The following is a 144,179-nucleotide window of genomic DNA, read 5'->3' on the forward strand; positions in this document are numbered from 1 at the left end:
TATGACACCGTCTTATAGTCTCTACAGGGGCCAGGCACGCAAGCGGGACACACACACACACACACACACACACACACACATACACACACACACACACACACACACACACACACACATACACCACAGGCAAACACAGATAAAATAAAAACAAATCTTTGAAAAAAACCACAATTTTTCTCTCTTTGAATTCTGTTAACCAATTTATTGTTGCTGTTTGAAGGCAGTGTGCATATACATACCTCAGACTGGCTTTACACTCATGATTCTCCTGTCTCAGCCTCTTGAGTGACTGAATTATTAAACACTACCTCCTCATTTAAAAAAAAAATTTTTTTTTTGTATGTTTTGCCTGCATGCAAGCAGTGCCCACAGAAGCCAGAAGAGGGCGTGAGATCCCTGAAACTGGAGTTACAGACAGTTGTAACCTACCCTGTGGTGCTTGGTCCTCTGGGCAAACAGCAAGTGATTCCTCATCAGTGAGCTCTCTCCGGCCCACTATTCCCTTGTTTTAACTTTGCCCCTTTCATTTCTCTTCCTTACTAATCTTTGCCAATTTCTGTTTACTTTGATATTACACTTGGGCCCAGTTCTACAGTGCACACCCTGCCGGGTTCCAAGTTTTGCTCCTCAGAAAGCTCCCTTTAATTACACAGTCCCTTTGCCATTCAAAGCTGGAGACCCAAGGTATGTTAGGGGCTGTTCCTGGTGCTGTGGGTCTGAGCAATGAATGATGTCATGGATGACACAAAGTAGTTGTCACTTTACAAGATAAGTAAATCTCTCATGTTCTGCATATTTATTGGTCTCTGGTATTTTTATTGTCTCTGTAGTTCTGCCTTTCAATTAGACCCAGTGTTACAAACATAGAACCACACAGTATACAATATAGTAGGATTTTTTTCATATTAATATGCACATAAGTCTCCTCCATGTGGTTTCACTTATGTGTGGGGTGTGCGCACGAACACACATTTTCTATACAAGGCTTTATTCATCCTCAGCAAGTGGCCCCTCACTTGAGGATGCTATCTTGAGTTTCTGCCAGTTCTCCCTCAGTCTGTTTCAGTTCATCTTACCCTCCTTTCCACCTCTGCCTGGGGGGAGGGGGTGGGAGTGTATGGGGGAGGGGGGCGGGGGAGGGGATTTAGCTAACTGTAGGCCAAGCCAAAGACCAGAGCAGGGGACTGGCAAGCTTGATGAGGGGAGAGACCTGAGCCGGAGACACCGTCTTTCCCATGACCTTCTCCGCACCTATCTATACACCTTTTAGAAACAGAGTCCCAAGTAGTCCAGCACGGCCTCCCATGTACCGTGTAGCTGGAGGTCGAGTTTGAGCTCCTCCTGACTCAACTTCTCTAATGTTGGGATTACGGGTATGAAACGTCACACCCAGTTTCTGTAGGACTAGAGATTGAACCTATTGCTCCAGGCTTGCTAGGCAAGCTACTGAGCCCTGTGCCTGCCAGCCCCATGGCTTCTTATGGCTCCGTAGCTCAATTCTTTGCTAGCAATGGTATTTAGTTTGTTCACTCATCTACTGAAGGAAGACCTGAGATGTCGCCAAGATTGGGGCAATTAGGAACAAAACGGCTACAAACGTCCTTGTCCAGACATTGTGGAGCACACTGAGTTTTAAACAGTCCTTTGCCTACGCACAGTTGTAGACATATATTTCTGCCTTTGGGAAATGCCTGCATTTCTAAACCAGCGGTGTGGCCTCCACAAAGACCCCGGTTTTGCACTGTATTGTGGGTAAATGAGATCAGCAACCCCTTTGCTGGTATGTTCTCTACAACTTTTAACCCTGAAGGCCCTTGAACTCTTCTGTAGGAATAGCTTCTTGTTCTTGACTGGGCAAAGCTCTCTTGACTATAAACTGTGCATGTATGGGTCACACCACATTTCATCGGCTGGTTCAGAAGAGCTGCTGTTGGCGAACGAAGCGTTCGGTTTCAAAATAATCTATACATCCAGCGTCTACACTAGCATTCAACTCATAGATCTTTCAACACTGTAAGTACTGTAGTTTACATTATAGAAGTGCCTTATTTGAAATGTTCATTTACTTATATGCAAACACACACACACACACCACTTTTTAAAACGATTTATTTATTTATTTTATATATGTGAATACACAGTTGCTCTCTTCAGACACACCAAAAGAGGGCATCAGATCCCATTACTGATGGTTGTGAGCCATCCACGTGGTTGCTGGGAATTCAACTCAGGACCTCTAGGGGAATAGTCAGTGCTCTTAACCGCTGAGCCACCTCTCCAGCCACAAACCCTACTTTAAAATAATACAAATAGCAGGGTGGTGGTGGTGACACGTGCCTTTAATTCCAGGAGGCAAAGGCAGGTGGATCTCTCAGAGTGCAAGGCCAGCCTGGTCTACAGAGTTAGCTCTAAGATAGCCTAGGCTACACAAAGAAACCCTATCTTGAAAAACCAACCAACCAAATAAGTTAAGTAAAAAAAAAAAATTAAAAATAAGAAAAGTGAAAAGTCCCCTTGTAACTGGGAGGACATTGCTAATGCTCACCACTGGCTGTCATAGACTATTTTCAGCCTTATCGAGTGCACTAATAGGGCAAGCGATGCTGTGTGCTGCGGAGGGAAGTGTGAGGAGTCGTGACTGCATATCCACAGACATGACACACGTATGTTGTGTTCACATGCATACACAGTACAACTATCCTCAAAGGGGATCACCTGATCCACCTCAAATGATTAATTTTATACATTGATTCTTAATAAAATTATTTCCAGGCTGCTTACTGGCAAACTTATTGTTTTCTTATAGCCACAAGACCCCTGGAGTTACAGCTGACTGCTCTGTCTGCTCTAACGAGGTGGTGGGAGGAGATTGCCTCTCCAGTTTGCACACTAAGGGAACAGCTTCCTGCATCCACTAGGAAAGCTTTATGAACTCAACTCACACCTATGAAAGACATAGGTAAGGGTGGGAGCCTCTTTAATCTTGTTAGCACAGGCCAGGTCTGCACTCTGGAAACCATTAATCCCTTCTTACGTTTCAGGTGAGATTTGTTCTCAAACCTGAGATCTTTACTCATAGGCTTCTGATACCTGAAGAATGATTCCAAAGAATAGAAAACAAGTTGTGGTAGTATTTATGGCACAGTCAATTTCTTCTTCTTCTTCTTCTTCTTCTTCTTCTTCTTCTTCTTCTTCTTCCTCTTCTCCTTCTCCTTCTCCTTCTCCTTCTCCTTCTCCTTCTCCTTCTTCTTCTTCTTCTTCTTCTTCTTCTTTCTTCTTCTTCTTCTTCTTCTTCTTCTTTCTTCTTCTTCTTCTTCTTCTTCTTCTTCTTCTTCTTCTTCTTCTTCTTCTTCTTCTTCTTCTTCTTCTTCTTCTTCTTCTTCTTCTTTTTCTTCTTCTTTTTAGGTTTATTTATTTAGTAAATATAATTACACTCTAGCTCTTGTCAGACACTCCAGTAGAGGGCATCAGATCTCATTACAGTTTGTTGTGAGCCACCATGTGGCTGCTGGAAATTGAACTCAGTACCTCTGGAAGAGCAGTTAGTGTTCTTAACTGCTGAGCCATCTCTCCAACCCCCACAGTCAATTTCCAACTTTTTTGGGGGGGGCAAGAGTTTGTTATAATAGCTTGATACTGTATTTGATGTTTTAGTTCTTGAATTTAAAGTTTGGTGTTTGGGGCTAAAAAGACAGCTCAGAGAGTAAATTGCTTACCCCACAAGAGTGAGGATCGCAGAACCCCAGGTAAAAGAGCCAGACACCCAAGTTTGACCTCTGACTTCCAACACTCACAAGCAGGTTTAATCCTATGAACATGCACATATATACACACATACACAAGAAAAGAAAGGAAGGAAGAAAAAGAGGAGAGAGGAAGGAAGGAAGAAGTGAGAAAAATAATTTGGTGTTATGAATACTGGATATTCCAAAGATTCTCAATTTAGACATCTTACAAGTTGCTGGAGAGATGGCTCAGCAGTTAACAGCACTGGCTGCTCTTCCTGAAGGCCTGGGTTCAATTCCCAGGACCCACATGGCAGCTCACAACTGTCTGTAACTCCAGTTCCAGGGACCCGTAACTACCACACAGACATACATGCAGGCAAAGCACCAATGAACGTAACATTAAAATAAACAGTTCTAAAAGTAAAGGAGAGATCCTCAGCAGGAGCCTGGAACCGGGTGGCAGGCTCCTTTCTCCTTTCTCCCTCACGCCTGCTCTCAATGGCCCAGGATCGCAGCTCCTCTAGCGCCTGTGTTCAGCCTGTTTCCAGGCCCTTGCAAAAAATTTCTCGAAATGATTACCATGACTTAGCCCCAATTCCCACCCCAAATTTGAATCCCACATTTGAAGCCGTGCACTGGAAACTTCAATTTGGGTATCCGGTTATGAACCGAGTGCAGTCTGTTTAAACCTAAAGGCGGCATGGTACCAGTCAAGGGCTCTCCACTGCAAACAACAGAAACCCACTCTGGCGAACTCAGGCAGAGAACAAACTCACTGAGAGGGTATCAAGTGGCCTGCTCGTTGGCAGGAAAGTTGGAAGAACAGCCACAGGAAGCTGGCAGAAAACCCAGGAAGTCTAGGGCACAGAGATCATGGCCAACTTCACCTACGGGCAGAAGCGGGTGAGGACGCTGCCCTGGTATTTGCTGTCGCCGCCGCCCCCCAACATTATCATGGAGACTCCTCACTTTCTCCGTCCCCTTTAAAGCACCGTGCCGCTCTCTCCAGGTTAAAAGACCTTATCCTATCCAAATGGACGCGCCTGGGCCTCAGCTGCCAAAGACAACCTCTGACTCCCCTCTGCTTCCCACAGAAGGAAATTTATCACTGTTTATTGTCGTCTCCATTTTTCTCATAGCTCTAACTTCCCATTTTCAGTCAATGTTGCCACCATTCTTTCCATGGCCAGGAACCTGGGGACCCTCCTTCACTCTTCCTCCTCGTCCTCAGTTCCGGAGGCCACCAGCCATGCGGGCCAGCAAGGGTTTTGTGGGTTATTTTCCTTCACCCTATTTTCTTCTGGATGTCTCTGCAACTGCCCTACCTCCTGCAGCATCTCGGCAAGCTCTTCTGGATCCTGATTGGATGCCACACTTACACCTCCTCCTCCCGTTTATCCGCCCACAGGTTAATCTCCACAAAGCCTTTCTTTGATCACACCACAATTTCTCAAACTGTATTGCCGAGAAATGCCTCACCCGGGCCGTCCACAGGTTTTCAGAAAACCCCAAAGACTCAAAAAGGCAAACAGGCGGTCCCTTGAGAGGAACTTGGCTTTCAGAAGCAAACTGATGTGGGGTCAAATCTTGACCCCTCCACACCTCCCCCTGACTAGTTCAAACACTCTCAGATTCCTTTTCTGGGTCTGAGGAGTCGGGATAATAAGACCTCGTAGGGCATCTGTAAGACATCACTTTGAAAGTTTAAATGATGTTACACGTTGTGTTTAGGTTGCAACATCACCACCTAGATGCTTACAATGGACAGTTTTCAGCTTCAGACCTGCCTGGTTTGAGACGGCTAAGTAAGGTTGTCATCACTGAGTTTCAGCACAGGCAGGTTAGGATCGGCACGCTACATGTCTTGGGGGACAAAGTAGCAACCTAACCATCATTTATAGCAGGGTTCCTAATTTCAAACAACTGACTTACAAATGACCTTTTGAAAATCTTTTATTTGTCAGTAGCGAGCTTCCTGTGCTATTATCTTTGAGAATTAAATCCCCCCCCCCAATTGGCTGCTTTCCATCGTAACATTGCTGTTTCAAAGTATTTCCTTGTAGGATTTTAATTTTGTAAAAGGCTGCTTGTGAATTCCCTACGGGGCAGAGCGTCGGTGTGCCTGATGGATACCTGAAAATTATTAGTTACCATCTCCAAGGCCTGCCCAACACCTATTAAAAAGGTGAAGCTCGGGCACATACAAAGAAGCTTTAAAGTGGATTCTCTAACGGACAAGTTTGGTTATTGGTAGCTCCATATAGCCCCAGGAGATTCTCTTCCCTGAACTAGTCAGAGATGGCACCACTGGGACTACCAAGATTAGGTTCATTTGGTGTCCATTCAGGTACTCATGAATCCCTGAGACAACTCCACCCCTCCCCCTACCCTCAGCCCCCCAGCCCCCCCTCCCCTCACCCCCACCCCCAACCCCCACTCCCCTTCGAGGCATGGCTGGCAAGCCACTGGATAGATTTCAGAGCTCACCAAGACCTTACAACACTGCTAATCTCTTCCTTTGGAAAGCAGGTAAGACTTGAAAGGTCTTAGGTGAAAGAAAACAATTCAACACTGGTGCTAATCATTGAGTAAGTATATTTTATTGTTTGTTTATCTACCCATTTATTTAAGTTTCTCTGTGTAGCCCTAGCTGTCCTGGAACTCACTCTGTAGACCAGGCTGGCCTCGAACTAACAGAGATCTGCCTGCCCCCAGCCTCCGGAATGCAGGGATAAAGGTGTGTGCCAATATCACTTGGCTAGTTTCTTTTTTCAAAAAGCATTCAAACAATAAAATTCAAGGGGCTGAAAAGACAACATTCTTTTACAAAATTTAATTTCTCCTGACACTAAAAAGAAAATCTGAGAGAAAAGCAAGCAGACAAAACATTTATAATTACTTTCGAAGGCCATCTGTGAGAGAGAGAGAGAGAGAGAGACAGAGAGAGAGAGAGAGAGAGAGAGAGAGAGAGAGAGAGAGCACAAAGCAACAAGATCAGCAAAGTTGGGTTTTTATGAGGTCAAGGCTTTGACACCAGGTCTTATGTGTCCTCACAAGTGTTCAAGTGTCCTGAAGCTCTTCCCACAGCGTTCTACTCATTTGGACTCGGAGGAAGGGAACTAGGAATAGACTTAAGCTTCTGATGTCAGCCAGCCATGGTGACACAGGCTTTCAACCACAGTATTTGGGAGATGGGAGCAGAAGCAGCAGAAATTGGCCGTTAAGAGCACTGACTGCTCTTCCAGAGGTCCTGAGTTCAAATTCCAGCAACCACATGGTGGTTTACAACCATCTGTAATGGGATCTGATGCCCTCTTCTGGAGTGTCTGAAGACAGCTACAGTGTACTCACATACATGAAATAAATCTTTAAAAAAAATAAAGGACCAAGTTTTAAGTCTTTGTACTTGACATAGCTAAATATAACAAATGTAATACTTGAGCTCATGAAAATGGTACATATTTTATTTTGCTGAATTAAATTGTTAATTTGAGCAAGATACTTCAGCTGGTAAAGGCACCTGCAGCCAAACCCAGTGACCTGAGTTAATCCTCAACATGGTGGAAGGAAAGAACCAACCTGTAACTTGTCCTCTGTTATAACGTGTGTGTATGAGAGAGCGTGCACACACCCCCAGGAGTACACGATAAATACAGAATAACAAAAAAATAATTGTACTTCAAGGTCTCTAAGTGACAATAATTTAAGAATAAATTGTTTTAATGTGACCAACCTATGTGATTCTATTGAGAAGCCAGAATGTATACTGTCCCCTTCCTGAGCATTTTGCTTTCTCACTTGTCACCAATGCTTAAAACTGAACTAAAACTTTTTAATAAACAGAACTTGTAAAAAAACAAAACAAAACAAACAAACAAACAAACAAAACCCAAAGAAGCAAAAGCTTTTGTTCAGCTGCTGGTGGTGGCATACATGTTTATACTTAGCACTTTGGAGGCAGAGGCAGGTAGATCTCTGTAAGTTTGAGAGCAGCCTGGTCTACAAAGTAAGTTCCAGTTCAGCCAGGGCTACACAGAGAAACCGTCTTGAAAATCAAAAAGAAAACAAACTTCCCTCTGCCCAAAAACAACAACAAAAAAATCCCTAACAACTTTGCATTTGGTCATTAGCAGCTGCCTCATTCATTTGGAGCTCTAAGTGTGTTTCACCTTTGATGATAATACCTTGTTGCATGCTCAATTTTGAAAGATTGATACCAAATGTTTTGCTTCCCTACGGCTGCTGGGAGGTTTGCAACATCTCATTGGAGAAATACAGAACCGGCAAACTTGTACTGGTCGCTTGAAAACAGCTGGGGATTGGATGTTGGAATAATGAGTTCAGATTGACTAGTTTCCATGTGAATCATGACTTAGTAAATATTTACTACTGGATATACGAGAGTATGTGCCGGCGAGCAGAAGAGACGTGTGACTGCTTATGAAACTGTAGCAGCAATGGTGCTTCCTGGGACCTGTTCTGGGGGCTTTACCAGGATTATCACACTCTATCTTCTCAGCAGCTCTAGAACACAGAAATGTGGCCATCGCGTGCTTCAGATGGGATCCTGAAGTCCAGGGATCAGATACCTTGTCTAGTCTTCCTTACCTAGTGACCGATGGAACTAGGATTAGAAGCTGGACAGTCCAGAGTCTGGACGCATTTGTGGTAGTTTGGTTTGTTGGTTTGTCTTTAGAACCATTTATCATATTGCTTAGCATGGCCTCTGGTTTACTTCACAGCCAATGGTGACGCTGAATCCTTGATACTTCTATCTCTACCTACCAAGTACTGGGATCATAGTCTTGCATTACCACGATCTGTTTATGTGGTTCTGTAGATAGGTTCTTGTGATTGTACAATAGCTGAACCACATTCCCAGTCTAATCCAAATCTGCACGTTTACCTGTCTATTTACCATCTCCTTTTTTGAGAAAGGATCTTACTGTGTCACCCTGGCTGGCCTTGATGAACTCCTAGTATAGACCAGGCTGGCCTCCAACTCACAGAGATTTGCCTGGCTCTGCCTCCCAAGTGCTGGGATCAAAGGTATGTGTACAGGGCCTGGCAGAGTTTGCTTTCTCAAGCTTCTTACTCTTTTACTCAGAGATCCACATGGGTTCTGAGACTTGAACTCAAGCCCCCAGACTCACACAGCAAATATTGTACCCTACCCATTGAGACTATGATTCCACATTTACTCTATCCATACTGTAGGGTAATGAGTTTTTAAAAAGTGGTTATACACTGCACAGAGGGTGGAAAAATGCAGCCTAAGTTGTGGGGGAACAGAGTTGAGGTTCCCTAATTCCTGGGCATCCAGTTGCCACTGGAAACCTCACAGAGGAGTCAGGAATGGAGGGCCAGGGATCCATAGGCCTGCAATGAGGAGCCTGGGGCAAGGGCTGGGGGTAGCTTAACAGCAATTGTCTGGGAATGTGAAGGGGCCTTCTGCAGAGACCTAGATGGCGGGGCTATGTAGACAAAGGCTTTCTCCATGCCTCCCATGGTGGTTCTTGATGAAAGAGACAGTCCTTGGTTCCAAACTGTTTATTGATTATTTATCTTGGAAAATGGATACTTATCACCACCTCAGGGTAGACCAGAGATTAAATACCTTTTGCAGGAAGTAATGCCTGTTTTCAATGGTTAAAATAAATCTGGATTACTTAGATAAAAATAACCAACACAGGTAGATTTATCATGAAATTCACAATGCTTGAACTTCAGACTTCTTCACCCCTGGCCTCCAATTTTCCTGTTTGTTTGTCTTGGTTTGGGGATAGGATTGATTACAGGGTTTCCTTTTGCCCAGGCTAGCATTAGACTTGCTATGTATGTGAAAATGGCCTTCTGATTTTCCTGACTCAGCCTCCAGGGTGCTGAGCGTACAGGTCAGCAGAGCATGCCCTGCAGTGAGTCTGTACTGAGTGTGTAGGAAGGTGTATCTATCCATTGCAGGTTTCCCTTAGTCATGTACTCCACTCCGCGGGAACTATTGGAGTAACTAGATATCTGGGGCAACTAGCTTTGAAAGGAGTCGGGGATACATTTAATGCTAGGCTTAGTGGTCTAGTCCATATAGACCATGGTCATTTGCATTGAATCACTGCCGGCTAGGCTCTGGGAGTGCTCCTGTGGCCCACTGCTCTGACTCACCTGGCATCCTGGCAGAGTTTTAGGCTAGAGGTTAGCATACCATATGGACATAGGGCTGGCCCTGGCAGTATGTGAGGGGCGTAGGAGGAGCGAGGATTGCGACACACAAAGCCAGAAGGGAAGGTCCTTACAGTCATCAGATACGTACATTGTAAGTGGAGAATTTGGCTTTCATTGATGTCAAGCCAAAAGAGACAATTGTCTCCTGTCAGGAACACATTCAGTAATGCAGCACTGTAGAATTTGATATTATATATATATATATATATATATATATATATATATATATATATATATAGTAATATATGTATATTATATAAGTATACATCATATATTATAATGTATAATGTGTGTATATATATGGCTTTACTCTAAGTGTGAAATAAAATTCTACTTCAACTATCAAAAACTTAAAAATTGGTTCACCATGCTAGAAAAAAAACAATCTGACTTTTTATTAACATTTTTAAAAAGACAACGTCAGGTGTTTGTTCGTTGTGCTTGTGCATGTGTGTACCAGAGGTCAGCCTCATGAGCTTTGTTATGAGATAGGACCTCTCTGTGGAGCTCTCTGTGGCTGGCTGGTCAGGAAGCCCTGGTCCAGTTTGTCCCTGCCTTTCCAGTGTACACTGGTCCACTTTCCATACTGGAAGACACTTTTTAAGACACTTTCTTTTTTTTAAGATTTATTTTATTTATATAAGTACACTGCAGCTGTCTTCAGACACACCAGAAGAGGTCATCAGATCCCATTACAGATGGTTGTGAGCCACTATGTAGTTGCTGGGATTTGAACTCAGGAGAGTAGTCAGTGCCCTTTGTTTTTTTTGGGGGGGGGAGGTTAATGGTTTATTGATCGATTATATATAAGTACACTGTAGCTGTCTCCAGACACACCAGAAGAGGGCATCAGATCTCATCACAGGTTGTGAGCCACCATGTGGTTGCTGGGAATTGAACTCAGGACCTCTGGAAGAGCAGTCAGTGCTCTTAACCGCTGAGCCACTTCTCGGCCTTGCTGTGTCCCATTTACAACACTGACCTCCTAGGTTTGCCGTGATGTTTACTTAAGTTTTTAAGTTAGCTTTTGTTTGTTTGCTGTTTCCAGAGCTGGGGACCAAACCCAGTGCCTCCTATTTACTAAGCACAATCTGACACAGGGGCACCCCACCCCCACGCCCTTAGGGAAGATGTTTACAGAGGCATCAAAGGGGAGATGTGCACTTCAAGGATGTTCAACAATCACTCCAACCATTTAACCCTGTAAATTCTTTTTATCACGACAGATGCTGTCCCCCATTTCTTTTCTCTTTACTTCAGTCTGTGCCTTGTAACCTACAACTCTATCAACAGACGGTCTTATTTTTTCCATAACCCAGCTGTTTTAAAAAGTATATTTAATTTAGTCTCTGAGACACCTTATAGTTTTTTTGTTACTCTAATCTGCACAACCTTCAACTTAAAGAGGACCTAAACTATTCCAATGTCTTTGTAAGGAAAGGATAGGGTAAGAGGGTTGAAGAAGAAGATGGGATGCTTTCTGGTCACAAGTCTAGCCCTTGAATTTGCAAATGAATTAAAGCCAGGTCTAAATTAGGTGACTTCATTAGAACCTAGAACTCAGGTTTATTTAAAAACTAGTAGTCTGTGCTCTAGTTTCCGGATAGGCGACCCGGTGGCTTCGCACTCTGATGCGAAGAACAAAAGGAGAGTAAGACAAGCCAGCCTTTTAGGTGCACTTCCACCAGGTTCTATGGTCTTGGGCAACTAGGTACTCAAGACTCAGCGTCTTTCTTCCGAAGAATTGGGTAAATGACCTCTTTTCATCCGGCAATAACATTGCTTGCTTGTGCTCCGTCCTAGAACCGGCGGCGGACCCGGCCTCAAGCTGGTCAAAAAGTCTCTACTTACAGTTCCTCACCGGACTAGAGGGGAGGGGAACCCCAGGAAGGGGAATCCCTTCTCTCACTTGTTAGCCTCCTTACCGTCCTTGTCGGATTATCAGCACCCTTCAAACGAACTCTAGAACTGTACTCCGCGGGGTTCCCAGAGGGAGAGAATCCCACCATGCACGTCAGCTTCCTAGCAGCAGGATACCCACGAGCCCCATCCACTCAGACTCAGATTCGGGCTGGGGAACACTGGCCGCGAACCTGGCCAGGAACAGAAGTGTATGTAGCCAGTACTCTCGTAGTATTCTCTGCGGCAGCGGAGGCCGGGCAGAGGGAGGGGCGTGTCTCGAGAAGCCCCGCCCTGTTCCATCACGTGGGGGGCGGGATCGGAAGCGTGACGGCGTGCGCGGGGGCGGAGCCGTGGCTGCGCGCGGGCGCGGGGGGCGGGGCGCGGCGCTCACTGTTGCGGCTTGGGAGAGAGAGGCCGGGCAGGCGGCGGGCGGCGCGTCTCTCAACCTGAGTGACCGACTGACCCTCGGGCTGACCGGCGGGCGGCGGAGGCGGGAGTCAGAAGCCGCGCCGGGAGACGCTGAGAACGAGCGGGTCAGGTTCCGCGGCCGCCGTTCGGTCGCTGTGCTGAATGAAGCGCCCGCCCCGCTGAGCCCCGAGCCCGGCGCGTTCTCCGCAAGATGGACGGTTTCGCCGGCAGCCTCGGTGAGTCCGGCGGCGGGCTCGCGCCCCCCGAGCGTAACCCGGGACCCCGGCTTCCTGCGCGCGCGCCGCGGGCCCTGCTCCGCGGCTGCCCCTGCGGGTGGCCGCCGCTCCCGGCACATGGTCCCCGCGAGGCTGCAACCCCGCCGCCGCCTCCGGGACGGGCGGCCCCTCCCCCATGCAGCTCTCGCCTCTGGACCCTCCTTTCTTCCCAGAGCCCCCTTCAGTGCGAGGGCCCTCCTTCCCCTCAACGACCCTCTAGCCACTGCTACGTCCCTCCCGGTACACTTAGCACCTTCCTCCGACCCCCGTTAAAATCGGGGCACCCCTTCATCAAATACAGACTCTCGACGGAATTGTAGGCAAATTGTAGCCTTTCCGCAGAGAATAGGAATCTCCAGTTCCATTTCTGGATTGGAGTCACCTCTTTTAGTCTTTCTTTTTGGAAATTTATTAAGTAGCCCTCAGTAACTGACAACTTCACTTCTCTGCACGTTTCGCAGTGGTGGCGAGCATACCATTTGCTCAATACAGGAAAGGAAGAGGTGCATCTGTGTTGGGGGACCCTCTTTAAGAGTGAAAGCAGAAGTATGTTCTCCATGCCTGCTGGAGAGAAGTAATCCTGCCCAATGAACCCATAAGAGGGGGCCTCAATCGGGAAAGAAAGGATTCTCCATTTTTGGAATACGCTGTCTTTGTGGACCGGAGAGAAAGGGATAGGTTATTCGGTTGGCTGAGGTGTCTTCTCAGTGTTTTTAACTAGAGTACAGGTGGTGAATTTCGTGACTGGCCTGAGGAACGGGAGAACTCCAGGGTACCTGTGTCTGGAATTACTATTCTTTGAGGCCACTGGAATCCAGTTACTGTAGAGATTTCAGTGGTATGGCGAGAGAAACGATTCTGCTTTGGCTGATACTGTGGTTATGTGATACCTGCGGCTGGGTTTGATTTGTATATTTGACTATTTTATGTGGCAGTAGCCTGTAGTCAGATGCTTTTCTTTTCCATTTTCTGATAATAAATCTCTAGTTAGTTAATGTTCACTGATCAGCAAACCATCTGGCACCAAGCCAGATTTTAATCTGCTCATACACGGTTGGGATTAAATGGATTTTTTTTTTTTTTTAAGTAAAGTTAAAAAGTAAATAGAAGAGCATTAGGGTCTTGAGTTGTTAAATAGTGAAGGCACAGTTTTGGTCTTGACTTTCTTGAGGAGAGGAAAATCATTGTTATACAGCTTTGACAATGGAAATCCTAAAATAGGAGCAATGCATTGTGGCTCTTTTCTCTTTAAAGACACCTGTTGTCCATTATCTAACCTTTGATGTCTTGTAATTCCTTACATAGTGAAGTTACTTCCTTCTTGGGCTCCGTTTAGCCAGGCATTAACTCTTCATTTACTTTTAGTTGTGTGACTGGTTCATTCCCCAGTTCATATGGGCTGGAAGACGGGAGATCTGCTAACATGCAGATTGGGTATCTTGGGGGAGACTGATAATCCCTGTGTGTAATGAGGTCTTTACTCTTGTGCTTGTTAGTTCTGAGGAATTTTGGAGGGCTTGCAGAAGCCCCTGAGTTTTGAAAGTGCCTTTTTCACCAATTGAAGCACTTAAGTTAATTTTGAAAGTGTATATGCCTCATTAACTAATCCAGTAGAGACAACAGAAAGAGTTGCAATCAGAAAAACAAATCTCATTTCTGTGTTGTATTAAAGATCCGTAATGTTGGACTTTAAACATTCATTTCACACCATCTGTTGTGATCCTAACATTGAATTGCCATCTTTTTGGTGTGTGATGAAAGTTTGCCCTTAAGATTTGTCGATGAGCAGGGCACAGAGATATGCGTATGTCAGCTGCAGGACAGGGGTGGCTTTTGTCTCCATTCTAGAGTTGCCTTCTATGAAGAGAGTTTGTAGCAGTTGTGCCTTTTCTTTTTGTTGCTTTCTATGAGTAAAACTAGGCCCCATCTTAATTGAAACCTTAAAGGATTGGGAGTGGGGGAGGGGAGCTGGTATATTTTACTAGTAGCCTTTAAGCAGAGCTCTCTGCTCAGTTCTTGCCAAATAGCTTGTTTCTGTTCCCTGCAGTTCATTAGCCTGGAGCTTAGAGTTACATTGATCTTTATTTTATCATCAAGAGAGCCATTAGTGTAAAAGAAAGCACTTATGTGTAAAGACTTCTTTTTTCAACTAAAGAATTCAAACCATGTGAAATTCTTCTGGGGTAACATATTGAAAGTGTTTTTCTCAAGGAAGCGGATGCTTATATCTCCTTTCGAATACTAGAGAAGTTCTTGGAAAATTGTGAGAGACTACATTTTTATGAGCAAAAAAAAAAATCCAGTATTTTTATCAGCGGAGTGATTCTGTAAAAGCTGATTATTTAAGGGAATCCAAACCCAAACCATGCCCACTCTGTAGTCAGTGATTAGATAAGAAAAACATGTGTATTATATAGGGGTTTTAGGAAACAGAGATAGGAATGTTAGATGATGAAGTTACACATTCCTTGTATTACCCTTGTTTTACAAGCAACTAAAAGATCCTTTTACTCTCTACAGCTGATGAATTCCAGGTAGTGTGGCTGGCAGGTACTTGTACTATGAAGTTTCTCCGAGTTGCACAGTATCTTCTTAGTATCTTTCAGCACCTACATTAGGGTCATTTGAAAGGCAGCACCTAAGTTCAATTCCCAGCAACATCATGGTAGCTCACAACCATCAGTAATGGGATTTGATGCCCTCTTCTGGAGTGTCTGAAGACAGCTGCAGTGTACTTACATACATGAAATAAATAAACCTGCACTTGGGAACTGGGTATTTAAAGTTACCCCATGGTGCTTTGGTGTGTTGTCACCACATCTCAGTATGGGTATACACACATGTCTCACAATAAAGCCTCTCTTCACTGTTCTTACTCACTTTCAAGGCAGAGGCTAGATACATTCTATGCTTAGTCTTCTTTTAGCATCTTTTTCAGGTCTTAAGTCAGTTTTTGTTGTTGTTCTGTGTTGTGTTGTTTGGTGGTAGTGGTTGTTGGTTTTAAAACCCCACCCTTGAGACAGGGTCTTAACTATGTAGTCCAGGCTGCCTTGAACTTGTGACTGTTCCATTATCAGCATTCTAAGTGTTAGATTACATACCCTGGGATAAAATCTTTTTGTGTAATAAGAGTTTTAATTTTAATATATTTATCTTGGAATTAGCCTAAATGTGAGTATTTGCATTTTAAAGAAAGTACAAACTTAACCATGCCAGTTTACAATATAAAATTTAGATTATAATAATGAAGGTTATTATGTGTAAGAAATAACATTTTTTCATGATTCCTGGGCTGGCTGGTCTGTGTCTGCCTACTGAGCATGTGTCACTATAGTGTTTATAGGTTCTTGGTTTATGGAGTTCTGAGGGCTGAACCATGGCTTTGTAAATGGTAGGCAAGCTCTCTACCAACTGAACTACATACTCAGCTTAAATCTTGCTTTCTTTAAATGAAAAATGTAGGACTTCATTTTTAGATTTCTGAACAGGTTCTAACAAAGCCCACGCTGGGCTTGAACTCACTTCATTGCTGAGGTTGGCCTTGAACTATTGATCCCTGTCTTTACCTCCAGAGTTAAGAATTACGGGAGTATTCCACTACACCAAGCCCTTTAAAATTTTTTAAAATATGTTTGTAAGACAAACTCATGCTGTGTTGTCTTGGCTGGTCTTGAACTCTTGGGCTTCTACCTCCCTTCTGCCTGAGCTGCTTCAGTAACCGGGACTACTGGCACACGCCACCATGCCTGTCTGATTTTCAATACTAATCTAGCTTCAAACACCCTTTAAATATTCAATAAGCCCCACCATTTTTTTCTTTCATGTAATCATTTGGGTTTTTTTTCTAAACAATTTAATTTCTTATTGGTTGTCTTGAAGGGCTCAAGATAGCTTTAAGTGGGCCTGGGCTGATGGTCCAGTAGATTTGCTTGCTGGATAGGAGTTGAGCTCTCTAGCCCCCGTCTAAATGTGTGGGTGTGGGTGAGCCTGTAATTCTACCATCCATACTATCGAGTTCTTAGTTCAGTGGCAAGTGATGGAGAAAGACACCTGATGTCAGCATCAGGCCTCCATATACACCTGCGCACACACTTGCACCCATGTATACTAGAGCATGCAAACACGCCACACACAGTAACACGTGCAAGAAGATAATTATCTGTCCATGATGTGATAAGTGACTCAAATGTAGGTACAATATCTACAGCATGAGTGTGCTAGAATATTACTATGTGTTCCGGTACTGCCATAGGGGGACCACCAGCTCTGTGCTTTTTACTCTTAAAGAAAGGACAAGAAAAACACATGCTTTTGTCCTTTGGGAGCTAACTGCTGGCTTTAAATAGGCATCTAGAAATGTTTATTAAGTGTAGGAAAACAGCAGGAACAGAGGCAAAGGAGGGCAGCACCACTTAGAATGCTGTGCTGTGTATCAAAGCAAGTGATTGCAGAGACCAAACATCTGGAGATTGCTAGATATCTCTCTATAAAGCCTGGCCTTTTGAAATTATGAAAGAATTTATTTGGCAGTCCGAATTCCAGGGATTATACGACTAGGTCTTTATCTGTCTTACTTTTTATTTTCTATATTTGAATTAGATATAGAAAAACTGTGTTAATGAAAGCTCATATCTATATTATGGAAAACGTCACCATTTGTTCATAGGAAGTCTGAAACATTTTGATATTTAAATAGACGAGTCAAAGACCTTGTAACAGTTGGAGGAAGTAGCTCACAGCTACTGTCTCCATGTGGCAGTTTCCCGGGATGTTGTGGGTCTTTGTGCCTGTATGTTATGTTACCTCTCATTCTATAGTTCCCGGGGCCTTAGGTTAGGATAACACCTTAACTTAGCATGTTGCTTTGTAGTTTACAAAGAACCTTTATTCTTTAACATATGTATGGCGGGTTTTAAGGTCTAAATTGTTGGCCCTTTGTAGATGGAATGGAGGTTCAGAGAGTCTGAGGTTATTTCTAAAGCTATATGAATAAGGCGGGCTCATTTGAGAAAGGGTTAACTCAGAATTTGTGTTCATGTTAAACAATAAAACAATAGCAGAGAAGAAAGATAAGCTATAATTATATGTCTGGCATGTGTGCAGTTAAAAGGTTAGTGGATTTGTAAGCCTTTTCCTATACCTGGAATTTCAATATTGAAAATTATGCCATTTCATCCTCATTTTCCTCACTGGCACACAACCTTTTAAAAAACTAAGGCAAAAGAAAACAACAAAGCAAACCAAGCAAACCTAAGAGAACCCTGAGCTTACTTCATCTGATGGAGTTCAGGGTTCTTTCCCTCTCCGCTGGTGGCTGCTTTCTGAGAGAGGGTCTTGCTGTGTAGCCCACACTGTCCATGAACTGGCTCTCTCCTTAGCTTTTCTAGTGTGGGCACTATGGGCCTGTGCCTTGCCATTCATTCCTGCCCCAATAGTGACTCCTCAGACCTCATGGACATCAAATACAAAACAACCAAATCTGGAATCTTTTTCTTCAAAATCAGTTTTTGTAGACTCACTGTTGAAGCACTCTACTTTGTTTCTTATAAAATGGCAGTTTTGTAAAGTTAAACACTTGAAGTACAGACTTTGCTCTTGGTTGGTAAGTGTTTAGATAAGGAAAAAAACTAGTTGCCTTTTACATTGAATAGCAATTAAGGTTCTACAGTGGTTTTTGAAATCATAGACAAGGATGCTAAGTCACTGGCCATTTTATACATGCTACAGTGAAGTTATGCATTATATTAATGTGTGTGTTTTTACATGAAGTATTTTATCACCTAGACTTGCAGTCACAGGATGTTTGATTTCTTGCCACCCCCCACCAAATTAAAAGTGTCTTTGAAGAAATACAATTTGTATCATTACTTCTTATCTCACCCCCTTACCATCCCTCTCTCCTAGAAGAGTTTCATGGGTTTCAAGTAGCCCAAGCTGGCCTCAGACTTGCTCTATAACTGAGACTGGCCTTGAACTCCCAGTGTACCCGCTTCTACCTCCTAGATGCCGGGATTATAGGCCTGTGCCACTATATCCAGCTTCTTTGTTTTTGTCAATTATTTTTCTTCTTAGTACTGGGGGATTGAATTTAGGGTTGCATCAATAGTAGCAGATGACCTACCACTGAGCTACATCCTCAACCATCTCTGTAGCTGTCTCTTCCTCCTCTTCCTCTTTTGGTGGGCTTGTTTTTTCAAGACAGGGTTTCTCTGTGTATTTCTGAAACTCACATTGTAGAACAAATGGGCCTCAAATCCAGCAATCCCTCTGCCTTTTGAGTGCTCAGATTAAAAGTGGCCACCACAATGTTCAGTGTTTGTTACCTTTTCTTATTCCTTGGTTTCTTTTCTATCACCATAATTCACACATTTGTTATTCTATACATATATTGTATTAGGTTTGATTATGTTTGATAAAGTATTCTGGCCCAGGTTCGTGGTGATGCTTTGAAGTGCTGGTCATGTGTATGACCTATTAATGGGTTCTGAAATCAATTTATTAATGGTCAAGACCAACATTTAAAAAGACTAAGGCAGGAGGAAACATTATAAAATGGTAGTGCTCCACATGATAATGCACAGAACTTTAAATTCCAGTTGTATATGTTTGACTTAGATTGTAGTATAAACCTCTGTGGGCAAAACATTTTGTGAGGTAAACACTTTTGGTGGTTAAGCTCTATCTGTGAGAGAATAGGAATACTGAAATGAAGACGAGTGAGCATTAGAAGTTACAATGAGTAGTGTGCTATCACTTTAAAACATCTGGATGAGTGAAGGGCGTTTGGTGCGTTATGATACGATTTTATAAAGTTGGTAGATAGGATATGATAATTTGCTTTGTCTAATGATTCTTTGACTTCTAAGAGGATTTAGATTTACCATCTATTAGCTTTAAAAATATTTTAATTTTTTAGTTATATGTATGGGGGATTTGGGGAGAGAAGGTATGTGCATGCAAGTGTAGGTGCCTGAGAGGCCAGAAGACAGTCCCAGGTCACCTGGAGCTGGAGATACAGGCAGTTGTGAGCCTGTTTATATGGCTGCTGGGAACTAAACTGGGGTCCCCTGCAAGAATAGTTCTCAACCCTTGAGCCATTTCTTCAGCTCCTATTTTAGCTTTTCAAATGGAATTGTCTGCCTTGATTTACTGATTAAATAGTTCTAAATAGAATTTATCACTTTTCAGTGTCCAACTCAGGTTTATTTGTCTTTATCCTGAGTCTACTCCTGGTTCTCTAGGAAGTCTTCCTAAAGTGAATTTGTACTTAATACCTAAAGCATATGAGCCTGTACTTAAAAGTTGAAGCTTGTTTAATTTAAAATTTTATGTTTATCCCCATGAATAATTCATGTGATTATTTTGAGACCATAATAAGAGTCAGTGAGACCAAATAAGACAGGAACCCAATAGCTCACAAACCAGGAGGGAATGTGGTGAAAATCAGGATGTCTGTATGGCCTTACATTTGTCCCTATTGTGTGCTTATTAGTTGCAAGGGGGGAAAATAGTAACTGCACAAAGTCAGATGGCACCGTGAATGCACAGTCAAAACAAATGCTGCCAGCAGTCATTATGTGCCTTAGCTTTTTATCCTCCATGAATGGTCTGAATCTAATTAGAAAAACTTTGAAAGTGTATGCACGTGCATGCGGATGCACACACACAGATACACACACACACACTTTATAGAGTTTTTGGTAATGGTCTGTATTAAAGGAGACTAAAGAAACATTGGACTATGTTTTCAAGAGAAAACTACAATAAAGAATATTATTGACTCAACACTGAAGTTTACGTTGTAGGAGAGATTAAAGTATTATTATATCAGTGCTTAACTTACTAACTAATATTGATAAATATCCTAACATAGTGCATGGAGATATTTTTATTCTTAGGAAATAGACACTCGTTGGTAGGGAGAAAGGACCATGATGTCTGTAACTTGCTCTTGTTTGTGGCAGGGCTTATTGTAGGGCTGAGCTGAGACTCACCGTGGAACCCACACTGCCATAGTCCTGTCTCAGCCTCAGTGCTGGGAACAGGTATGCACTGCCACATCTACTGTGTCTAACTTTCAAATGATTCATTTCAAAGTTTACACGTTTAATAGGTGAGTATATATACTTATGTACATATGTAAAAAACAAACGTATACAGACAGTGTTATCTGTGAGTGAATTTGGTAATAGCCATTTGGGTGGTATTTTGTTTTGTTTTGTTTTGTTTTTATTACTATTGTTCTTGCAGCTTTTCTGTGACCCTGGCATTTTCCAATATAGAGTTTTAAAAATTGTATAAACTTTGCTCTATAGTCCACAATGTGTAGCGTTCAAAAAATACAGAACTAGCTGTCTCTCAGAAAATTCCAGGGCAAACCTTTGATATAAAACTGTGCCTGTGAGATGTGGTCTGTGTGTATATCATGTGGCATCTTTGTATCCCTAGACCTCGATTTGAGAAATATGACATTGCTGTGGTTCAGACTTAGCAGACAGACATTTTATGTTTTGTTCAGCCCTTTGGGTGTTCTAAAATTTGAGAAATTGGTACTGGAGAGGCTGCTTAGCCATTAAGAACACTGTTACCTCTTGCAGAGGACCTGGATTTGCTTCCCAGCACCCATGTGGCAGCTTACAATTGTCTGTAACTCCAGTTCCAGGGAACCTGACAATCTCTTCTGACCACTGCAGGCACCATGCAAGTTTCTAAATGGATGCCCATCACATTTTTTATTTTCTGTGAGCCAAGGACATTGCTCTTTAGCCACAGTCACCCAACAGTATTGGAGCTCAGTCTTAGTGGTGACTTAGAAACTAAGGCCACAGTTTCCTGCTCCAGTCCTGGAGTGGCCGTCATTTCAAGATGACTTAGTTTTTGTGGAGAATGGTGTTTAAAGGCCAGTTCTTTGTTCTGGCTGTAGGAATAACTCATTATCACGGAGTAGTCAGATTAAGAGTGTGCTTGTGCAGTAAAAATGAGTTTACACCTGTGAATTTTTTTTTTAAATAATCGGATAGGGCTCATTTTAGTTTTCTCAACATATTTGTAACTTATTTTTCAAATTGTGAGGAATCTGGTCTTCAGTTTGCTTAAGCAATCTTCTATCTTATTTTCTCACCAGCTCCCAGTTTAACTCCTTTGTGTAGACATCTTCATCTCCTTTGGGCTCCAGCATGAGAGGCAGGGTCCTTTTCCTTCATCTGGATGTTGACACCTGCATTGTCCTTTGACACCCTCCGCTGGGCTACTCTTGAATGTCTTCTTTCCACGCCTCTTTTGCTATTTCTTGGTGACTTTAGGACTGGCACGGTTTGTCTTAAGACAGGGAATCATGTACTCAGGTTGATCTTGGATTCATGATCCTCCCAAGTACTGGGATTACAGGCGTGCGTCACCATTCTTGGGCATTTCAAATGTTTTTTACTAACCCGTGTTAAATAGCACATAATAATGGGTTTCATTGTGACATTTCCATACATTGTACATTGTTATCACATTCACAGACCTCCCCATTCTTTCCACTTCCTCTTCCCAAGTAGTCTCCCTTCTATTTTTATCTCTCTCTCTCTCTCTCTCTCTCTCTCTCTCTCTCTCTGTGTGTGTGTGTGTGTGTGTGTGTGTGTGTGTGGTGTACCTAATGAATTTCAGTATAATTTATAGGAGCATAGACACTTTACTGGTGACTACTCAACCAAAGAAAATGTCTCTTCCTCATCAACCATGAGCTGCATATAAACCCTCAGGGAGGGTTTTGGTGTGTCCAAGCTTGTACGGGAAACCACAGCTCCTGTGAGTTCCAGAGTTAGATAGCCACGTCATGCCTGGCAGTCAGCATTCCATGTCACTCCCCTGCCTCTTCTATCTCTTCCATTCTTTCTGCCCCATGTGCAGTGTTCTTGTGCCTTGGAGAAGTTAGATGTCTTGATATTCAGCAGTCATCTAGTCTCAGTTTGATGGCTGCGAACAGCTGTTGTGACTGGAGCGAACAGTAGCACTGGTCTGTGGGCATAGACATCGTTATTTAGAGGGTATCAGTAGCTTCTCCTAGGGCCTCTGACCTTCCCAGCCATGACTACTATACATGAATTCCCTCCTGTGGGGCAGTGTCAAGCCCAGTAAGAAAACACTTAGTTGTCCCCGTAGACTTGACACTGTTGCCCCGGTGGGCCATTCTGCTTGGCATTGGTACTGAGGCACAGAAGGCCCACAGGTAAGTTCTCCCCCAGTGTTTGTGTTACAGGTCTAGCATGGTAAAGACGAGCAGGCACTGACAGGCATCCAGCCCAGCAGCTAAGATGTGTGGGGTGGGTCTTCAGCAATAGGGGGTTATCTAGTTCAAGGGAGGACCAACAGGTGGCAGTTGATAGTGTTTTAGGATATCTCAGGGACACCCCCTATCAACAACTTGTGTGTGTCACTGTGTGTATATACACACACATTTCTGTATTACATGCAAGTGGCAGCTAGAGGTCAACATTGGGTGTGTTCTGTATTCTCCATCTTGCTTTTACCTTGTCACATTTACCTATACACCTACATACACGTCTTTGTGCACATGTGAAGGTCAGAGCACATCTTATGGAAGCTCATTCTCTCCTTTCGCTATATAAGTTTCAGGAATCAAACTCAGGTTTTCAGGCTTAGTGGCAGGCATTTTATTTGCCAAGCCAACTTCCTTGCATCTTTTTTTGAGATAGGGTCTCTCACTGAACCCAGGACTTTGTGGTTTAGTAGCTCTTTGATGCAGTGAGTCTGGCCAGCGAGCTCTAGGGATCTTTGTCGTCTTTCCCCCACCTCTGACCAGTGTTAGGTTTTCACATTTGTACACCATGTCTAACTTTTACATGAGCGCTAGGGATCTGAACTCAGATCCTCCGTCATGTGTGTGTGGCAAGCACTTCACTGACTAATACCTCTCCTCTAGCTGCTGGCTATGCCTGCCTTCAATTAAAAAAAAAAAAAAAGTAAACCAGCACTCTTACCATGAAAACCAGCACTTTTACTGAATCCATTTCATTTTCTGCCATCCCAGTCCTGTGTACATGCATATCAATCTGTTTGAGCCACCATAATAAACTTTTACACAATGTGTCGCTTAACAGAAATTATTTTTTTTTAGTATTCTGGAAATTTGAGGTCCAGCCAAGATCAAAGCGTTAGTATTTTTGCTTTTTGTTCGCAGCCTCCCTCTTTAGTAGCAGCTATTCACCATGCCTGCACATTCCAGGTATCCAAAGATTTATTTATTCTATATGAGTACTCTGTAGCTGTCCTCAGACGCACCAGAAGAGGGCATCAGATCCCATTACAGATGGTTGGGAGCCACCATGTGGTTGCTGGGAATTGAACTCAGGACCTCTGGAAGAGCAGTCAGTGAGTACTCTTAACCACTGAGCCATCTCTCCAGCCCTACATGCATCTTTAAATTAGTTTTTAAAAAGGATATTCAGTATGCTGGATAGGGTTTCATTATTATAGACTTAATTATATCTGTAAGAATCTTAGTCTTCAAATACTATCACACTTTAAACTTCTGTGGAGTAGGACTTAGTTGAGGACATAATTCAGTCAACAAGAACATGCATAAAAATGTGTATAGTGCAGATAAATAAGGTTAGGTGAAACTTTAAATCATACCATTGCAAGTAGTCACTTTTGATGTATATTTTAATACCCTCGTGATACTTTAGATCATGAATATAAATTAGCTTGAAAGTATTTGCTGTCAGTGGGAAGGCATTCCGGATGTCTAGTTCTTACTGTCTCATTTCTATATTTAAATAGTGAACAAACACATATCTTTGAGCTAGCTGTGGTTAGCTAATATGTGAGGGAGATTGGGTAAAGAAAATACACGTAAGCAGAAAAGTCAGTTTTCCTCCCTAAAGTACTGTGGCTGTCTTTCCTTAGCAAGTATAAATAGACTCTTCAATGTACTATATTCCACTGTTTGGACATATGTCATCTTCAGTTGTATGTATCAAACATAACTTACTTTTGATGATTGAGGTGGCTTTTATCAGTGCTAGGCATAGTTCTTGTGGTAATACAGTGGTTCCTTCTGGAGCTGTTTGTGGGGTTTGTGTCCTTCATACAGTAAATGAATTAAGAGGGTTAAATTATTACTCATGGTCTTAATTCTTATCATTTAAGGCTAGTGTTGTCTGCTCTTTTTATTTGAAAATCGTATTTGAATTTACATGTCTTAAAAAAATACTCTGGGCTGGAGAGATGGCTCAGTGGTTAAGAGTACTAACTGACTGCTCTTCCAGAGGTCCTGAGTTCAATTCCCAGCAACCACAAGGTGGCTCCCAACCATCTGTGATGGGATCTGATGCCCTCTTCTGGTGCGTCTGAAGACAGCTACTGTGTGTGTGTGTGTGTGTGTGTGTGTGTGTGTGTGTGTGTGTGTGTGTGTATTAAATCTTAAAAATATATATACCATTATCAGACCTAAAATTTAGTGGTAATTTCTTTAGATATATACAGGTCTGTGATTGCCTGTCTGTCGGTATTTTGAGTTTGTTTTGTTTTGTTGAGACAGGTTCCTTTCCTGGCTGGTCTGGGACAGCTGTGTATTCCAGGTTTGACCCAAATTCAAGGGCTTCCTCAAATGCTTGGATTATAAACCTGCTCCACCACTTCTGGCTGCGATTCCCTTGAATACAGTTTTACAGTGGTTTATATTTAAGATCCACATATTACATTACATTGCTAGCTCTCTTTATTGTATATATGTTTTCCTCCATAGTTTGTTAAAGAAGTTGTCTTTTCTTTTATAGAATTTAACACACAAGTGTTGATCTTGGTGGTTTGTAATATATTTATTTTCTATATATCTTTTCAAATAAAACCCACAGATATTTATGTATTTGTTGTATTTTAATCTACTACATACATTTTTTTTCTTTCAAAACAAACAAACAAACAAACAACCCCAACAAATTGTGGGAACATCCTCAAACTGCCTCCTGAATTTTGACCATAATGGTTTCCCTTGCTTTCGGATGTGACAGATGTTCCTGCAATGGTTTGAATGTAAATGTTCCGGAAGGGTCAAATACTTGAACTTTTGGTCCCCAGTTGGTAGCACTGTTTGGGAAGATTTAGGAGGTACGTATGGCCTTGTTGGAGAAGGTATCCCCCTGGAGTTGGACTTGGACATTTTCAGCTTTCTGCTTCTCGGCTTCGTGCTTGTATTTAAGGATGTGAGCGCTCAGCTTCCTGCTTCCTTCCGCCTTGCTTCCTCAGCTTGCTGCATCCCTCACATTCCCTCTGGAGTCGCACCCTTTCTTCTGTAAGGCTCTTTGATTTATCACAGTAACAGAAAACCACTTAATACAGTTCCCAGCATCTCTTATATGTCCCAGTCTACTTGAGAAATCAGCAATTTCTCTAGTAAGTTGGGTGTTATTTTTTTTAAATACAGACATGGTATGCTTGACTCTAGAGGTTTGTATTGCTGTTGGGTCAGTGTTTCTGATTTTTCCCTTTTTATTTAGACTTGAAGTTTTTAAAAATAAATTTATTCTGTCTGTCTGTCTCTACGTACATATGTACACTTTGCAGAACTCTTCTACCCAGAATGGAACCTGGTTGGTCAGCTTTACCCAGTGAACCATTTCACCAGCTCCTTTTTTCCTTTTTCCAATTTTAAACCTGTTGTAGACTGGGAAACAGGTAGCACAGCCTGTCTGCATATAAGGATTGTTTTGAACTGCAAAGTTGATGGTGTATGACTTTAAACTGTATGTCCAACAAAATAATCACAACTTTATATTGGTAATAATATCAATAACAGGATATCAGATGCTGTTAAGAATATTCTGAGTGAGGTCTTTAGTAAAATGTGTGATCTTTTAAATTCATAAATTTGTTAATATGTATATTTATATGCACACAGTGAAAATTTACAGACCATATACACTGTTCTTTTTCTTTAAGTTTATTTTTGTGTATGTTACAATTTTGAGTGTATGGGAGAGTGTGAATACACACATGCCATGTTGTATATGTGGATCAAATTGGAGGTTAGAAGAGTGCTTCCAGGAGTTTCTTGTTTCACTGTGGGATCTAGGGATTGAACTCAGGTTGGCAGTCTTGCAACGCAAGCATTTTACCTGCTGAGCTGCCACACTGGCTCTGTATTTTATTTGAAGATTATCAGTTGAATTTTTATGAGTGAGCTGTTGGTGTATCAAAGGTCAGTTTATTCTGTTATATACTCTGTAAGAGTACATTTCTTTTCTGCAGAACAGTGGTTCTCAACCTGTGATTTGCTTTCTCAGGGATCACATATCTGATATCCTGCATATTAAGATTCAGTTATGAAGTAGCAATTAAATAATTTTATGGTTGGGGTTACCACAACATGAAGGACTGTATTAAAGGGTTGCAGCATGAGGAAGTTTCATTGCTACGTAATAACTGCAATTTTGCTACAGTTATGAATTATAATGTAAATATGTAGGATATTGAGGTTGCAATTCACAGTTGAGAAACAGCTGGGAGAATGTGCTTTTCTGACTTCCTAAAGTTAAGATGACTGTTTTAAAAGACAGACACATTCAATACTACTTTCAAGTATTGTTGTCTCTAATATTTATTTTTTGCATGTCAATTTTGAAGTGGTTATTCTGTACTGGTCTTCTGAGAGATACTTGAGAGCAAATGACACAATTTGTCTGTTTTTCATTGAGTCATTTGTTCCAGAAAAGTATCACAACTGACTTGTATTGATGAGTGAGTAGGAGGTCTGGTTGAAAACAATCTCGTTGAAGGACATCCTGTTTGCAGTTTGGGTGGGGCATAGCTGTGAGTGCTGTTCATACTCCTTGGCGTCCATTGGCAGCTTAAATTTTCAGTCTTCAGTTATGGTTGGTATCTGTGTGCAGACAGTGAGTGACTTCCCACTTCAGAATCTAATAATGTGGATTGAGATCAGATACTAGGGAGCAACATTTAGAACAGATTATTACTTTAAAATATTAATCATGACCGTGAATGGGATTTAATGATTATACTGAAACTTGTTTTCATTGAAATGCCTTTCCTTGGCTCATTACTGCAGTAGGGGTAAGATTATGGAGTTTGAGTCTTATGCAAGCTGCATAATGCTGTGATTCCAAATTCTACATACGCTCTGTAGTAAGGAGGGTTTTCTGAGTGTAGCTCACAGCCTTACTGAATGTAGTGGGAACCAGTGAGTGAGCTGCTGGAAATCCCTGCTCTCATAAGGGTGTAATTCTGTGGAGGATTCAGGCAATATTTAGTCAGGAAATATTTATTGAATGCTTGGTATGTGCTCAGCACTCTTCCAGCTATAAACAAAGTCCTTATGGGTTTATAATGTAGGCTTTTAAACAGAATGGTAGGAGTCATTTTGGTGAAGTATAGAAAGCTTTGGGAACCTGAAGGTTTACCTTAGGCCTCTGATGTCAGTCATTATCCTCAGTTTCAGATCTTTGTTTTAGCAGAAAAACAGGTCAGGGCATACTGTCTTCCCAAGAGAGTGTGCAGAGGAATGTTTACTTGCCACGTCTGCTCCCACTCTGAAACAAACACCCAAGAAAAGGACAGAGCAGCTCACGTTTAGTAGCAGTTTTCAGTGTAGTGTGGCTGTTGTTGGCTTTGTCTGTCTGCTGGCATTCTCAGTTGTTAATGAGTTCTGGGGTTCTGTCGTCTGTGTTACCTATTTTAGTGATAACTGTCTCAGATACTTGCTGCTTCTTTGGTTTTGATTATGAGTCTTATGATTTGTGTGGTATATTTGCTTTGAGCAATTATCATTGCAAGATATGGTGTTTAAGTGTCTTTCATCTCAACACTGAGGAGGTTAAAGTAGGAGCTCAGACCAGGGGCTTATAGGAAGTCCAGGGAGTTCAGGAACTTTATAGATAGCTGTAATAACTTTCTAAAGGGCCCCAAGCACCTTAGTTTCAGCCTAAAACTTACATCAAAACTTAAAACCTTATTAACAGTTAAATAGCTTGCATAAAACTGTACCTACATTAACACCTTCATTTGTGGATGATGATTATTGTAGAGATGAAACATCTGCAGTACAGAAGTCTTAAATGCTCCAAAGCCAGAACTTTGAACACTATACAAATTTTGTAGATGTAGGAACACTGGGTTTTTAGATTATGGGTGCAGTCTAGCCTGTGAAACACTCCAAAGTCTGAAACAAAACAAAATCTAATCCCTCAAAGCTACTACATCAATCAGAAACCCTTCCAGTACCAAGCATTTTGGGTAAGAAATTCTCAACATGTATGTTAGCTTTTTGGTAATTAATATTAACTATAGCCCTAACATGAAAAATCTTAAGTTTAACAGTTACCTTGTTTTCAGGTGGATTATTGTAGATTGTTGATCAATCTGAATTCAAGACCCCTATCCAATTACTCAGAATTTCTACAATGCTGCCCAGATCTTGAAACAGCTGTTTGTGGGTGGTGGTGATAGAGGCAAACAGTGGGTTGTGTGACCAGGATGAGGTCACCATTTCCACCTTCTGGTTCTTTCCGGATTTTAACACCTACTTTGGTACTGAAAGTGGTTTTGACTGTCAACTATGCCAATGAGAGTTGTTTAATAGTTCATCCATACAGTGATGTTATTTGTGTTTTGGATGAGACTTTCAGGGGTGTAATTTTTGTTTTAGCAACTGAAAGGAGTTGTTTCAGTAGATTGAAAATTGTCTGTACATATGGCAGTGTTGTAATGTCTGCTATGAATGTTACATTTCCACTAAGCCCACATTGGGCCATTAGCGTTTTCTTTCATACCGTATCATGAGTATTGTTGCTCCCGGTTTAAGAGCTTGCTTGCTACAGTGTTGTTAGGACTTGAACTCTTAGCTAGGTCTTCAGGCTGGCCTGTGCTCTGGCAAGCTTGTCCTTTAGCCTCCCTGACAGCTGCTCTTTTTCTTGTCTCCTCATTCCTTCTTACACCGTGCTCAGAGGGTGCTCTCTTTTCTCTCGCTAATGCAGTGTCCTCTCTCACTGCCTCTTTACCCCTCTCCTTGCCATCGTGTTTCTGATCCATCAGTCATCTATAGTTTGCGTTTGTCTTTCAAACCCCTGTTCATCAAGAACTAGTGTTAAGTACCACCCCTTCCTTTGACTACTTCACATTTTAGGGTTTTCATCTCTGCTGGGTCTGTATACATTTGGTGCTACAGAGATCAATCTGCACCTTAGATTGTTCAGCATGTGTCATCTGACTCTCATTTAGTTGCTTGGCTTTACATAGTTTGAGCTTCGCTAGGTAGTGCGTTCCGTAAGGATGGAAATGTATCTTGTGTGTAGTAGAATTATTTATTTTAATTCCAATTATTTATTTATTTATTTATGAAAGATATGTTTGTTTTTATTTATTTGTATGTATGTGTGTCCGTATGGAAGTATGCATAAGTGCATTCAGGCACTTGAGGAGGCCAGAAGGAGGGGATCTGATCGATCCCTGGAGCTAGAGTTACAGGTGGCTATGAACTGCCTAACATGAGTACTAGAAAATGAATTAAAGTCCACTACAAAAACACTCTTAATCACCAAGCTGAATCATAGACCCCATTTATTTTCATTACTTTGTGTGTGTGTGTGTGTGTGTGTGTCTGTCTGTCTGTTGATGACCATGCGACTGCCTTGGCATATATGTGGACGTTTGAGGACAACTTGTATGAGTTGGTTCTCTTTCCATTTTGTTGGGTCTGGAATTGAACTCAGGTCATTAGGCTTGGCAGCAAGCACCTTTACTTTTATCCACGGACCCTTCTCACTGATACATAGCCTATGCTGGCCTCCTGGTAAATCCTTCTGCTTTATCCTGCAAGTGCTGGGATCAGGCCTGGGCCACTATGCTTTGGTTAAATGAGTTTTTATTGCACCCAACATTCTGCACCTTGAATAGTAACTGCTCACATTCAGGGCCTGCTTCCACCAATGGGGAAAACTATGGAATGAGTGAGTCAATAGAATTGTCTTAAACTTTTCATTTTTATCAGATCTTGTTTTCTTCTTTGTGTGAAATGATAAACCTGTGATGTAGTGGGAATCAGCAAACTGCTACTTGGTGCAAGTCATACCTGCACCAAGGTGTATGTGTGTGCGCATGTATGTTGTAGTGCTAGATGGAACCCAAGACTTGGTGTTTGCTAGACAAGTACCCTACCAGTGAGCTACATCCCCTGCCCTTTTGTTCAGTGTCAGGAATGGTGTCTACATTTTTAAGTGGCTGAAAGTAGAAATCAAAAAAGTAATATTTTTAATGACATAAAAATATGTGAAATTCAGACTTAACATAGACATGTAACATTTTCTTATTGGAACACAGGCATACTCACCTATTTAGGGGTTGTTTATAGTTGCTTTCATGTAACATTTGTAAAGTGAAATAAGACAGAAATGGAATGGCTTGAAATCTTTATTCTTCATCGGTTTCTAACCCACTTCTTTAAAATAAATTTAAGCTGGGCATGATGGTACACACCTTTAATCCCAACAGTTAGGTAGATCTCCATGAGTTCAAGGCTAGTCTGGTCTCCATGGCAAATTTGAGGCCAGCCAGGGCTACATAGAGAAGATGTCTCAAGTAACTAGAAAAAGATAAAGTGGGTCTATTATTGTACTGAACTGGCATAGCGTCCTGAGAACTGCTAAGGAAGCACTAATAACTTGGTGCTGATAGATGGAAGCTAGAGAGGGATTAGTGAGGCCCACTCCTGAGGTTTGTCTTTATTTTGGGCAGTTGTTTATTAGCTCATGAATTTTACAAAATAATGATTTTTTTCTGTAGTGTGTGTGTGTGTGTGTGTATGTGTTGTGTGTTGTGTGTGTGTGTTCAGATCTAGTAAATGTAGTTTCTGGCTTCTCCCTTTCTGTAGCTCCTTTCCTTTCTTCATTTGTTCCTTTTCTACTTTCAGAGTAGTTCATTTTGCTTTTGAGATGCCACATGTGAGAGCAAACCAACAATGTTCTGCATGACTGAGTGGGTGCTCTGCATGAGTGGGAACTCTGTATGACTGAGTGGGTGCTCTGCATGAGTGGGTACTCTGTATAACTGTACTCTGACTGACTGAGTGCATACTCTTGTTGCCTGTTTGGGTCTGTTGTGTTTCCAAATAAAATCTTTCTTGTTCTCTCTCTCTCTCTCTCTCTCTCTCTCTCTCTCTCTCTCTCTCTCTCTCTCTCTCTGTGTGTGTGTGTGTGTGTGTGTGTGTGTGTGTGTGTGTGTGTGAGGAAGGTCATTGACATTTTGATGGTATTGCATAGAATTCATGCCCATTTTGGTGATAGTGGTCATTTTCCGTGTTTTTACGGGATGTCCTTCTATCTTCTAGAGTTATCTTCACTTTCTTTCCTGGCACTTAGTTTTTATTTTAGTGGTCTTCCACCTTGGTTAGGTGATTGCTTGGAATGAATATATATATTTTAAGTTACCGTGAATGGGATTTTTATGACTTTTTTCTTGATGAGCTCCTGGTTAGTATAAAGACAAGGTACTAGGTTTTGTGTGTTCTTTGTCTTGTTACATTGCTGAATTTGTTCAATTCAGAGACTTTGTTTCTCTTAGGAATGTGGTCTGCCAGCAGGGTTCAGTCCCTTCTGCTTCTCTCTTGGTTCTCTTGCCTTAACAGTTGAGAAGAGTTCAGCAGCTCTGCTATCAAGCCTTAGCTTTTCTTTGTTGGGAAACTTTTAATCACTGCTTCAGTCTTACTGGTGGCTACTGGTCTGTTTTGTATTTAGGTAAATTTTGGTAGGTCATATGTATCTGGAAATTTTCCTGTTTCTTCTAAAATTTTCTGTTCACTGTAATATAATTTAAAAGATGCTCTCTGATATTTGGATTTCAATTATACCTGTTGTAATAACCTTGTCCTCTTCCAGTTGTGTGTCTTCCCTCTTCCTTTACTTTGGCTAAGGGTTTGCAGCTTATATTCTTAAAGACCCAACTGTTTCTTTGTTATTTTTTAATTTTTTTATTTTTTTGGACTCTGACTCATTACTGCTTTGATCTAAATTTATTTTCTTCTGCTGATTTGGAACTTAGTTTTGTTCTTGCTGCTTAAGACCTGGAGATGCATTGTTAGATATCTAATCTTTCATCCCTCTTGGGTACTCAGAACCACAGAGCTCCATTTCAGATTGCAGTTTTGGTATCCCACAGATTCATATGTATTGTTTCTACAGTTTAAATCCATAATTAAAAAATTTCCCCCATTTTTCTTCAGTGACTCACTGCTCATTTAAAAGTACTCTGTTCAGTCTCCCATCTTCATAGTTATTTCTGCTATTGGTTTCTAGTTTTCTATTACCGTGTGGTATGGTAGAATAGCTTCCCCCAACTCAACTTGTTTCATGCCATAAGACATCTGTGACTTGTGCATTTGTTTCTTTTTATTTCTGTGACCAAGGCCACTTATAGAAGGGTTTATTTGGGCTAATGGTTCTGGAGAGATAAGAAACCATCAATGTTACAAGGAAGGGTGGCAACAGGCAGACAAGTGGCTGGCACACTTGAGAGTCCCACATCTTCAAACTCAAGCAGAAAGCAGAGAGTGAACTGGTACTGGTGTGTGGCTTATAAATCTCCAAAGCCTGCTTCCAGTGACACACTTCCTCTAGGAAGACCACACCTCCTAAACCTACCTAAACATTGTCATCAGCTGTGGACCAAGTATTCAAATAACTGAGCCTAAAGGGACAGTCTCAAACACCACAATTTGATAAAGAGAGTGTATATTCTGTAGCTGTTTGATGGAATGCTCTGTAGATGTATATTGAATTCATGTAATCTATAGAGCAGTTTAATGCTTCTCAATTGATCTTCCTTTTCACCCAACAGCATCTTCAGGTAAAATAACATTTTGTTAAAATCACTGTTAATGTATTATACTTTATGCCCAGTAGTGTTTGAGTTATAAAGTGAATGAGTGTCTATGCGTGCACATGCAAGCACCCCCCCACACCCACACCCACACTACAATGTTACATCTTCCTCTTCCTGTCCTGGGGATTTAACAAACCAGGGCTTCATGGATGCCATTTAAGCACTATTGAGCTGTATCTCGGTCTTTTTAAAAAAAACCTTTACTTTTTTTTTTTTTTTTTTTTAACTGGAGTGATGGCTCATTGTATAAGAGCACTGCCTTTGCAGAATTGTATTCCCAACATCCAAAGCTCACCCATCTGTGAGCTCGGCATTTTGGCATCTTTATCACTAAGACATAGCCCTATGGCCTTGTTTCTTTTTCTTTATTACTGCAGGAATGTGCTGATTCATCAATGTTGTCTTCACATCTTGAGCCTCTCCTTTTTGTGACTATATCGGTGGTCTTTGTAAAGTAGTTTTAAAAATGGTTTTATTTTTATGTGCTCTGGTGTTTTGCCTGCATGTGTGTCTGTGTGAGGGTATCTGATTCCCTAGAACTGGGGTAGCAGACAGTTATGTGCTGCTTTGTGGGTGTAGGAATTAAATCCAGGTCCTCTGAAAGAGCAGACAGTATTCTTAACTGCACAGCCACCGCCAGCCCTGAGAAGAGGCATTCTTAAGTTTTATTTGAGACTTCTTTTTGGCTCAGGTTACTCCTGTATTCTGCTTCTCGAAGGTTTGGGGTAAGACCATCAGGCCCAGCGCTTGTGACAGTTGTCTTTAAGGCTTTTTTCTTTGTCTGTATTTTAAACTGTTCTCCCTCTCATGTCATTTTGTGTAAACCTGCAAAAAAGGCAATAGCATATTTCTGTCAGGTTTTACTTGATTTACATAAAATAGGATATATTCTGCTCCTTTGAGAAGTTGGTGTTTTGTTTATGATAAGGTGCTTTCTTCACAGCGAGTCCTTATAGTCTTTGTGTCGGAGCACCTTGGGCATTGCTTTCTCACATTTGGTTTTAGTAAGAACTGCAGCACTGCAGAGTACTCTGACTCTCAGACATTTAAGCTGGTGACATGGTATAGCAGGTAAAAGCATGCAAGCCTGGAGCCTATGTAAAGACTATGAATGCACTCAATAATAATGATAATGTTATTTCCCCACTTACTTTGTGTATGCTTGCTCACATGTCTGTTACCAGTTGGGACTATTATGAATAAAGCTCTAACCGCTTCAGCAGCTGTCTCTGTTTTGTTCCTGTGAGTTTTACTATCTGTTCTTGTATGTTTGTTTATAGTTGTATGTATTGTGTCTGTACATGAACACTTGAGTGTAGTTACCCTAGGAGGCCAGAAGCATTTGATTCCCTTGTGCTGGGAACTGAACACAGGTCCTCTGCAAAGAAAATCACCAGCTCCTTCCTTCCCCACTAGAAAGGATAAAGTTTCAGGTCTTTTAAGCTGCAATTTCTTTGTAGTAAATTTTTATATGTATGTGAACTAAGAGTCAAGGTTCATTTATTTGCCAACAAATATACCTTTGATCTAGCACCACTTGTTGAAAAGATTAAGTACCCCCCACCCCATTTGAGGTGTCCTGGCACTTTTGTTTTGCCAATAGGCCACATACATGTGTAGCTAGTTTTGGATTTGTATTCTAGTCCCTTGACCTCTGTGTTTATCTTTAAGCAAATGCCAGTTCTGTAGGTTTAGTTATGTGGGTGGTTTTGGTTTTTGGTTTTGTTTGGTTTGGTAGTCTGTCTGTTTGTCTTTTTTCAAGACAGGGTTTCTTTGTGTAGTCCTGGCTGTCCTCATACTCTTGAGATCTGCCTGCCTCCGCCTCCTGAGCGCTGGGATTAAAGATGTACACCACAAACATTCATCTCAGTTGTGTTTTTGAAACCTTACAAATCTGAAGAATAATTTGGAATAAAATGTAAATTTTAGACCAAGAGAAAATACTACTTTAATGATTTTTACATGAACCTATTCTGTACATTGATTTTAAAATCACTTTCAAGAACATCTCTTTAATTCAGTAACATTTTAATAGTTAGACCAAGCATGATTAATATAAATAGGAAACCTTACAATATATTAGGTTTAAGATGCTGGTTTGACTCAGTGTAATGAAGCCTATAAAACCTAGTAGTATCTGCTATGCTCCATTTACTTAATGCTTTTAAAAAGTTAAATTTTGGAGAATGAGTGTTTTGTTGATATTTCAAACACTAAATTTTATATAGTTAAAGTACAGATGGTCTGGGAATGTAGTTTAGTCATAGTTTTTGCCTGACATGAATGAGCCCTGGACTTTATTCCTTGCACTACCAAACAATTCAGAGCTGCAGGAGAAGTTAGTTCATTTTTCTTGAGTATGACCATCACATGATACATTAAGGGTGATTAAAATTGAGCTAGTTTGGAGACTATTCATGTTTGCAACCATTTATTAGTTAGCTTTTCGTTGTCATCACTAAAATACTTGACAGAAGCAGCTAAAGAAGGAAAGGGTTTGTTTGGGCTCACAGTTGTAGAGTTCATTCTGTGTGACCCTGTATGCTAGGATAGAATAGAGCATCATGGCAGCAGACTAGACTGAAGCTGTTTGCTTTGTGCTGTGGGGGGACAGAGGGCATGAGAGGAAGGAGTAGTTAATTGTATACCCCAGACCTGTGACCATTCATTTACTTCCTTCCTGCCAGGTCCCACTGAACCTTTTCATAGCCTCCCCAAATAGCTCAGACCAACCGTTAAAATACATGAGCATGTGGGGAGCATTTCAGTGTCAAATTATTGTAATAAGCCAAAATAATTGTTTGTAGTTTCATTTTATATTTTGAATTTCAAGAAAGATGATCAAGAATTGTGAACAAAAGCCAAAATCCATCAGTCAGTCAATCAGTCAAATAAAACCCACCTAAAATATTTTAAGTATTGAAGACAGAGGCTGGGGAGATGGGTATTGGGTGACAACCACACACATGAGGATCTGAGTTTGGATCCCAGGTATCCAGGCAAGAAAGCCAGGCCTGGTAGTAGTGTCTGTTACTCCAGCTATGGTGGTCTGGAAACAGGCAGACTCTTAGAGACATGGAGATCAATAGAAGATGATGCCTGAGTCAGCCTCTGGCCTCTGCAAACACATACACCACACACACACACACACACACACACACACACACACACACACACCCCACACACACCCCATACACACACCCCACACACACACACACCCCACACACACCCCATACACACACCACACACACACCACACACAAGGTTTAAAAAGAGAATTGTAAGACATTGGGCACAGTATTGCACATGTGTTATCTCAGACTTGAGTGATGGAAACAAGATAATAATGAGTTCAGGGTTATTTTTGGCTGTATGCAAGTTCAAGACCAATCTGGGTTTCAGGAGACTTTGTCTCAAAAATATAAAACAAACAAAATTGAAGGCTTTTTTTTTTTTTAAACCGAAATAAAAATAACTGGCTTCTTCTAGAACCAAGAAACCCAGGACTGCCAGAAATGAAAAGAATTGACTCTACTGTTATTTTCAGCTTTTCCCCAGCCCATATCTAGAAACTCTGATATTCTTGGTGCATCATGGTCTTTGCTAAACCTGGAGGAGAGATGCTGATGCAGAGCAGCTGTGGAGAGTCTGAGGCACTCTGTGGTGACTTAGTTGGTGGCCGTGTTAGGTGGGCTGACTGCATTTAGTCAAACAGTTACTTGTGTACAACACATCCTTTATAATAAATATTATATAACATGTACAGTTAATTCTACTCAAATAGAAGGTGGAGACTATTGGTGATACCAAGAAGGTGTAGGAGAGGCAGGGGAGGATATTTTGGGAGGGAGATAAATCAGAAACAAAATATGTTGGTATATATATGAAATGTCATAATGAAACCTATTGCCCTATATCCTAATTTATACATTATATAAAATAAAGATAAATGTGTTCTACTGAAGGAAAGTTAGTAATAGGTTTTGGAGAAGAGTGAAAAGAGAAATTATAATTTTATCTGCTGTGTAATTGTTTAAACTGACAGGAAATTTTTCTTAGGAAAGAAACTAATGTACTTTTATTTCTTAGGACCTATGTAATACTATAATTATAACTAAAATTATTTAAATTACTTTAAATTATCACCTTTTTAGGTTTTTGACTTAAAAAGACATTGTGCATATTTTCTTTTAAGTAATGTTTTTACTTTGGTTATTTGTCAAATCATTACATGCTTTCTTATTTATTATATTGGTATTTATTGTCAGATGTAGAATTTGTCTTAACATTTTAATGTGATGTTTTGTTTATTTCAAATTATATTTATAATTATTTTTACACACATATAAATATATACAAAATGGTAATTGTTAAACTTTTCATTTATGATGCTATTGATTTGCTTAAAACTGGAATTTATGTTGTAATATTTGTTAAAGTAAATCAAATCCCTTTAAATTAGATAAATGACATTTGTAGTTTTAGTACAAGTTGGGTGAGGTGGTACACGCACCTTTAATCCCAGCACTTAGTAGGCAGAGGTAAGCAGGTCTCTTTGAGCCTAGGAAAGAAAGAAGTTGCTCTCTTGGACTAGTGAGATGGCTCAGTGGGTAAAGACACCTTGCTACCAAGACTGATCACCTGAGTTTGATCTTAAGATACTACATGGGGGGGGGGGGGACTTATCCTACCAGGTGTCCTCTGGTCTCCACCTGTGTGTGTGAGAGTGTGTGAGTGAGTGTGTGATGGGGTTGGAATGACATATTGAGGCACACAATCCAAATAGCTAAGTAATAAGAAATTTAAAAGTAATTTCTCATCTTCTACATCAGGTTTCTTTCCACTGGACTGATATTATTGACTTACTGAACATGAGTAAGTGCTTGAGGGTACATACACATCCTTTGGTGTGCTGTGTGCAGCGGTGGCTTTCCTGTTATTGGGACTTTCCTGATTTCTCACTGATGACTTTTGATTGAGTGGGGACTTTTAATTTTGATGAAATCTAATTAAAAATTTTTTTTTATTCTTTTGAGATACAATCTTAATGTGGAACCCAGGTTGTTCTGAAACACGTAATCCTCCTGCCTCAGTCCCTGTAGGGCTAGGATTACAGATGTGCATCAGCATGTCTTATTGATGAAGTAAAAGTTATTATTTATTCATTAGGGTCAGTAGTATTTGTTCATTGGACCTATGATTTTTTATTTGGGGCATGATAAGAGCTAAAGTTTTTTTCCTTACAAACATCCTTGGTTAAACTTATTAAAGATTGCTTTATTTCCTGTTAAAATTTAGTCTTATAAAATCCTCCTCCTTTTCTCCCTTTTTCTCCCTCCGTCTATCCCTCTGAATTTGCACATGCTAGACAAGCACTCTACCTCTAAGCTAAATCTTCAACCCTAGTCTTTCCCAGGTAATTACCCGATTAGTTATATCGCTGGTTTCGGTGAATGTGCTTTTGATGTTAGATTTATAGACCTGGTTTTGTGGCCTTGGAATAATGTGTGTGTTTCTGCTCTGAAGAGGGTTTGTTATCACTCTACTGTGCTGTTAGACAAGACATTAGCACATACACTTTACATAGTAATCACTCATGTATTGTGTGAAAGATGATGTGTTCTATTTTAAAGGATATAGTATTCCTTTATATATTTAAAGGATATAGAATTCTCATGGTGCTTAAGGTGGAATTCGAGTTATTTATTATACTAAAATTACATAAATGTGTTAATTTTAGTAAACTTAAGATTTGTTTATTTTATTTGTATGAGTGTTTTGTGTTGCATACATGGAAGTGTACCGTGTGTATGCCTGTTGCCTGAGAAGGCCAGAAGAAGGAACTAGATGCCTTGGGACTGGATTATGGATGATTGCACTCCACCACATGGTGCTAGGAACTGAATCTAATCCTTAGACAAAAGCAGTAAGTGCTCTTAACCTGAGCCATCTCTCTATCCTCTCTAGAACCAGAACTATAGAGCTGAAAACAAAATCCTTTCATTGTTAAATTTTGTGGTGACATATTAAATATAAAATTTAAGACAAGATTTTCAAACATAGCTCTTAGGTTTAAAATACTAATGCCAGAACCATTATATAAACATGTAAACATATTACATAAACCCAGTTGTCTTGCATTTTTGAGATAGCAGCATTTGAACATGAGCAGTCTCTCAAAGGGCTGAATTTTAATCTTATTACTCTCTTAGGATTTGTGCCAGTTTTTGGTTAATCATTATCTTGTTGATTATGTTTGGTTCCAGATGACTCATTTTTCAAGGAGCTTTATTGCAACATAACATATTTACTACAGGAAGCCTGGACGGAAAGGGAGCATCAGGTTATTGGAGATTGTATTTCTCGAGTCTTTATTGTACCAGGTGTTATTAAAGTTAATCATTTTTCAATAACCGTTTTCCCTGTAAAACCCAGTACTTCATTAACCAAATGTTACATCATTTATTTCTTGGCAGATGAAAGTTTATTTTTGATAGCTGTTTAAATTTGGTTATGCTACCACAGCATGCCTAAAACTTAATTATTTTATTTTCTTGGAGTTGAGCGAATGTAACAGTTAGCTAACAATTTTGGACTCAGAGATCTGAGATCTGTTCCTTGTTTCTAGAATTTATTACTTTAGATGATTGGACAAATATGTCTCTGAGCTGTAGTATTCGTTTAACTGAATGCCTGAATTCTAATGAATCTACATAGAAAACATTTACCTTGGGACTGGGAATATAGCTTAGTCAGTAGAATGCTTGCCTAGTAGCATTGTGAGGCCCTGGGTTAGATTCTCCAGCACCACATTAACTGAACAGGGCATTGCACAACTGTATTCCCCAAGCTCAGAAGGTGGAGGCAAGAAGATCAGAAGTTTCAAGGTCATTTTCTATTATATAGTGAGTTCAAGACTAGCCTAGACTACGAGACCTAGTCTCAGAACCTATGTTTCTAAAAGACATAAAAAGAGTGTCTAATACTTAATGTGTAGTTAATTTACTGTAATTTTGTATTGATGATCATTACCTGCTGACATTCCTAATGAATATTTAAGTGTGGAGTGTCAGCCATTTTAGCATCCTTTAACTAGGCTCTAACAAGCAATGGGCTTGGCATGAAGTAGCTGCCTCCTTCTCTTTCTATAGTTCAGACTTTGATACTAGAATTGGTGAATCCAAAGGACAGGTGGAGAGTCCTCTGCAGTCACAAACAAGTTTTGACCACGACGATTTCCTATGAGGAAGTTTAATTAGCCACGCCCACTCTGCATTCCACTTAGTCTGGCAGGCAGTGGCAAGAGAATTCAGACTTGTCTTCTGCAATGTAACAGAGACCCTGGGGCAAAAGTAGAGCTAGAAAGGGAAAGAAGCTTGTCTTTTATGGGGTGTGGGTGGGTTGAAGGTTTCTGAAGCAAACAGAAAAAGAAAAGTGTGATGATGGTGGGGGGGGGGAATTAAAAACATGACAATAATATGTTTTCCAAGACTATGGCTGTAAAAACCTCAGATGAGAAGCTGGTGTGTGTGTGTGTGTGTGTGGTAAGTGGTCAGAGAGTCGAATTATTCAGGAGAATAGTGAACTGAATGAATTGTAGCCAGGTATCTGTCTGTCCCTTAAATAGAAGAGCAGTTAGATGAAGTTGTTTAGACTGGTGGTGTTAGAAAGCTAGTTAGGTAGTCAGTCTAGCATTAAATCTTGTCTGTAATTTGGACAATGGAAATGGGTTTGTAGATCTCGATGAATGATTACGTCAGATAGGATGTAATTACAGGAGGACAGATGTAACAGGCCACTGGAGTGACCACATGTGTACTGTGTGAAAGGTAGCCAGTGAGCAGCTGCCATTTTTTACTCAGCAAGAGTGGAAATGTCTCCCAGAACATCCTCTTTGCTCTGTTATGTGGTTCTGTCAAGAAGTTACTTATAAAAGGACATCCATAGTGAAGGTTTGAAGTAGCCATCCTACTGGGGAGAGGACATGCAGGAACTGTGTTCTACAGAAATCCTTGTTTTCTCACTTACCAGCCAGACGGTGGGTATGTGACGGAGTATCAAAGGGATGCAGTTAGTTTTCTGATGGTCTCATGTGAATTCATTTGTGCACGCCTCAAAAGACTCATTGAGACAGGCTATTAGACTCTAATGAACAACCTCTAAGTAAATTAGTTTGCTGAAATTTAGAGCTTTCTAATGTGTAGACTCGGGAAAGGCTCAAAGATTACTATATCTGACCTTTGTATAAGCTATAGATAGTGCATGTCTGTCTGTAATTTGGGAAATGTTTAATTTATTCAACAAATACAACATTCTTATTCATTGGTGATTGTGACCAAAAGTAATCTCCCTCCCCACTCTCATTCCCTCCTGATGTGGTTGGAGAGAGTTTCAGAGCGTTTGTACTATTGCAGACTCATAAACTTCCTTTGTAGAGACAGTAATCTTCAAGTTTAGCTGTTTGGCTCTAAATCTCATAACAATTCTGAGTTCAGATTTGAAGGAGTGTTTTAAATTTTTCTTTTTGGCTTGTTTTACAGACACTCATGATAACATTGGCATGTCTTTCATTGAATCTTTGGTGGGAAAAAATAGTACATAAAAGAACTAAAATTTCCAAGAGGGAAGACAGGAAAATGACAGCATAATTTATTCAGGATTTCTGCTGTGGTCCTCTGCTCTCCTGGGATGATCTTGGGAAATGCAACAAGTCTCAGCCTCTGGCGTTGCCTAGAGCAGCAGCATGGCAGTGCGGCACACTTCCTATATTTACTAAGTCTGTGTATTTGCAAGTGTGCACATGTGTGAGGCAGATGTGTGGAGATCTGAGGCCACGTTTCTGGAGCTGGTTCTCCTTCCACCTGTAGCTCTGAGGATTGAACTCAGCTTGTCTGGCTTGGTGGTGAGCACCTTCACCTTCCACTATCTCACCAGCATTCGGTCTATGAAGTTGAACTTAAGACTGAAACCTTTAGAAAAAATTGAGATTCAGTTGTATGTGTGATACCACACTCTTGTGATATATATGTTCAAAAGAATTGAAATCGCTAAAGCATTATTTACAGTAGTTGAAGGATAGAAATAAGTGAGGTGCCTATTAAAGGATTTTAAAATATGGCACGTGTATATATAATAAAGTACCGTTTGACTTTAAAGGGGGTTGTGGTCTGGGAAAAAATGACTAGCCCTAGAGGCTGTTAGACTAAGTGGACTAAGCCAGGCTCAGAGAAGGACTGGGTGACCTTACATGTGGAATCGCAGTCACGGCTGTAGTGAGGATGAGAATGGACAGATGCTGTCAAAGGAGAGATGGGATTGGGCTGTGCTGACTGCACAGTGCCAACAGTGTGCCCGTCTAAGCATCTAAAGAAAAGCTCTTAAGTGATAGTACAGAGAGAGGAGTAGGTGAGGTGACAGAAGTGTTGCTGGTTTGATTGATTAGTGCTTGTAGTGAGTGTCAGACCACCTAACATTAGGACTATGTACAGATAGAGTGCTAAGCACTTTGCATATGTTTATCTCTTTATAAACATAATTTTTATAACTACTTGATGACTTAGATAGCTGTATAACCAAACACATTATATCACAGACAATTTTGAAACTGGGTTGTTTTGATATTACTGCCATTGACTTAATTTCATCTATACATCATGAGTGGGCCAACTTTTTGGGTAAAGGACCAACTAGAGCATATTTTTGTTATTTTTGTAAGACATCTAAACAAAATATCTAAATGGGCTAGAGAGATAGCTCAGAGCACCATCTGCTCTTCCAGAGGACCTGGGTTCAATTCCCAGCATCCATATGGAGACTCAAGACCATCTGTAACTCCAGTTCTAGGACCCAGTGCCCTCTTCTGGTCGCTGTAGGCACATTGTACACACATGTACATTCAGGCAAAATGGCTGCACCTGAAACGAAGTAAAAAATTATAAAAGAAAATATTAAAAACTATGAATATATGTTCTTACAAAACAACGTAGAAATATTCTTTGTTCATGTAAACAAATGGTATGATTAGAACTGACCTGTGGGCAGTAATGTACAGCCGAAGTGCTGGCTGTAATTGTCCTCTGCTGGGAATAAATGCGGAGAACTCTTGTAATAGTTGTAAAGAATAAAACCAGTTTTATTTGTTGTACTTACAAATAAGAAACTAATGTAGGTAAAAGTTATTTTCACCAGAAATGTATAGAATCCTAAGATTATAGGACTTTGATTTTATACCTCTTGCATGTTTTGGGTTGTGTGTGTGTATTCACTCACACACACACACACACACACACACACACACACACACACGAAGAGACATGTATTGTGAGATTATCTCACTGTGGAGTTTAGGCTGGTCTTTAACTCAGTTCTTGCCATAGAGTGCTGGGATTGCAGGTGTGTACTAACAGACCCAGCATGTTTTTAGAAACCATAAATATTTATCTCCTTATTTGCAAGAAGTTGTCAGTTTGTTCTATATTTTATTTTTGATTATATATCTGTACTAGGTACCCATGGGGACTAGAGGAGTGTCAGCTTCATGGAGCTGAAGTTGCAAGTAGTTATGAGCCACCCTCAGTGAGTGTCATAACCCAACACTGAGCACTAAGAGCAGGGAGACAGGCTCTCACTGTGTAGCTCCTGCTGGCCTCAAAGTTAGGCTCCACTTGTCAGCCCCTGGTTACTGTAGGACTGCAGGTATCCCACCACGCCTGGTGGGCAGATGGATTTGGAATTGTCAGTTTTCTTTTTGTTTATTGGGTGCTGAGGTAATCTGATTCTTCAGCTATGTGAAAGCGTTGAAAATTAAATGAAGAGCTTTCAGAAGATGATCCATCCTAAATTTACAAAATTGGCTTCTTAGGCTACGTCTTGACATTCATAAATTTGACCTTGTAGAATGCATTTAGTTAAAATTTGGCTTCTAAGCAAGGAGAAACCACTTCCAGATGTGGTCACTGATATATGACTGTGAATTAAAATGTTTAATGAAAATGTTAGTGTTGACAAGTCAACAGTAATAAAATCAGTCTGTCCTTATGTACTTGGAGTTCATCAGTGATAGTTTACACTTTTGTATTTGATATGGAAAAGATAGAACTAAAAGCAAACCAGTTTTAGTTTGTTAATAATAATTATAAGTATAGAGTGATCCTTTGTAGGGACTATGTGCACAGTTGGTGCTACCCAGCTTCCTGCTTGCCTAACCTAGCATTGATTTTCAGTGATGCACAGGGTGGGCTGAATCAGGGCAGCTCAAATGGAGCAGCCAGTAGATCTCTCTGTAAGTGTGATAGGAAGGTTTTCTATGGATGTCAGAATAATTGAGTTAATCAGATTGTAAATAGAGAGCTGATTTGTATAATACTCTTTCTGAATCATTTATCAGTTGGCTAATTACTATAGTATGAAGTTGGTCTGTTTCCAGGGTCTGGGCAGGTAGTAGTAATTAGGCAGAGCTCTGAAATTTAGCCCCTGCCCTCTTTTCCAGCCAAGTGTTAGCAAATTGTGTATTTAGTCTTCATTGATTTAGTTATTCTACCACTTTGGAATTTCCTTATCCTTTTTGACCAGCCAGTTTCTAGGCTTCAAGACTGAGGTCAGTTCTTTTAGGGAAGGAAAGAAGGAAAGGAAGAAAGGAAAGAAAGGAAGGAAGGATGGAACAGAAATACACAAACTGCCTGGCTAGGGCACTGAATAAAATATACTATTAATTGTTTTTTTAAACCTCATTTATGTGAAAATCAATCATATGTAATATTACATTATTTTAAAGGGTGCATATATACAGAGAAATTTCATTGTGTAGATTTTTTTTTTAATTGGTCGTGTCTAAAATTTCTACATAATTTAACACCAGAGAGAAGGTATTATACATTCAATTAAAAATGATTTTATTGCCAGGGAGTGGCAACACATACCTTTAATCCCAGCACTTGGGAAGGACTGGCAGGGGGGAATCTCTGAGTATAAGGACAGCCTGGTCTATAGAGCGAGTTTTAGAGCAGCCAAAGCTACAGAGAAAACCAGTCTCAAAAAACAAAAGGATCTTATTATAAAATTCAACCAAAAATCACACTGTTGCATGTTTCTACTATTCTTAAACAAGTATATTGAAAACAAAAAATTATGTAGTAAACAAGTATTTAGTGTATATGCATGATCCTATTTCACATCACAAATGTATAAATATTAAACAGAATCACATGAGAGTGCCAGCATGGAACTGGTTTCAGTCTTGGAAAAAAGGATATTTAACTGCAGATGTGAACACTTTTTTGGTTAGGTGGTACACATCTATAATACTAGTTACTCTTGAGGCTAAAATGGGGTATGGCAAAGGAAGAAGGAAGGGCAGGGCAGAACTTCCAGAGGGTTGAACCCAAGAGGACTTAGTTATGTGGTAGAGTAAGAAACTGATCACAGGTCTGTTTTGATCACAGTACTATCTATCCAAATTCATAAGTAGCCATTATAATTTGCTTTAAATTTTTAAATATTACTATTTACCAAATCAATATTTATTATAAACTAAGGACACATCACTTATTTAGTATTCTTGCTAAAAACTGCACATCCTAAATCTAGCTGTGATAAAATACCAAGCAATCTCAAATTTGTCCTGCAAAATAAATGGCTGGTAACTTTCAAGTGATGGTCTCCTGGGGCTGGGGAATACTCTAAGGAGCAATCTTGTTTCAGATTAAGTAAGAGTAAGTACAATGTTTAATCTTAGACTGGGCAAGAAAAAAGTATTACTGTATGAAGTATGTATATACATGTACAAGTATATAAAGTACAACTAGCTGTGACCATTTTTGTTATTTGTATATATAGTTTCAGGGTTGACCACTTTGTATTGTATTATATTGTATGTAACAACAATAATAGAGAGATGATTGATTTGCGAGTTAGGGGTAGGAAGAGTTGAAGGGTCCACTGAGGGGATGGAGGGAGGGAAGTGGTGTTTCCCAGCTGCCACAGTACCAGTAAAATGGAGACATTCACAACTTTCATCAGGTGAGAATCGGATGCATTGGCCAGAATGCCTGGCCGTCTATTTATTGGAACTGCCGTGCCAGCGGACACATACACACTGTATGCTTCAAGGTGGCTCAAGGGCTTCTTCAGTGAAAATTTACTACTCCTGGAGAAAATATTTCAGGAAACCAGAGTTGAAGTTTGAAAACAAACTTGGTTTTAAGGTATTCAGGATACTGTAATATAACTGGTTTCCAAAGGTGACCATACGAAACAACACCCCAAAATAATCTCAACAGACCAACAGTAATTGTCCTCTAGGACTATGAGTAAGTTTGCAGATTTTAAGATTGTTGAAGTGGCAGAGAAACAGTCTTGACAGGAATGAAGACCAGCTTTGTTCCTCACTGAATCTGAAACGCTGTCATAGCAAATAAGAGTAGAAAAAGTTTGATTCTCAGCTGATGAAAGTTGTTAATGTTTTCATTTTACTGGTATTGTGGCAGTTGGGATACCCCAAAGAGTACTGGGGAGAGGGTCAGCATTTAACCATAAACTCTTGTTTTAGTGAGTTGTCAAAGATGTTGGTAGGGGGACTGATTTGTAAAATGGGACTTTTACCTCACCTCTGCTATTTTTTCCTTCAAAGAGGAGGAGGTAAGGACACATTCTAAGTATGAGTTGAAGTAATGAAGTTGAGAAGTATTGTAAAGATTTGAGACTGGGTATAGAGAGACACCCCTGTAATTGCAGCCTTTGGGAGGCTGGAGCAGGAGGATCACCATGAGTTTCGGCTTACTTGAGACTTTGGAAACCTTTGGTGTCTATGTAGGTCTGTTTCTTCCCTGTGGCACTCACTCCTTGTTGAGTAGAAGAACGCCACCACTCACTACTGCTAGTGCTCACTTCCTGTGCCGCACAGTATGTTGTCAGCTCCACACAAGCTAAAGTCTTCTTGGAAGAAGGAACCTCAGTTAAGATTGACCTCTAGTTAAGTGTGGGGGGGGCGTGCATTTCTTACTGATTGATGTGAGAAGGCCCAGCCCACTGTGAGCAGTGCCACTCCTAGACTGGTGGTCCTCCTGGGGTGTATGAAAAGGTAGCTGAGCAAGCAATAAAATGCAAGCCAGTACACAGAGTTTCTCCATGTCCCCTGCCAGGAGATTTCTGCTCTGACTCCATTCAAAACTATACAATGGAACAATCTCCTTCTTCCTCGTGTTGGTTTTGAATGTGATGTTTGTCACAGCATTAGAAAGCAAACCACTTGAATAAGTGGTAGTTTCTAATTTTTCCTCTGGCCCAAACATAATACCTAGTTAGACAGGGTTATTCGGGGATGGCAAGATGGTTCAGTAGGTAAAGGCTCTTGCTGCCAAGCCTGATGACTGAGTTTGATCCTGGAACCCACTTTGTGGAAGGAGAGAACAAAGGTCTTCAGCTTGTCCTCTGACCTCTGTCTTCATGTATGTGCTATGGTGCAAATGTGTGCCTGCAAACACACAGAACACATGCTAAGTACATGTAAAAACTTAAGGATTACTCACACCGAATTTAATAATTTTAGGAATATAGTCTTATAAGCATCATTTCCTAATTTGAGACAGAACTATATTAGACTTGTTAGGGTAGAGGTGTGTGTGTCTGTGTGTGTGTCTGTGTGTGTTGGGTAGTGGTCCCTGTGAGTATGTTGTGTCTTTGTAAATATATGTTCTGGTTTTAGTGGAAGCCAGGAAAGAGAAGGAGTGAGGGAGGGAGAGAGAGAGGCATGAACGAGCGAGCACAAGAGAGCACAGCTCTCCTTTATCAGGCTTTATGCTTTCTTCAGTTGCCCTTTAGTTTAAGAGATTTTTTTAAACCTCTGTTCTTCACTTTATAAACTGAGCACATTTCTTACTGTCTAGCGCTGATAGAAGCAGATAGTGACTGTGTTTCATTTAGTAACTAGATGCTTGACCCTATCAGCATCTGTCCTGAGGCTTTGCTGTTCTTGAATGAAGGAAGCTATTGACAGGGTACATACCCAAACAGGGTTTTCCACCATGAAAAAGATGCTCCCTAGGAATTCTTAAAACATGTTCTAGCTTATGTTTGGCCATGTTGTGTGTGTGCTTGTATGTCCTGATGCATGTGTCCTGCATACACATGCAGTGGTTCATGGAGGCCAGAAGAGGGCATTGTACTCCCTGAAACTTAGGTTGCAAGTGGTCATGATTCACCTTGCGGGTTTTGGGAATTGAACCTGAGTCCTACACAAAAAAGCAGCATGTACTTTTAACTGCTGATCTCTCTCTGTGGCCTGAATGAGCAGCTAATTGGAACTATATTGCTTTGGTTGCTGGGGATATATTTAGAATAACCAAGATCTATTATCACATATTATAACCAACCTCCTCACTGGAGAACATGGTCAGGATTTACTATGACTGTAGAATATGTCTGTTACTGAGGAACTGCCCGCCAGCTTCTACAGTTGTTATATCCAGTCCATATGGGCTATATCTCCTATTTATTACCTGATGTAGAAAGTGCATGTTAAAATCCCTTGTCCCTTCCTATGAGTAGGATTGCTGGATTATAGAATAAACATAACTTGAAAATGAGTAAATCTTGCTGGATTCTTCTCTGCAGTGGTTTTTAAATATGCATTTCCCCTCAGGAGATACAGCAGTGCAGGTGCAGTGAGGATGAGCAGTGTTGGGTGTTGGTGGCTTTTATGTGTTTCATTATAATCTTGTTTTAATTTATGTGCCTAGTTGACAGTGATCTGTTCCCCTCCTGTAAACAAAAGTTGGCCAGCTTATGTCTTTTCCTTGTTTTTTTATTGGGCCAATACCTTTTTGTAGGTCTATAGGCAACATTTACGTATTTCCTGTATGGGTGATATTTTGTAGCCTAAGGCTTAACATGGTGATAGGCAAATTAGCCACCTAATATAAATTATAAATAGTATGCAGAAGTCTAACATTTTGTTTTGTTTTTAAAGAATAATGCTTCAATTAACAAATGAACTATAATTGTATAGCTATGTGTTAATTATATGTTTGTGGTGTGGCAGTGCATTGCATCTCCTGTGGCAGTATACTGCCATTTTGAGACATATTTGTGGGTGGATTGGAAACAGCTTGCCAATTTTGTTCATTTTGTCTGATAGTTGTACCAAAATTAAAGTGAAATTTATCTACCAAATCTTCTATATATTTGTAAGTTCTGCATCTTTATTATATGTGTATATGTATGTATATAATTCTTTACTTGTGACCATTGTATATTTAAAGCATACATATTAAAAACAAAAACAAAAGTCATTATGGACAAAACTATGGACGTTCCTTAAAAGGTTTAAAATAATATTACCATGTAGTCTTAACAGTCCCCCTAGGTTATATTTAAAGGATATGAAATTCAGTATGTCAGATTGCTACACTTACATGTTTGTTTTAGCACCATCCACAGCAGACGAGCTAGAGGATGAGCTTAAGTGTATTCCAGCAGACGACTGGAGTTTGAAAAGAGCTGTAATACTTTACTCTGTTTTAGAAAAGAAAGCATTGCCATTTTCTGCAACAGATAGATGAGCAGAGAGAGGGCATTTTGTTAAGTGAAAGAAGCCAGACACATTAAAGTGTTTTATATGATCCTGTTCCATACAGAACCTAAAAATCATTGAGCGTATACAAGAGGAATGGCTTGGAAATAGGGCTGTGGTGGTAGAGACTGAGGGGATAGAGGTTAAAGGTCACAATTTCAATTAAAAAGAAATAATTCCAAGGAAGACTTACTGTACTTATATCATGGTCTGTACAGTTAGTGATAGAGTTGTACATTTGCAAAATTACTGAGAACAGTTCTGATTATGTTTTCTCCCCCAAATTTGTGTGTGTGCAACTGAAGTTGATTTTCTACTTTCATCCTTAATGTGCATTCTGGGGATTGAAATCAAGTTGCCCGGTTTGTTTGACAAACACCCTTATCTCCTGAGCCACTTCACTAGTCCTGAGAATATAGGAGCGTGTTTTTCAGAGATGTTTGTGAAGTGATGCACAGACGTTGATTCAGTCTTTAATTAATGTATGTGCATATCAGAATGTCATGTCATACAGTATATATACAAACTTGGCAGTAAATTTGAAATGACATTTAAATGAGTGAGTGAGGAAGTATATGACCATTAATATTTAGTTTCTTAAAAAGAAAAATTTTTGATTCTTTTAGGAGATTACCAAAAATTTTCCATGGAATTCAAGTAAAGGAATCTAATTAAATGAAAGCAAGGCTTCTTGTCTTGTACTAAGGTGATAAACAGTCTAATCCTTTCCTGTCGGTTTCATGTTATATAAGTATTGCTACAAACATGGTATATGATCTTGTGTAAGGCAGGGGTTGATTTTAGGGGTGTCTGTCACTCACCACCTTCTTAAATCATTTTATTTTTTTAACCTTTACTTTTGTTTGATGTGTATGGGTTTTGCCTTCATGTGTGTCTATGTACCACTTGTGTACTTTGCCCATGGAGGCCAGAAAAGGGGGTCATATCCTCTGAGACTGAAGTTAAAAGGACATATGCTGCCACATGGATGCCAGGAATTGACCCTTGGTCCTCTGCAAGAGCAGCCAGCGCTGTTGACCACTGAGCCATCTCTCACCACCTCTACTTGCTTTAAGTTTAGATAGTGTATCTCATTGAACCTGGAGCTTGCTCATTTAGCTGTGTTGACTGCCCCAGAGAGCCTCCTGCCTCTACCGTCCCAGCACTAGTGTTGTCCGTGTTAGCATTGCCGTGCCCAGCTCTTTAACAGGGTGTAGGGATCCAAAATAAGGCCTTCACTCTCGCACAGCAAGCACCCTGCCAACCGAGCTGTCTCCCCAGTCTGTGTGTGTTTGATGGTTGTTGAAAGAGCTAGAGTTTCTTACCTGTTTTGAGAAGTGCAATGTGTGAGCCTCTCTAGGCTGTTCTACTGTTCTACCCATTGTGAGAGGCTGTTCTGTGATGATTTTATCTTTCACATACAGGGTACCCGTTTTTGGGATAAAATTGGTGTTTTATTGACACAGCTTGTGGTGGTTGACAAATTTCTCAGGGTCATATTCATTCTGCACATCTAAACCCTAACAGTGCCTAGTGTATGATTAGCTCATTGTTAAAAATGATGATCATATAAATAACATGTAGCCATGTGTTGTTTTGTCTTTTCTATAAACTCCAATTTAATTCATTGTTAGAATTTCTGATTATGAAGTGGAATATAGATAACAATTAGTAAAATAAGCAGTGTTTCTTTCGTGATGCTTCTAAAACCAAGTTTTAATAAATCTTTTAAAACTATCACATTATTTAAGACAAGTCTAAATATAGGTTTAGCAGGCTTTTACTATGGAATGGTTTGTATTTATGTACTATTGGTCAGTTTTTACATGCTTCTTTATTAGTCTTGATTTGCTTTTTGTGAAACACCTCAGACTGACCTTAATCGTAATTCTCCTGCCTGCCAATGGAATGCCGAGAGTATTGGTGTGTTTTAACTGCTTGTCCATCACTTACCTCACATGGTTTTCCACAATTTTGTGTGTTAGAAGCGCTTAGCCTCATTTTAAAGATGGACCACCCAGGCCTGGGAAAATGGCTCAGCAGTTAAACATGCAAGTTGCTCTTCCAGAGGACCCAGGTTCAATTCCCAGCACCTACATGATAGCTCATAACTATCTAGAACTTCAGTTCCAGAAGATCTCACACCCTCTTCTGGCTTGTGCAGGGACTGTAGGTACACGATACACACATAGATGCAGGCAAAACACCATACACATACAGTAAAAAATAAATCTTTCATTTAAAAAATATGAAGGTGGACAGCCTAGGTAGGGAAATCGTAAATACCTGCCCATGTTTTTGTAGCAGTGATAGTATTTAGTTTACCCCTCAAGCGGGTGAGCTCCTCAACTACGTGGTTCTCAACTAGACTTACTCCTCCTATAGAGCTGTCCTTAAATCCAGACAGAAAATAGTTGGTTATCTGCCCCCAGCAGAACCCCCACCCCAGAACATTTGAACTGATATTGTACACTGTGGTCTTTGATGCTGGGTGAGACTTGACTTCTACAACTAGCAGCCTGCACAGCACTGAGCACGACTGAAAAGCTGTTCAGTCGCATACTTCCTAATCAGTACCAGTTTGGGTTTTCTGTGTCCTGTGACCAGAGCATGCGGAGTTTTCAGCAGTAAGTTCTTACTGTCAACTTTTGATGGCAACCAAGAACAGTGATGATAGCTTGTATTTTGTGGGTGTCCAGGATATACTTTATCAGTAATTCAAAGAGAAGTACCTCACACCTGCACTAGAAATTTCATTCGGCAACCTGCAGCTGAGAGGAGCTCTCTAACCCCTGAGTAGAGTAACTCCATTCAAGCAAGTAAACAAGTGTGTAATGGGTGTCTTTGCTTGCTCTTTCTTCTCTCTCTCTCTCTCTCTCTCTCTCTCTCTCTCTCTCTCTCTCTCTCTCTCTCTCTCCATAGTTTTGTTTTCTGTTGTTTTTGGGACAGGGTTTTTCTTTGTAGTCCTGGCTGTCCTGGAACCTAGCTGTGTAAACCAGGCTAGCCTCGCACCATGCCAATCCACCTGACCCTGCCTCCTGAGTGCAGGAACTAAAGGTATGAACCAGCATGCCTGGCAAGGACTAGTTTCTATATGTCCTTTTTAAATGTCTTTAAGTGCTAATTATTCTTCCCTTACTCTTCCCCTTGGCCCCACCCCTCACATACCCCTGTCCTCGTTATATCACCGAACAATTTTTAAAGCTGAGAAATAAAGCACTTCAACTTCCATAAAAATATATAAAATTAAACAGCTGGGTGTAGTAGTATACTCATAATCTCAACTTTGGGAGGCAGAAGCAGGTGGATCTCTTGAGTTTGAGGCCAGCTTGGTCTTCATTTTGTATAACAGATCACCTAGGGCTAAACAGTGAGATCCTGTCACTAAAAAAGGAAAGAAAAAGGGCGGGAGAGTAAAATAAGTCTAGAGTTCTGTGTTGTTTGTTTGGCCTCTTGGCTAAATCCCTAATGCTAATAGCAGTGAAAATTCTTACTTTGTTTTTAGCATCTAGGCAGAGATGGGAGGGTGCTGAGAAACGCTGGTGATAGGTTAGTTTAGGTGGAGAAAAGCCTTTTTTACAGGCTTAGAGAAGGAAACAATGAGTTTTGCTTAAAGGAAAGGGCATGCAAATGCAGCAAAGGCCCGTATAGACTTTATCTAAGGATGCAGGAAAGATAATGGAAGCACAGGTAAAGGTGGGTGGGTTCCATATCTGTAGATGCTGTGTTTGCACAAATCTGTAACCCCAGTACTCTGGAGACAGGAGCACATGGATCTCTGTGAGTTCCAGGCCAGCAAGTTTCTGGACAGCCAGAGCTACACAGAGAAACCCTGCCTCGAAAAACAAAAGAAACAACTGCAAACTGAAGATGTACATGTGTACATGTGAAGATGGGTAGAGTTGAGGCTCAGTAAAATAATACCCTCAAGTATTTTGTCATGTTAAGAATACTGAACTAAATGACATTCAAAGGGCCCCACAACCAACATCTCTCTAACTTCCCCTGTCACCTTTTCTTGTCCCTCATATAAGAATATGAGTCCAAGAAATAAGATTTTTCTCTTCTTCAAGGTGGGTCATGGAAATCTAACCCTTGTCATAGTTAAGCTTCAGTTGTCAACTTGAAAGACTTGAGGAGAGGGAATTGCCTGTCAGATTGCCTTGTGTATCTGTCACTTCTTAATTGCTAAGAAAGGATGGAGGGTCCAGCCTACTGTGGGTAGTGCCATCCCTAGGGCAGATGGGTGTGGGCTATATAAGAAAGTTAGCCGAGCAGGCCAGGGAAAGTGTAAGCAGGGCTCCTCCATGTTCTCTGCATGAGTTCTTGCCTTGGTTTCCCTTAATAATGGACCATAACTTATGAGCTGAGGGGGAAAATCCCCCCGCAAAGGGAAACTGGACTAACCACCTTTCTCCAAAGCAGCCCATCATGTGTATAAATTACCTGTAACTTTCTCCCCACCTTTTCTGTATAAGATCTGGCCATTGAGAAATTCCCACCAATCTTACTTCATAGTAAGTAGATAATAAGATTCTTATTTCAGAAGGGATCCTGTTGTACACCTGGAAGGAAGGAGTGCCAAGGACCAAGAAGGATCTGAGGATGGGCTTTGCTGCATTCAGCTCATACCCTTTTTATCCAGTAGCACAGTGACGTGGTATATTCTTTATTAAAAAAATAACTTTCCTTGGGCCTTTGGGTCTTCAGTATGAAGGTCCTCTTTCACATTAAATTGATTAAGTAAGTGTGTTATTCTTTCCTTGGCTGAGATAGAGTCAGCCATTGCTGTTGTGACAGGGAGAGGTGGCTCCATCCTATCACTTCACAGCAGTGGATTAGCACTACACTTTGATTTCTAATTTCTAGTGAATAGATTGCTGGGGATTAAAATGTTTTAGGTTCTTGGACAAAAGGAGCTTGTGAACATAAGGGTTTGTCTAGGTTCCTGATGTGAAGTTATAGTCCATCGTGGTGGGAAAGGCATGATGACAGTATCTTGAAGTAGCTGGTCACATTGTATCTACAGTCAGGAAGCAGAGGGAAATGTTAATACCCAAGTTCACTTTCTCCATTTTATTTAGTCCTGGACCCCAGCTCATGAAATGTAGCACCGCCTCCACTCAGGGAGGTCTTCCTGTGTCAACCCAGTTGAGAGATGCCTTCACCCAGAGGTTTTTTGTCTCCAGTGATGATGGCCATGAAATTAACTGTCACAGTTCCTTTCAGCACCTCCTCCCCTTCCTCTTCCTTCTCTTTCCTTCCCTCTCTTTCTCCCTCTCCTCTGTTTTCCCCCTCTTCCTCTTCTGTTCTTTGTTTCCACTGTTTTTAGGTCTCCTAGCACCCCTTTCTTTCCTTTTCCCCTTTCCTATCCCTCTCTCTTTTCTTTTTGATCCATGGTCAGTCTAAAGCTAATGCTAGCTAAATACTCTGTCACTAGACCATATCTCCAGCCCTTTTCTTTGGCATCTTGGACAGGTTTTAGATACAGCTTTCAGATGCTTGGAAGAGTCTGAATCAGTCTTTTAGCAGGAATGTCCAACTATAATAACAGGATATATAGTTCCTGAACATAGAAGCTAAGCTAAGAGCAGGAGCCATAGCTTTCTGGCCCAAATGCAGATTTATTTGAGAAGAATTACCTATCTAATATAGTCTGTAAGTAAATTATTAGTACTCTTGTCTACTCAAACTGATGTGTGTGCTGTACTGCAGAAGAGAAAGAAGTGCTTTTGCTAGTCCTAGGTAGAAAGCACTTAACAAAATGTGGCCGCCCTGACCTCACAAGGCTGTCGTGTAGTATAAAGAACTATAGAACCAGGCTGAAATTAGGAGATTGTAGCTAACATACAACTGCTTCCGGCTCCTCCTGAATCATTATCAGGAATTTGAATGCTTCCTAGTCTGATGATTCAAACACATTCCGCAGCTCACTTAAATCCTGTTTGTCTCTCACTTGCTTATCCTGTTGTTTGATCTGTACCAGTTGTTAATCAGAACAATTGCTTTCTAAAATCTTATTGTAGAACACTATAAATGCTCTCACTTTCCTACAAAGGTTGTTGGGAATAAGTGTGGGTGGTTTTCCGCATTCCACTTCCCTCAGCTTACCGACCCCATTGCCTGTGTTCACAGCACTGAATGTTCAGCTTGAGTTACAGCTCATCTACTAACTATTTTCTTAGTGTATGAATGTGTTTACAGCAGTCGTATTGCTTGTATTTATTTTGGGTTGATATAGATTTTTCATAAATACAAAGTTTTAAAGTAACAAATTGAAGAAAATCCTCTGGCACCTTTAACACTTCTTTGTGAATTTGTTCTTGAGTTGACTTTAGAAATGTTCGTGCAAAAAAAAATAACGTTATATTCATTGTCACCTGGCTTTATATGGTGTGTAACAGACTGAAAATACTTATGATTTTACATTACTTGTAAGCATCAGTGGTTTAAAATGATAGTATATAAAATAATAGGCACGAATTGTTTTATAGGTTAATTGATGCTACTTTGGCTTTAACATTTTAAAATAATTTTGAAAATGGCTTGTTAATTATGTTAATTAGTGAAGCAATTATAATATGTATAGCTTAAATATTTAGGTTTTAACATTAATGAAAAGTGATCATTCTTTATGCTTTAAATGGGTTTAATTTTAAACAAAAGCAAAAGGAAACAGGAAGTAAGACTTGCCATTCTGTACAGTGTTTATTTTTATTTCCTAAAAGGAAAACTCACTTTCATGCCTCTAAAGTGGCATTTATAGAAATGGTGTTGTGCTGCAGTTTCAGAAGGAGAAAAGCTAGGGTTTGGATCTGAAGCAGTAGTTGAAGAGCAGCTGAAGTACAAACGCCTCAGGACAGCCACAGCACTGTGGTGAATGCTGGTGTACGTCAGCTCCCCCAGGGTTTGTCTGTTTCCTGTTCGCTTGTTCTCCTTCAGCTTCTTTTGTCATTTTATAAATGAGCAGAAAACTTTTAGGTCAGAGCAAAGGGACAGGCGGGGGCTGTCTCAAACAAGTTTTATTTGTGTCAACATAGATGTCCTTTGTGGTAGGCCATCTGGATGGAGAGGATTTCCTCAGAATGTCAAGTATGTTGTGAGATTTTGAGTTGGGGTTTGCTTAGAGTGTCCATAAGGGCATCAGGAAGCAAGCAGAAGTGCAAGAGCGGAAGACAGCTTGCCTGTGGCTTCAGAGTGTGCTTCCTGTATGTAGATGAGACCTATCAGTGAGACTTACCGAGTTTCAACAAAAGAGGCTGGAGATGGGGAACTAATCAAGATCTTGTTCTCTGCATGCTCTCAAGTATACCCGAAAATAAAGGCACAAGTATTGGCCTAAGTACTGTGGGTACTTAAACCTGCTCACCTTATAACAAATGTGTGGAAAGCTCAGAGTGGGGTTTGTGCCACACGATTTCCTTCTCCTAAGAAACATGGTTAGGTATGTATGTAATACATTATCCTTGAGAAAAGATTAAAGCAGTGGACAGTAACTTAAAATAGTGCCTCCTAAGTAATCAGATTGTAGACTTTATCCTTCAGCCAAGTCCAACCAAAACCCCTCATAGAGACAGGGTTATCTGCACATTTTAAATTTTGTTTTGGATTAACATTACATTTTTCTAAAAACTGGGCATTATCCTTGAATTACAGGAGTAAAATGACTTTTTTCATTTTCTTTTTTCTTTTAAGATTATTTGTTTTAGGTATGTATGCAAGTATATCTATATGCCCGAAGAGGACACCAGATTCCATCATAGATGGTTGTGAGCCACCAAGTGGTTGCTGGGAATTGAACTCAGGACCTCTGGAAGAGCAGTCAGTGCTTCACATATACTTTTCATACAGTTATTTCCTAGAATTAATCTTAACTATTACAGAATACAAAGAGGCATTGGCGTTTAGATGAACTTACATCATTTCTCACTTTATGTAGCTATATTTAATGACAACCAACCAATTCCAGTTAATAGTCAAACAATAAAGGTAAGTTGCTGAGGGCTGACTGTGGCTCAGCAAGTAGGAAAAATAAAAGCAAATTTCTGCATATCTTTTTTTTTTTCTGTGATTCCACTAAGTGGCCAATCAGTTGTGGATTTTATTGTGTCTTTAAGAGGTAGTATTTGAAGGCCTTTGTAATGATTCTGTGCCTCTCATTGGTGGTAATATCCTTTTTAAAAGTTGGATATATTTTATTTACATTTCAAATGTTATCCGCTTTCCTGGTTTACCCTCCATAAACCCCCCACTGGTCCCCCCTCCCCCTGCTTCTATGAGGGTACTCACCCACCCACCCCCTCCCACATCCCCACCCTGACATTCCCCTACACTGGAGCATCGAGCCTTGGCAGGACCAAGGGTTTCTCTTCCCATTGATGCCCAACAAGACCATCCTCTGCTACATGTGCAGCTGGAGCCATGGGTCTGTCCATGTGTACTCTTTGGATAGTGGTTTAGTCCCTGGGAACTCTTGTTGGTTGGTATTGTGGGGTTGCAAACCCCTTCAGCTCCTTCAATCCTTTCTCTAACTCCTCCATTGGGAATTCCATTCTCAGTTCAATGACTGGCTAAGAGCATCTGTCTCTGTATCTGTCATGATCTGGCAGACCCTCTCAAGAGACAGCTATATCAGGCTCCTGTCAGCGTGTACTTCTTGGCATCAGCAATATTATCTGGGTTTGGTGGCTGTATATGGGATGGATCTCCAGGTGGGACAGTCTCTGGGTGGCCTTTGCTTCAGTCTCTGCTTCAAACTGTCTCCGTATTTCTTCCTGTGGATATATTTGTTATTTCCCCCCACCCCTGTCTAAGAAGAACTGAACCATCTGCACTTTGGTCTTCCTTCTTCTTGAGCTTCATGTGGTCTGTGAATTGTGTCTTGGGTAATCCAGACTTTTGGCCTAACTAATATCCACTTACCAGTGAGTGCATACCATGTGTGTGGTTTTTTGGGTTTTTTGTTTTTGTTTTTGGTTGTGTGTGTGTGTGTGTGTGTGTGTGTGTGAGAGAGAGAGAGAGAGAGAGAGAGAGAGAGAGAGAGAGAGAGAGAGAGAGAGAGAGAGAGAGAAAGATTGGCTTACCTTACTCAGGATGATAGCTTCTAGTTCCATCCATTTGCCTAAGAATTTCATGAAATCATTGTTTTTAATAGCTGAGTAGTACTCCACTGTGTAAATGCACCACAGTTTCTCTATTCATTCCTCTGTTGAAAGACATCTGGGATCTTTCCCACTTCTGGATATTATAAATAAGGCTGCTTTGAACATAGTGGAACATGTGTCTTTATATGTTGGAGCATCTTGTGGGTATATTCCCAGGAATGGTATAGCTGGGTCCTCAGGTAACACTCTGTCCAGTTTTCTGAGGAACCGCCAGACTGATTTCCAGAGTGGTTGCACCAGCTTGCAGTCCCACCAACAGTGGAGAAGTGTTTCTCATTCTCTACGTCTTCGCCAGTATCTGCTGTTACCTAGGTTTTTGATCTTAGCCATTCTGACTGGTATGAGGTGGAATCTCAGGGTTGTTTTGATTTGCATTTCCCTGATGACTAAGGATGTTGAACATTTCTTTAGTTGCTTCTCATCTATTCCTTAGCTATTCCTCAGCTGAGAATTCTTTGTTTAGCTCTGCCCTATGTTTTTCAATAGGGTCATTTGATTCTCTAGAGTTTAATTAACTTCTTGAGTTCTTTGTATATATTGGAATTTAGCTCTCTATCAAATATGGGATTGGCAAGGATCTTTTCCCCATCTTTTGGATGCTATTTTTTCCTAATGACAGTGTCCTTTGCCTTACAGAAACTTTGCAATTTTATGAGGTCCCATTTGTCAATTCTTGATCTTAGAGCATAAGCCATTGGTGTTTTCTTCAGGAAAATTTCCCAGAGACTTGTTCCAGCATTTCTGTGTTTACCATTGAAACAGCTCTGCACAGACACTATAGCATTGATGCTGAGCTGCAGGCTTTCCTCCACAGTATGTTCATTCTATGTTTAACATGTTTGCAATGATGAATGTGCACTGTCCTTCTTATGATCTGTGTGACATACCAGAGTATAGTGACTTATTAGCTCCTGCTGACTGTCATTTGGGCTAGTGCAGTTATTAAACAATATGTGCTGTTGAAATGGTTTCTCTGAGTTCTTACTCTGGACATTTCTAGTGTTCCTGTGTAACCTGTCAATACTGTTCTGTTTGGTGACTGCCTAGCATTTCATCAGGAAGTGATGACACACCTTTAATCTCAGCTCTAAGGAGGTAGATAAAGACCGGTAGGTCTCTGAATTTGAAGTCCGCCTGGCATTTTATATTGTATATCTATTTTATACATGGGCTTTTAAAAATACACTGACATGTGATAGATCTTAGGATCATATTATTAATAACTATATTTTTTTAAAAAAATCCTTCTAATGTTCTTGTTTGTACGCTATAAAACCTCAGGGCTCTTTGGGAATCCAACTTCGTTTCTGTCTTTTTGGAAATTAATTTGCAAAAGTAATTGCATTGTAGCCCACATAAAAAGTGAATGTAATCTGTTCATCTCGCCTTATCTTCTGCAGAAGAGAACTCCCCCAATCTGCACAGATATGCATAAATAGTGTTTTGTATTGTTGTAGTTTCCCTTGCCAAGATTTTTTTCCATTGGTCATTTGTAATTTCCTTTTCTTAGTTCAGGCTTTTGTCAGTTTTTCTGTGGGGGTCTTTAAAAACTGATTGATAGGGCTTGTTTATCTGGGATGCTGTTCCTTTAGTAGTGTTGTTGCTACACCTGCCTGTTTTCCATTTATCGATATTGCTGTCTGTTGTGTGTGTGCATTCTGAATTCTAGTGCAGTTAAGTGCCAGGCTTTACTGGTGTAAGTAGTGCTCTTTTCTGTATCTCGTTTGTGCGCATCTTCTTACTAGAGTATATGAACATATTTTATGTAACATTTTATAATTTTTCCTTTGTATTTTAGTCTCTATATATTTTTGCATATGATTGCATGGTTTCAGTAGACCCAATTTAAAGGAATTGTAAATTTTAACGTATCAGTTTGTGAAGCCTGGGTACTATTTAGACCCACCTGCCCCCTAGACTCTTTGTATCTTCATCAACTGAGACACTAGGACACAGATATTAGGCCTGGTGTTGTGTTTACTCTTTCCCTTTGTGTTGATGCTTATTGATAAGTTTACTCTCTTTTCTTTATAGTCATCATTCTCTTTTTTGAACTCCTGTAACACTAAAGAACTACTTTTTCTAAAATTTTCTGCTTTTTGCTGAGACTCCCATTGTTCACTTATTTAAAAATCATTTTCCCTTTGTGGAACAGAGCAATTTCCTAGTTTCTGCTCTGGAGACACTTAGACATTCCCAAAAAGATGGTTTCAAATGGCCAAGGCAAGAAAAGAAGAGAAGGACGTTTCAGCAGCGTAGTTTTTTTACTCACATGCCTGGACGTTGATCTGTGTCCTTTCACTTTGGAAGCCTTTGCCTTGTTTAATGCAGTTGATTTACACTTATGCAGCTGGGAGGATTTTGTGTGCAGACTTATACCTTCTGCTGTCATGGTGCTCTTGGCCTCTGAGGAAGCTGAGTCCTTACTTTTGCTGCCTCCCACACCCAGGTGAAGAAGCACTGGTGGAGGTTAAGAGCTTGAAGGCAAGCCCTTCCTTCCTGCCTGCACTGCTGCCTGCCGCTCTGCGCTGTGCGCCACAGCTCCAGCACTCCTGGTGGACTAGCTCCATCTGCAGCATCCTGTTCTCAGGCTTTGGCCAGAGGAAGGAAGAATGAGAGGGAGGGAGAGAGAGAGAGAGAGCAAGCACTTCACCTACTCTTGAGACATTTCAAGTAATTGTTTCATCATTAAAAATAAAGATGCAGAGCTGAACAAACAAACGGCTTAGTTGTTAAGAGCACTTCATGCTCTTCCAAAGGTCCTGAGTTCAATTCCTAGCACCTACATGGCAGCTCACAACTGTCCGATGCCGCTTTTTAGTTTGCAGATCTACATGCAGACAAAATACCCATGTACATAAACTGCATAAATATTTAGCCAGGCAGTAGTGGTTTGTGCCTTTAGTACCAGCACTCAGGAGCCAGAAGAAGGGGGATCTCTGTGAGTTCAAGGCTACAGAGTTAGTTCCAGATCAGCCAGAACTACACAGAGAAACCCTGTCTTTAAAAAATAAAAACATAAAAATTAAATAAAAATAAACAAAGAGAGCTGGAGAGATGCCTCAGTGGTTAAGAGCACTGGCTGCTTTTCTGGATGGAGGACATGGTAGACATGGTCGCTCACAGCATCTGTATGTCCTCTTCTGGCCTTAAAGAGCACCAGGCACACATGTGATAGGTACACAGACATTCGTGCACACAAGACACCCGCACATATAAAGTAAAGTGTAAAACTTTAAACGGAGATAAGACAGCCTCATTTGGTCAGGATAGCTGACTCTCGTCGTTACACAGTGGCAGTGACATGGGAAGTGTGGTCACAGCTCTGTGTCCCGCCCTCCCCCAGTGCTGCAGCCTGTTCTGTTGGGTTCTGAGTGACCTAAGTCTCAATGCCTAGAACTGAGCAGACTCTAGCAAACGCTGCTTCCTCCTTTTTCCTTTCCTAGTTCTAAAAGTCTGTCCTTTACATTGTATGTGTGTGCATGTGCACTTTACATATACACATCAGTGAATCTGTAAGCATGTTCACACAGGTTTTAAAAGAGGTTCTCATTCCCAAGACTATTTTCCTTTTATTTAAACAATACAAAGACGTGTTTATCTAATATCACATAATATATATATATATATATATATATATATATATATATTATTAAATTGGGAGTTATTGTTACAGGTAATCATAGTTAGTTCTAGCTGTAAAATGGTATACACAAAAAAAATTCATGCTAGGTGTGGTGGTCCACGCCTTCAATCCCAAGGGCTTGGAAGGCAGAGGTTAGTCTGTTGTACAAGATGGAATTTTGCACTGTCTCCAAAGGAAATATTAGAATGAATTAGATAGGGGTATGCATCATGTACACATATTTATGTATATGCATCTTCTGAGGCACCTTTTTATTACAGCTTTCAACTTAGTTAACTTTTTAAATTAGTAAACTTAGTTCTTAATATGTATACTATATAGTCTGGTCACATTTCCTTTCAGTTATTATTTTAAATGGAGGTTCTCAACATAGATTACAGTTGTAACCCACCAATAGGCAAACAAGAAATTACAGTGTTCCGTTTTCAAAAGATTTGTATAAAGAATTAAAATTTTGAAGGTGCTAAACATTATAGCCATGTCTCATTTTATTATAGTTCTGAGTTGCTAGCTTGGGGATATTTAGAACACAGTGTATTTATTTCTGCAAAGATAACGTTTCTTCAAGTTCAGGAAGCAAGCCCGTGATTGATTGTAATAGAAGCAGAATGAACAGAGCTAGATCAGTATCCACTGATTATGTGGACTGGTCACACATCCTAACTGAAGATGCACCAGGAAGCAGGCTGCTTACAGGACAGCAGATCTCCCTGTCTACTTTTCTTTTTCCACTTGTTTAAGAATTCCTGAGAATTTAATTTTCATTCTACTTTATAATCCTCAAGCCTAGAAACTATTTTGAAAGAAGAAAACATAAAACAAAGGACTACCATGGCATAAAGAAAAGAAACTTAAGAAAAGGGAATATAAAAGAATTCAAAAATACATTTGTCAAACAGATGTATCCCTACAAAGGTTATTGTGAATGAGATTGGGTTATATTGGGAAAAGGAAGTTTTCAAACTGGAGAGAGTGAGCGCTGAACATGAAGTCAGCCGTTAGAGGAAGGGGCTGGTTGTATTTCTGCATAACCACAAACACCAACTTCTCAGTCTCGGTACAAAGTGCTTGGGATTGCTGGCTTTAAGATAGTCTCTTTTCCAACATTACTAGCAGTCTGTGATTACAAGTTTAGCATTATTGTGTTTTAATGTATATGTCTCTATAATTTTGGGTCACTGTGCTTAAGGGGAGCTTATCTTAAGTTGGACATCAGGTATTACTTAAAGTCGTAATGAAAAGCAAAATGTTTCTATCTCTGCTTTTTCTAATTTTGTGTGTGTGTGTGTGTGTGTGTGTGTGCATGCATGCGCATGTGTGTCAGTGCACATGTGCACAAGCTGGGAATGGGGAATGTACTTCTGCGTTCTTTTGGAGGTCAAAGGACAACTTGTAGGAGTCAGTTCCCTCCTTTGACCCCCAGAGGAAAAAATTGTGCAGCTTCCTGTTAGTCCTCATTTGTGTCTGATAGCCTTGGTGGCCCTTTCATTGTTCATCCGGAATAGACTGGAAGGAGACAGGTTCGTTAGCAACTAGCCTGATAAAGACCAACGGCTTCCTAAACGCTCTTGTGTGATTATTATTAGAATGCCATGTGAAATAAAATAAAGGGCATTTAATTTGGGAGTCGGGTTTATGTTTTTAAGTCTCAGATGTCAGAGTAGCTCGGTGACTTTGGACAAGCTATTTAATATCTTGACGTTTTCCCTCCAGTATAAAATGTAGACAGCACGGGAAAGCAATGAAGTAGTTAATATGAAAAATACAATATCAGAGGATATTGTTAATTGCTAACTTTGGTTATTGTGCCTTTGAAAAACTGTCCTTATGCTTGTTGTAAGACTTATCTGGTTTGGTAAGATCTTGACAGGCAGAATTACATTTCATTTGACTGTCAATATTCACAAAGTAAAAATCTTAGCCATTAAAAAGAGGGTGGGGAACGGATAGACGAAGCCACTTCTAATAAAAAGGTACCAATACCAACTTGGCCTGGAGCCTCAGGCAGTGTTGCTGTGTTAGCATGACAGTCTGAGAAACTTGTCAATGGGCTCCACTGCCTTCCCAGAGACATCAGACAGTGTGTGGATGACTTAAAATTACAGTTTATCTCTCATAATTTGAGAACAGTTTAGAAGGTGATAGTTTACTGGCTTAATTGGAATGTTTGATTTATAAGCAGTGGCTTGCAAAAACTAGATTTATTAGGTCATGTAATTAATTTGCAGAAATGTAAGACTTGTCCCTAGTATTGGTGGTCTAAGCCTTGAGATTCAAACTGGGACTCAGAATAATCAGGAGGTGCTTTATTATTGACAGTCCTAAGAAAATCCTTAGTGTTGATGAACCAAGAGAGAAAGCATGCTGCATACCTCCGTCTCTAGAGAATCTGGAAGGTGTCTAACTGGTCTGGTATCTAATGACCATTTCTATAGTGTTTAGTTTAAGTTGAACCACATAAAAATGCCATTAATTGTTTTTGTTGATTTTAAGATTTATTTATAATATATATAAGTACACTAAAGACACCAAAAGAGCATCAGATCCTGTTACAGATGGCTGTGAGCCACCATGTAGTTGCTAGGAATTGAACTCAGGACCTCTGGAAGAGCAGTCAGTGCTCTAACCACTGAGCCATTACTCTAGCCCAGCTGTTTTTATACAGACCAAAAAAGCCATCTCCTATGGTTCAACCTGTTTATGTAAGAGTGAGGCGCCAGAACTAACAGGACCTCCAGTCAGAGTCCCAGGAAAGAAGTATCTCTGCTGCCACCGCCACTGCTGCCGCCGCTACCTTCCCTTTAAGGAGGAAAACAGGGACTGGACTCGCACAGTTGCAGATAGCACAGGCAGGCCAGAATTAGCTAGGTGACAAAGAAAATGGCAGTATAAAGATGCATGGGGCTGCAGAGATGGCTCTGTAGTGTAAGGATGAGGACCTGAGTGTGGATCCCAAGCATGCACATGTAAGCCCAGTGCTGGAGGCGAAAGCTGAGGAATGCCAAGGCAGCTGAGCTCTGGTTTCATTTGAGAAACAAAACATGCAATTAAGAGGGGTAGAGGAAAATACTTGCTGTCAGACTTTATATATATGCACACATAAATGAGTCTACCTGAACCCACACAGATGTTTACACCACATACAAAGAAAAAAACATGCATGTCTTTGTTCATACATGCATGTGTGTGTGTAAATTACACACATACATATATAGATAAAATTTTATGGTGCCGATAGTCCTGTAAAAACACTTCTGTGACTCATACCCTAATAAAACTCAGGTGGTTTTACACACACACACACACACACACACACACACACACACACACAACACAAGAGAATCAGTATACAGTAGCGTCTGGAGGGGGGTAAGAGGATAATGAGGGTATAGATGTGGTCAAAATACACTCAGTACCTGTATGAAAAGGTCATTATGTATAATTAATGTTAGTAAAAATGTTTGAAATCACATAAAAATTATAAGAGAGAATGATTATTCTCACCAGTTCTTTGTTAAACCATCTCAGATTTTGATATACCTGCTTTTTCATGTAACAGATGTACCAAGGCCCTCAGGTTTCATTGTTTATGTACTTCCTCTTTTAAAGATAAGGAATTAAGGTTCAAAGATCTACAATAACTTGTCTAAGATAATGTAGTTAATTAATGTAGAACAAGAACTTGATCTCCCAGTTAAAGACAGAAACAGCTTTTTTCAATACTGTTGCTTCTCCAAGATTGTCACTGAAATCCCACTAAAGGCAGGGTAGAGCATCTGCCCCTTGAGGTCAGTTGGTACATACGATCTCAGTGTGAATATTGCCTGCTCTAGAGGTTCAGCTTGAAAATGCCGAGGGGGTTGTGTCAGTGTGGTAATTCAGACTTGGAATTAGCTGTTTAAGGAAATGCATTCGTATTGTTTCAGCTTGAGGAAAGTGGTGTGCTTACATAGTTTAAATTGTACTTTTGAACCAAATAGTAGGCCAGATGTGTCTTTGAAGTCAGTGTTTCTCTTCACCATTTTTCTAAAATGAATTAACCAATAGCATTTGACCTTTGTATATAGCTGTACATTTTTATTCTAATTGACTCAGCAAATAATGCACTCTAAACTAAAGTAGCTTTGAAAGCATTTAATAATCTTATTATCATTAAAACTTACTTAAAATAGTTTTTGTTGCTATATATTCAGTGTGTTAGATAAGCGCTTTATAGAAATGCCATCTTTAGTTTTTCTTTATTGGTTTTGATTTTTTTATTACTATTGTTAGTAGTGCTTTGTTTATTTTTATTTTTATTTGTGGCAAAAGTGTATGTGAGGAGGTCAGAGGAAATTTGTGGAAGTTGGTTTTCCCTCCTGCTGTGTGGGTTCTGGTGATAGGTCTCAGGTCAGCAGCATCTTTACCTGATTCGTCATCCTGTTGGCCCACCACTTCTGTTTGATCGTCGTTTACAGTACAGCCCAGACTTGCTTGGACCTCGAGCTAGTCCTACTGCCTCTAGAGTGCAAAAATGGCAGGCATGTGCCACCGCGCCCAGCCATGACTCTTTTAAAAAGAGACTAGACTGCTGGGAAAAAGGAAGAACAGCAAAGGTCCTTTTCCCAGTTATGACAGTGCTGTCTATCTCTACAAAGTGATGTGCGTAGGGAACACTGAAGTAGTATCACCATACAGGGAATCAATCATGGGAAACATTTCTCCAAGTTGCTCTTATAAACAAGGCACAATTTTTGTTTGTTTTATAAAAATGATTTGGTGTAGTTTTCTCATCATAAGGAAATTATTTTTTGAGCAATCTGGTTTTAAAATAGTCAATACTTTCTTTTTTTTAGATGATAGTATTTCTGCTGCAAGTACCTCAGATGTTCAAGATCGCCTCTCAGCTCTTGAGTCACGAGTTCAACAGCAAGAAGATGAAATCACTGTGCTAAAGGCAGCATTGGCTAATGTTTTGAGGCGTCTTGCAATCTCTGAAGATCATGTAGCTTCTGTGAAAAAGTCTGCGCCAAGTAAAGGTAATTAGTACGTTGTAAAGAAGACTATGTTTTGGAAAGTTGTGAATACAAACGTATTTGCTAGTTTGAGCTTCTTGTGACTGTAGTCGGCTCCTTACCCTCTGTGTAACAGCGCTGACCTCACCTACAGGCTTCGGCTTTGCCCCATAACACCACCATAACATTTCTAACTGCATAATAAATTTCTTTTTTCAAGATTGGTTTTCTGTCTGTAACAGTTTTGACTGTCCTGGAATTCTCTATACCAGGCTGGCCTTGAACACACAGAGACCCCCCTCCCTTCCCCATAGTGTTTTTAAGGAGGTCAGTCATTTACGTTTCTTATATCAGAAAATTCTTTCCTTTTGACAGCATATGTTGATAACATATGCACCAGTTACAACTGAATCCTTGCCAAAAGAAAATTACCTACCTGTGCTTGAGAGCATAGAGGAAAGTCTAGAGAACACTTGAGCAGCTTTAACTTCTAGGAAGACAAAGTATGCCATAGCTCTTGGGGGGGGGGGGGGGTTGAGTAAGTGAATATAATTTGAGAGTACACCTCAGTGGCATCTATACAAAGACAAGCAATTAAGAGTCAGTTTTTCTTTAAAAAAAATGTATTCGTATACTTTTATGCAAAAATGCTGAAAATTTGTACATTTATCTTTGTTTTTTAAAATTAAAAAAAAAGAGATAAAAATCATTTTTTTTAAACCAAGGAAATTTAATAGATCAAAGATATAAAGTGTCACATTGTAAAGGCACAGGCATGTCATTTGGTTTGTGTTTCATATAACGTAGGAAATAGCAAGGGTAGCCATAGGCTGATTATAGGTAAATGTTCCTCAGGTTGTAAGGTGTGAATTTCTTTAATGGAAGCACTAAACCAAACTAGTGATAATTGTTTCAGAACATGAAGGAATTCCGCCTCATCCACATAGGAGTGTGTTGGTAACTGTTGGAAAGATAATGGGTAGAAATTAAAGAGACTGATGGGGGCTGAAGAGGTGGCTCAGATCCCGAGTTCAAATCCCAGCAACCACATGGTGGCTCACAGCCATCTGTAATGAGATCTGATGCCCTCTTCTAGTGTGTCTGAAGACAGCTACAGTGTGCTTATACATTACATATAAATAAATCTTTAAAGGTGGAGGAACTGTGGTATATCTTGCTTTGAGACGAGAGGAATGGGACAAGAGAATCTGGTGGGAAGGGGTATTGTTGCCCTTGTAAAGAATGAAGTCATTAGACAGAGAGAAAGCTTGTCAGCATCAGAGTTCTTCCTTCTTCCTTAGACCGTTTTGACCTTTGCATTGTTTAGAATTTCACCCATCACAACATTGCAAATGTGGTAAATGCTACTGACTTGAACATTCTTAAGTTGCTAGTATTAAGTATTTCACCATGATAATTTAAAACGTTATCAATATAAGAAGTCACCTGTGTGGCATACTAGTGCTAGATTTTATAGCAAAAGCTGCTGTAATTTGAGGGGGGAGTGCTTTTATGTAAGCACCTTCCCAAGAAGCTGCTCTTCTCCCTTTCCTCTTGTCTGCCTTTCCATCTCTGGTAGGATCCAGGGCATTGGACTAAGGATGCTCCTTAGGTAGTTATGGTACTAGTTAATCCTAAGACCTGTCCAAAAATGCAGTTAAACCACCAGGTTTGAAACACTCTGGAATGCTACGTAATTGAGTCCACACACGGACAGCTTTAATTATATATTATTTGTAAAGAAAAACCAATGAATTTTTCTTAGTTGAACAATTCAGTTTTACTTGAGTTTATAACTGTACTCTATTCCAAATCTTTAAATAAGCCTGACTCTTAGTAAATAGGCCTATTTAATCTGTAGCCTTGACTCTTCCTGACCACAATTGCCTACCTGCCTATCCACCAGACATTTATTCCAAGCCTTTTACTGCAAAAGTTATTTTACGTAAACTTCATTTATATAGAATAGCACACTAAAGTTCCACATGTAAAATATTAGGAATTTAAAGTATGGCTGAGTCATAAGCTTCAGAGCTGCCATATTAAAACACCTGTTTAGCTGAGTGAGTGGGCCTAGCATCCCAGCAGCTCAGTTGGTCTGTGTGGTTGGTATCAGATCTCAAGACAGTAGTGATGTTTGAATGCTGTAGGTGAGGCATCTACTCATTATTTCTAAACACTACAAATTTAATTTTTAAAACTCTGCTCCTTAAGGAATATTTTGAAACTTGTTACAATTTCTTTTTTAACTATTTAGGCCAACCAAGCCTTCGAGAAGCTATTTCTATGTCTTGTATAACCAATGGAAGTGGTGTAAACAGAAAACAGAATCATACCAGCTCTATGTCAATAGCAAGAAAAGAAACTCTTTCTTCGGCTGCTAAAAGGTACCTGATTGTCATGGGGTGGGGGACTGACGTGCATAACTGCACACAGTAAACTAGGTCTTCATGAAAAGAATTTCGAGTAGAGCTCTGTGGGAGTCAGGTTTGCATGTCCTGAGTTCTTCAGTTGTGAATGAGACACCTCACCTGAGGATACTGTGCTTACTTATATTAGTTTTAAAAAATCAGTTTTTATTCCAGAAGCTTTTGCTTCTAACTGAAGAGATAGAGAAAGCCATTTCATTTCTTGAAATTTTGTTGTTAATGTTTGCTTTTGTTTTTCAGCAAGAATTTATTGATACAGTTAATGAAATGTATTGATATATATTTTTCTTAGCAATTGACATATTGAGATATAACATTTAAAAGCAAAATAGACTCTTTGATGATATTTATCTACCTTAGATGTTAAAGGCTATTATAACTGAGGCTTACGTCAAAGTATTCTATAGTGTTGTGCGTTTGTGTGCATGTTTGGGACATCAGGGGCAGGAAGATGCTATATTACAAATGTTCCAGTGTATTACAGACTTGAATTCCATGTGCTCATCAATTAATCCAATATAATTTACTGTTCTGATGATAATGCTTAAATGACATTTGCCCACCTTTTGTTTTGTTTTGTTTTTAGTTGTTGGTGCATGGTGTTTGGAAGGGTTATAGGCAATCAGCTGTACAGAATAGGGTGTTTACTGCTGTTTGCTAATGCAAAAGGAGACAGCAGTTAAAAAAGTAGATGGTGTGTGGGATGGAAAGCTTACTCCAGTGAATCGATGCCAGAGACCGAGTGGTCCATGCTGTGGGATTGCTCAAGTGTAACCTAGCAGGTGGCTACATGGATGGATGGTGAGGAGACACAAGATCTTCGGGGCTTTGTAAATTCTCTCTCCAGAACCTCATGCCATTACAGAAGCCACATTGTTCTTTCCTTTCAAAGAATGCTAAACTGTCTCTGGTTTGTTTTTCAGGAAAAAACATTGTAATAAAACATAGTAGAGATTTATAATACTGTTTTTTCTTCAAGGTTGTTTAATTTTTATTTCATTGTTACGTTTGCCTTTGGGTGAGCACATTATGCAGTACCCACTAGAAAAGGATTTTGAAAGCCCCTGTAACTGGCGTTACTGGTGATTGTGAGATGAGATGAGATGTTGGTGCTGGAAACCAAACCTAAGTCAGGTGTAAGAGCAGCAGGGGCTCTAATTACTGAGCCATCTCTTTAGCCCTGAGTATGTTATTGTAATAAATATGCATTTTTTTAAATTCAGTAAGTCTTAACTTTAGCTGGTTTTCTTAAATAACTGCTGTGCATTTTGTTATAGTGATCAGCACAGTAGTAAAGAATGATTTGAAACTACCGGGTTTTGTTCTTCATTGTGCAGGGCCCCTAGATTTTGCTTTAAGAAGCCAAAGTACAAAATCTCTTTTAAGCATAAAGGATAGTTTGAAGACTGATGTCACAAAAGAACATCTAGTTCAGACCTTCCTTACTCTCACCTTTTGTTTGGTGTGTAAATCCGTATGTACACAGGCTGTCCGCATGTGTGGAGATCATAGGTTGATTGATGTTGGATGTTTATCATGCCTTACCTTAGTTTTCAAGTCAGGCTTCTTACTGAACTTGTGGTTTGCAAGCTTGCCTACGTTGGATGGCCACCAACCTCTTAGGATCCACCTCTAGGGCTGGTTCCAATGAACACTAGCGTGCTCGGCCTTTACATGGGAGCTGGAAACCCACACTCATGTCTCCACACTTCCCACAGCACTTACTGTCTCCAGACCCAGTTCTTTAATTTTAAAGTTTAATCTGATATTTTGCTGGGTGAGAATGTGTTTCTTAGCACACACTTCTTTAAATTTAAAAACTAAACATAAGAATTAGTAGTCAGTGGCCAGTGCAAAGATATCAGAAATGAATCAGATTAAAAATGTCAAAGTCAAAAGGATTACTACATTTTTACTTTTTACAGCATGATAGACTTTTGCTTTACATAGACTGTATTCACACATGTATTCACACATGTATTCACACATGTATTCACATGTTTATTTTATGAATATATTTGTGACATATTCTTGAACATACCTTCTTACAAAATTTAAATGCCCTTTGCATAAGAACTATAGAGTAGTTGCAGTTTTCTGCCCTTTTAATATTGGAACACAAGTCTTGCGTTCATCCTCTGCGTCACTGCTAGGGCTATGATGCAGCTGAGACTGTGGCGTGCGTGTTTTGTTTTGCTTTTTCAAGGCAGAGTTTTGTTTTGTTTTGTATAACAGCCTTGGCTGTCCTGGAACTTGCTTTGTAGACCAGGCTGGACTCGAACTAACAGAGATCTGCCTACCTATGTTCTTCAGTGCTAGGATTAAAAGCATGTGCCACCACCCTTGGCAACTCTACAGTTGAATTCAATTAAATGTCCAAGTGCAAGGTAATAAAAATTGCACATAGGTACATTTGGCATTTTAGCTTGAAATGTATTAGCATTTAGTCATTTGTCAGGACAAGCCTTCTCCTTTTTGAAGGATGCATCTCCAGTCAAATTTGTTGACTCACAGAAAATACTCATAATTCTTATTTTAAAGGCAGAGTAAGAAATATAAAACTCTGGCAAAACAATATGTTAAAATGACTTTAAAACTTGTTCCACCTTCATTTAATAACCATTTTTTATTTAGTTTTAAAATTTTTTCATTTATGTGTATATGTTGTTAGTATGTCTGTGTTGAGAGTCACTGAATTACGCAGAGCTGGAGTGATGGTTTGGACTACCCGATGTGGATGCTCAGAACTGAACTCTAGTTCTGTGGAACAGGAGCCACTCTTGACAGCTGAGCCATCTCTCCAGCCCCTCACAGCCTTTTTAGTAACTTTTTTTCCCCTAGAAATACAGTTTTCTTTTTTATGTATGTACAATATTTTATAGTTATAATTAAAATAACATAGCATTTAACAGATTTGAAGTAAAACATGCATTTTTATTAAGAGTAAAGCTTGGACTCAGGGATTAGCTCAGAGAGAGTGCTTAGCTAACACATGTGAGACCTGAAATGATGCTCAGTACCACAGCCCATCCTCCCCTTGTCTCCACAGAGACAACCCTCAAGAGACAGAGGCAGAGAGACCCGGGACCAATCCGGGTTAAATACGAGCACTTAGTGTGTCACAGGCCAGTTTGTTTCTACAAGTAATGTAAAGTTCTACTAATGCTCTGATTCAGACATGTTGAAGTCAGTTAGATAGAGCTTCTAAGTCCCCTGCCAAAATTACAGAATTCATTAGAGGTTGTTTCTGTCCAAAAGGGCAGTCTTTATAGGTTGTATTATTTCCTTAGGTTTTTAAATATCCTTTATTCAAGATTTTTCTTATTAAATAAAATATTAGTTACATGACTTAGGGTCTTGAACTATACTCACTTTATTATTCTGATTTCAAGTTTGTTTAAATATGTGTTGTTCCATGTTATACTTTATTTTACAGTGGTACAGAAAAAAAGAAAGAAAAGCCACAAGGACAGAGAGAAAAAAAAGAGGAATCTCATTCTAATGATCAGAGCCCACAAATCCGAGCATCACCTTCTCCCCAGCCCTCTTCACAGCCTCTCCAAATAAACAGACAAACTCCAGAGAGCAAGAGTTCTGCTCCCACCAAAAGGTTCTAACCGTCCCCGAGTACAGAGCCAGGGAATGGTTGTAAAGATACCTAGATTCTGTGATTTGGGAAGAGTTGGCTATCCATGGATTCCAAGAGAAAACTTCTTCATTGCTATATAATCTGTGTTTTAGAACGCTGGGGAATAAAGGTTAAAACTATACCTTCTCCCCCCCTTTTTTTTCAGTTATAATTGGCAAAGAAACTAAGTTAAAAACAATTTGGTAAAAGGAAAATAAGTAAAAAAAATCCTGAACAGTATTTTTATAATAAAATTATAGAATATTTTAAAGTTTTTATATTGTATATAAATTTAGAGCCATGGATAGAAATTGCCATATTAATTATCCTCACCACATTTTGGCATCATTACAACCTCAACGTGCAAGGTCTCTTAAAACATACGGCTGTGTTTGGGGAGGATACGTTCTCGCTTGAGTGTGGAGATGAATTCATCTCGCCTGCTCTTTTCTATGCTACAGGCTTGGGAGCTTTTATCTGTTTCCACGATAATCAGTGTTTGAAAATTGGAGAGGGAGAGAAGGGAAGAGCATTGTAACAAATGTGTAGGAACCTAAATTGGGGTATAGGCATGCATGCTGGGGCGCACTGCTGCAACCTCCTTGTATCAATACTGACACCAGTTTAATTAAATTGTCCTATTTAGAAGCATGGACTCAAGCTTTAGCATTCCTTGGGTATTTTATTATCATAGTTCTGCTGAGGAATTTGGAGAAACTATTAAAACATCTCCAGAACTGATTCAGTAAAGTAAATGACAGTCACTTCTAAAAGACTTGCAATATATTTCTCTTTTGCTATTTTAATGTTTTGGTTCGAGTCTATGATAGGGTTTGAAAAACCAAAGTGTCCTTCACTTAACTAATGCATGTTTACTATTTACAGAACGCTTTGCCTCTGCGCCTCATGCAAATTCTTGTTCTATCTAAGGGATTGTGGCTCTTCTGCCTGGTCTCCTGTGGAGTTTCTTGAATGTAGCTTATTAATGTTATTCACCTTTTATTGTGTGCGGGGAAAGTTCATGATCTCTTTAAGATTCTGATTGACTTGGTGTCTTCTTTGTCCCAGAGTCTCCTTTTCAGCTTAAGGTCTCCCGGAAATGTGCTCGCCCTTCTAAATTGCTCTTTTGATGCACTGTTGCAGGAGTATCAAAGACTGGATGAGTTTCATGGTGGTTAGCAAATGCAGCCAGAAAGTCATTTATAAATTTCAGTTATAAATCCAGGGATTTCTCATTGATAATGTCAGTAACTTTATTGTATCACATACTATTTATTTCTGACCCTGGATAAAAGTCTTTACTACTGTAAGCAAGAGTTTAGTGTTAGCATCACAATATTTAGAAATTTGTGCCATGTGTAAATTAACTACATGAACGTAATTACAGATAGAATGAAATGTGCAGTCTCATATTTCAGTGGTTTATAATTCATATTTTTATAGCTACAAACTGAGACCTATTACATACAGATTGAAGCATTTTTCTCTATTAACAGCAGATTGTAGAGACTTTTTTCAGATACTGTTTTTTTCTAGTGGTTCTCTTGAGTGACAGCATGACGCAGACTTCCTGGCTGCCTTGCTGTCCTCCACTCACCCAGCCGGGTCCTCTCCACTAACCCTGCTCACCCTGCACTCACTTGAGTGTTAACCACTGCCATCGTCTTCTGTTGAAACTGCCAGTTACATGTCACTGCTTCTCAGAATGTTTCTCTAAGAGATTAATGTGTTTTTTCTAGCATAAAACGTCTACCAACAGCTGAAAAGTCACATAACTCATGGGAAAATTCAGATGATAGTCGTAATAAATTATTGAAAACGGTTTCAACATCAAAACTAATATCAAAGGTTATTAAAAATACAGACAAGTAAGTTAAGTTATACTTTATCATGTATGAAAATCTATAGTTGTGTTTCTACACTGTTCTGTGTAACAACATGCCTGTTGTGAGTAATGACATACCTGATTTGATTTTTTTTTTATTGTATTTATATTACTTTTTATTTATATGAGTAGCTGTCTTCAGACACACCACAAGAGGGCACTGGATCCCATTACAGATGGTTGTGAGTCACCATGTGGGTGCTGGGAATTCTTAAAGAACTCAAGACCTCTTAAAGAACAGTGAGTCCTTTTAACTGCTGAGCTGTCTCTCCAGCCCCCTGATTGAATTTTTAATCTAGTTCAGTTGATTTATTTTTTCTTGTCAATATATTTTTTAAGTCTTAATAGAAAAGCTTTGTGTTTTATTAATTTTTTTTCATTATCTCAATTTGTAAAATTTAAGCATTATACTCGTGTGTGTGTGTGAGTGTATGTGTGCGTGTGTGCTTTCAGTGTTTTGATGATCTTGTGTGATATTTACAGTATATATTAGTAGGTGAGACTACAGAGAAACTGAAAAATACTATTTCCTGAGTTACTTGTTAACATTTATCTAAGTTATGGGTTAGACATCAAAAATTTCAAATTCTTTCAGGTGATTCTAGTGATGAGACATATAAAATAAATATGTTCTTTGTGTTCCTTTTTAGACATAAAGATGTCATCATCAATCAAGGTAAGTTAAGATTTCTTTTTAAAAAACATCAATTTGGCTATTGTTGATTCATAAGAATATAACTTAATTTTATTCAGTACAATTTATTAAGTTATAATCGAAGAGATGTATTATTATAGTCATTTAAGAAAATGCTTGGTTTTTATTGTAAGATATGTCATTTTTGTCTCAACCAGCAAAAATGTCAACTCGGGAAAAAAACAGCCAAGGTAAGGATAAAACTCTGCAGGGCTGCCCTGAGCCAGCCTTGTCTCTGTCTCTTATTTGGCTTTTCGGCATTTCTACTCTGACTTTCCTCTTAACAAAGGAAACACTGTGGTAATTTGAACTAGTGAGTGGACTGGTTTAAAAAAAGATAACCTATTATCTGTGAGATCTAATAGTAAAAATAAATATAACAACATAAGAAATAAAATATATGTCCTCAAAACTATACTTAGAAAAGCCATTTAAAAGATTGATAAATTTTAACTTCGTTTTCTGTCTTGCCAACTTGGTTGTAAATAATCACTTATTTCTTGCTGAGAAGAGCTCTATAATGTGTCTAGCAAAGCCTTTCCTTTTAATGTTTCCCTTTTATTAATTGTTATTTCTGGCTGCTTACTGTTGCCTTGTTCTGACCAAAATAGAATAACTCTGTATATGTGTATTTAATTGCAAAGAAAGTAAGTTTTATATATCCAGTTTTACATTCTCCTCAGATTGCTTGCAAATTTAATTGAAGCATGCTGTTTTAAACAAAACCTTGCTTTTTCTGTGCATGTTTTTTACAGCTCATCTCTTGTGTCATAACTCTCTTTGTTATCTGGACTATTAATTGGCAAAAATGTGCTTAAATTTTTTGTTAACGATTTAACTTAATTTCTGTGGATTTTTACTTCCATTCTAGTAAGAAAAAATACACTGGTTGGCTGTACTTTTTAGGTCATAAGTTTTTATACCAAAAATACATTGAAATGTGATGATCTTTAGTTAGAGCTGAACCTTTTGTAGTACAGTAGTGTAGATGACATAATGCTGACATACTCAAGGAAAATGCTGTTTATTTACAAACACTCCAGCTGAACATTGTTAAATCAAGGCACTGATATATAGAAAGAGCAGTGAGTGTGAACAGTCGGTTGTCCAAACTCTTCTGCTCGGTAGCCTCATGGCCTGGACCTAATGACATTGTCCTTGAGTAGTGTTCTGGACTGAGAGTAGTATCACAGCAAAGCTTCCTTCACATAACACTACATACAAATGTCCTTTAAAACTAAAAAGCCCTGTGCCAGAGATGTGTGCTATTAGTAAGTGTATTCAAGAAGCGTGCCAATCTAAGAGTTCTCATGGGGTAATTGAGAAGGGGCTGTCTGTCTACAGTGTGTCAGCAAGAGGGACTTACCATCAGTCTGTAAGAGTGGTTTGTGTTGGCACAGCCTTACGTCATTCAGGCACACCAGTGAGATAATGCCCATGTGTGCATAGGAGCTGCACAGAGGACCGGTGATGGCAGGTGCAGGTGCTTGGGAGGAGGCAGAGAAAGGTGTAGAAAAAAGACATAGAGTTTTGTTATGAGGATTTTAAGACGGGTGTGGTGGCACACACCTTTAATCTCTTCATTTGAGATTTAAGAGGCAGGGGCAAGTAGATCTCTGAGTTCAAGGCCAGCCTGGTCTATAAGACACGTACATAGAGAAATCCTGTCTCATTTACTTTAAAAACAATTACCTCATGGATGGCAACTGGTGTCATCAAATGTTGGCTGCACTGAGCACTAATTATACAATTTGAGTAAATTTCTTTGCTCTTCCACTTATTCTTTCTGGAGAATAATCACTAGAGTGGATCTGTCAAGACTTTTTAATTTAAAGATTTATTTGTGTATGTATTTTATGTCTATGGGTGCTTTGTCTACATGTATGTGTACACACCAGAAGATGACATTAGACAGTCGTGAGTTGCCATGTAGATGTTAGGAATTGAACTCAGGATCTTTGGACGGGCGAGTGTCCTTAGTCATTGAGCCATCTCTTCCCACCCCTCACCCCCGTCAACACCCTTGTTCCGTCATAGTTCCATCCCACTGAATTTGAGAAAAGAAGCTGATAGATTCTAAGTTGTTGAGCAGTAGGAAGTGAGCATTGTGGAGACTAGCTCTGGCTGGAGAGGCACACATTACACTTGGATTGTCTTTAAAACTTAGAAAACAAAGCTCCCTTAGCCCACATACAGATATGTACACTAGATACTTAAACTCATGGTTTCTGGTGTCTAGAAACTGATGTTGAGATTATTTTACTGTCTCAAGTCTTTGTTTTTGTGTTATAATTGGAGTTGTGTGTGTGTGTGTGTGTGTATTTAAAAGCCCTGCACTCAAATGAAATCATAGTTTTTCTTTCATGGCATATTACAACATATTTTCTAATATTTTATTTATTAATACTTAAAGTTATTTTTGGACACTTTTTTTTAATATTTATTTTATTTTGGCCAATGACAACCATTACTGGTTCTAACCCATCTACTTTGACATGGGAAGAAGTCTAAGTTGACATTTGATACTTGTAGGTGAGCGAAAGCAGAAAACACTACCTAAAAAGTCTTCTGTCTTCAGGCAGAGCAAAGTAAGAGAAAAGCTTGGAAAGGCTGAGTGTTCTGAACAACTGCAGTGGGAAATGGTGTGCACAGGCAGCTTGGGGGTCAGGCATGAGAGGCAAGGCAAGAAGCTCCACTGGCTTGGATGTTCGCCAGATACAAAACCCACTCTTTGCTTTCTTCCTAGTTCTGGATTTGTTATAGTCCTAGCAGAGGGCAAAGTACTAAAGTTTTCCTATAGGGATGCTTATTATTAGATGCAGCAGCTAGGTTTTGGTACAATGCTTACAGTTGTAACGTACTGACTAAAAACCAGTTGTGGTTGTGTTTGATGTGTGATGCTGAGAATTAAACCTGAGACCTCTTATGCTAGGCCAACACTGTACTTTCTCTAATGCAGACTATAGCTCTGCATGCACCAAGCTGCATTTCCAGCCCTGAAGAATGTTTTAAGCTCATTGGGAGATTGTGTTAAGTCCAAAGGAAACTCCCACTTCCTCAAACTCCAAAAGGCAGTCCAGTGAGCTCAACCTGGACCACAGGAGGATGTTTGGTTAGAGGAAAGCCAGCATGCTTCAGGAACTTGTGAAGCTAGTTTCCATCTACCAACAAGGGTCATTTTCCTTAGCTCTGGCAGAAGGGACATCTAGCTGGCTGTGGCACCTATCTACATATCAGAATAGGCATTGGTAACAGTGTCATGCTAGCATCCAGGACCTCCCCACAGTTACCATCCTCCTCATAACCCTAACATTCTCACTGTGTTCTCTACCTACCCTTTACCCCCAGTCTCCCCTCTTTCATAAACAGCCCCAGCCATGTACAGCCTGCTGGCCGTGTCCAGTCTCTCTCTCTCTCCCTCCCTCCCTCCCTCCATCCATCCATCCATCCATCCATCCATCCATTTCTCCCTGCTGCAGTGCCTCTGGCTGTTCTTTCTCACAAATGCACAGTAAAAACCTTTCCCTTAGGCATACCATGGGACAGTCCATGTTGTCAGTTTACACAATAAGTTTATACAGTTTTCATAAAATTACCTGCTGGAAAAAATAGATGTTTGACAAAGAGATGAGTGTATCTGATAGGTAAGCCTATCCTTACAGTAATTACCAAATAGATCTGTTTTTGAGCCAATGTCTCACCATGTCATCCTAGCTGGACTGGGACTTGCTTATATAGACCAGGCTGGTCCCAACTTCGTAGATCTATCTTGCTGCCTCTGTCCCCTAAGTGCTGAGCTTGAAGGTGTGTGCCATGCCTAGCTTTTGTGTTATGAGATACTGTGGTCCAAACCTAGGGCTTTGCACATGCCAGTCAGCCTGAACTATGATTTATATGTATTAATATCAAAAAAATAAGTGGAGCAGCAACTGAATGTCTCACGTTGTTAGCTGTTTTTTTAAAACTGAATAACTACCATTTTCTGACTCAGTGCTTCAAATGGTGTGTTTATGTATAGTGCAGATCATTTGCAGTGTGTGCACATTGTGGAATAAATGCATCACTGCAGTTGCATTCATACTGAGAACATTCATACATCTACTCTCCTGATCTACCTGAGAGTCAGTGCCAGCTCTCCTTGAAATTAGTGTACACTTGCTAATTGTCTGATCATACTGAGAACTTTGGTGAAGCCCTGAGTGGAGAGAAATCTGTGCAGTTAAAGGATCGATTGAGAAGCATATGTCACTGAAAGCCTACAGCAATTGGATTTAGCTCAGTGGTTGCTCTCAGACATTTCTTTCTTCACGTGTTTGTTCACACGTGTGTGGGCACACTTGTATGTTTCGTGTGCCGTATGGAGACCAGAAGTTTGATATCTGGGCTCTTCCTCCATTGCACGGACTGTCATTAGACCCAAAGCTGGCCAGTGAAGGTGCTCCAGGAATCACCTGTCTGCCATCTGAGCTGAGGGATTACAGGCAGGTACCATGCTTGCCCAGACTTACATGGGTGCTTACACCCAGGACTTAATACTTGTACAACTCTTTTACCTGCTAAGCCTTCTCTTTACCTCCTCAAATCAACTTTAATAACCAATTAAATAATTTAAATAACCAATATAAGCATTGATTGAATTGGGAAAAGAAAAATTAAGCCATAAATAATCTTGAGATTCTAACAGCTCTAAATGCTTATGAATTGCTCTTTTATCAGATATCCATTTAATACACATAATTGTTTAACAAAAATTTGAGTATTTACATGGCCAGGCCCTGAATTCACAGTTACTATGTCTGAACCATGTGGAATTTGGTAACAAGCAGTATGCTACACATATATGATATAGACAGAATATAACAGATTCCTCATGTTATGAGATGATACATGTTTGGGAAGAATAAGGACAGGTTGCTATTATGTAGAGTGATAGGGAAGGCATTTCTGATACAGTAATATTTAAGTTGTCCAAAGAAAATGAATGAAATAGGTGACTTTTATCGTGCTAAGACATTTTTAACATGCGTATTTATTCTTCAGCAGACGCCTCATTCATATCAAGGGCAAGTGAATAATGCAAGTGAGACAAACATGAGCTATAGGAGCAAAGCTTCCTGTCTCACAGAAGATTTAAAACGCTGCAGTTCTGAAGTCACTGGTGGACTTAGCTGCTGTTTCCCCAAGCTATTCACCAAGGGATAGCTTCACCAAAAATACTGATTCTCCCTTTAGTAACACTTACATGTTTAAAGATTGTGAAGTATTTTTTTTTTCTAAAAATGTATGTAAATTATAAGAAGCACTATAATATGACCCAAATTTATCACATCTTCACATTTTGTTTGATTTTATCCAAATGTTTTAAAAAGAAATTAGGCATGAGAGCCAAGTGTAGTGGCTCACACCCGTCATCCCAGCAGTTAAGAGGCTGAGGCAGGATAAGGCAGGAGTTCGAGCACAGCCTTGCTTAAAAATGAAACCCAGTCTCGAAAAACACAGACCATGAAAGTTAAAGCATGTTGGATAGTCCTTCTGAATCAGAGTTTCGTGTCACCTGGGTTTCTGTAGTCCCCCTGAACCTTGGGTCTCTTTTCCTGCCCTAGTTAATGAGGAAAGCAGAGCTGGAGAGATGCAGGCATTACAGCTGCACTCCCTCCTTTTGTGCAGCAGAGGCTCGCTGGGTAGCTATTACTCTAAGCATTTTTTTCAGTTCCTAGTCTGTGTAAGAGTCAAAAAATGAATAATCTTAATCAACAGTATCCCACAGAACTGTCTTTGTAGTTAAATGGCTTTGTCACTGATCAGATTGAATTACCAGTATATATATATTTTTAGTGTGGACACTAGGGAGAGCTAAAGGTCCACATGGAAGTTGGAATTCTGTCCACTCCGGGTCCCAGGCCAGTAGCTGGGCAGCATAGTAGATGTGCACTGCATTCAGTGAACATGGTCTGCTTACCAGCACGAGGCTAAGCGTTCAGTCCTTTTCCAGACCAGAACACCTTTGTTGTTGTCGCTGTTCCCAAACCTTACTTAGACAGGTCTCTTGACTCACACTTTTCAGCTGGTCCTCCCTGTGAGTTCAGTGATGACAACAGAAGCTTCTCAAGTAAAGCAAGCAGTGATTAGAAAACCCTAGACCAGGAAGCCAGAGAGTTGGTTATGGTGGTACACACCTTTAATCCCAGCATGTGGAGGGCAGAGCCTGGTAGATCTGTGAATTGAAAGCCAGTCTGGTCTACGTAGTGAGTTCTGGGATAACCCAAGCTATACAGTGAGACCCTGTCTTAAAAGAAAAGAAGAAAGGAGAATACAAACCTGAAAGTCTCAAGAAAACATTAGTATCAAGAATGCCAGTTGCTAGGCAAAAAAGAGCTCCATCTTCATACTGTGTTTAATTCCCACGGACAGGACTGTTGGCTAAGGTTGTATGCTGGCCAGGCAGGTGTTCCTCATTTTCATTCATACATTCAATCAGTATCTCTCATTCTCTCTCACACACACACTTTTTACAGTTGGGAGATTTCACAGTAAATTATTGGTTTGCTATTTCTCTGGCAAAATGAAACCAGAATTGTACTGTTCCCTGAACTGGTACTAGGACTGTGCCCGCACCCGTTAGCCCGTCACTCGACTTCTCTCTCTCTCATGTTCGTTTGCTGACCACACAGATGCTGGAGTCCATGGCTCTTGCATTTAAAGTATATGTGGTAGAATTGTCAGAATGGTGACATTTATCCTTCCTATCCTATGGATGGCCACTTTAAAGTTTATACAGAGATTAAATGGAATAGTAAACTACTTAAGCAAATTGCTAAACTGTGTTTTAAATGGTCATTGCTTTCCACACACAGTGGCACATACATGTAGCTGGAGCACTCAGATTTGATACTATCCTCGATTACATAGTTATTATAAAAGAATAATATTGTAAATTTATTGCTTTCTTAGAGGAAGAAAAATAAATATTCTCAAGGGCCTCATTATGTTCCACATTATATTAATTTATTTAATTGTAATTCCAAGTAGTAGTATGTCTTAGGGTTTTTGTTTGTTTGTTTTTTGTTTTTGCTGAGAACAGACACCATGACCAAGGCAACTCTTATAAGGACATTTTATTGGGGCTGGCTTACAGGTTCAGAGGTTCAGTTTATTGTCATCAAGGCGGGGAACATGGCAGCGTCCAGGCAGGCATGGTGCAGGAGGAGCTGAGAGTTCTACATCATCATCCAAAGGAAGCCAGGAACGGACTGGGCATCCCCAGGCAGCTGGGAGGAGGGTCTCCAAGCCCACCCCCACAGTGACACACTTTCTCCAACAAGGCCACACCTTCTAATAGTGCCACTCCCTGGGCTAAGCATATGCAAACCATCACATAGTATTACCATTTTATATGCTAGGAAAGTGAACCCAGGTCTCACAGCTAATAGAAAATAAACTGGGACTCAGATCCCATCCAGTCTTTCTTTCCTCATGTATTGTATTTTTCTTCTCAGAGCCAGAAAGTGTTCATGTTCCTACATTATTTATGGTCTCTGGTGTGTTTAGTCCCAGCTGAGATGGCAGAGCTTTCCGTACGCTGCCAGTTTTATTTTATAGCAGAAAAACAGTGAGCATGATAGTCCTTTGCTGCTTAACAGTTCATGACAAGAATGACTTTCTGAGCTCTTTGTTATGCTTCCCTTCTGGAGCAGTGGAGGAAAAAATAAATCTGTTATTTATTATTCAAAATGCATTGATCATGGACACCTTTGATCAGATCACACATTCTAAGAGAAGTTTAAAAACAGATTCAACAACTTGATGTTCTTTAGAAAAAAAAAAGGAAGCTATATCACTGATCAGTAGCTGTAAGAGTAGATTTACCACTCTCCCAAGGTTAAAGCTGATTCTAAAAGGGATATTTACAGCTGGTAAATGATATTTCATATCATCAGAGTAGAGCTGTGCTGAAAACCATCAGGAAATTAAGGCCCACTCAGAAGTAATAATGACATGCGTCAGGTGTTGTTAAAACCGTAGTGTAGGAGGTCTTACCCTGTTCTTAGATCAACCCCTAAGGCTGAGCACACTGAGTGATAGTCATAAAAATAACTTGAACTTGTCACATTAAGTGCAGCTTTTTAATCTAAAGTAATGGCTGCAAGTGGACACCCCATAAGAAATGTATCACCACACTGTCTCTTCGGTAACTTGAGTCATTAATAGAGATATTAAGATCACGTCAACCTCTGGCTGATGATGACCACACTTCCATTTTTGTGTCACACACGTTGATAAGTGCTAGACATTCCTGTCTCGCTGTGCCCAGCCTCTTTCTCTTTCCCTTTTAGCTTTGTCATCCATTTCTTGTGGTGACTTATCTGTGTGTGGGTCATCAGGATGCTAGAGGCACACAGGTAGGGTTGGTGTTGGTTTTAGTTTTCTCTGGGAATGAACACTCCGTCTGTGGGTCTTCCCCACTGTTGTTGTTTGGGTCTTGACACAAGGTCTCAGTATATAAGTGTGAAACTGGGTTATAGAGACCAAGTTGCCCTTGGATTTGTGGGTGACCCTCTTGCTTCTACCCTGAGTGCTAGGATTGCAGACATACCCCCCATGCCCAGATCCCATGGTACGAGATGCATAATCAGTGTTGATTTGATTCTAACTCATCTTATAAAAATACCTTAGTGTGAGACTATTGAAGATCGTAATAAAAAAACTATTGATTAAACAAAAGCTGTTTCAGAACCTATAGTGCTAATAACAAGAGAAAGACTGTTTTCTCATGGGCTTGAAAATGTTGGTTATGGTTGTATTTGCTTGTTGATACAGGCTGACTGAATGCACAGTTGTAAGGTGAGAAGTGTTCCCACTTACTAGCTACGTGGCATAGCTCTAGCTCCCTCTCATTTTAACTTGAGGAAATGTGAGACCTTGTAGTCCCAAGATTTTGGGTTTTGGTATAAATGCCCGACATGAGCTCTGCTGTCTTAAATCATACAACTTAGTCAATACTGACTAGTGTGATGTTGTGGAGCAGACTTAAGCTTTTATTCCACTTACCTGGCTGAAGTTCTGTCACTCATTTCCTGCTTCTTGAAACTCCTAATTAACTGTCACTCCTCCCATTCATGAGTGTGACTGTGTCATATGAATCAAGCAGCAGCTGTTCTTCTATGACTGGCCTACTTACATGTGCATACCACCTCTCTTTACATTGTTTTCAGACCTTGGCTCTTAGGAACAGTGCTGTGTGAGCTCAAGATTAGTGTTAATATCTATCCGTGGTCTTGACTTATGTTCCTGTGGAAAATATCCAGTAGTAGGATTGCAGATGACATGGTCACTGTATGTGACTGCCTCTGAAGAGCCTCCTTCTTGCTGGGCAGCACACACCACCTCTTCCAGACCCGTGTCTGTTTGTTGTTAGCTAATCTTTTACCACAGGTCTGGAATGACATGCAGTGCGGGTTTCAGTCATATTTCCTTGAGTAACTATTAATGTTGCATGTTTTTCCAAAGTGCTTGTTGGCTATTTTTATGTCTTTTATTTTTTCAAGAAATATTTTCAAATACTTGCCCATTTTTAAATGCATTTGAAGAGGGGGTTACCTTGATTTGATTTTTTACTATTGAGCTGGTATCCATTATATGTTTAGAGATTAACCACCTGATTATATACATGATTTGCAGATGTCTCCTGTTCCATAATTTGTTTTTACTTGGTTAATTTTGTCCTTATGCAGAAGTTCTTTAGTTTGCAAGGTATTGTTGTTAGGTTGATTAAATAGTACCCTAGAAATTATTGTTGTCTAAGTTTTCTCTCCCTTACAAGTTAAGAATCCTCAATCATGAAGGTTTTCATTTTTTACTGAGTTTTTTTTTTTTTTTTTTTTTAGCTTCTTGTAGAAATATGTAGACAGGTAAATTAAATTTGGATGAACACAGTTAATCCAAACTAAAACAGACACAAATGTGTTGTTTTTGATTTTTGCTTTCACTCTTTTGGACTAGATATTAGAAGAGTCACATTGTCTCCTACATATGCAATGGAAAATTAACAGCTATTCTTGTCATGTTTTTATTGTATCAGTAATCTACTTTCCTACAATTATATGGGAAATACATGTAGTTTAATCTTTGTCTTATGTTTCAACAGAAGGAGAATATATTAAAATGTTTATGCGAGGTCGGCCAATTACAATGTTCATTCCTTCGAATGTTGACAACTATGATGACATCAGAACAGAACTGCCTCCTGAAAAGCTCAAACTGGAGTGGGCGTATCCTTTACAGACATGAAACAAATCTATTTTGTTTGTCCGAGTTTAATAAAAATTGCTTTTCTGATGAATCAAAATTTCCTTAAACCAGGAATAAAACAACAAACTTAAGAGCACTTGAGAAATTAAAAGGGAGACAGGACCTCTAAAGTGTGTTGGATATATTTTGCTAATAGCAGTTTAAAATCATGAGACTTAGTACAGACAGGACAGCAGCATCCAGGGGCTGTGCAGCAAGCGGTAGCAGTGCGGCAGGGGTGGCTCTGTTAGGATGGGCTAGCACCTGCCTCAGAGCACGGGCTTGACAGTTAGAATGTGTGAGATGACATATAATAAATGATGGAGTCTTTTTTTTTTTTCTTTCCCTTTGTTGGTTGGTTGGTTAGTTGTTTTGACAGACGGGCTCTTGCCATATCTCCCTATGCAACCTTGTACTCACTAAGTAGCCTAGGGTGGCCTTACATCACAAGAGTCTTCCTGCCTTAGCTTCCCAAGCAGACCACCACTTAACTATTAGGAATCATCTTAAGATCTCAAATTGGCAAGGATAATTGTAATTCTGAAACTGACTACTTCTCTGCCAGGCTCAGATACACATAATAGTTTAATACTGAGCTTTCCTGACTCCACATGGAAAGTCTCATGTGGGATGCTAAAAACTCAGTGAAAAGAAAGACTAGCTGTGTGACCTCAGTCCTGTGTTCTGTGCTTTCTCTCCACACTCTTTAAATCCCTTACATTCAACAAAGTTAAATTAGTTTGGAGCAACTCACCAGTCCTGGAGTCTGGCACAGGTTTTTCTTGCCATTCTCTAGAGCAAACAGAGAGTAACTAGCCCTTATTTATCATTTTAGGTCTAGCATACTTGTTACTTTCCTGGATGAGCCTTCATAGGTCCCACTTCCTGCTTTGTAAGTTGGGTCTCCTTGTATACTTCTCTGAGCATACTGCCACACAGGCCTCACTTCTGATTTGTGTGTGTACTTAGCACTGTGCTTGGTGCATACTAGGAACTCCGAGTATATTTTTCCAAGGAATATGGATATTAAGACAAATACAGTATAAGACTTAGGGCAGGAGAGGGAAATGTGAGTCCTGGCTCTAGTCCAGTTTTCTCTCTGTTGTGCCTCAAAGGCTTCTTAAATCCCTGAGTATACACTTTAAAACCTTGACTTTTCTTCAAGATACGGCTACCGCGGAAAGGACTGTCGAGCAAATGTTTACCTGCTTCCCACAGGGGAGATGGTTTATTTCATCGCCTCAGTAGTGGTCCTGTTTAATTATGAGGAGAGGACTCAACGACACTACCTGGGCCATACAGACTGTGTGAAATGGTTAGTACAACACCATTGTTAGCATTGTGCTTGCCTAGCTTCCCCACGTTCGTCTTCCTCATTGGAGCCGCACTGACAGTACCATTGGAGGCTTCGACTATAAGTAAGAGTGTTACGGGTATTCTGTGCACTATAGTTTTTAAAGTAAAAGAGTGATTAACGTTCTTAAACACAGTGGTGTCAATAGCATAGAATACATGCTCTAAATCTCAGTTAATCCACCCTGCTGCCTCCATCTTTCTCTTCCCATCTACTCTGTCATATGCATCCATGTAGAACAGACTGGATGCTGTGAATTTCTCCAAGTAGGTTTCTTTTGTTTTGTTTTGTTTTTTTGTACATTTACTTAGTATTTATTAAGGGTTTATTCCGTGTGATAAGTTCCGGTTTTAGATTTTCCTTTTAGAGGGAGAGAAACTAAAACCTGAATGGGATTCTAAGTATCCAGTGTGATGTCAGATTGTAAGAGCAGAGCTCTTTTGGGTGTTAGTCAGTGAATGTTGCTACTCTAAATTTAGATAGTGTTTCAATCAAATATTACTAGAATCCATTGTTTTCTTGCATTTAAAAGCTTAGCTTTTTTATATTGTTCTGGCAGATAAGAATTTCTCTTATGAATGCTAGGATAGTTCACAGGTGACAGCCTTCAGAAAAGGCAAAAATACATTTATATTTGCAATATTATATATGCAGATTCATACAATGTTACAAGAGTAAGAGAAGCTTCTAATGTCTGCCTCAGCTGGGTGCTAGTAATAGTATGTGTGGAGGTCAGACTGTGGAAGTGAGCCTGGTGGTGAGCCCTGTCTTAGAAACCAGAAGGAAACAGCAGTAACAGGAAGGAGGAAGGCCCACACCCTGCACATGGTAAAGAGTAGGCAGGCAAGTGTGTTCTCACTCCTGTGGGCAAAGAAAACCGTGCAAAATATTATTTTGGCTCCCACATGTGTGAAGTATTTCTTACAGTTTCCTATGAGAAAAGCTATCACAGTTACCTTTAAAACAGTGTCAGGAGTCTAAGGCTAAGGGAAAGGTAGAGACATTCTTCCAATTGGTGCAGGTAGGAAAAAGATTTTCTCAATTGTGTTTAAGTAGTTTTTGGTATTGGAGCCATGCATTACCTAGTACAGAAATTATAATTAAAATTTTTTTGTTTAAAAAGAAAGAGTAGAGTTAAATACAGCAAAAATGTAAGTGTGCTAGAGGTTTTCTTAATCATTTTATGTGCACTGGTGTTTTGACTGTATGGTGCATGCGTGAGAGTGTTAAATCCCCCAGAACTGGAGAAACTTGTAAGCTGCCTTAGTACTCTTAACTACTGAGCCATCTCTCTAGCCCCTACAGGTTTTGGGTTTTGTTTTGTTTTAATCTCAATTTAGGATATAAATTGCTTAAGAAGAAATAAAAGAAGTATTGGTAAACACTAGCCTCTTTAGAAATGAAAACCTGATATTATTTACGCCAGATTGTTGAAATATTTCAGAAGATACAATTCTTATCATGGAGAAATTGTAGAAATTTGGTACGTTTTTATCTCATGTGACAAATTAATACTGTTCTTCTGGAAAATGATTAGCAATATAAAGCAGGAACAAAAATCTTTCCAGTTGAGCTGACTCCTTGATTGTATAATGGCTCAGCAAGGGAGCCAAACTGACAGGTTGTCACCTGAACCTAGGGAGATGGTTCAGTGTTAAAGTTTGTGGCACAAATACTGTACGTGAGCTGTAATCCCTAGTAGCACCCATGTGAAAGCTGGGCACAGTCATGTCTGTTACTGTGATGGAGACAGGTAGGAAGGACTAAGGCTGGACCGCCAGATACTAGAGCTGAAACAGCATGCTCTAGGGTCAATGACAGATGACACTGTCCCAGAAAATAAGGTTGCTTAGGCAGTGAGTTAGTTCAGTGAGTAAAGGTGAGTGTGGCAAACTCTATGGAGGATACACACACATACACACACTCGCATAAAATAACTAGTGTATATATATATATATATATATATATATTAATAAATAGGTATCAGGCTATTGAGATAGCTCAGAAAGCACTTGCCAAGGAACCTGACCGTGTGATCCACAAGTTGTTCTCTGATCTCCACAGGCTGGCATGCACTCACACACGTATTCATGGGCTTGCACACAAATAAGTAAGTGTAATAAAATGTTTAATTGCACATATTAAGTGAGGTGGAGTGAGATAGAGGAAGACACGCAGCATTGTCTTCTAGCTTTCACAGGCAGGCTTGCACACCTACATAGGAACGCACACACATCGATTTTGTAATTGGGTATGTGTGCACAATGGTAAGAGTGCAGTCACTACAGTATTTTCCATTTCATTTAGAATTTGTTGCCCTGGGTTAGATTTACAAAAGCTTAACATGAAGAAATAGTTACAGGTCAGTAAAATTATATCAGATGATTACTGCTGCGTTTTGTTTGTAGAAAAGTAGAAATGCCTGAAACACTAAAGAACTGTTAAGTTAGTAGATGTATAAGATCGTGTAAGATGAAGCTATACTTACATTTTAATAGATGAAAATTACACTGGGCCATGCTGAACTTCATAATATCATGTAAAGATGTTCGCCTAAGTATAGGGACCGGAAAGATAATTTGAACAGATAAAAATGGTTTCCATTCTTACCCTTCCAAATTATGAATAAATATTTTTTATGAATTCAGTGTTCCATTAATTTATTAAGATTAATAAGAACAGAAATTAGAAGCTTGCCTAATTTACTAATAAAAATAAATAGGTCAGGTGTGGTTTTAAGACTGAAAATTATTTACTTAAAAAATGTTGATACAAAGGTGCCTTTATGCTGTTTCACATGTTTCTGTGTTTAAAGTTATGATAAATACTGCTTTTTAGCCTTGCTATACATCCTGACAAGATTAGGATCGCAACTGGACAGATAGCCGGAGTGGACAAGGATGGAAGGGTAAGCAGCCAGTTCATGTATCTGCCCTGCTGTCAGAAGGACCGACTGCCTTTCTAGCCAGCTCCTGTCTCACTCCTGGAGAGTAAGAGGAGACAATCTCTAGAATTTGCAGGGGAAATACATTAGAATGTAAGGTCATAAAATACAGCATTCAAACTACAGTGTCATCTCAATAATAAATATTCTCTAGGGAAACTATCTACATGTGCAAATGGAAGGACTCATACTTGTTAAAGGTTAAACTTGTTAAACCAAGTTCTTCTTAGCTGATGGGACTTCTTGATTTTATGATAGAATACCACTTAGAAACAATAGAGTTTCAGCCACTGTTGGGTTTCACTAAGTTGTTTGACATAGCATCTCATTTCTGAGATCAGCAGTGAGTAGGGATGATGACTAGCACATGGACATCATAAAGCTCCAAGTGTGCTTCCTAGTAGAAGGCTTTGAAGATCCCTCCCTTCACTTTCATAATCCCTTAAGGATTGTTTCCATACAACTTAGGAAATAATTATTTTTTTTCTTAAGTACATTATGTTAAGAATAAAGACAATACACTAGAAATAAAGGATTGGAGATGGATGGTCACCCAGACATGCAGGACTTGTTTCCGGGTGGCCTCAAGCAGGAGGACTATTTGAATCACATCAGCCTGGATAAAATCTTATGATCCTGTCTCAAAAATAGCAAATCATTAGCTATTATACTAGCTAGTTAATAAGCTGGCTAATAGAGGACATTACAATTAGAGTCTAAACCCACCTTTTAGTGGCTGTAAAAGCTGATTGCAGTCTCTTTATCTTGGTCTCCTTAGCTCCAAAGATCACAGATAATGAGGATTAAATGGTTTTGTATATGGCATACATTTGACTGTGTGTGAAACATTAAATATACAAATTATTTGTTGCTATGATCACATCTTCTTATTTTCATAATATGAGGAGGAAACATCTATTCAGTTGACTGCTCTTCTGGAGATCGTCCTGAGTTCCAGCACCCACATGTCACAACCATCTGTAATGGGATCTAGTTCCCTCTTCTGGTGTGTGTGAAGGCAGAGCATTCATATAAAATAATAAGTAAATATTTAGAAAATATATATATTCTTTGGAGGCATATTTAGTAGTTTTTGTCTTACTAAAGTGGGAAATTGGGTTGGATGTGGAGGTCCTGGCACTCAGTAGACAGAAGCAAATGGGTATTTGAATTTGAGGCCAGCCTGGTCTACACAGTGAGTTTTAGGGCAGCTAGAGCTGCATAATAGTGAGGCCCTGTCTCAAGAAAAAAAAAAAGCAAACAAAAATGTGGCAAGTGTCTGTTGGTAGCTGTGTACACACCTGCTGTGAGGTGTTTTTGTGCGTATCTGTGCCCACCTGCACATGCCTGACCTGTCTTATGTTTTGCAGCCTCTGCAGCCCCATGTCAGGGTGTGGGATTCAGTAAGTCTTTCCACGCTGCATGTTATTGGACTTGGAACTTTTGAGCGTGGAGTAGGATGCCTGGATTTTTCAAAAGCCGTAAGTCACAGTTTTTTAAAGTAAGCAATCGAAATCTAAGCCTGAGTTTGTTTTGTGAATGTGTAGGATCGTGTATCCATCCAAAAATGAGATGCAAGTTATTTTCAACATAGCTGTTGTTAAATAACTAGTATTGTAATCTAAGTATTAAATTTGATTTAGGATATGATTTTGGATCAAGATATTACATTTATTTATAATTCATTTGTCTCTCTTAGTCAGTGTTCTATCGCTGTCGTGGGGTTGTTGTAGAGATACCATGACAACAACTTAAAAAAGAAGACATGTAATTAGGGCTTCAGTTTCAGAGGTTTAATCCATTGTCTCGTGGCGTGGAATATGGTGGCATGCAGACAGACATGGTAGCTGAGAGTTTCTACCTCTGGTTCCACAGGCAGCTGAAAGGTTAGCATGGGCTTCTAAAACCTCAAAGCCAACCCCCAGTGAAACACTCCCTCCAATATGTCCACACCTCAGCTCCCCTCCCTCATGACCAAGCTTAATTCAATCTATGGGAGGCATACTCAGTTTGTCTTTGTCCTGAGAAAGAGTACCAGTGTAGTGGAAGGAAATTGAAATAAGCAATAAGATAGGACTTCATTTCAATTTGTATCATAGGAGATAGCTGTCTAATTAGGTAATTCAGACATGACATTTTATTTCTATAAATCTTTTCTTGATATCACATGAGAGAAAGAAACCAATCAGATATTTGTATTCCCTAAAGATTATGAATTATTTTAGTTTTGAACTGATGATAGTGTATAGTGATCTGGAGAAATGGCTTCATGGTTAAGGTCACTTGCTGCTCTTGCAGAGGATCTGGGTTCAGTTCCCAGGATCCACATGATGGCTCACAACCAGTTCCAACAGATCTGACACCCCCTTCTGGTCTTAGCAGGTACCAGACATTCATGTGGTGCACACACATATGTGCAGGGGGAAAAAAAAACTTTAAAAATGTCATTTTAGCTTTGAGGGTTTATTATGAAAGGAAAGTAAGATGTTGCTCATCTGAACGCTTTACTTTTCCTTGAATTCATGATTATGTGTAAGAATCATGTATTTTCACATTCATTTTAAATTTTCAAGTGGATGTCATTTTACACTTGGGAATATGTTTGGCTGTTCATATTATCTCCTCAGTTCTTACCTGTCAGCAGCTATAGTCTTACTTACAGGACTTTTGTGGATCATGAAAAAGAGAGAGATTTTTAAAGCAGAAAATGTAGTTGAATTTAGCAGCTTTGCCAGTTTGCAGGCTCCAAATGACAGGAGTCTGATGGGCCAAGAGAAGGGGAGGGGCCACTGCAGAGCGTCGGAGGCAGGGGCTAGTGGCCTGGCTCTGTCCCACGCAGTCCAGACTGTGACTTTTCTTAATTCAGCTGCTCATTTCAATAGCAGAAGGCAAAGAGAAGCAAGTGCTGTCCTCCAGCTTCACTGAGGCCACTAGAAATAAATTGACATCATCTGTAGTTCTCTCAGGGGATCTGTAGGAATGAAGGTGGGTTCAGAAAAATAGGATAGTAAAATACTTGTTTTCAACTATCTCACTTATTCATGTTGTTGTAAACCAAGTATGTTAACAGAGGTTGAATTTAGTGAACTTTAAAGTATCATCTAATTTTAGCATATGTCTGTGCACCTCCTGCATGGAGAAATGCCTTAAGTAATTTCTAACAGCAAGAAGGGAGCAAGTGTAAGACAGCGAAGGGACTAGGAGAGACCCAGAGGTGGGCTTGCTGCTGCAGCATGACAGCCAGGGACTCACAGCTGCTCAGCACAGCTGGACACAGGAAGAAAGTTAGCGAGCTTCTATATTTCTAAAACAGCAGTTTTAATAAATGGTGCATTTAATTGTATCTCAAAGAAGGAGTTTAACAAATTTCTCATTATCTCGCTAGCAGTTTAATAATGGTATTGTTTTCTTTAAATTTACTTATTTAGGACTCAGGTATTCATTTATGCGTTATTGATGACTCCAATGAACACATGCTTACTGTATGGGACTGGCAGAAAAAATCAAAAGTAGCAGAAATAAAGGTAAATAAAAATAAGCTTTGGATATTGTATTTTAAAGTTTATTATTTGACAGGTATTTGGATTTATAATATATGCCTATCCAGGTTATAAGAGTAAATGCACAGTTCATATTTATCAGATTTTTCCAATTTATTGGATTCTAACAGTACAGGTAGATAAACCCTAAGAGCCGGCGAGGAACAGTTACATATTTCAGAACACTCTGGGCACTCTGCTCAGCTGCTGCTGTTTCATGAATTGGGCTTTTCAGTAAGTCCTAAAAGTTTTATAAGGCTAAAGGAAGTTTCACCCTTAATATGCTTGATCTAACTGAAGGTCATATATAATATAATAAGGTTTTTGTATAGTGTTTCTAGACAGTGCCGTAACATTTAGAGGGGTGTGGGATTGATGAGTGCTGTAGAATATTGCAGTGCCATAGTGTGGCTCAGCCTGGCTTGTAGGAAGACTGTCATCATACCTGCATTTACGTGGAATAGAAATGTTAAAACTACAGAAGGACTTTGATAAGTCCTTAAAGAAGAATATGTTTCCAAGGCTGGAGAGATTGCTCAGCAGGTAGAACTGGCCCTGCTCTTACAGAGGACCAGCTCCCAGCACCACACACCATGTACAACCTGTGACTCCAGCTCCCTGGAAAGCAGGCCTCCATGGGCACCTGCACTTAGTGCAAGCATCCACACAGAGACACATGCATAAACATGATCTAAAAGTAAAGAGAGGAAGAATAGATTTTGCCTCAGCTCTATGTCTCTTTTGTCAGGGTTATTTTTGATAAATTTCAAGTTTTTGACCTTTTGGTTTAAAAATGGGTACATCTGATTGTACTTGAAATTTGATGTCAGGAAATCTCACTCCTTAGAAGCATAAGTGAAGACAGGTGAGCCTTTGGCTACTACGATTCTGTCTAGTTTATACCACTGATGAGTAGAGAAGCTGCAGCAAAATGAAATACGTACGTGTTTCTCTTGTAGTAGGTACCAGGGAGTGAAGTCTTGGTTTCTCTGCTGGCCATTCTTCACCGCCTTGCCAGGACATGTTGCTAGTACAGAGGGCCTTCCTGTCTGACTAAAGATACCATATTACACATGTCTGGCTCAGATTTCCCAGGCATTGTATATAAATGTCCTCAACCACAAAGTAATAATAACATGTCACAGTCTCCAGTCCCACTGGTGTTGCCTCCCAGTGTGGATGCTGTAGTCATCCAAGACCAAGGTCTCATGCTTGTCTCTTCCCCTATTCTTTTAGCACAGATTCCCCAAACTCTCCTCCATGTCCATTGCCAGAATAGGTGATTATAAATCAACTAAAGCTTAACCTCACAGTGTTTATTTGTTCCTATTCAGGGTAGAAAGGAAGGGCTTTTGTAGGGGACAAAAAGTATTTTGCTAAGAATGACTGGGTTCTGGGATTGGCACTTGGGCCTCCTCTCCCTCATCTTCCTCCTGTGTGTTGTTGAAAACTATCATTCAAACTGTGGGCTCTCGTTGCTTATATCATAAAGATTTGAGTGCCTGATAAATAACTTTGTGTAAGTTTAAAGGTCAGTATGAAAGTGCTGCAGTGTGGGTAAGTTGGTATAGCCATTTTGGAAAACTATTGGCGTTACTTGCCAAGGTTGAACATATACCTAGTTGCTCTCCAGAGTATATAAACCCAACAGAAATCAATTGATGTGATGTGTTCACTAGAATGCAGATTACAATGCTGTTTAAAATAGCTAAAAAAAAAAAAAAAAAAAGTAAAAAACTACCCTAATTCCAGTCAGCAGGAAATACATTTTCTCCCTCCCTCTCCCCTCCCTCCCCGCTCCTTTTCCAAGGAATATTTTACAGCATTTAGCATGAACATGAGTGTATCTCACAAATATAGTGTTGGGAAAAAAAACCCACTATAAACGTTAAAGGAGTATACTGCTTACAATTCCATTTAAGTCACTGCTCTGACTTCCTAAGCATAAGCACAAGATAGGTGACTAGAAAGGGAGGTGGTCTGTTTCCAGCTCTGGTGGTCTGAGCTTTAAGACGACACATTGCTCTTGCATCTTCCATAGTGTGCTTTTCTGAATACGGAACACATAACCTACAATTCTTAACAATGTCATATGAATAAATAGCAAAAGAATTGATATAATAGCATAAGGATATCAAATTTAAATCTTTATCCTAAAATTCTGGTTATTTGTTTATTTGTTTGTTTGTTTGTTTGTTTAGGAAAATTAGGCTTAGAAGAAAAGGCAAATTTCCTAAAGCATTTTCCCTGACTTTATAAGAACCTCTAATTGGATTTTGGTAATAGTAAGAATATACATTCTTCTAAAACTCACTTTTTTTCACAGACAACAAATGAAGTTGTTTTGGCTGTAGAATTCCACCCAACAGATGCAAATACAATAATAACATGTGGTAAATCTCATATATTTTTCTGGACCTGGAGTGGCAATTCACTAACAAGAAAACAGGGAATTTTTGGGGTAAGGATCAGAATGTTGTAACATCATTGGATGTGTGGGGTGTGTGTATGTCTGTGTCTGTCTGTCTGTCTGCCTGTCTGCCTGCCTGCCTGCCTACCTAATCTTTTATTGTTGGGTAAGCATAAAATCACCATACCAAATAAAATTCTCATTTTATTTCAGAAATATGAAAAACCAAAATTTGTTCAGTGTTTGGCGTTCTTGGGGAATGGAGATGTTCTCACTGGAGACTCAGGTGGAGTCATGCTTATCTGGAGCAAAACTACCGTTGAGCCCCCACCCGGGAAAGGACCTAAAGGTATCTTCTCTTCTGTCAGCACTGCATGGTTCTCACATGGTGCTGGTGCCTTCCCACCCACACAGACCAGGAGAGACCGTTCGGAATAACGTGAGCGCTCCAGAAAGAGCCTTTCTAAGGAAATTATTCATTATGCATATATAATTTACATGTGATCATACAGAACTTTTCCCTCCAGAAGTTTAATATAAGAGGGAGAGCACACTTAGAGATACATTCTAATTTAAGATATATGAAGCTTCACTCTCCTGGGCTGGGACTCAAGTACCTGAGCAGAACTTGTGGTCATGCTTTTAGGAAGGACAGATGGCATAAATGAGTGAGCCACTGTCCTGTCCCCTCCTTTCCTTTTCTACCTGCAGCCCTCTTCCCAGCCCTACTGCTAGGACTTGGCATCCTCTCCACACATTGGCAAGGCATAAAACCAGGCACACATGAAGAAGACATTTTAAAGGTGTTTATTACTCCTACATCTTTGTGAGGCTCCTTTCTAGAACTAAGAAGTTCAGCCATTTGGCCTGCTCACCAAGTCACCAGCATGGGCCCTTTACCTAGGTGATAAGACCATGACCTAATGTTAGCATCTCCTAATACTCGAGTCTGCATTTGAGTAGACAGAAATGTCTTCATTTGGCAGGCAAGGTAAACCTGCTTTTCATGAAGATTTTCTCTTAGTGAGGAGACAAATGGAAGAACTTGCTATTAAACTTGGTAGACTTGGCCATATAATTAAACTTAGATATAAAGTTTTTAAAGTCTGTAAAAGAAACTTGGGATACATGTTTAAATATGAAAAACAGAATTTTTTTAAACGTAGTTAGTATTTGGACTTTGTAACAACCCTACAGCTTGGTAGGAAGTGAGTGGAACGGAGTCAGTCACATTATGGAGGTTTTTATTCTGATGAAACAGTTCTTTAATTTTGCTTTCTGTTTTCTCATCACTCTGGGAAGGTCATACACGCTTGACAAGGCTTTTTGGAGTGTTTAGAACTAGGGAGACTGAATTAAGAACAGAAAACTTTGATTTTTATTTTGTTCATTCTAATGGTGAACCATAAAACTCCACACCTGATTTTTAATGGGTGTTTTTGTTAGAGTCTGGCTGACCTTAATTGACTGACCTGGAACTCGGAGATTCACAGTCTGTGCCTCCCAAGTGCAGGGAGTGAAAGTATGTGCCACCATACCTAGCTATTTTTGTAATTTCTTTCCTTTGGGGGGTGGGGGGTGGTAGAGGTTCAAGACAAGATTTCTCTGTGTAGCCCTGGCTGTCCTGAAACTAGCTTTGTAGACCAGGCTGGTCTTGAACTCAGAGATCTGCCTGCTTCTGCGTCCCCAGTGCTGAGACTGAAAAGGCACACACCACCACATCTGGCTAGCTTTGTAATTTCAAATACTTGCTTATTACTTTAACCACATACAAGAATGGAGACCTAAGACACTCAGATGCTCAGGGTTCACTCTTCCTTCCTCTGTCCCTGACCTAAAGGGGCTCAGCAGTGCTCAGAAAAATTCCCATTTTTCAGATGTTCTTTCTCTCCTGGGCACCTAGGTGCAATCAGAGCAAAGATAAATCAGTTGTGTAGACAGACATCCCCTGAGCATTTTGTGTTTCCTCAAAAGTTAAGTTGTGTTTAGTGGGGACCCTGGATCTGAGCAGGATGTGTCCCCCATCGAACCGTTGTACCCAGAGTGCACCCACACTGCTTGAGAGCCGCTCTCGGCGTGAAGTGTGCTCCTTTAAGAGTGCAGTCAGCACTGTATCCATATGTGCACTTTGTCAGCACCTCCTAGAAAGGACCAGTGAGCTTCCCCATCTCTCTTGGTCTCTTTATTCTAGATAATCTATCAAAATAGAGTAAAATGTGTGACTATAGATAACTAGTTCATTGGTGAGTTGGGTTTTTGTTTTCTAACTTTTCACTACATAGCCCAGGCTGATCTAGAACTCACTGTGTAGCCCAAACTGGCCTCCGGGTTGGCACTTGCCTGACTACAACTGGCTTGTTTAACTTGGCATGTGCAATTATCTAGGCACAGCCGTGTTCTGCTTACGCATTCAGCATTTGGTATACAGTTTAGAAGATGAATGGTTTTAATCTGTTTTCCCACAAGAGCTAAGGCTATTTTGTTGACTGTAGCCATGTTTAACAGGCTCTAGCTCCCGTTGTGAGCCTAGTAACTGATTCTGTGAGGCTGTCTCCCAAGGGCTGCCTGCCCTTTCACCTCACTAGCCTCCCTGGACTGCTAGAGCCCAGTCAGCATTGTGGACTCAGTTTGGAAGATGTCATTTCTTTTGTTTCTCAGTGGACTAAAAAGAATAAGCCAGTGTTTATTAGTGAATGTCATGCCCTGAGCTAACAAAGGTTTCTGCAAAGCTCCAGGGACACTGAAGGGGGGGAGACTTGGCTACAGCTTTACCAACAACTGGTATTGTGGATATGACCCTCATAATTCTGTTCTTGCTGTGCATCAAACTAGTGACACCACTCTAATACTATCCAAAACTCCTAAGAGATGGCAGTGAAGTTGATGCTGAGACACACTTTATATCCCCTGCTGTCTGCACAGTGATCACTGTTTTAGGAAAGTATTTTTTGAAGTACATAAATAGTGATAGAAATGTGAAGGGTTATGTTCAGTCTTAGTCTCTGTGCCTGCCGTGTTTGTGTAACCTGCTGAGACTAGGTTTTGATTAGGGAAATGTGAACTTTCTGAGTATTCGCCCTGTAGTTCTGCTAGAGCTGTTATCCAGAAGGACACTAAAGTCCAATGAAACATGTCATTACTAGTGTTTTTTTTCTTTTTCTCTTACCATATTAGGTGTATATCAGATCAGCAGACAAATCAAAGCTCACGAAGGCAGTGTGTTTACGCTTTGTCAGATGAGAAATGGGATGCTATTAACTGGAGGAGGGAAAGACAGAAAAATAATTTTGTGGGATCATGATCTGAACCTTGAAAGAGAAATTGAGGTAAGGCTGGAAATGGGACCTTAAAACTCTTGAAATAGTAGAAGTCTACCCATGATTTGTCCCGTTTTGAGATAGCTTTTCTGGGAAACTGACCACGTTCATTTCCTCCCCATAGGAAAGCCATAGAGGACTCTGCTCTGAACAGAAAAACGTGGAGTTTGAGGGCTTTATTGCTTACTGTGTAGTGTAAGAAGTTGAGTTCAGGGTCTGACTCAGGCAGACACAGATCAGCAGAGGCATTTTAGAACCAACCCATCATGAAGAAGAAATGTACCATTTCAGAGTCATTCTGTGGGATCACTTGTCGTTGGTTTAAAGGACACTGGGCATATATCACATACTGTGTGAATGAAATGGGTCTCACGAGGGGACCTATGAATGGCCTTTATAATACTTTACAATTCAGTCTCCCCACAGATGCCAGAATCTGTAGGTTCTGAAGTCCCTTACCCAACGTAGTGTTTCTGTGGACTTAGACTATAAATTATCTTTGTATTGCTTACCATACCTGATACAGTGTGACTGATAAGGAAATGGTTTACTGAATTATATAGGAACTAATTAATGATGGGTAGAGGGGTCTGTACATACTCAGTACAAAGGGATTTTTTACCCCAGTGTTTTCAGTCCATGGATGATTTAGTACTTGGATGCAGAGTCTGTAGATTAAAAGGTCATCTGTTTTTTGATTTGCTGGAATTTTTATCTTTTGGTCCCTGTAACAATCAAGAATGAATAGGGAATGAATGCACTATCCCTATTCACAGATAAATGAATTGTCTTAAGCTAAGTAACTTGCCCAGAAGAACATGAAAGAAGACCCAGACCATACTCTTTATGAGCTCGAATAGAACTTCCCTCCTCCCCCACACCTATATAACTCTCAGAATCATACAGAATATAAATTTAAATTTTGCTGAAGTGGGCTGCAAGTTAGATCACTGACAAGCTTGAATAGCATGTGGGAGACCCTGCTCTACAAAGATAATTATGATTAATGTGGCAAAGGATGTTGATAACATATTATACCTTCTGTGTAATAAAATGTAATTGAACATTAAATTACAGTCTGATAAGACCACCACATTGTTTCAGGTTTAGAGTCTGTCTTTATTTCCCTCTAACTGCAGACAGCTGTGAGCATAGCACTGTTCAGGTACTAACTATTGCAAGTCACTGTTTATGGTAACTCCACACTCATGTGTTCTAGGTTCCTGATCAGTACGGCACAATTCGAGCAGTTGCAGAGGGAAAGGCAGACCAGTTTTTAGTGGGCACATCACGCAACTTTATTTTACGGGGAACATTTAATGATGGCTTCCAAATAGAAGTACAGGTAAGCCGTGGGATGACAATGATCTCTACATTTTCTTCTTGACGATATGCTTTGGATTTTACAAGAAGGTTTATCATTTCCAGGGTCATACAGATGAACTCTGGGGCCTCGCAACACATCCCTTCAAAGATTTGCTCTTGACGTGTGCTCAGGACAGGCAGGTGTGCATGTGGGACTCAGTGGAGCACAGGCTGGAGTGGACCAGGCTTGTGGATGTGAGTGCAGAGCTTCCCCATGCAGACTTCCGATGGCACTTAATGAAGCATTGATCTGAACGTGTGCTTGTGGTTTGGAGAAAGGGCTGAGAGTAAGAGGGAAATGTCTGGTCTCTGTTCCAATGTGAATCCACATTAAGAAAAGGTTGTCGGATACTTTCAGTTTTGGTGGTAAACAAAAAGATTTTATAAAGTTGTAGAACATTAATTATGAACTATTTGGGACTCTGTGGTGTCACAGTTGGATTCAGTAAATGCTATAACAGTCTATACTGTCTTCTTTGTGGGTAACCTTGTATTTTCCCACTACTGTATACAGATACTACCTTTTCTACCCCGAAAGAAATGTACAAGTTTTCTGTGAACTTCATCCTATATTTGGTGTTACCTGTATTGTTCCTCTCCTGGCCACAGGCCGGATTGCTTGTTTCCCCGCCAGTCAGCTCCTTTGCCCATGTAGCATTTCTTAGTGGTTGACAGTACACGTTATTCTGAAAGATTTTTCTTTTAACAATTTTTCAAACCTAGAACCTTTATCGTATGCTCCAATGGCCGTCCTTTTCTCTTCTAGGAACCAGGACACTGTGCAGACTTCCATCCAAGCGGTACAGTGGTGGCCATCGGAACTCACTCAGGCAGGTAGGGTCTGTACATGAGCCCAGTGATCTGAAATGGTGAACGTTTGCATCGTTGGGAAAATCATGTCATATGTAGCACACTTATCTACTCTAGTGTGTACTTGGTCAGTCAGCCTTTCCTGAGCTCTAAATGAAGTGTAAGGCTAGAGAGGTTTGGAAATCATGAAGACATACTGTTTGAATAAACATCTGTAAACTGTGAGATCCTCAGTCTTAGTGATGTAATAAAGGTAAGGCAGTTACTACCTCTTGAATAGAAACAGCCTAAGTAAGAGAAAGACAGTAATCACCATAGCAGTGCTGGTGGGCAGGCCGTGCTCACTGGTGTGAACTTAGTCTCCTGTTGGCAGATACAGCTGTCATGGCTGGGTTAGATAGAACTCTGCTGGGCTCCACACCTGCATGCCTTGGATTCATATTCATATTCTATTTGTTCTTATTTTCCTTTGGTCTATAAATACCTAGCTCTATTTTATGAAGTTGAAAAGCTACTACTTTTTAGCCATTCAGATTACTCACTTCACTTCTGAGTCACATTTGGGGATGGGAAATAGTTTGCTGTAAAACATGCCCAAATGGTGCTTGACAAGGAAAATGACTGGTAAAATGTTGAGCGATGTGTGTGTGTCCATGTATAGATTCAGCATCATGTCACCGAGTAGTGAGTGCATTGATGATTACCAGAGTCCAGTGTGCATTGGTGTGGCACTAAGGGAACATACTAGAGCACTTCTCTTAGAGGACTTAACCGACGGAAGCTGAGGTGGAGTCCTGCTTCTCACCCTCATGCCTTCCTTCTCTGTAGCTTTTGGGTGGGCCTAACCACCCTTAATTGGCACTAGGAACCAAACTTGGGTTTTCTAGAAAAGTAACATACTCTTCACTGGGTAACTGTCTTTCTAGCCCCAACATTCCTGGTTTTGTATCCAGAGGCTCATTTTAAAAAAGCAAGACCCATAAACAGTTTATCCAAAGATACTATCATGGATATTTTTTTTTCTAAAGGAAAAAGAGATGCATCTATCTAGGGACTTCAGGTTAATTCTAGCTCCAGTATGTGTGTGTGTAGTCACTAAAGAAACTAAACATCTACCAGGCACAATGGCACATGTCTGGTCCTAGCATTTGGGGGGTGGGGGTCAGGACTTTGTTCCTGTAGACATCTGAGCCATTTCCTTCTCTAGTAATGCCCTCAATCCCTTTCCCAGATATTTTTATACTTGAGGACAAGTATGGTGGAGACAAAGGCAAAGCAGACAAGCACACAGGACAGCAATGCCATCTGTAGACTAGAGAACCAGACACGCATCACCCACGGCCACAACTGTCACGCAGTTGCATTCACAACCACGTCACACCTGACAAATTCCATTCCAAAAATAGAATTAATCTGTTATGCATTTAAAGAAACAGAAAAACACAAGAGTTTATCTTTCATTCTTAAGGAGCTGCTATCTATAACTAGTGTGCCAGTGTAGATCTCCACACATGAGAACGTGATCTGGGCATTGCTGCTTGCTAAGGTTGCTTTCAAAGAGATAAATGTTGTATGTAGCAAAAATAAAAGTTGCATGTAGCTTTTGTAGGAAATTAAAGTGGCTTGAAAGCAGTCTTAATACTACATTTTGAAATTAATAATTTGAATTATATAAGAACATAATAAAGTTTTGATAATCATATTGAAAATTTGAACCTTTGGAGCTAGATAGATGGCTCAGAAGTTAACACTGCTTGCTCTTCCAAAAGTCCTTAATTTAATTTCCAACAATCACATGGTGGTTCACAGCTATCTGTAATGTGATCTGATGTCCTCTTCTTGTTACATGCAGATAGAGCACTCATACATTTAAAGTAAATAAATCTTTTTTTAAAAAAGTCCTTGAAGCCTGATATTCTCTGTATGTAGCTCTATGGTCTTGGTTGGGTACCATCTTGTTCCCTCTTTAGAAAAGGGGTTCTCGGTGCTTTAGTGGTAGCTGAGGGTTGGTGAGTAACAGACCTAAGCAATTCTGTAGTCTGTGGCACTGTCAGTTTGCACCAACGTGTGTTTAGTGAGTGTGGACCATATAACATCAGTGTGACAGCCTCTCACAGAATTACCAACATTGATTCATGAATATGTGTCTGTCCCCATCCATGCCCTCCTCCCGCTCTGCAGCTGTCATTCCTCTTATTCCCCGTGAGCGGTGCTGAGAACACCCTGACCATCCTTTCGGTTCCTGGTTCGTTGTTCTTCTCCATTGCTGTATGTGCTGGGTCAGCTCTAGTGCCATCTTACCTTTCTGTCTATAGAGAGTGCCTAGAGGTTGGAGTCCTAAGTAGAAATGAAAACAACTAGGCCCATGTCTGTCTGGCAGCATTTTTTTTTATAAATAGCATTAATTAGAAGAATTATTATTATCATAGAATAATTATTATCAAGTATAATTATAATCATAGTTGTGAGGTTAATATTGATATTTTTAAATTTAAAATGTAGGAAAAGTCACCTACTGTTTTCTGTAAATGTAAATACCTGAAGGCGGTTTGTTTTTTCTTTTCTTTCCTAAACAGGTGGTTTGTTCTGGATGCAGAAACAAGAGATCTGGTGTCAATCCACACGGACGGGAATGAACAGCTCTCAGTGATGCGTTACTCAGTAGGTGAGCAGACTTCCCCGTTTCGTATGCACTGCACCCACAGAAGTCAGGTGTGTGTGCTTGTTGAACTCCTCTGTGTTGTCAAGTGTGATATCACCTGAATGAGTGTCAGGTTAAACCCTACTGCTGGAACTACGAGCTCTGCAGAAATGAAGCTATGTTAGAGAGTGTACATTTAGAGTTAGGTGTGACAGCTGCAGTTGCAGTTAAAAACAGTGAAGAACAACCAAATCACACTACATACAGGAGAATTTGTATATATTAAGCGGAATGTTCCATCTAATTAGCAACCTTCTCTTTATATATAAAGTATACAAGCAGTGCGGAATGGGATTCCATGGTAGACCACTTGCCTATCACATTCTCCTTCAGGTCAGTCCTTGGCATTCACATTAGGATCCAAACTCAAAATTTCAGTCACATAATCATAATTGGTAGTTATTAAATAAAATACTTAGTAATTCATTGTAAGAATTCTATTTAACCTCATTCAACATTAAGTAACTATTTGTATACTTTATTCAAAGTATAAAATTTTCATAATATTCCAGTTATTTTTTTTGTTGTTTTTTTATATGATTTGATTTATATCATTCTTTTCTAGAATTAGTCTGGCTTTTTTGAGGCATAGTTTTCCCCCAAACTGGCCTGAAATGTGTAATTCTCCTTCCTCACCTTTGGAAGGACAGGGAATACAGGCTTGCAGGACCACCCCTGGACTTTGTTGCATTTGAGCATTCGGTGTGGGTTGGCTTTGTCTGTAATGCTGCAGGCTGAGACCAGGCTCTGCACACATGGCAGGCACCCAGCTCTGAACGTGCTCTAATAGCTGTTGGATTAACACTACAAATAAAAACTTGGTTGTCTCTTTATTATTTAAAAAGAAAGAAGCACAGAGTATTGTCTTGAGGGGGAGGCAGGAATGTATGTACACCAAGGTGCAGAAGTCAGTCAATTTAATTTGTGTTTTTTGGGTTTTTTTTAATGTATTGTGTTGTATGTGCACATGTGTCAGAGAACATGTTAGATGGTTCTATTCTTCTACCACACGGTCTCTAGGATGGAATGCCAGCCATCAGATTTGGCAGCCAGTGTATACCTTTCCCTTCGAACCCATCATGCCTGCCCCAAAAGAGTCAATATCTTCTGTTTTGTTTTTAATTCTGGCATAACAACCCCTACAAAACTTAGCATTTAAAAATCGAAGACTGGTGGACTTTGACCAGTTGCTATGTGCTTATCGTAGTTGTAGAGACAGTCAGAGACACCGTAGAACTAGAGAATGTAATGTGCTCCTGCTTGAGGAAACCTGCTTGCCAAGTACGGAGCTGCACCTGCTTAGCTTGCTACATAAGTATTGTACACTTCCACCAATAAATGTAGGGAAATCTCTCCAAAACCAGCCTTTAGCTGACTATGGGGTTAAGATTAGAGAGTACCTCCAAGGAGGAGTGTTGTGTTGGAGTGGGTTACCATTTGATTTTAGGAGATGCTAAGTGATTGCCTTTGTTCATAAAATGCCAAACAACAGTTAAATTGATGAGATTTAACATTTTTTATATTTAATATAGGACCAATAAGGTAGCAATATATACAGACATTTTCCAATCAGCACTTTTTCCTGTTTAATCCTAGATGGTACTCTTCTGGCTGTGGGATCTCATGACAACTTTATTTACCTCTACGCAGTCTCAGAAAATGGAAGAAAGTATAGCAGATATGGAAAGTGCACTGTAAGTAGCAAAGTAGGATGACCTACGTCGTTACACAGTGTCTGAGAGATTATGTTCTGTTATGAAAATTAAGTTCTCCTCTTAAGAACATTGATGTCGCTGTTGCTTTCTCCTACGAGCTGCTTTAAACTCTGTGAAAACTGAAAATGCCTGTACTAGACACGTGAGTCCCTTGCCTCAGTCCCCAGTACATCATAAACTAGGTATGGTGGCACACACCTATGATTCCAAGTCTTGGCATATGGGGGCAGAAGAATCAGTATTTAAGGTCATCCCCAGCTACACAACAAATTTGAGACCATCTAGGCTACCTAAGACCCCTTCTAAATAAAGAAGAGGGGGAGACCTGAAGAGATGGCTCAGTGGTAAGGAGGAGTACTGCTCCCTCAGGGACCTGGCTGTCATTGCCAGTCCAGAGAATCCAATGTTTCTGACCTCTCTGGGCCACACATACACATAATTAAATAAATCTTTTTTTAAAATAAAATTTTGATTACCTAACTGTAGAACACAGTTACCTATGTGTTCTGGAAAGATATCTCTCTCCCTTAAGTTTAGGTCAACATTTGTCTCCCTCTAACTAGTAGTAAGTTTAATTAATGTTTGACCCGGGTTTCTTTGTTTAGCCCTGGCTGTCCTTGAGCTTACTCTGTTGACCAGTCTGCATTTAAGACACTTAGCAGCAATGTTTTTCCATATTTTGAAGGTCATCTTTATAAGATGAAAATTAAATTCTATATGGTAGAAGCTCTGCTCAAACCAAAGAAATGGCCTAGGCACCAAGACTATCTGGAAGATGTGTTTCCTTGTCCTCGGGATGTACCTTTGCCAGGCAGGGTAGCACACATCCACAATCCCAGCCCTTGAGACAGAGGTGCAAGGATCATTGCAAGTTCCAGGCCAGCTGGGGCACTCAACAGACAAGGACCAAAAAGAAAAGGACAAGACAAAACAAATACACCATCAAGAAGTGTAGCTGAAAGAGCACCTGTAGCTCTGTGGTAGATTAATTGCCAGCATATCTGATGCCCTAGGTTCAGTCCCACATGGGATACGAAAAGTAGGTAACGGAGCCTTGATGGGTATAGACACAGACTGCATCAGACTCCTGACCTGAACTTGATTCACTTGTACACGAGTGTGGCCTTGAACAGGTTACTCTAACCTTCTGTGTGAATCTTCTCACGTGTAAAGTAAGGGTAATAGCAGTTTCTACTTCACAGGATTAAAAGAAGCTAATGCAGGGCTGAGGACATGGCTCAGTAAGTAAGAGTGTTTACTGTGCAAGCATGAAGACTGAGTTTGAGTTACCAGCACCCATGAAAAGCTGGGCATGGACATGCATGCCTGTAGCCCAGCGCTGTGGACTAGCCTGGAGGACCACCAGGACCCGTGGCCTATAGCCCAGTCCCAGTGTACATGACAGACCCTGCCTCAAGGCACAGGGCAGACACTAGCACACACGGAAGGAAGGAAGGAAGGAAGACATTGTGCGTAAAGGACTGAAGCTGCTGTTTGGCATATAAATACTCAGTAAATGTGCAAAATGAAGTAACTTAGTATGTGTGTTAGGACATTATTCAGAATTAGCAGATGACATGATGAATTGGCATGGTGACAAAAATCCTTTAAAAGTTTTGATAAACAATTCACTCGGGTGCTTAAATAAGAGAATTAATTCTTCTAAACACATATACACTGTGGGGCTGAAAATTATTTTACTTATTATACACAGATTGAATATTCCATATTCAAAGTGCTTAAGACCAGAAGTGTTTCCGATTTCAGGTTTCTGGCTTTGCAAATATTTATATATTCATTATAAGAGATCTTAGGGCCAAAGTTGAAGTAAAAACACTGATTCGTGTGTTTCTTATAACACCTAAGTAATTTTATACAGTGTGTTTAGTACACTTGTGCTTAGTATCATACAGGATTATAAAGCTTTAGATGTTAAAGCGTGTGGGATATTCACATTGAGCGTTTTCAGTTTGGCTAAGGCTGGCAGCACAGACCTGTGCTTTTAGCATTCTGGGGCAGGGGCAGAAACACTGGTCACAAGTTGGAGGCCAGGCAGGTCTACATAATGAGACAATACAGAAAAGAAAACAAGAATGTTGGACTTACTTAGAGTTTGAGAAGAGGGGTTTGTCTATTGCTGCTCTGTATGTTTTGTACCATACTCTGAAACTAGTCTATCTATAAACTGGTCTGCAAGCAATCTGAGTTACTTGTAGAACTTAACAAAAATAGTTTGTTTCTTTTGAAAAGGAATTACAAATCATTCTTCACATCTTTTAATTAATTTATCAACTTAATGTATGTCGTATATAAAAAGAGATTACAAAAAAGAAAAGCTCTCCCACTGAGGGTGTAGGAGACAGCTCAGCAGGAAAATGCTTGTCTTGTGAGCGTGAGAACCTCAGGAAAGCCCAGAGCCTTTGTTTAAAATAAAACTCTAGGCACAGTGGTACTGGATTGTGATCCCTGCACCAGGGAAGCAGAAACTGGAGAGCACTGGAATTCACTGCCAACAGGCCTAGACTATTTGATGAGTTTCAGACTAGTGAAAAAATGTGAGGTTGTCATCTGGCCTTCGTGTATGTGTACACACATGGAACATAGGCATGCACGATACAAATTTAAAAAAAAAAGAAAACAGTATTTCACCATGAGGATTTTTTTTTTTTTTTTTTTTAAGTTTACTCTAGTAGGCAGTAAGGTGTGTCATTCTTATGTCCAAGGTTTGTGTGTGGATGCATATGCCATAGTGCACACTGGAGGTTAGAGAACAACTTTGCATGGCTTCCAGTGCTGGAACATAGGTTGCATGGGGCAGCTTTACAACCACTGAACCATCTCACTACCTAACTTTAAATCACACTTCAATTTGTAACCTTGACAGAAACAGGCTCCAGCTTAATAAACAGGCCGTATAAAATACAATGCCTCACCTGCATACTAGGATTATGGCTGTGCACCACCTCACAGAGACGCAGTGGGAGTCTGGCTCTGCAGTGTGGGTACTTGCTTATTAACTCAGTCCTCCTTTGCAGTTGTCTTGATATCCTGGCAGATCTAAAACTTAGTTTCCTTCATTCATCTTCAAGGACAGACTGTCACTCAGACAGAGTTGTCACTGTGTGTTTTATTACGTCATATGTTGTATTACCATGCAACTTACCCAGCAGAGAAACGGTGGCATCTAACAGCTGATGATCAGAAGGACCTTGGGAATGCTGGGAAATGACAGTCGTTAATCGCATGAGGCACTTGTAGGACCTGTGTGCGTATACAGTGCTATCAGGGCTGTGATTGAGGCACAGCTCTGCGTTAGATGTCTGCAGGCTGAGCCTCTGTCCCTGCTCTTTCCACCTCCACTACCGGCTCAGACACTACTGCCGCTTTTGTCTGTTGTCTGCTGTTAGGGAGGACAGACTGAACATGGCTGACCCTGCCACTTGACATGCTAAGGCCAGCTGGACGTAGTCTGTGTCTAGAAAGAAGCACGTGGGATGGAGCCTGGTCCTTGTAAACTCTTCTCTAAATGTGATGTAGCTGTGAATGTTCACCATGTTTATGGGCTTGAGAAAAGATCTGATGTTTGGGCTGGAGAGATGGCTCAGTGGTTAAGAGTACTTACTGACTGCTATTCCAGAGGCCCTGAGTTCAAATCCTAGCAACCACATGGTGGCCCAGCCTATTCTGTTCCTGAGCCTGAAAATCAGGAGAGGACCCTGTGGTGGCATCTGGGTGTAAGACATTACAGACCCTCCCTTCCCAGTAACTGCACTGTACTGTATCTCTGTGCTTACTATTGACTGAGTCAAACCGTGCAAATAAGTCTTTGGAAGCAGTTTTCGTTGACTGACCTGCACACTGTGTCGACTGTTACAGGAGTTAAGTGTTCCGTGGACACATGGTGCTTTTCTTGCTCTTCTAAGTAGGACATCAGAGGCCTTTCACTAAGATGCAGACAACATGCAAAGAACGTCTGTGTCAGGATAAATACTTAGAGGAGTGTGCATTACCATGACTAATCAATCTACTTAATTCCTACACAGCAGAGCTAGACCTGAGACTTGTCTAGAAGTGATGTGTTAGCATGTCCTCATACTCACTGAGAAATGCATCGTCTTTCAACACTAACCTGTCGTTGCTAATATTCTCAACTGCAAGTGACCCCCCAACCTGTGTTCCAGCTTACCTGCAGTCTCTGTTATTCAGAAAGCTTCATCATTCCCAAATCTCCACAGTCAGCTCACTTATGTGCTCACAGCGCTCTGAAGAAGGCTGTAGTCTAGAAGGAGTGTAGGACACACTTAATTAGGCTTTGGGAAAAGAGTGGAATAATTAAGAAGCTTGTGGTTCATTAAAAACTGTATCTGAGACGCGTTGAGTTTATTAACTTAAAACACTGTAAGCAAGAAGCTTTTAATTCTAAAAGTATAAGATTTGGCTAGATGAAACAAGTGAGCTTGTGTCTGTGAGCTTCGACAGACCATAGGATCTCTGTGACTGACCTGGTTTATTGAGATTCATTAAATGCTACATGTAAAGCTAACAGTTAAGTATTTCGTAGTTTTTGTTGTTTAATTTCCAGTAGGAATAAAAGCCAAGCAGCAAAATATTGACATTTTTCTATTTAAAGAAAGTTTTGAAGAGTCAGATGATTAACTTGGGTTCAGCTGTTCTGCAGGGATGCAGTGTTGCAGGTCATTGCCCCTTCCAGAACATCCTTTGGAGACAGGAGCTTTCCTAGGAGGGTTTCATTCTATTTATAGGAAGCACATACAGCCCAGGGAAACATCTGTGCACATAACCTGTGACAGACTCGTCATTCTTAAGACTGGCATCACTCTAATAGGGACTTAACGGCAGGCGTGAGAGCGCACAGCGTTGTCTGACATGGAAGCTTAAGTCTTTCTTTCTTGGGATCCCCTAGCAGCGGTGGTAGGCACTTGTTTCTAGTGTATAGGTAGAAACGCCAGCAGGTTTCACCCAGGTTCCAAGAACTTGGTAGTATTTCTGTTGTGCGCAGCCCTTTGAGCACCACAATACTGCAAAACTCTTTTTGTCACTGGTTCTCTTCACATACCTGTGTCTACTGCATCCTCAGCTTCTAACAGGACAGGGTAAAAAGAACTGAAGAACCGGCTATGAGCCCTTCGTCCCTTGGACTCTGGTGCTCTCATCCCTTAGGATTTCTGACACATGAGTACTAAGCACTGTTAGTAAAGTATGAAATTGTCATTCAAAACTCTAAATGCTTTCTTTATTAATCTTTTCTTAGGGACACTCTAGCTACATCACACACCTTGACTGGTCCCCAGACAATAAGCATATAATGTCTAACTCGGGTGACTACGAGATACTGTACTGTAAGTATGAACAGTCATATATGGGCTCAGATGTGTTTGTCAGGGACAGCTACACAGGCTCCATGGAATACAAACTCTGAGGAGCGAATGCTGGCGTCTGACTTACAGCATCTGTTACTCAGGGCTCAGGAATGAGTCTCACGTGTGAGCCTCCTCTCCAAGAAAGCAATGCATTAACTTAATGGTGTAGAGCTGAGCAGATGTTGCAATGAGAGATCTTTCTGTGAACCTGGTGCAGACCTCTATGGTTTGATTTAACAGCTTTTCCTGGAGGCAGGGGCAATGTTATGGGTGAGCCTTTATGCTTGCGTAGAAAAGATGAAAACTTCCACGAGAAGGAACACTTTGTGATTCTGTAAGGCCTTGCTACACACTCTTCCTTTTTAAGTCAGTCTTAAATGTCTTTCAGTGTATGGATTGTAAATACAGGTAAACATGACTGGTTTGAATCAAGATGCACTTTCAAATACATTTGTACACAGCACTGTTACTATACTTCCTATCTCTACATTTCTAAAGGGGATATTAAAAATGGCTGCAAACTAATCAGGAACCGATCAGATTGCAAGGACATCGATTGGACAACATACACCTGTGTGCTAGGCTTCCAAGTCTTTGGTAAGAACATTGCAGCTAATGGGAAGTGTGTGAGTGTGTGTGTGTGTGTGTGTGAGAGAGAGAGAGAGAGAGAGAGAGAGAGAGAGAGAGTGCTTTTTATACATACTGGGTAAATTGATAAAAGAAAGATATTGGCCAAGCTTGATGATATACTCCTTTAACCTCAGCATTTAGAAGGCAGATACAAGGCCAGGCTAGACTGTATATATAATAAGGTTCTTATTTTCATATTTGAGAAATTAAATGTACTGACTGTGGTAGCTTAAATATGCTTGTCCCAGAGAGTGGCAGCATTAGGAAATGTGGCCTTGTTGGACATGAGCTATGCTTATCCATAATGTAAGCAAGCACTCATACACACAGAAAATAGAAGTTCTCCTGAGTAGGGGCCACCCATGGGTAGTCAGTCCCCCAGCTCTAAATTTCCAGTTTCAGTCTGGCCTAAAAGAAGCTTGTCCACTTGGACCATAATGACCTGCCTCAGAATAACTTGCTAAGTGTATTTGGTATATCTTCTCTTCAAACATAATTCTGTGGGATATAACACACTAAACCAATGTCTGGCCTAGGCACTTCCATGAGAACATTTTTTTAAGGCACCCACCTCCCTGAAAAGGGAGCATTTAGCCCCTTTTGTTGACAGAAGGGCTCTGCTTTCCTCTTCTCTACAGGTAACTGATAACCTTTCCTATGGAGCTGGTTGTGTAAGCAAGTCAAGGGGAGGCTAGTTTCTTGGCATCACCTGCTACTTCTTGCTGACTAGGATTGGCTCTGTGCTCCTTGCCCTGAGGTGTTTGGGTGTGTGTGATGTCAGCTTTGTTTTCAGGCCAATTTTATCAGCTCATGTTTGTCCAGGTGTCTGGCCGGAAGGATCCGATGGAACAGACATCAATGCACTGGTTCGATCCCACAATAGAAGGGTGATAGCTGTGGCCGACGATTTCTGTAAAGTTCATCTGTTTCAGTATCCCTGCTCCAAAGCAAAGGTTAGTTTGGCTCAGTGGAATCCAGTGTTATACCTTCTCTTGGGGTATCTGTGGGGATATCAGCTCTCTTGGTGATATGCTGCACAGCCTTGCCCAGTTTCCCCTCTGTCACACTAGAGGATGGGGGATTCTTAGTGTCCTGTTCCTGTTTTCTTTCTGAGTCAGGGTCTTTTGGCCTTGAATTCCCAGCATTCCTTCTGCCTTTGATAGGTACTGCCATTATAGGAGCGCACTAGCAGGCTTTTATCCTTCTAAAGAAATAATAAAAGGAAAAATTTTCTGTTTCATTCCTCAGCTCTGATGTCTTGTAACATTGATATAAATTAATCTGTTTTCATAATCTGACTTAAATCTTCCTGGACACTTCTGTTGCTGTAAGCAGGCATATAAAAATGAGTTTAATTGTCCCATCTGATTTAATTTGTAGGCTCCCAGTCACAAGTACAGTGCCCACAGCAGCCATGTGACCAACGTCAGTTTTACTCATAATGACAGTCACCTAATTTCAACTGGTGGGAAGGATATGAGCATCATTCAGTGGAAGCTTGTGGAAAAGTTACCTTTGCCTCAAAACGAGGTCATAACAGACAGCATTTTATCCAAAGCCCCTGCCTCTTCCACTGAAAATGCCAAGACATCTAACCCTCCTCTGCTGCCTCCTTCCCAGCCAGTGACTGGGCTGGCTGAAGAAGACAGCAGAATAAGCAGCTCCCCCACACTGGCGGAGAACAGCGTGGGGCAGAGCGAGTGGGGCAGTGAAGACCTTGGTGTGGTGATTGATGAAGAGCCGGCTAGTGAGTTAGATGAGAAGCGGGGAGCAGCCGAGCTGCCTGAGGAGGAGCAAAGTCCATCACCCCTGTGCTGAAGTCCAGGCTACAGTGCTCTTCTGCGATGGAGCCCAGCTAACAGTGATGGGGAGTCCCTGGGTGGAGGTTTGTGTCCCATGAGATGGGACAACGCTTCAGCAGTCCGATATGCCATCCGTGAGCTAGAGCAAACCAGGAGACTGTTTGGTAGATGTTGACAACTTAACCAAACTTGAATAGCAGGAGGGGACTGGAGGTGAGTGTGTCTAAGAAATCACTGTGTGAGGTGCAGATACTGGAAACAAAACTGCAGCTGTACCATTGGAAGAAACCTGTCATCTGAACGCAATTTCCTCGTCAACAGCCTGAGGCCTCACAGGCACCATCACTCACTCGGCTGCCAGGAAAAAGTACTCTTATTGTGATACTGTCCCACTCAGATGTCTAACGGGAACTCTGAGGAAAATGTCAGTATTGCCAAGTGTGGTGGTATTGCCCTTCCATGTGATACTGCGTTTCCTTACACTACCCAGGATGTCCAGACGTGCTCAGTAGGCTACTCTCTAGGTGCTGCCTTCCTAAGTCATAACAAGGAACCGTCCTCAATGGCTTGTGTACAAATTGCTTTATCCCATAAGCAAGCCTTGGTTTGTTGAAGAGCTTTTATTGTATAGTAAACCATGGTTCTGAGAGAGTCGATTCTCCAAGGAGTCCTTCACTGGCCTAAACCTTCTCTAGTGTGTGGCATTCAAGGGAATGGAAGAAAAAACCGCATGCCTTTAACAGATGACTGTAACGATGACCTGCTAACCATCGCTAGCCTTCCGCACTGCCTGTTCCCTTAGTAGAAATATAAACACAGTCCTTAAGTGGTTGAGTTGGTGCTTGAAATTCATTGGTCTAGTTGTCATTTTGATACAGATTACACCAAGAGATAAGATGTCTTTTTACAGATGTGTAACAATTGTCACAGTGCCGCTTATAGGCTGCACCCTTTGCAGATGTGCTGTCTGCGGGCATTTCCTTCTGTGAGCCTTGCACCCCTTGTATGGCTAGCTTTGGTTTGGGCAGTGCATGTGTTAGTATACATAGGTAAGTTGGGCTTTTGTAAGTTTTGTCAGATAACTATTTTTCTTACGTATGTGTTTCCTACTTAAATTACTGACAAGTGTGCATTTCTTATGTTTGTTGATTACAAAACTTTATTTTTTTTAACTTGCTACATTGTTTTCAGACTTTTTTGTTGTTGGATTATGTAACTTTTCCTAAGTTCAGAAGTCTTAAGTGTGCAAGCGTTTACGTGATTGTGCCATTCCAGAGTGCGTCAGAACTGTCATTCCCTTCCAGTACCTTCTCAGGAGTAACATATCAGGTATGTCATCGCTTAGAACCATGAACGCCAAGGACACTCACAACACTATTCACTGCTGTGCAGGAGGTGTGTGGAGGGACAGCAGAGAGCGGCGTGTTAAATACGATGCTCACACCGAAGTGCGCTCAGTGAGAGTCTGTCTAGGTGTATGTCCGTGTATCTCTCTCCTTCTGTTTACAACTTTTTTTCAGTTAAGTAAAAAAATAAACTCACCTCAACGTAGCTCTCTTCCAAAGAGGAGATTTCAAGCCACCTGACTTTTTCAGTTTAATCTTTCCCCAGTTGTCAGAGAGCACAGCTTCAGGCCTCTCTGCCCACCAGCTAGCAGTGGAGAAATCCAGTCCTTGCAAAATGGATACTAGGAGATGAAGAAGCTGTTGGAGGAGAAGAAAATGTGCTTCTTTCAGTGCCTGGAGGATGCGGCTCTCCACAAACAGGGACTTTTTGGGGGGGGACATCGTCACCTTTGGGGTTGCCATGTACAATGAGATTTATAATCATGATACTCTTGGGTGGTAGTTTCCAAAGACACTACTAATGTGCAGAGAGCGTGCCAGCCCCTCGTGCTGGAACTACTGTTTCCTGTCGGTCAGAGCTGTGATCATGGTTGGAAGGAGGTGGGGTTATGAAATTGTTTTTCTGTTTTTTGCTTTATAGAGAAACTTGTGAATGAAACTGACCCCAAGTGTTTCATGTGAAGATGAGCCACTTCTATCATGCATTCCGATGTCATGGCAGAACATTTTGAAGATAAAAAATAAGATAATCAAAGTGTTTCCTTTGCCTTTGTTTGGTAGTGGTTGTCTGAGACAGTCTTGATATGCATTCCAGGCTGGCCTTAAACTTGTGGCAATCCTCCTGCCTCGGCCTGGAAAGTTATCATAGGCATGCCCCATATGCAGTTTTTTGTTTTTTTTTTTTTTTTGCTTTTGCTTTTACATGTACATTAAGTTGGTTTATTCTGGTACTTTATATGACTATCCAGATAGAAGAAGGTTTAGTAGTGGAGAAGGCAACACCAGTTGATGGCTGTTGTGGACAAACTCCTGGCAGCAAGAAACCTCATGCCAGCAGAGGGAATTGCTTGTGATACATGCCCCCAGTCAGTCGGGAACAGTGCAACTCCTGCTCTTTCCTCTGTGTCGCTAATGTCTGGCGCTGGCTGGTCCTGGTAATCCTAGTTACCTGCCTGACCTGCCTGCCTCCAGTGCTGGTTTGTGAGGGCCTTGTACTGAACAGGCTGGCATCCCTGTTGTCTCCCGATGCTCAGTAGTAGCACACATGTCCATACAAGTCGACTGCAGTGTTTAGAATAGTGGAAATAAGGTTGTCTCACTCAACGTTGACTGCACATTCAGAGCCGTTCATATAGACTCGGCCGTGAGAGGATTTCCTTTTTTATCAGGTATGGTAAAGCCTTTTAATCCCAGGGCTGGAGAAGCAGGCGCAGTCCCTGTAAGGTCAAGGCCAACGGGGGCAACACTAGGAAGACCCTTCCTCAGGAGAGGAAAGGTGAAAAAACCCTAAAGCATGAGAATTGGATAAGTGAAATGATTGTTTGAAAAATAAATGTAGAAAAGAAACTGTAGGGGAAAAGTCTGTTGAATTTTAAGGGCCTTGAGGCTGCTATGGCAGCCTAGTTTACAAGAGCTGTCCCTGCTTAAGATCAGTTACATGTGTGGGGTTTTTTTATGGCGTGGGATAGTTTTGAGTTTGGCGCATACATGTTTTGTTTGTTTTGCTTTGGGGCAGTCTCATGGAGCCCAGACTGACGTTGGCATTGTCTCAGCCTCCTGCGTGCTTGGATTACAGGTATGCACCACCACATGAGAGAGGGAAGGCTGTGGAAGAAGACATCTGCAGGCCGAGTGCCACACCCACCGTAGCCGTCAGCTCCTGTGGAACCTTAGCTGAAAGATCGTGGCAGGGTCACCATCCCAGACATCAGAGAGAGCCTGCACAGGAACAAAGAGGCTCTGACAGGGTCGGGCTCTGATACTACAAAGGAAATGAGAGGAACCAAGTAGGGGCAGCCTTCAGTCTCCTTGCCCAAGAGGACTCATTGCCCACAGTCATGTTGCTTATATGCTGTCACTGCTAGGTTCTAGGGGAAAAGTCTGTATCCAGGATTGTGCCAGACTCACACCCAAGAGCCTAAAGATCATGGAATCCAGCTGCTTTTCCAAAACCGTAACACAGGGCCCCTTGAGTTCTTTTCTAGCTTCACTTACCAATCCCCATAACCTTCAGACTATCGGGGCAACTTTCCCATCATGAGAAGCTTCAGCAGCCATGGCCGGCCACAAAGCGCATCATGAATTCGTCTGTCCGTGCAGCCAGCTCCTTGGCTCCCACCTCCAGATTATATATCAGGATGATGGGTGGTTGTCCTAGGAGACACTAGATGGGTTAGCCAGCTGGAGATGACTTCAGACTCCTCAGTATCAAAGTGAAGGACCCCGAATAGGAGAGCACAGACTAGTGATGGCCAGAGGCAGTGAAGGAGAGCTGGTGTTATGCCCAGTTCGAAGGGACCATAAGGACCACCAAGGAGCAAATGGTTATTATGAGCTCACAAGCAAGGTCTCTCACCATTCCTATCAAATTGGATCAGAGTCAGAGCCCTGAGTCTAGGAAGTACAGGGTATTGGTAGTTAACAGCAAGCTTGGGGAATTTCTATACGGGTCAGCAAGTTAATCTTTTTTAAGCTGCATTTCTGGCATAATCTGCAGGAACTGAACATAGAGGCAAAACCACCTGAAAAATAGGTTACCTATTTTCTGCAGGATCTTATTTATACATACCTTGATCCTGCTATTGGGATATTTGCTCAAGTGGACTTAGTGGTTTTCTTGCTGGAATTGGAGTTTAGCCTCTGGTCTCAAACAAAATGGAGTTTCTTCAAACGGTTGGGCTTCAACACTGGAGGAAAATGAAGGAAGAAGTCATAGGAATCCAAGTTTTAAGCATAAATCGATCATTTCAAAGTGAACTTAAGTATAATAAATTCTAGCTCTTGTATTTTTGAAGAGTCGCACAGCATTAGTCTAAAAGTATTTATTGTTCAGCCACAGTGATTGATCAAGACTTACTCCTCAGTCTGCTAACCTAGGCCTAGAATGTTGTCAGCCTCTGAGACTTGGGGATACACTCACCCTTTCTAGTTCTTTCTGACTTCTGGATGGTTCAGCTCAGCTGTTCTGGCTCCAAACTCCTGACTGATTCAATCTGGCTTCTCTCGGCCTCTGACTGAACTGCTCTGCTTGTCCTCTTTCTGACTTTGGTGATCTGTTCTAATCTTCTGGCTTCTTGTTCTCTCTCTACAACCTATTACTACTGTCCTGAAAAGTGTCTCCTCTCTTTGCTCTACTCTCTTCAGTAGCTTCCCTTTCCTGTCTGTGAAAGTTGAGCATTATCCTATTCTGTCAAATCTTTCTCTGATTTGTCACTTTTCTGACAATTAAGTCATCACTTTCAAAAATGGGTGCTACCTTGTACAAACCAACTTTGCCTTTATTGGTTAAAGGCGTGTGCTAAGGGCTGAGCCACACCACAGCTAGAAACAGGGTGGGTTTTTTTGGTTTTGTTTTGCTTTTGTTTTCAGTAAATAATATTGACATGGAGTTCACAGTTTGATTCAGCAACACATCAGTGGGGTTGTTGACTTCAAACTTGCTCTATAGTTGAAAACATGAAAGAACCACCTACCCACTAGGTGCTAAGCTCACGGACACACACCACCATGCCTGTTTTATGCAGTCTTGGGAGTTGAAGTACAGGCCTTCTACATGCTTCATGCTCAACAAGCTTTCTGTCAACTCACTGAGCTGCGCTGGCAACAAAGCCCTTCTGTGCATCTGACTTGTGCACGGATGTGCTCCGCCCCAGCTCAGAGGAGCTGCTGGAGCTGAGTGGTATCTGCTGCTTTCCTGGCTGGCTTTGCCATCATGGGTGTCTGAGAATTTCTTGCTGTGGTGGCATCACAAAGGGATCTGGGGGTGAATTCAAGGTTCAGGTTCTCTTTTTTTAATTTGCATACACAATCATATACATGATGAAATATCAATGGATGAGATTCAAGACTAAACTTAAAATCAATATGCACCTATCTACATAGCTGGAAGGTAATTTAACACAATGTCTGCATCCAGAGTATGACCTGTCATACGACATGGTCAGGCATTTGTGGAAACTTCTTCCCACTGGTGGCATGCATCATCTTGGTACTCAAGAAGTTAAAACATTTCAGATTTGCCCCATCTGTAGCAGTTCCCACTTCCTGCAGCTAATGGGGGCGGGCAGAGCCGCTGCTGATGCCTCTCCTGAGGCGAGACATCCTTCTCTTCCCCTTACCTGTTGTGCCAAGAGGTACTGCCTACTTCTTGGAACCCTCTCCTAAAGCCAGCCTGGCCCTGCTTTCCTGAGTACCTAGGGTGAGTCAGCTTCCTTTGTTCAGAACTAATCAAATGAAGGGAGGGGAAGGATGAGCAGCCTCCTGAGGCTAAACCATCAACTTTCTCCCAAGTAGACTGCTTTGCAGGAAAAAAATCCATTTTCATGTGGCCGACTGTTTGCTGTCTGTGTGTGTATCATCACCAGAATCATTAGCAAAAATATTTGCTGGGCCTTGACATTTTCCATTTAGAAGATGAATTAATTCTGAACAGAGCCTAGAATCCCCGTGGTAGAAAGAGTCACACAATCCTCCAGCCCCAGCTCGTAGACCAGCCTTCTGCAGGTGGACGAGGAATGTAACAAAAACCTAACCAGTCCCACCGTAATGTCATCTTGGCTAGTGACATTGCTGTCTGTAGCAGTCACTAGGTCTCCATCATCAAGTGAGCCTTCTGGCCGGAGTGGAAAAGACCCAGTTTTAACGGCTTGGATTCTGTTGTGTTGCCTGTGCTGTCCCAGCTTCTGGCCCCAAGAGAAAGGAGCAACAAAGAGTTTGGGGCTCTGCCCCCATCTGCTCAGGCAAGGCCAGGCTCCTGTGGGCATGAGTGAGTGACAGCCATCTTGATTCATGGTACCGGAAAGCCTGTCCCCTTGGGAGCACAAGAGTACAGTATCTGTTCTGGACAAGCAACAGAACACGTTAGGAACTCCAGGAGCGCCTGTAACTGACTCCTGTAATAAAGCTGCCATTCACAGCCGAAACAAGTCGTCTCCATGGGAAACGGTAAGATAGGAGAGGTTTCTTTATTAAATCATAGTAATCAATTCCTTTTATTTCATTAAACATTAACACTCAGACCTGTCTAAGTCAGAGGAAGCCAGATAAGAAACACAGTTGACGTCATGGACACACCTCCCTGGGGATCTCAGCAACTGCTCTTTGCTCCTCCATCTCCTCGGTATTGGTCCCTGCTACAGCGTCACATGGGAGGACAGATGGGCAGGGTGGTCCCGAGGCCTCACCTCAGTACCAGCCTAGCCACCTCAAGCCTCTTTCAGTTCACCTTCTACCCCTGGTACTGTCAGCTCAGCACTGCAATTGGTGACTGTCTCCAAGACACAATTGCTGCCTGCCAACCAGAGTAGGAGCTCTCCTCCAAAAATAGGCCTGAACCTGACTCCTGCTCTCTTGTGCTGATCTTTAATTTACCCTCACTGCTTGCCCAAAATGCTGATGCTCTCCTGAGTCAATGCACACTCTAAACTCGGACAATATACAATTTAAACAGTGCCACCCCGTCTGCAGAGCTGGGGGTCACTAGGCTGGATCATCACACCGTAAGCACCGGAGGCAGAGAAAGGATCCCGTCTGTCTCGAGCACTCCACAACAGAACCAGTGGTGGTGTGTGCCTTGAAGAGTACTGCCTAAGGAGATGGAACAAGTCCCTCAGTACACAGTTGGGGTGCCTGTCAGGGAACCCCAGATTTGCTTATGGAAGACCTGCAGAAAAGGACAGATGGGGGCCCCATGAGGAAGCACAGAAAACTTGAGAATGAAAGACATCTTGGGAAGCTAGAGAATTGGCAAGGAAAGCTGACCCAACCTCTGGGTCAGCTGGTAACACTGACCAATTCTGAGCACGGAGATAGAGACAGGACTTAATTTCCCGATGGAGATTGGCTCCCTGTTCTGGTCACCAACTACCCATTCAGACTGCACTAAGGTTCCTCTGGACCTAAAGTACCAGAAGACCAGGAAAGGGGAGTTAGAAAGACTGTCAAGATAGCTCAGCTGCTGAAAGAATCTGCCACCAAGCCTGATGACTCGGTTCCTTCCCAAGGTCACTGGCAGCAATAGTAGACTCCTGCAAGTTGTTTGTTCTTCAACCTGTGTTCCACCCACCCCGACGTAATACAATAACTCATTTTAAAGGCCCACCATATAGTGGCCTTCCTGTGCCTCTGGTACCAGGACTCAGGATCTTAGCAGCCAAGAAGGGCCAATGTTGCTGTGGGCCTCCTGACTTCTGGGACTCATCTTGAGGAACCCTGTGTTGGCACAGACCTTGGCGTGAGTTATAACTCATTGGCTCAATAATCAACTGGAATGAGACAGAAACTCTTGGTAGTCAGGGGTCCCGCAGCAGGTCCACAGGAACTTCTGTCTTCTGCCGTGTCCACAAGAGTGAGCCTTGGGGTGCTCGTAAAGGCTTGAAGTGAGCAGGGCCTGCCTCAAAAAGCACAGCATGCTCCATCTGAGCGCATAGCTAGAATACTACTAAGCTTGCCTGGTCACCTCAGCTCTCCTTAACTTTCCCTTAGCCTCGTCCTGCCGCCCTGTGGCCCATGTCTGAGACTCAGTTCTCTCCAGTGTCCACGAGCAAGTCCCAAGGATGGGAGCTTCAGGCAGCTGGGCACATACAAAGTTAGAAAACCATTTCCCAAGGACTACTTCAAGGGAGAGATGGCACAGCCACCAAGCATAAACAAAGCTCCTCTGTATGACTCTGCCTTAATCAGAATGACAACTCATTGAGAGCAACTTAATGTTGGTTCATGAAAGGTTAATGAGATTCATGCTTTGGAAGTGTTGAATACAACACAGACTTAACCAGAAACACAAATCTAACCTTTATTCTCTTTAATTATTCGGTCAGAATAATTTCCTTGGAGCTGGTTTAGTCTCAAAATGGTTCTAATTAAACACCAGTGAACTTTGAAATCGACATCAACTCATTCAGCTGCAACTCAATTTTCAAATTAATCTGCTGTGTAACCTGGAGGGTTGATGGCCTGGGTGGGGGAGGGGAGGGGAGGGAGAGGATGAGCTTAGAACCACTAGGGTATGCTTGGCTTCAGCCTCCGGTGGCAAAACCCCTCTGTAACCCTCACTTGTACCATCCCAAAGGCAGCTGGGCTGAGCTGTGTGAGGTCTGTGGCCCCTGGACCACAGGCTCCGAACTCCTCTCTACTGCCTCCCCCAACTCAGTCCATAGCCCCTTCCTCTTTCCCTCCTCCTTCCCCTCTCCCCTTCTTTATTTCTTCTGCCCTCCCCCTACCCCCATCTCCCGCCCGCCCTCTCCCTTTATCTCAGCCTGGTTAGCTAAGCTCTGCGTTTTCACAGCGTTTTCCCACTGATGAAAAGCAAGGCCACCGTTTCCCATGACCTGCAGCGGCTTCAGCTGCGTTCCATCACAAGGTGACGTGTGCAGGGACCAGAGCTTCCAATCTGGCTGGCGAGTACATGATGGGCTGTGTGGAAGGCCTGTGCTTTGGCCCAGGAGCAAAGCCATGTGATCATCACAGATATCAGTGACCACAGAAAAGGTCAGGACGAGGGAAGGCACGATGTCCTGGGTGGGCTGTTCCGAACACGAGGAAGAAGATGTTATCCGAGCAGTGCTGCTCCTAGACATCTTTCCGCCCATTGCTGTTTTGCAACAGTCCCCTTGGAAATCTTGTAATAGACTTTGGGCAGAACAAGCCAAATACCACCGGAGGCAACACCACCTCCTGAGCCACACTCAGGTGAGGATGGCTGACAGCAGCCAGTGGTAGAGGAGCCTACATTTCACAGTCCCTTTCTAACATCCACCTCAACCTCTGTTCCCCAGAACACAAGCCAGGTTCTCCCCACAAACTGCAGTCTGTGAGCAAACCCCCACAGAAATCTAATACTCCACACAGCAGTTCTAGGACCCCATGCAGGATGGGTTCTGTCCATGTGTTCTCAGAAGCCCACACCTGAAAACAGGCTCAGAGATGATTTTTGAGGACACTTCTTCCCTCAGTCTCGGGGATTACTTATCTAAGGCTGTGATCTGGCTCACTTCTGAGGCTCAAGCATCCGCTAGGTCAGGAAAGCAGAAGAGGAGCAAGGATAGACCAGTGAGCCTGTAGGAGGTACACAGAGGAGGAAAGGACTCCACCAGTGTCAGGCTGGGCAGCTCAGCCGACCTGCAGCAGGAAGACCTGAAGCCAGCTTCCCAGGCAGCTCAACTGTAGGAAGGGCAGCAAAAGCTGAGGACTCAAAATTACTGCCTTCCTATGTCAAGCAAAATAAGCTGGAAGGTAAATTTAAAACTATACATGTGGGTATTTATATGTGTGTACCCATAGGTTATGAAAACCAGACAGGGAATCGTGTTCAAAAGTATGATCTATGTGGTGTATGAAAGACAATAACCCCAGAGGCCCATAGGGAGTGCCACTATTAAAAAGGTATAGTCTTGTTGGGGTAGGTGTGACTTTGTTGGAGGAAATATGCCTCTAAAGGTGGGTTTGAGGTCACAGAAGGTTATTGTCTTCCTGCTGCCCGTGGATGCAGATATAGGACTCTCTGCTCCTCCTTCAGCACCGTGTCTGCCTGCATGTCACCATGCTTCCTGCCATGATGATAATGGATTAAAACAACACACAAATCTGACCCATAAAACAGCCCCAATTAAATGTTTTCCTTTATAAGAGTTGCCTTGGTCATGGTATCTCCTCACAGCAATGGGAACCCTAAGAAAATGCCATAATAAAACTCACTACTTAGTATGTTCACCTAAAAGTTTAATTTAAAAACTCACTGTCTTTTAAGAGTGCCTTTGCTTGGACACCCATGGGGTCTTAACACAGAACTAGAGTGTGGAAAATACCACTGGAAAGGTGACAGCTACATCAAAGAGTCCTTTAGCATCTGGCCTAACCATGTGACCTGGGGAAAGTAAAGAGACTGACTGCCAAACCTCTGTTAAAGAGCAGCTCGCTGGACAGCAATGAGAGAACCTCATCTGGGAGCCCAGCAACTTGGCAAGGAGCCAAAGCCTGTATCGTGGCTCTGAACCTGTAGGTAGAAATAGGACAGGAAGGCATGGGCAACCGTCCTGGATTGGTCCTGCATCCCGACTGCTGACCCCAATAGCCCAGTAAGGTGCCCTAGATTGGGATTTAGAGCTGGGTTCTGCCAGCTAGATGGCCATTTCCACACGTGTGAGATGAGAGAGAGCCTGCCCTTCAGACAGCTTAACTAGCAGCATAGGCAAGGCATGCCAAAGGGACAACCGCCTTATCTTAAATACAGCCCTTGTGAGGCCCAGCTTCAGTCGAGTTCTTGTACTGGTTGAGTATGACAGATATACTGACAGGTGACACTAGAGCTTGTCCATGAAGAAGTCAGCCCAAGGAGCCAGTGACACTTGTAGCAACATCAAAAAGCACTCAAGAGCCTAGTAGACAAAGCATAGAAATCACTCACAAAAGTGGGAAAAAAAACTTCATGAGAAAATGAATTCAAAACATTAAAGATAGTCAGTGTCACTAACTACAGTAAGGTAATTTAAATCACAAAGACATTTTACTGTATCTTAGATTGGCAAACATCAAAAAAGGTAGACGCTGTGCTCCACTGGCAAAGGGGATCAGCCACTCTCGTGACCTAGACATAAACCAGCCCCATCTCTCGGCCTGAGACCTCTCTTCCAGAAATCATGTCTCTGGTGTGTGTTCATCAGTGAGGCAGAGACGGCAGTGCAGGACTGATGCAAAAACCTAATGCCTGCATGTTTGCTTACTTTTCTGATGCTATGAGAAGATGCCATGACCAAAAGTAACTTAGGGAACGGAATGGTTTATTTTGTCTCACAGGTTGGGGTCCATTATCAAGGGGAGCTGGAGCTGGTACAGAGGCTGTGAAGGAACACTATTTACTGCCTTGCTGCTTCTGGCTTGTTTGGTCTGCTTGTACACAATCTGGACGACCTACTTATGGATGGCACCACCCACAGTGGGCGGGACCCTCTCGTGTCAATCATTAATCAAGAAAATGTTTCATAGGCCAGTCTGATGAAGGCACTTTTTTTATTTCAGTTGAGGGTCTCTCTTCCCAGAAGACTCTAATTAGTTTAAATAAATAAGTAAATAAATGAAATAAAAAAAAAATAACCAGCACACCATGAGGAGACTTAAAAAAAAACAAACCTGTGATACATTCATATAAGTGGGTACAGTCGAGACCACTCTCTAGGCTCAAAGTGAGAACTGGGAGGTACAGAAGCTCTTAAGAACTAAGCAAAGCAAACGCATTCACATGTGTGCACAGCAAACACCCAGCGGCAAAGCAGAGAAATAAGGGTTTCAGGGTAGAGACCATCCTCTGCTGGCAAGCGGGAAAAGAAACTGGGCTACAATTGAGTATCAGAATAAATAATGAACAGATGGCTCTTAAGACAATGAAAAGAAATCCCAATAAAATCTCTATATGTTCACTGTCACAGAGGATGTACATTGTCAGCACTGTAGCCGGAGCGGCAGCGAACTCTGTTTAAGCATGCCCCTGTGTGTGCACGTGAGTTCAGTGCCTGCAGAGCCCAGAAGAGGGCGTCCGATCAGCTGGACGGAAGTTATAGGTGCTTTGAGGCACCTGATTGGATGCTGGGAATCAACTTTAGTCCTCTGCATGAGCAGTAAACACGCAGAAAATAAACACTTCTTAAAAGCTGATGTTTGTATTTCATCTGTATGAATGTTTCACCTGATGTCTGTGGAAGCCAGAAGAGGGCATCAGATCCCTTGGAATTGGAATTAAGATTATTTGTGAGCTGCCATGTGGGGCTTTGTCACCCAAACACCGAAACCATAACGTTGGCTCATTCCCTGACTAGCTCATAACTAATATAACCCATTTAAACCGTTCTGTCTTCCACTCCTCAGAACTGGGGCACTCCCCCACCTCTGACTCTCTCCAGGAGTTCCGATCTCTTTCCAAGAACTCCCACCTTCTACTTCCTGACGAGTTTTTATTGATGCTCCCACACAGTGCACAAGAGATTATCCCTACAGGGGAACCAAAACCGAGTCCTCTGGAAGAGCCGATGAGCATGTTTAACACTAAGCCACCTCTCCAGCCCCAGAAAATCCATGTCTCACAATTGTTTTAATAACAATTCGGTCAAAATTCACCAGTGAGCACTAACAAACTGGTTGCTTGAGCAGCTAAGTGCAGGGTTGTATCATTTCAAATAACCCACAGTCAACCTACAATCACAAAGGGAAAACCAGTTATCTTTTCGGGGCAAAAATCTGTCCAATAACATTGAAAAATAATGTCAGCTTTGAATCACCAAAACTATAACAAAAACTGCTTAGTAAATAGGGCATTACATCATTTATGAGGGGAGACTATCAAACAAGTTCAAGTGGATGGGTGTCCCACAGACGACTTCCCTGGGCTCTTGGGTAACACACCGCCGGAAAGGACACTGAGGGCTGGTTTAGATTAGAGGGGTCTGAACAGATCTATGAAAATTACCTGTTATTACACTTTTTAACTGGGTCCTAAATGGAAAATGAAAATTCTCACCAACTAGGAGTACAAGTCTGCTCAGTGCTATCTTCCAGGCAGGACAGGGCTGTTGCTAAAAGTTCTTCGCAGAGGGAGAGAGAGCTAATATCTCCTTCCTCCTCCCAGTGAATTTATTGGGCTTCCTTACAGAGCATAGGTGAGGACCTATCCCAGGGCTTGTGAGTTGTGGGTACTCCTTTCAAAAATGGCGCATTTGGAAAGCCTTTACCGAGGAAGGATGAGTGTTTTCCCATGGTTTCATAAATGAACTTCCACTCCCCAACCTTCCTGGACCTGCATATTCCACTCTTCTCTTTGCGTATACCAGGTGTAGGGAGCAGCCGGATATTCAGGTTAATAGTCTCGTGACCCTCCCCACCCTTCCACAGAGGTAAGCAGGCAACAAGCCCAGCCAGAATACTCCTGTAAGTAGGAGCCGCTGAACACAGCAAGCTGGTGGTTGCTTGGCTCAGGAAGTAGTCTCTTGAACTCCCCAAAGTAAGACATATTAATTAATGTTCTATCATGCAGGAATAGGATGCTCATAAGGCTCCACCCCTTCTCTATGATTTATAGGCAGTCAACAGTGGCTAGAAGGGAAGGACTTGAGTCTCCTCCCTGGGGATATACTGGCAGTTTAAGGAAATGAGGGAATTCAGTCACAGACTGGTTCATGCAGGTCATTGGGGACACTGGCTGAGGACCTCATGTCATGCCCTGGAAAACGGATAAGAACCAAGATTACTAGAACTAGGCACGAGAGAGGCAGTTTGGATGCCAAGATCCTTGGACCAAAACAGTGTTGTGTTCACAGGAGTCAAGAAAGAGTTGGGCTTTTGACTGCAGGCATAGCTCAGTCAATAAAACACTTGCCTTGTAAACATAAAGCCCTGAGTTTCATGGCCAGAAAGCCAGGCACAGTGGTGTGTGCTTTAACTCTAGCCCTGGGAAGGTGGAAACAGGTGAGTTTTTGTGACTTTCTGGCCAACCGGCCTGTACTGGCTGGTTTTATGTCAATTTGACACAAGCTGGGGTTATCACAGAGAAAGGAGTCTCAGTTGAGGAAATGCCTCCATGAGATCCAGCTGTAAGGCATTTTCTCAACTAGTGATCAACGGGGGAGGGCCCCGCCCATTGTGGGTGGAGCCATCTCTGGGCTGGTAGACTTGGGTTCTATGAGAAAGCAGACTGAGCAAGTCAGGGGGAGCAAGCTTGTAAGTAACATCCCTCCATAGCCTCTGCATCAGCTCCTGCTTCCTGACCTGCTTGAGTTCCAGTTCTGACTTCCTCTGGTGATGAACAGCAATGTGGAAGTGTAAGCTGAATAAACCCTTTCCTCCCCAACTTGCTTCTTGGTCATGATGTTTGCGCAGGAACAGAAACCCTGACTAAGACACAGCCTATTCAGCAGGTGCTGGGCTGTGACAGACTGGGTTTTTTTTAAAAATTGGGTAAAACCTAAGCAAACGACAACTGGCCTCCACAGGCACACGATGTGCACACATGTGCACACGCGTACACTCATGTGCCCCCCCCAAATGAGTGGATTCAGCAATGACTTGGGCACTGGTGTAGGATTCCAGTGGCTTTGCTGAGCTCCATAGTAGGCCAAGGCCTTTACTCAGAGGTTTAGCATTCGGTTTATATTCAGATGGTTTACATTAGCCCATGTGTCGGTCCATGAAGATCGAAAACACTTAGTAGGGGGTGAGAAACAGGAATGGCAGACAAGGGGGCCTGTCTGAGTCACCTGAAAGTGTTCAGATTGGAGTAGGGATTATGGAGGAACTGAGGCTGGCATTATGAGAGGCCTGATATCACGGGTGTAGGTGCAGCATCAGGAGCAGTGGAGACCCCAGCATTTTGGAGATGTCAGTGCCTTGGACCACTACCAAGCACTGTAACAGGTATGATGTAGAGCCAGTGTGAGTCTTGGAAATAAACTGTGTGTGCTTTAAAGGGCAGAGTCAGAGAAATGGAAATATCCAGACCCTTTAGAACCCAAAGGATAATCAATGAATTCACGACACTGGACAGAATTATCTGCACTGCCATACTTTGGTTTTGCCTTGATTAAATGTTAACTGTGACAAAGGAACTCACAGTAGAAACTCTGGAATTAAATTTGTTTGTTGAGATGAAGTTTGTTGTTTTGGCTGATCTGAAATCCACTCCTGAACTCAGAGCTACACCTGTGAGATCTTGAGGATGAAAAGGAAAGGTTATTGTTTAGCAGTGTTGCTTTGTGTCAAGTTGACAATGGTCAACTGTCCTGGCTAGCTTCATGTGAACCTGATACAAGCTAGACTCATCTGGGAAGGGCTCTCAATTGAGACAATGCCTGTGAACCTGTTCTTGATTGATGATTGGTGTAGGAGGGTCCAGGCTCAAGGCAGGCATTGGCACCTCTGGGCTGGTGGCCCTGAGGTCGACAGGAAAGGCAGGTTGAACAAGACAGACATGAGGCAGCAGGCAGCACTTCTCCATACCCTTTGTTCCTGCCTCCCAGTTTCTGCTTTGAGTTCCTGTCCAGAATTCCCCAACTAAGAAACAATCCTGAGAAATCAAATGAACTACATCCCAACCAGAAACATTTTCTTTGGTAGTACTTTCAATATCTCCCTACCCGCCCCCCACCCCCCGAATCTTTTAAGTAGCCACAACTCACACTAGACTTGGAATCTGGGTTGGTTTTGGTCTGTAGTTAGTACTGAACTATAGCCAGGGTGCAGGCTGAGATAGTGTAAAGGTGGCCCTGGCTTGGGCTTTTGAAATTCCAAAGCCTACCCCAGTGACTCACTTCCTCCAACAAGGTCACACCTCTTAATCTTTCTAGTCCTTTCGAACAGTGCCACTCCCTGGTGACTAAGCAGTCAAATATTTGAGCCCATGGGGGGGGGGCACTCTTATTCAAACTGCCACACCAGGCTTCCTTCCCAGTAGTACAAAGTAGCTTACAACTATCAACATATAACTCCATATCCAGGATCTATTTTCTCCTGGTCTCCTTGGACACCAGCACATATACACATGCAGGCCAAGTACACATACGAATAAAAGCAAAACTGTTTTCTGTGTAGGGGTGTTATGTTTATGTACCATGTGCCTGCCTGGTGCCTTGTAGAGGGCCAGAAGAGGGTGTCAGATTCCCAGGAGCCAGAGCTACAGATGGTGATAAACTGTGGGTGCTGGGAATCAAATCCAGGTTCTCTGGAACAATCTCTTAATCACTGAGCCCTAATTTATTAAAAAAATATTCCATTATTGCAGGGTTTTCGTTGAGATAGGGTCTACTGCAGCTCAGGTCTCAAATTTGACCCTGTCCCACCGTCCGGCGTATGAGGACAGGTGTGAGCTAATATTTATCCTGAAGGGGGCACTGATCGCTACGGCATCAGCTTATGGACATTATACCTGCTCTCAGCACTGACAAAGGCCGGTCAGTCTAGCAAATGGGTAAGTAGTGTAGTAAGTGAACTGTGCATTCTATAGGTCCTTTCACTAAGGAACGGGGAGTCTTGACATGGAAACCAGCAACGTGCCGTTAGAATCCTCTTACCCGACTCTGAGAAACTGTCCTGTAAAGATGCAGCTGGGGCTGGAGAGATGGCTCAGTGATTGTGAGCACTGGTCTTGCAGAGGGCTCCCAGAAGGAAGGTTCACAAGCCACTGGAACTCTAGTCCCAGGGGATCTGACACCCGCTTCTGCTCTTCATGGGAGGCAGGTGTATATTCTGAAAAAATGCTCAATTGAAAAGAACTTTTAAGCTGGGCATGGAGGAACACAGCTTTCATTCCAGCACTCCCCAAGGCAAAGGTGGGCGGATCGCTGTGAATTTGAGGCCAGCCTGGTCTACATAGTGAGTTTCAGATGAGCCAATGAAACAGATAAGACACTGGCTCAAAAAAACCAAAGAACAAAACCCACCAAACTGACAATCTTTATTCATGTATTTATTCCGCAGTCAAGTAAATCATAACTTAAAGCTGCAGCATTATTAAAGGAGAATTACTGGTACAGCTGTCTCAAGTGCAACACTCACAGGTGTTCTTTCCCACGATGGAACAAACTCACATTTCCCTCAAACAACCCTCTGAAACAAACTGCCCAACAAATAGAGGCAGACCGAAAATCATTTATGTTAACATTTTTCTGCTGGGTGGAGCAATCCCTCTGGCGGCTACCTCCAGCCCTCATTTCACCCGCCTGTCCCCCGACTTCTGTCTTCCTTTCTCAATCACACCCAAAAAGGCTTCTGGGCTTCCTGCTTAAGACACCCTGAGTCCCAGAGGCCCTGAGCACAGCTGGCCACGAATGAGGAGCAACTTTCATCCAGAATCTCCAGGGAAATCAGGAGCAGGAGCACAGCTCAGCTATGGCTCAGTGTCATTTCCTTAAACAATAGTTTTAACTGTCAAACAAGTTCTGACATCTGACAGGCCATCTGTAGCCATAAACAAACCAAAACAGTGTATCTTTTCCTTTGTTTGCAAAATGTTAAGTGGACTATCCAAGTGGGAAAAAATGAAACATGAGAATTCAAAGGATTTGTGCCACAAGGTGAACCAGTCCTCCACAGCCAAACTCATTTGTTTTTGGGCTGTGAGGCCATGTAGAGGGCAATCAGGCAGTAGATGGTCCCTCCCACCGTCAGAGCCATGGTGGTCCGGTAAAGCATTTGGTCAGGAAGGCCTCGTTTCAGGTGGATGGGCACACCATCGGCCTTCTGCAAAGCAAGAAGGGACAATGAGTTAGCTAGCAAGAACAGATTTTACTACAGACTGAAGAAGAAAATTCTGTCCGTCAGGAAAACTACTCCACAAACACAATATGGTGGGGGACTGGGACGCGTCAGTGTGGCAGAGTGGAGGTATACTACTGTATCAGTGCAGCTCAAGACTAAGTCTGCAGTCACTCTCTACTAAGTCCATGTCTCTAAGGCCTTTACCACAGTCTCACTCTGCAGAGCCCTGGAAACTTCTAAAAGACAGACTCTCTGTAGGACCCTCAACTCACTTTGTGCAGACTCCAAAGGCCTCTTAAATCATGCTCATTAGATTTAAAGACTCACACTGAACAACATGGACGTGGTCTCTGGGCAGCCGGACCTGAGCCTGGACGGTCTCGTGGGGGAGGTAACCCTGTAAGGACACTCCCAGCACTCAGTCAGCTCGCTAGGTTCTTGACTATCTCTAAATAGATGAATCATATTCAAGTGTCAGTTCTGGCTTCTCTCTGCTGATGACCTAAGAGAGCTTCCCAACTCCCACCAATAGTTTAGTGAACTGTAGCACCAAGCAAGCCAAACACAGAAGAGAACCGGCTGCCAAAACTCACTGCTCAGCGCTGGCAAGACAGCTCAGTGGTTCCGAGTCACTGTCACTTTCAGGTCAGTCCTACAACTGCAGCTCCAGGGGAGCCAACACCCTGATCTCGGCACTCACTCTCACACTCACACAGACTTTTTGAAGTCACTGCATGTGTGGCAATCATTAATGGGCACTGGCTGATTCAGTGCCATTACACATGCTCCTGTGTTCTCTCAGTGATTACGAAGAGCCACACTGCATGAGCGGTCTGGAACCTGTGCTGTGTGAGTGGCAGTAAGGTCTTAACCACGCCCCTGTTAGTGGCATATCTACAAAGTTCCATTATTAGTCAATGGACCAAACAGAAGACTATATTTATAGAAAAGGAGGCTGGGAAGAAAACAACAGTAAAATACACTCAGTTTTAGAAGCTCCCACCCCAACACACACATATATAACTTGACAGGTTTTTGTTTTGGCCTTCACTCACCTGGAAGAATTTCTGCAACTCTGGAACTTTGTTCTTCCCAGCATAATCATATGCTGTCACATTGGAGGTCAGTTTGGTCGGTGTGGCAAATATGATAGGCGGTGCTTCTGTGGAAACCGGCTTCAACCCCTGCGGGACAGCAAAGGCCAACAGAAGCCATTAGTACATCTGGGCAGCTGTGCTATTTCCGGAGGCAGCACTAACCATATAAGGGCCGGAACAGGGTCTCAGTTACACTATGGGCCTTTGGGTGTTGCAACCCTCTGACAAAATACCCTTAGCAGCTTTCCAAAGCAAACTGTCAAGAACTCTACCAGTGAGATGGGAAAGACAAAAATGCCCCATGTAAGCTTCCAAAAGTACTGTGTCTACAAGGACCCTGATGTCTCCCCTTCTCATCTGTCTGAACTGATGTACTAAGGCAGTACAAAGTAAGTCAGTAAAGTGCTTGTGCTTATAAGGAGGCCTGAGATCAGCTTGTAATCTCGACACTGGGAGGCAGAGTGGAAATAGGCAGATCCCTGGGACTCACCTAGTCTAATTGGAGAGCACCAGGGCAATGAGAAACTGTCTGGGTGAAGGTGCACACCTTTAATCCAAGCACTCAGGAGGCAGGCAGGAAGATTTCTGAGGTTGAGGCTAGCCTGCTCTACAGGGCAAGTTTCAGGAGATCCAAGACTGCACCGAGAAACCCTTCTTGAAAACCCACAGAGACCACACATTCCACGATCCCATTACCAGCAGTGCGGCACAAAGGTAGACTACTGGTAGCACAGGACTGTAAGAGGGTGCTGGATGAGGACAGCTTCCTCTCTCAAGTTATAAAAGTGTTCCAAAATTAACTGTAGGGCTGGAAAGAAGGCTCAGCCATTAAAGAGCAAGGGCAGAGAAGGTTTGCAACCACCTGAAACTCTAGCTTCTGGGGACCCGATAGCTCTCGATTCTATAGGCACCCAAACACAGGTGTACATAACCACACAGACATAAAGCTAAAAAACAATAAAAATAAACCTTTTTTATGTTTGGAGAGCGGCCTGGAATTCCCCATTTTGAGGATTATTTATTTATTATATATAAGTACACTCTAGCTGTCTTCAGAGAGGGCATCTGATCTCATTACAGATGGTTGTGTGCTACCATATGGTTGCTGGGAATTGAACTCAGGACCTCTGGAAGAGCAGCCAGTGCTCTTAACTGCTGAGGCATCTCTCCTGCCCCTAAAAATATTTTTAACAGGGGCTAGAGTGAAGCTGTTAAGAATATTTGTTCTTGCTGAGGACTCATGTGATAACTCACAACCATCCTAAACTCCAGTTCCAGAGGATTCAATGCCTCCTTCTGACTTCTGTGGACACTGGACATGTATGAATATAACCATGCAGGTAAAACTCTTGTAAATAACACATAAAGCAAAACAAATGAAATAAAATAGTTTTTAAATGTTAACCCATCAATCTGCTCACCTCTGATTTATGACTAAAAACCAGATCAAATCATTTCTAACTGAAGCTGGACACCCTCAGCACGTCTCTGCCATCTCACACACCAAATGCTCCGTCTGTATGGAGAACGGCCACTCTCCCAGTCCCACGTCATCTTGAACATTCCTTCTGCACACTCAGAATGCCGATCATCAATAAGATGGCACATCTACCCACCTTTCTACATCCGATATCCCATTCACTTCCTAGGCCCTTCATGACTCACCCCCACAGCCAAACTTACTCAGTGTCTCCTCCATTCCTCTTTCCCCTCAGTCCCCACAGCTAGACCATCATTCTAGTGTCTTTAGAATTGCTGGGTCATAGGTAAAACTGTATTTCCCTTTTTAACAAACTGCCAACTGGACACAAGCCACAACTATTGGGGGAGTGGGACTCTCAATTAAGAAAACGGCCCCACCAGATTGGCCTGTGGGTGGTACCGTTCCTGGGTTGGTATCCTCGGTGCTATGAGAAGGCTGTCTTGATTTGCTATTTCCTATTGACTGTCAAGTACCTTTTCATGTTTCTCCACTTGTGGCACACATCACAAAAAAGATGAATGCTTTTTAATCAGCGACTATCAAGTATTCTTCAAATAATTACTTGCCATCAAGTTGATTTACAAATCTCTGCTATTATCGCAGAAGTAGCATTTCCACATTTGGTTATTTAATGCATGCTACTCACTTTATGTACTACTGAATGTTATAAACATTTTACAGTGCACTGTGTCCAAGAAAGGAAGACAAAATACTACAAATTATGAGATCAGAGCACGGAGTAAAGGAGTGAACTTGTCTCGGCAAATGCTAAAGCAGGCAGAGGAGTGATACTCAAGACACAGAAGGGAAATCTGGTTCAACCTCTAGAGTCTGACACTGAGCAGTTTATTTTTGACATCCTCAATAAACACAGTACAACTATGGGCAAAAGTTTCTTCTTGACAATCATCACAGCAAAGCTTGAGGCATAAACCCACTCTCAACAGTAAGTAGTAAGTAGTGTTCCCTACGGCCTTCAGTTCCTACTCTGAGTTCAGTGATCAGGGAGAGACAAACTAAACCCTTTCCTCCCCAAGTTGCTTTTTTTGTCAACAGTCTTTAGCAATGAACACCCTAGCTAAGATACTAGCAAATGAAGACACCCAAACTAAGACACTCCTTTGCAAAGTGCAAGCCTTTAGTGAGAAAGAGTGCTTAGAATAAGGGTCTAGGGAGGGCCAGACTCTTGTGCGAAACAATGCTCACAAGTCTGGAATAGACATAATATTCTGTGGGGTTTGGGGTGAAGCAGAAGATCACGTCACTCAACAGATCCAGTCCCAGCTTTTGGACAGAAATGGGTGTAAATGCCTTAACCTTCTTGGTTCTCCTAGTACTAGCTGTGGGCACAAGCCTACAGGGACTGTGAACGCCACCCTCAATCTACACTTTACCTGCTTCTCCCGACACAGCCTGAGCCAAGTTTAAATGAGCAGATGTAGCTCAGTGCAGTGGTAAAGCACTTGTCTAGCATGTGTGAAGTCTTAGGTTCAATCCCTACAACCATAAAAATAAATGCTTTTGAGTAACTTAGAAATTCTAATACTAGAGCAAAATCTAATTCAAGGGAAGCCAAACAAACACCACATCCTGAAAGTCCTGTCTATACCGAGGGCCTCTCTAGGGCCCTGCTCTGAGTATCAACTTTATTTCATTGTCCTTAGTCAAAGTCTCACTTTCTCCTTCTAAACAACAAAGCTTAGACTTTAACTTTACTTCAACTCTACTAAAAACATACCTATAGGACTAGAGAAATGGTGCAGAGTTAAGAGCACTGGCTGCTCTTTGGGATCGAAGTATAATACCCTGCACCCACATAGTGCTTCACAGCTGTCTGTATTCCAGTTCCAGGAGATTTGAAATCTCCTGACTTCTGAACCTCAAAAGTGTATTTTCTGCGGGGCTTACAGGGGTTCAAAAACAGGAAAAAGTATAACTGATAAAAGTCAGGAAGGCAAACAGGCCTTCCCACAGGTGGTATAATGATCTGCATACTAGTACAGGAATACGCTCCATGGCATACACGTGCCAAACCTTGCCTAACGTAACATACCATCTCTATGCACTGAAAATGCTGTACAGAAAAATCGATGAAAACAGCCATTTCCCTACATCTTCTCTCAAGACATCGGACATGACAGCAATCCTTACAACTCATTACACAGGGTTTTACTGATACCACATTAGCTCCCCGACTAACCCTGGACTGTTCTTAGTGAATTTTCCACATTTCCATAATGGAACAATGGTCTCCCTCTCTCTTTTTTTCTTTATGTACTTCCAGAACGATCTCTCCATCAGCAAAGAGCATACTACCAGCCATGTCTGTTAAACACCATATTCATAAAAACTCAGCAGGGGCTGGAGAGATGGCTCAGTTAGAGCACTGACTGCTCTTCCAGAGGTCCTGAGTTCAATTCCCAGCAACCACATGGTGGCTCACAACCATTTATAATGGAATCTGATGCCCTCTGCTGGCTTGTCCAAAGACAGCAACAGTGTACATAAAATGAATTAAAACATAAACAAACAAAACATAACTCAGCAGCTACCTAGACACAACATATCACCAAAAACTGAACACCTAAAAACTCTCAAGGCTTTTCCTACTCACCCTTCCATAAAAATCAAACTGCCCTTCTTGACCTCCTCTATCCTGAAAGCACATTTAATCTTGGATTGAAATCATACTTAAACAATCTCTCTAAAGATGTAGTGTCCTATACGGCTAGAAAGGAAGCAATAATAAGTCTCTTTTACAGCCCATACGGGGTCACTTACTATTCTAGTCAGGGTTTTTCAGCTTCGTGTTCCACCAGGCTTCTCACAGCACTCTGAGCAATGATTCAGCTTCAGGAGAATTTAAAATTATATATATATAATCTCCCAGCACCAACCATCTGCCAAAAAAAGCTGCTCACTTGACACATCGCATTTAACCCAAATTAATGCTGCCCTGAATCAGAAAGGCTCACAACAAAAAGTAACAGTCAAGGTCATTAGATTAAGGCGGCTAAATTCAGTACTAACCCAGTACAAATGAAACTCTAAAATACCGAATTTTCACAACACTGGGGCTGGAGACGGAAACGCCACTGGTAGCAACTAACTGGAACCTGGATAATGTCAGATCGCCCCGTGGTCAGGGTCACTGTCTGCTACTTTAGCAGAAGCATAAACCTCGTGAGGTGTCACTTCCCATGCCTTCCCAGCATGGGTCCCAGTCTTCTGTTTGGTGAAGCTGCTTTCTGGGATGCAACAGGGGTAGTAGTAACATGGGGAAGTCACAACGGCCACCTCAACCAGGGAAGAGCGGAAACCCAAACTCCGTTTAAGTCACCTTCTGCGCACCAGTCTACGGGGAAACCCATCTTAAACGGGCAACCACCCCAGGGGTCACCTTGACTCCCACAAGGTATCAGATCTAAACTCTGTGCCGTGCAATCCTTGCCTAGGGTGTACTTCACACAGAAAAGCCTCGGGACTGCTCCAAGCCTGTGTGGTAGGATAACCAGGAGACATGAGCAAGCCGAACCGATCAGCCGACATAAGCCCCTTCCGGCTCGGACCTCGCGACTGCCTGCCTCGGGCCGCCGTTCTCCCGCCCAAGGCGACGCGGCACAACCGTACCTGCGGAGTATAGGCTTCCGAAGCCCAAGCTCTGGCCAAATTCTGCGTGAAACTGCTAAACTTGTAATACATATTGGCTGAGCCAGGCTTCGCACCGCCAATGCCTGTGCGACCTCCCTAGAAAAGGACCCGGCTTCTCTTTTGGCCCGCCCAAAGCCCGGCGCAAGGACCCTGATCCAAGATGCGGACTGTCTAGAGAGCGCCTGACTTAAAGCGTATGTTCTTAAGCAACTGTCAGGGAAACAAACCGCGCCTTCTCAAGACCTAGAAACAAAAGAAGGGTCTAAGAGACATGTAAAGAGGCTATGTTGAGACTTCCCGAAAACTCAGGCTTCTTTGTGCTACTCATTTGGATGTGGGCAGTGCCAAGACGCCCTGACAGATGCGCAAGCGTCCTTTGGACGAAGAGGGCGGCTGAGATCTCTACGGTCGACCTGAGAGAGTTCTGGGAGGGGCCTGGAAAGGGGGCGGGGCCAGGCACGTGGGTGGGGTCTCATCTGGTTCAGGTCCCGCCCCATTTGAGGGTTATTGGTATCTGTTGAGGGGTCTTAAGTACCAAGGGTTGTTAAGAATGACACCTTAATTAAGATAAAAACAGCTTTTTGGAGCCCGTAGTGAGTGCATTGCCTGGAAAAGTGACAGGAAAGGAGATAGCTGGTGCTAAACTTTTTTTTTAAAGATTTATTTATTTTATCTATATGAGTACACTTGTAGCTGTCTTCAGACACACCAGAAGAGGGCATCAGATCTTATCACAGATGATTGTGAGGCACCATGTGGTTTCTGAGAACTGAACTCAGGATCTCGGGAAGAGCAGTCAGTGCTCTTAACCACTGAGCCATCTCTCCAGCCTGAAGCTAAGCTTGACATAGTATTTTCTCTAAATGTATTGGATCCCCACGACCCTAGAATAGGTACTATGACCACCTCTATTTTACAGCACAGAATAAAGAGGCCCAGAAAAATGAAGCAATTTGCTGAGGCCAGCAATCAGTGGCAGAGTTAGTCACCAGGCTCAAGAGTACAGATAAATAGATAGAAATCTATTCTAAGAAGAAAAGAATCAAGGCTGAGCTTAGAGCAAGGATGTGAACTGGCATCCTGCCTTTATATTCAGTACATCTAATACCCTGGACAGCAAAGATTCCAGCAGCCTCTAGTGATAAGTAATCCAAAGTTACTGTCCAGTCTTAGTTATTCTGTTGCTGCAACCAAACACCTTGACCAAAAAGCACACTGGGGAGGAAAGGGTTTATACAGCTTACACTTCCACATTGCTGTTCATCACCAAAGGAAGTCAGGACAGGAACTCAAGCAGGGCAGGAACCTGGAGGCAGGAGCTGATGCAGAAGCCATGGGGGAACAGGACTTACTTACTTTCCCTGGCCTGCTCAGCCTGCTTTCTTATACAAGCCAGGACCACCAGCCCAGGGATGGCCCCGCCCACAATGGGCTGGGTCTTCCCACATCAATCATTAGTTAGGAAGATGCCCTTCAGACAGATTTTGTGGAGGCATTCTCTCAGTTAAGGTTTCCTTCTTTCAGATAACACTAGTTTGTGTGTCAAGTTGACAGAGTCTAGCCAAGATGATGCCTTTACAAAGGCATGGTATGCTGGAGAGATGGCTCAGTGGTTAAGAGCACCGACCGCTCTTCCAGAGGTCCTGAGTTCAAATTCCAGCAACCACATGGCGGCTCACAACCATCTGTAATGGGATCTGGTGCCCTCTTCTGGTGTGTCTGAAGACAGCTACAGTGTACTTATATAGAATAAACAAATCTTTAAAAAAAAGAAGAAGGCATGGTATAATGTAAAAAAGAAAAAAAAAAGAAATAAAAACCACAATTTCTATTTTAGTCCCAGTTTCTCCTCAGCTGAATATTTTGAGCCTAATAATGACCCTTTTTGGAACCTCATTACCTCTTCAATGGAGGAGTGGCCATTGTTAACCTGTTCCCTTTACTCACAACCAGAAACTCAATCCTTCAGGAAATTATAAAGCTATGCTAAGCTCATGACCTCAGTGCTTTGTCCCTTTCATTTTCCACAGAACCTGGCTATAGATAAGAAGCTTAATTAACATGGTTACTTAATTAACATGGTTAGATCTTGGTTATTCTAATTCAGTGGTTCTCAACCTCCCTAATGCTGCAACCCTTTAATACAGTTACTCATGCTGTGGTGTCCCTGAACCACAAAATCATTTTCATGGCTACTTTATAACTGTAATTTTTGCTATTGTTATGAATTAAAATGTAAATATCTGATATGCAGAGTATCTGATATGTGACCCCAGGTAACTCACAGGTCCACAGGTTGAGAAACACTGCTCTAAGTCATTTAAACTAATCAAATGTTGGAATTATTTTTCCAAAAAAAGAAGAAGGAGAGGAAGGAGGAAGAAGAGGAGGAAGAGGAAGAGAAGGAGGAAGAGAAGGAGGAGGAAGAGGAGGAAGAGAAGGAGGAGGAAGAGGAGGAGGAGGAGAAAGAGAAGTAGAAGGAGAAGAGGGAGAGGGAGAAGGAGGAGGAGAAGGAGAAGGAGAAGGAGAAGGAGAAGGAGAAGGAGAAGGAGAAGAAGAAGAAGAAGAAGAAGAAGAAGAAGAAGAAGAAGAAGAAGAAGAAGAAGAAGAAGAAGAAGAAGAAGAAGAAGAAGAAGAAGAAGAAGAAGCTTGCTAGTAAATACTGGGTGTAAGGTTTTTTCCCCTAGGTTTATATGGAATAAGAAAAGTCACTAGTTTAGGACAGCACCCATCTCCCCCTATCTTCCTGACATGTTTTGGAATGGTAGGAGAGAATGCTCCCCAATGTCTAGCAGCCTCAGGTGTAGCAGTTTCTTGAAGTATGAAGGTGCCTGTCAACACTGCTTATTTTCTTAAATCCCTGCCTTCTGATTTTAGATCCTGCAAGACATAAATTAAGAATCCTGAAAATGTTACACCAGCCGGGCTGTTCAGTGGGAGATAAAATGTCAGTAGCAGAGTGCAGTAGCAGAGTGTGGGCTGGGATGTCACATGGAGTGGCTGATCATGGAGAGATTTTTGTCTCATTTCCCAAATAAGATGCGGCACACTCTGACAGCGCTCAGGCACACTCTCCACATCCCACCCAGCATCAGACAGCTCACTTTTTTTAATCATGATACCTTCAGGTTGTTCTCCAGATGGTCTTCTGAAGGGAAGTGACCAGAGCTCAGGGTAAAAAAGCTCTCCAAATGCTGAGTGCAGACACCAACTGGTGGATCAGAAGAGCCTGCTGCTTCTCTTGTGAGGCTGGATGCTGATGGCCCCTGGAAGACTGCTCTCTGAAAGCATTTAGGCCATGGGTGGGAAGCCAATATAAAGTTTAAACCGACTGATGCACAACATGGATAGGAACTGCCTTGTGAAATAATTTCTAATTCTCTTCGTTTTCCTTACAATTGGCCTTTTTTTTTCTTTTTTGATTGACACATGGTAGGTAAGGCAGAGCTAAAACAACCTAACAGTCAAGGTCATTGTGACCCCTCTTTTGGATTTCTTACACTTTTTCTTGCTTCAAAAGGATTCATATATTAGCTGCCTTGACATCTACTGTTAGAAATAGATCTTCAAGGTTTTGTTGGTAAGCGTTTGTCTTCGGGATATTTCCCATGAAGAAGTGATGTCCAGGGCTGAGTCCCAAAGAAGTCCTACCTTCCCTTGCTTTTCTGTTTGTTTTGGTGCCAAATGTGTGGACTGAGTGATTCTACCCTGGGGAGGGCATGTGAGCAGGTGGGTTGTGGCCATTCTGAGGTTGTGTCCCTGGTGGGTAGGCCAGGTGTGGTGTCACCGTGACTATATCTGCCATCTTGGCATTAAGGGAATAAGCATGAATGAGAGGAGAGGGGGTACATTTTCCCAAAATCTGATATTTAAAACTGTTGCCGATTGGGCTGAAGAGATGGCTCAGTGGTTAAGAGCACTGATTGCTCTTCCAGAGGTCCTGAGTTCAATTCCCAGCAACCACATGGTGGCTCACAACCATCTGTAATGAGATCTGATGCCCTCCTCTGGTGTGTCTGAAGACAGCTACAGTGCACTCACATACATGAAATAAATCTTAAAACAAAACAAAACAAACAAAAAAAAAATGCTGCCAATAGCCTCAAGAAAACCATGTCTGGCAAAGCTTTGGAAAAGCAAACTGAGAGTCAAGCTTGCTTTTTAATGCTTTTTTTTCCTAATGGTGGTGCTCCATGCAATTGTTCAGTAATTTTTATGCAGAAGAAACCTCGCCGTTTATCTTTTATTCCTTTTTTTTTTTTTTTTTTTTTTTTTTGTCAAATAAACCCCTTAATTGCTGTGTGAATTTTTGTCTTCAAAACCTAAAATCTAGGATTATATTCTTTACTTTAAACCAGCCCTTTGTGGAAGCCTGGCCTATTTATAGTAGGGAGTGTCTGAATGGCCCATTTCTAGCCCAAAGGACAGGGAAATGGCAGCTGTGTCATGACAGCTTTATTGCAGTTTGGGATGAACATATTGACATCAGCTCCCTACTCTGACCTTCTCATTGTTGAATGACAATATGGCGCAGGAAGCTGCCTCCACATTGCCTGCCTGCCTGCCTGCCTTCCTTACGAGCAAGTCAAAAGCGCATCCAAGGAGATTATGGATTTAACTCAAGTTTGACACATCACATTTCATTTCACTGGTAAAGAAAGGCTGAGGTATGACTCATAATTTATTTTAAATCATTTTAAATACACTTAATTATGCACAGAAAAAAAGCTGAGCTCCAGAACAAAACTCCTGCTGCGTTACATTATATCATCTATAAAAACACGGCATGTATGATGTTCTGTCCACGGAACGCAAGGGAGAGAGGGGTGTTCCTAATTCCTGAGCATCCCTGCTCTCGGCATTGTATATGTCTGCAGGATGGAAATGTTTTACAATGTGCATATATTACCTTTTAAGTATGTGTGTATTGTGTACACATACAATGACACAAATTCTCTAAGAAGTGACCTGCTGTGGTGATCCACACCATTAATGGCAGCATCTGGAAAGAGGCGGTTGGATCACTGTGGGTTTCGGGCTAGCTTGATCTACATAACGAATTCCAGGCCAGCCAGGCTACACGGTGACATTCTGTCGGAAAAACAAAAAACAAAAACCCAAAACAACCAAACAAAACCCAAAAATATTTCCAAAAGGCATATAAATTAGAATTTAGAAAGTGTTTCTTTCATATCTATGTTCCAAACCATAATTAATTCCAGACATTCTTTAACCACCCTGAGTAGATGTGAGAATAACTGAGTGGCAGTATCCAAGTGTTAAAGCACTCAGGAACTGGCTCCAGGGCCATTTCTCACTCTAGAGCTAACACAATATAGTGCTGCTTTTTACAGACTGAATGAATGAGGGAGTGAGGGAGCGAATGAATGAACAAGTCAACAAATGAGTTCAGAAATGGACAAACGCTATCTTCACACATCACAGTGAGAATGAACAGTCAC

The 144,179-nt window shown here is 41.3% G+C and overlaps 2 protein-coding genes across 2 annotated transcripts; one reads left to right on the forward strand and one right to left on the reverse strand.

Annotated features, from left to right (window-relative positions):
- Window positions 1-12,271: 12,271 nt before the first annotated feature.
- On the forward strand, window positions 12,272-116,622 carry EML4 (EMAP like 4). Its single transcript, XM_080913638.1, has 24 exons — window positions 12,272-12,493; window positions 67,639-67,821; window positions 70,055-70,184; window positions 73,663-73,836; window positions 75,594-75,722; window positions 76,390-76,415; window positions 76,592-76,624; window positions 86,578-86,701; window positions 87,886-88,035; window positions 90,913-90,982; window positions 92,389-92,499; window positions 94,447-94,542; window positions 96,884-97,018; window positions 97,181-97,316; window positions 100,142-100,293; window positions 101,504-101,629; window positions 101,713-101,844; window positions 102,416-102,483; window positions 105,036-105,124; window positions 106,757-106,854; window positions 112,148-112,235; window positions 112,755-112,853; window positions 113,709-113,839; window positions 114,267-116,622. The coding sequence occupies exons 1-24, from the start codon at window positions 12,469-12,471 to the stop codon at window positions 114,702-114,704; spliced, it is 2,943 nt and encodes a 980-aa protein (XP_080769764.1). The 5' UTR covers window positions 12,272-12,468; the 3' UTR covers window positions 114,705-116,622.
- Window positions 116,623-131,672: 15,050 nt separating this feature from the next.
- COX7A2L (cytochrome c oxidase subunit 7A2 like) lies at window positions 131,673-138,833 on the reverse strand. Its single transcript, XM_080914034.1, has 3 exons — window positions 138,697-138,833; window positions 133,542-133,670; window positions 131,673-132,468 (listed from the first exon to the last, which is right to left on the reverse strand). Exons 1-3 carry the CDS (start codon window positions 138,766-138,768, stop codon window positions 132,328-132,330), a joined length of 342 nt encoding a protein of 113 aa, XP_080770160.1. The 5' UTR covers window positions 138,769-138,833; the 3' UTR covers window positions 131,673-132,327.
- Window positions 138,834-144,179: the final 5,346 nt, after the last annotated feature.

This window comes from Micromys minutus (assembly GCF_963924665.1).
Source record: "Micromys minutus genome assembly, chromosome: 3".
NCBI lineage: Eukaryota > Metazoa > Chordata > Mammalia > Rodentia > Muridae > Micromys > Micromys minutus.

What these genes read in the sequence shown, in the direction of transcription:
- COX7A2L (XM_080914034.1), bottom strand. Translation starts at nt 138,768, where the DNA reads ATGTATTACAAGTTTAGCAGTTTCACGCAGAATTTGGCCAGAGCTTGG. An exon ending in CGGAAGCCTATACTCCGCAG is followed by an intron (nt 133,671 to 138,696) that starts GTACGGTTGTGC and finishes GCTGTCCCGCAG; the next exon opens with GGGTTGAAGCCGGTTTCCAC. An exon ending in AGTTGCAGAAATTCTTCCAG is followed by an intron (nt 132,469 to 133,541) that starts GTGAGTGAAGGC and finishes CTTGCTTTGCAG; the next exon opens with AAGGCCGATGGTGTGCCCAT.
- EML4 (XM_080913638.1), top strand. Translation starts at nt 12,469, where the DNA reads ATGGACGGTTTCGCCGGCAGCCTCG. An exon ending in AAGCTCAAACTGGAGTGGGC is followed by an intron (nt 86,702 to 87,885) that starts GTATCCTTTACA and finishes CTTTTCTTCAAG; the next exon opens with ATACGGCTACCGCGGAAAGG. An exon ending in GCTTCCAAATAGAAGTACAG is followed by an intron (nt 101,630 to 101,712) that starts GTAAGCCGTGGG and finishes TATCATTTCCAG; the next exon opens with GGTCATACAGATGAACTCTG.